Raw genomic sequence first — 144,179 nt, 5'->3', positions numbered from 1 at the left:
AGTGGCTTGGGATTATTGTTGTCTCCCCAAAGAGTCTAGAGGCCTTGGCCTTCTTTCCACTTAGAAGCAAGGGCTTTCTCTTTGTACCAAATGGATCATTTGTGCCATTACTGGAGATGAAGCTTGGAAAGTTTTGGTTCAGCATTGCATATCTTCTAGGTTTCCTATTAATAGACCTGCATGGAAGGGGATTGGCTTTCAAACCCTTCTTATCATGCGAGAACCTGTGCACATACAGGGCTCTTTTGTTATCAAGAGCATCTAGAAAGCTTGGGAAGCTGTCAAGCCTTGGCTTCATTGGTCTAGTGATGGGTTTTAGGATGGACTCTCTTTGAATCGACAAAACATTTGGTGGTCTCCTCTATTTGCCACCTAGGGTGTTCCTCTGGCCAAGACTCAAGGTGCTTGTGCTCTACATTTTTTTTAATGTGGCATCGAGACCCCTAAGGACCTCTTTTCCAGGGTCACTATGAGCCTCATATCTTGGGAAGATATGCAAGTCTAGATTTGTCTTGCCCATTTAGATCGACGAACTTTTAATCTGTTGGTTGCTGTAATTCCATATCATTTACTTCATAAAGTGGGTATTCAGTCTGTTCGTCCTTGGTGGACTGACTGGAAATGGTAACTTGCCACTCTCTTCACCAGTTATAAGCCTAGATTGGGGTATCTATGGCTTTCTCCCCATTTGTTAATGGTGGATACCCTCAACCAACATTGGCATTTGCAATCTTCTCTTTCTTAGTGGAGAAAGCATTTTGACACTATTTGGATTGCCATTACAGAGTCCAAGATTGCCCACTTTGCTTGGTGTCTAGTTTTTCAAGGTCATCCCCTTGGGCCTTAGCTCAAGCATATTGGGGTTCTAGATTCCCAATGTCCTTTCTGTGGGCAACCAAAGACTTTTTTGCATATTTTTGGTTTTCTAGATGCGCTTAGCAATATTGGCACTAGATTCATGATTTTTTTAAGCCCTTTCGACCATAACACTTTTCTTGGCATATGGTTATTTTGGGTGATTCCCTTAGTTTTCCTAAAAAGTTTACTTAGATCTAGCATACCTTTAGGATGGAGATTTTGTTTACTTTATGGAAAGATAGGAATGCTATTATTTTCACTCACAATTTTCTTGACATAAATGTCACTATGTACACTAAAGCATGTATTTGTAATAATGTAATGATGCAGATTCAAGTACAAGCCAACAAGATGGCTCTGCAGGTGGCCCACCTCCAGGAGCCACTTAACCACTGGGGTAATGCTCCCTGTAAAATTACTAGAGTACCACCTAATATCTTAGCTAATGCTACTTAGCCTAGAGGCCGCTGCTTGCACATGGGCCCGGTGGCTCCCCCTCTCGATGCTTGGTGTATTATACCTGGTAAATGGCCCATTCACTTGGAATTGGCCATCTTGCCCCCATGGATTTATAACAAGGATGAAGCTCAGGCCCTCAACGATGCTGCTGATGACTGGATTGTTCCCAGCCCGACTACCAATCTTAGGGATGATAAGGGATATCATGATCGGGATGACCCACCACCCTCGACTAGCACTGCTTTGGTAGCTTGAGGGCTATTTCTTATAGTTTTTTTTTTTTTTAATGAATAGTTGTTGATTCTGACTGCAACTGTCTGCACTTTTGTAGGGTGATCTTGTATGCCTCCCCTTTTTTGTGAATTGTAACTAAGTATATTATTTATTAATAGAAAAGGACTATTCATCAAAAAAAAAATTGCTTGATTTCACTTTATTTGTACACATCAATTTAAAGCAATAACATGTTCTTATGTCTTCAATATATATTCTATGGAATGAAGTTCTAATGTCATTGCTATCCTTCAATTTAGTGAATTAAAGATCTACTTGGGTTAATAGGTTCACCTCTATTTGAGGGGGGAAATGTTTTTATTTATTATAAAGACTTAATCACGTAGAGTTAAATTTTGCTTGATTTTCATATTATTTGTACACATTAATTTGAATCAATAACTTGTTATTATGTTTTCAATATATATTCTATGCAATGAAGTTCTAATGTCATTGCTACCCTTCAAATCTATGAATTAAAGATCTGCTTAGGATAAAAGGTCCACATCTATTTAAGTGGAAACATATTTCTATTTATGCATAAAGACTTAATCCTGTAGAGTTGATAGATTTTTTATTTTATTTTCATTTTATTTGTATACATAAGTCACATTTTGCCTATAAGCTATAATTGATTTGAGAAACATTTATATGAGTCTTCAATTGTTAATTTTCTTAAGTGTTTAACTTGGTCATACTCCATACACCATGCATATATTAAAAGTTTTGAAAATCTAAGAAGAATCCTAGTACAAAATATTGTTGGTCATTTCTCTATATTTGGGATAATTTGTCACACTTCTCAGTTGATGGTCCTCACGATTTCTAAAATAATCATTCCTTTATGATTTATGTGTCATCTTGGAGTTTGAAACTCATATTTACCACAATAAAATTCTCCTAATTTTTGAAAGTCTAATGATTTGCACTTTATGTTTAAATATAAGCATGAAAGGGTACAGATAAGATTATGAGAGACCAAAAATAAGCGTATTTAAAAAATGCCTCATATTAGATATTATATATTTTTAATAATTAATATAAAAATAATAAACTGATATATATAATAATATATTAATATAAGTAGTAATACCATGTAAATTAATGTTAGTATTTATACATATATATGTTAGAATACTTAGAATAATTGAGGGGTGCGAGGGGGGGGGGGGGGGGGGTGTGTCGGTGAACCAGTTATTCTCAGGTCCAGCTATACTAATTGAACTTTTAACAACTTATTTAGTCTCATAAACTCACTCGGCTAATTTAACAGCTTAACTGTAAATAAACTTATTCATCTCATCACTTAGTTCTTTGTTAAGTATATGCCGACTAATAGTGATAAACATCAATAAATATCATGCAACATGAAAATAACATTTACACAATTGTGACACAAAGATTTAATGTGGAAACCCAATTTGGGAAAAACCACCAAGTAACATGCTACCATTGTCTCACTCTTCTGAAGTGAGTTTGGTTAAGATCCAACCCTGTTAAAGATTAAAAAACACATTGTTAGGTGTGAACCTATTAAATGATTTAATTACCTTCTTAGGAGTGGCCTTGTTAGAGGACTTTGGATCATTCCATTAGAATGTTACCTTGATTAATGAATTTATAAATGGTTGTTAGGTCAACCTTGATTAAAGGATTTTGACTACCACAATGGTTAGAAAATAACAACTAGGTTTGATCTATTGAGATAAAACTCACTTTGCAAATTCAGATTTCCATTCGGCTCATTTGCTGGTTCATTGACTGGACTTCATTATGTTCTTCATCTCTCATATGCTTGACAATCCTTCAAGCAATAATCTTCCACTTTTCCTCTGCCACCTTGTTTTTCATAGATTCTCCACAAATTTACCAATCAATAATGAACCAACCTTAGAAAACATCTCTTGTCCCTCCTTAAATAGGTAGCTTGATCTTTTGTCTCTTAAGCATCACTGTAGGTCTTAGGGTTTGATCAGATTCAGTGAATCTGTCCATCATTTTGTCCTTCTTCTCCTTTATTGACACTTATATAAACTTATTTTAAATCCTTTCCTTTGATCACATATCAAACTCAATTCTTGCATTAAATATGTGAGCTCATCAATCCTTATCATCCACACATTTTGACCAATCCAAATAGTCAACTATGGTGGCCTCAAATCTTGATTCTTCTATTAATTGTTATTGTGCTAACACACGGTCATCACCGTGTTCTAATGCTCGACCATGACTAGATTACTCAACCTCTATTGGTATGTCTTGCTCAACTTACACTGGCTCTCTCGACCTTCACTATGCTTGGCTGCTACTACATTTTCTTTTTCATCTTGCTTGGCCATAACTAACACTTGGTTAATACTATTTGTTCAGCTATCTCTAAAGTTCCTTAATCTCTTGCTTCATTAGCCTAGTGAAACTGATACTCAAAATTATGCCTCTTGACTTGTTTGAACTCTATTCTTCTATACTCCAACTCAACTATCTTCTTCACTTCATATGACGATTAAACAACCCATTATCTTATCAAAGACTAACTATTCAAGTGCCCATTGTAATTCCAACATCTTTACTCCTCTTTTCTCAACAACTTCACTAGTTCATCTAGTTATCCCTCTTTTCAAATCCTCTTCATCAATCAACATATACAACACTCTTCACTATTAGTAAATATCTTGCTAGTAAGGTTTTACATCAATGTTGTACAATATAACAATTGTTCCAATTGTAGTTTCCAACAATATAAATAAACCTAAATAATATATTTTAATCTGTAAAAGATGATCATTTAATTTGTAGTAAAGAAAAAGTGCATTTTCTAAAATATTAGTAACCCTAATTTTTCACCTTTAGGAAAATACAAATCAACATCTTTGTCTTATTGGCAGCTGAACCTTTCTCAACCAAAATAGTGACTTTTTCAAATTTACAATTTTTCAAAAACAAAAAATATGGCATTCTCTCATGTTAGACCATGTTAGACATAATTACAGAGTTTACAAAAAACTAGAACCATACTAAACATTATATATAACTTCAAAAAGCAAACCCATCACTTGAAGACACACTTGATCATTTGAGCCCTTGTAACCTTCCTCCTCAACATGTTGGCTCCTCATTGTGCTAATTCATTCTCCCATTACATTGTAGGCTTGGCTTTCACATTTGTTAAGCTACATGCATTTTAATTTAAAAAGAGATCCATAAAACTAAAAGCTAACCACTGAAACCAATGGAATAAGGCAACAATTGTTTACATGAACCATCTTTACTGCCTAGTGCCATATTGAGATATCTAATTCACTAAAGTCAATGATTTCATTGAAGAAACCAATTTTCCCAATGAACTCTCCATAAGTAAATGGAGCGGCATTCATGACTTAATAGAAGAAAATCCAAACAAATTACAACAAGATAAAGTTTATTTTTTTAAGCATTTACTTCTAAACATCTACTGGCATGCTCAGCCCAAAACAAAACTATGGAAATGTTATTAGTTGTTGTTCAACTATATTTGCTAACATTTTACTGGTTTGTTCAATATCATCAACTCATTTAGGTTGCTGAAACATTATAATTAAAGACTTTCTTCTACTCAAAAAACTAAAATTAGAAGTAAGACATTTTACCAAGATATGTTGTATGACAATCAGTGACAACCTAAATAAAATTGATATTGTTATCACACTAAACAATGTTGATTAGTCAAAGGGAAAATAACACATTTAGTCCTTCTAATGTTTCATATCAAAATCACCTTGACTGGAGACATTCATCATTATTTTAAAAATAAGTTCTTCAGTTATGGGTCTTCAGTTGCTCTCAGGATTCTTATCTTTAAACATAAAATTAGAGGTAGAAAAGTTTATTGTAGAAGATGAGTACTTGATGTGCCTCAAACTGCCACTTAATAGCAGTCATTTAGCTTGTAAACAAAGAAAAACACATTCCATTTAAGTTATCTGTCAGCTAAACAATCTGAATAGAGTAGTATTAACAACATATATAAATCATGAAAAAAATTGCAGGAGAACCTATGGCTTGTGGTTAAGACTCCTATTGATTTTGAATGAATATCTTGCCAACTCGACTAATGCTTGCTCTCTTAGCTACTCTCCTTCACCAAAAATTGACTCCTCCTAGTCCTTCCACAGTAACCTCTCCTTTTAGTCCTTAGCCAAAAAGTTTAAAAAATCTATTTTCCCCCTTCCAAAATGCTTTTCCCCCTTCTCTTAAAGATCTCCCACCCCTCGTTTGCACGTCTCCCTCCCCTTTAAAAACTTTGGTTCTCCTCCCCTTCTCTCTACCTGACATTATGGAGAATTTAATAAAGTCCAAGTTTTTAAAATTCAATTTCCATCGATGAAGGAAATAAGACTGCAGTTTAGTTTCAACTATTAAATTTTTTTAAAGTTTAAAATCTAAGAAATTTAATTTTTATAATAAAATAAAAAGTATTATTCATAGGAAAAAATTCTAAATTATAGAATTTATAAACAAAGCATTAATCATAACTATTTATTTTTTCTGTTACTGTATACATCTAACCAATCAAACTAATATGATCAAAATAAAAAAAATTAAGTGTGTGTGTGCGTGCGTGTGTGTGTGTGTGTGCATACACCATACAAATTCCAGGTGAATCCTGCCGAGGAGCTAAACTCCTCTACCTCAACCACTCCTTCACCTTCAATACTTGTACACTCACAACCTCAAACATATAAATGCATCAATATTGCCAACATATTGATAATTAAAATAACATTTTTAATACAATATCTCTTATTGAAATCCATAACCTCAATTACATTTTTAAAAAATAAGAATTTTAAACATTCATCATATTACTTCCATATGCATAATTTACATGTAAAGATGTTCAGTAGAATTTCTACATCCTAATTCTGAGATCATAATTTTAAATGTCACAAAATCAACATGTAACCATTTAACATGTAAATAGAGTGCTATATGATTACAATCACATAGTCGATTAGCATATGAAAAATAAATAATAAAAATCTAGTCAAAGAAGTTCTTGAAGACCAAAGACACATAATCCACCTAGTTGAACAACATCTCGACCAAACTTTAGAATTAGGCAACTAAAGACAAACAAAAATCATAATCGCTAATCGACGTGCATCGACCAAGTCGATAGAGTTAAAAGTGTTGACAACTTCCTACCAAATAGGAGTCGTACAAGGTGGGTCATGATAGCCCTCCCCACTAGGAAGAGACATTGTCTCGATGCAAAAAAAATAAGGAATCCATAACTAAAATGATCACAATAACTAAAATGATCACAACACACATAAAGTTTTTCACATGACAATAAAGCATAAAATATCCTTAAAATCTAGATAATAAAGGATCTAAGGACATCCTTTACATTCCTTCAAGAATGCTAATCAACAAGGTGGATAGGTTCCACGAACACCCTTCTCCATTCTTAAACCATCTGATTGTGGCTTCTTCTAATCTCTAGAATCCGAACATTGTGGACAACTAAAAGAAAAATGATTGCCCCCACACACAAAGAAACCATCACGGCGTCCCTGCCTTCCCTTAGGTTTACCCTTACCATTCCAGTTTCCATTATGATGCCAATTCCCACTCTGAGAATTTTGGTTAGAATTACTTTCCAAATTTTGTTGATTGTCATCTCTTCAATTCCAATTTGATGAACGCTCACCATTTCCATGTTTATCATCTTCAAATCTCCTCTTGACTTCCTAGTTGTTAGATGACTTCACTGGAGCTACATCCTTGAGTCTCTATTCTTGCTTAAGAGCCTTCATTAGTGCATAGTCCATAGACTCTGGCTCATACATTTCTACCTCATTATAGATCTCTGGTTGTAGCCCAATGACGAACTTGTGAGTTCTAAACAAGTCATCCTTTTGATACTAAGGAACATATTTAACCAGATGGAAAAACTATTCATGATACTACATGACTAACATCACTCCCTAAATCAGCTTATAGAACTCTGATGCCTTCTTGTTATAAAACAATTGAGGCAACCATCACTTTCAGAAATGTTGTAGGAAGTCTTCCCATGATATCTCATTGTGTTGTAACTTTTTCTTAGCCATAACATTTTCCCACCATTTTGTCACTTCACCAACCAGCTGAAAGGTAGCCCATACTGCTTTGGATTTTTTGGTGAAATTACGGACATGGCAATACTTTTCCATGGTGGCTATCCAAGCTTCTGCCTCCTCACCTGAAGTCTTACCATTAAAGGTAGGAGGTGTGACCTTCTTGAAGTCCTTATTGAGATCTTTATTGATTTGGATCCTATCATGAACTAATCTGGCCATCCTACGCTTCTACATTTTGTTGCTCTTCAACCCTACAATCTTCCTCTTGTTTCCTCTGAGCCTCAAGCAGTTGGTCCTCTCTTTTCTTCTGTGCTTCTTCCCGCTAGCGCAAAACTTCTCTACGCTCATCCTCCTTAGCCTGTCATCCTTTCATGGCATTTTCCATGTCATGCATGCATTGTTCCTACTAAGTGAGAAGCATCACAATTTGGTCCAACCTCTGGTTTCTAGGCTCATCCTGAGGACCATTGGTTCCTCCACCCCTATTGCCTCTATGAGAATACATAGCAATAGATTACTCCTATACCAAGAGTAAACTACGCAACATTAGCACTAGTAAGACCTTAGGTCCCAATTTTTAACATAGCTCTGATACCACATGTAAGAACCAAACTCTCTAATATTTTCCACATACTCAAAACACCCATAAATGCAAGAAACTAAAAGTTGAAAATTCAAATGTCAACTACATTTGCATAAGCACTTATTCCCATTTCATCAAAGTTGAAAAAAATTAATTACAATGACATTCAATGAGTCACAAAGATGGAACATGTTGTCATAAATATCATAATTTTGGACACAAATAATATCGTTTGTTTCTATTACAAGTCGACCACATGTCAGAACTACAAAAGCATAAGATACTAAAATATATATATAACACATCGATCTTATGTCACAACTATGTCAACCTGCACGTCAAACATAAGCATAGCATTAGAACATCATATGGTATAAATCATATGATAACATCAAACATATAAAATAACATGCGATCGAACCTTAGTGTCCATCTACATGTAGTCCCATCTCCAAGCCATCAGAATACTATCATGAGACGAAAGAGTGGTCCAGGCGCTTTTACTGCCCAACCATAGAGTGGTTAGCTCCATGAGGTTCTCTAGTTAAGATGAACTACCCGACCTTGACACGAGAAGGCTAGCAACTCGACACAATTGGATCAGAAGGATCTAGTGTAGTGAAGTGCCTAATCTACTTACACATATGTCTAGTTGAAACATACACAAGGATGTGGAAGAGAGAAAATAATGTAAAATAACCAATGTATCTCAATCATATGCATAAATGTTTTACCGAGCTTGGCCAAGCATCATGAACCAATTTAGTGTAAAAGACTAGTAGGTAGCAAAATGAGAAAAATTAATCACATTTTTTTTCCCTTCTAACTACCTTCCTCTTTCAAATCACATTCAACACCCCTCCCTTACAACACAATTCCAAAGTTAAAAGTACAAAATTTTAAAATATCACTACGTCTATATTTTTTAACTTTCCAATAGTCAAATTCAATTCATACAAGATTCATAACAAGCTATAAAATTTTCCTATTAGTCATATATCAACAAAAAAAAGGTTTATTTTGAAAAGAAATATTTAAACTTGAGAAAAAAAATACACACACACACACACACTTCAAAGATACAGAAGATCTAAAACAAAAAACCATATAAAAGAAACATTATAGATTTGTTATATTGAACACTATGGTTCTTAGTAATCAAAGAGATGAAATGATTTGGGGGGATAATCCTAACAGGAGTTATTCTATTGCTTCAGGCTATAACTATCTTTGGTGTATGAGGGTTGCTTTAGGCTATAACTCTCTTTGGTGTATGAGGGAGAAACCCGCTTGGGAGAATACCTGGCTTCCTGGCCTCATTCCCAAGATCAACATCTTTTATTGGCTAGCCCTTCAAAATAAAATCCTCACCCAAGATAATCTTAAAAAGAGAGGACATGTAATGCCTAATAGATGTCCTCTTTGTAAAAACCAGTTGGAGTCGGGAAACCACTTTTTCATTCATTCTGTTTACTCTAGGGAGGTTTGGGAGTTCCTAACCCAAGATTTTGAGATTAGCTGGTGCATGTTGGATAATCTTCTAGATTTCTTTAGTCAATGGAAAAGTTTGTTTAAATCTTCTATTTTGCAGGAATTAAGCACCTAGATTTTGCCTCATTTCTGTTGGAGTATCTAGAAGGAAAGGAACAACAAAATTTTTAGGGATAAAGAGGAGCCAACTCTTGTTCTTAGGAGGAGGATTAATAAAAACATTAAGGAAAACTATCAAGTCAAGAAGGGAGGAGATTTTGAAGTTGGTGGTAGCAAGATAGATGAGGAAAAAGACAAGAAGCTAAAAAGACAAGAAGCCAAATGGCTTCTTCCCCCAGAGGGATGGCACAAAGCCAATTTTGACAGTGCCTCAAAAGGAAATCCAAGTCCCTCGGGAAGTGGTGGAATAATAAGAAATAATTTTGGTGAGGGAGTCATGGCTTTTTCTCTTCCATTGGATCCAAACTAATCATTTTGCAGAAGCCAAAGCTGTGTGCCAAGTGGTTAATCTGGCTTTTGAAGTCGAAATAACTAAGCTTTGGTTAGAAGGGGATTCCAATAACATAATTAATTGTATTAATGGAAAATCTCATCCTTCCTGGTCGATTTCCAATCTAATTGAAGAGACACGTGACACCATTGCAAAATTTGAGACTGTCCACATCACACACGAGTTCAGAGAAGCAAACCCTGTTGTGGATTGGTTTGCCAATAAAGGTGTGGGATATGACAAGATGATTACATGGTAATTGGGAAAAGATATTCCAGCAGAAGCCAAGACCCTTATCAACCTAGAAAAAATCTAGGGGTGTACGGTGGAGATCTAATGGTAATAATGAATATTAAAGGTATATGGGATATGAGTCTGAGTCATAAAGGCATTTCTAGTTTACGCAAGCAGTTGAGGCTTTCTTTGTCTTTTTGACACATTTTGTCGGTCAAAATTTTTATTTACTGCTTGTGTGTTAGTAAGGGGAATTATCTTGGTGTGTATCAAAGAAACTATGCCAAAATTTTGTCTATGAAGGATTTGCAAAGCCTAGAATTTATGAGAATTGTTGGCGCAAATACTAAAGAGATGGTGGGAGAACACTGCAGAAAGGAGCCAGTGGGGGATCCAGAGAAATGGAGGAAAAGGGGAAAAGTTTGGAAAAAGCTGAAAAAGGGAGGGGTTTCCAGTTACATCACCAAACTTCATGGTTTCAATTGTGAGGTCACCAACAATATGGTGAATTCGTGGAAAGACAGCAAGGTGAAAGTGAATGGTGTCTCTTTTTTATCATTGAGGAGGTTGTTGCTATAGTCACAGAGATTCCTATGGAGGGTTTCAAGTTTTATAGGGATAAAAAACTCTCTACCAATGTTGTGAAGGATTTTGTGAAGAGCACTGAGGAAATGAATGAAGTGATTAAGAGTGAGACATTTATGTGACAAAATCCATCAAAAAGCTCTTGAGGTATGTGTTGCGTGCTATCATTGAATATATAACTCTGGACCCTAGGTTTGATCAAGTAAGAACCCATCATTTTGTTCTTCTTAATCATTTTCACCATCCTAAGAAAATTTCTTTCCCTTACTTAATTCCATGAGTAAGGCTATCACTAGCTATAAGAAGAAACCCATTGTCAACCCTACTTTGCATGAGGGATTGTTGCTGCTAATCCATGAGTACTTCAAAGCTCAAACAATTAGCAACAATCCTTCATTGGATGCGGACGAGGACAATGGTAGCTCTAGCTATTCTTCTAACTCTAATGAAATTTAGAGCATAAGCTCAGAGGAGGGGAATGTTTCTTCTGGAAAGAAAATTAAGGGTCATGTTAAGAAGTAGTCCTCTAATTAGGGACCATGGCCAAACTTTTGGAAAAGAGGATATGGATTACAATGAGGATGAGGATGACATGGATTTTGAGGTTAGAGACAAAGAGATGGAAGAAAAGATTAAAGAGGACCATTCCGAGGGGAAACGAAAGAGGGATAATGCAGATATAGAGAGGGTTTCGAATCAGGAACCAGATGTTTTGATTCTCCCCCTTTCCCTTGTTCATCCCCACCCTCAAAAGGAAAAGGATAATGTTGGTTCTAAAGAGGGGGAAGTGCTTGTCAATAATAAAAGAAAAGCTTGGAGGAACTTCAATATTAGGACTATGACATTGGGAATTTATAGAGAAGCTATGAATCCTCAGATTTTGGTGGAGAATCAGGAAGAGCTCATTGATCTTGCTATTGTGGCCATCTCTAATAATGCAAGGGAGACAGGAATGAACCTTCTGAACAATGCTCGTAACAACATGATTAATAATTTCAAATCAATCAAGTGGCTATACCACGAGCTGGAAGAGGTTAGAGAGAAGGTGTGTCAGTTGGAGGGCAACAACAAGAAGACTGAAAATGAGAACCAAGAGGATCAGAGTGATAGAGCCAGTCTGGCTGAGAGGAGAATTAAGAATTTTGAAAACTACAATTGTAATCTGGCTAGTCAGATGATCAATCTCCTCAATTGGATCAATGACAATATGCTCTCTTTAACCAGTGTGATCAAAGACAAAGGCCTGTTGGTAGGTGAGGATGGAAAGGACAGAGAAAGAGCCAAGTTTGATGATGATATGGCTACTGACATCACCTTTACCAGTTTGGACAAGGAAATAGAGAAAATCCAAGAGTAGAAAGTCGAGGAGCACCAGAAGATTTATGAGGCTGCCTAGATCATGTAGGATTTTGAGAAGAAGAATGAAGAGTAGTCCTCTGATTCTGTCTTTTGTGTTTTTGTTGCTCTATTGGCTTTTTCTTAGTTTCACTAATGACAGTTTGTTCTGGCCTTTTTGTTGGCCTTTGTTGTTGGTTGGGCCTCATGCTTATTATCAAACTTTAGACTTGTTTTATCTAGCTAGGCTTTTTTGCTTATTATCAGCCTTGGTTTGTAGCTACTTTTGGGTTTCAAGGTCCCTTTAAAACCTATTTATCTTATCAAAAACATTACAGATTTTTTTTTCACTAACCAGGTAACTAGGAAGAAAACTGAAACTTTGTACCAAACAACAGAATAATGTCAATGGATTTGTTAAGTTATTTATCAATTCTCAGAAGACAAAAACGTGTTTCTTACATTATTTAAACCCTTTTCCTAATCGCATTCAATTCTTGACTATGAATGTAAAAAATTTGATGGTATAAAAATAAATGGCTAGATATAAATCTGGAGCTAAATAGTTAAGAAGACACAACACTAAATGGTAGATCTTTCAATGATACTAAATTAGAAGCAACTTTTCATATTTGAAATAAAAATCTTAAACAATAATAGATAGAAAATAATAAACACAATACTCAAAAGAAGATGATAGATACAGCCAAAAATCATTGGCAAAGACTTTAATGCCACCATTAGTGAACTGTACTAGGCTTGGCTTTCACATTTGTTAAGCTACAAGCATTTTAATTTAAAAAGAGATCCATAAAACTAAAACTTAACCACTGAAACCAAAGGAATAAGGCAACAACTATTTACATGAACCGTCTTTACTACCTAGTGCCATATTGAGACGTCTAATTCACTAAAGTCAATGATTTCATTGAAGAAATTAATTTGGACAATGAACTCTCCATAAGTAAATGGAGCGACATTCATGATTTAATAGAAGAAAAGAAAAACAAACTATAGCAAGATGAAATTTATTTCTTTGAGAATTTACTTCTAAACGTCTACTGGCAATGCACAACCCAAAACAAAATTGTGGAAATTTTATTAGCTACTATTCAACTATATTTTCTATCATTTTACTAGTTTTTTCAATATCATCTACTCATTTAGGTTGTTGAAACATTATAATTAACAACTTTCTTCTACTCAAACAGCTAAAAGTAGAATTAAGACATTTTGCCAAGATATGTTGTATGACAATCAATGACAACCAAAATAAAATTGATTTTGTTCTCACACTAAACAACGTTGATTAGTCAAAGGAAAAAAAATGCATTTAGTCCTTCTAATGTTTTGTATGAAAATCACCTTGACTAGAGACAATCATCATTGTTTTAAAAATAAGTTCCTTAATTACAGGTCTATGGTTGCTCTTGGGATTCTTATCTTCAAACAGAAAAATAGAGGTAGAAAAGTTTATTGTAGAAGAGGAGTACTTGATGTGCCTCAAATTGTCACTTAATAGCAGCAGTTTAGCTTGTAAACAAAGAAAAACACATTCCATTTAAGTTATCTATCAGCTAAACAATCTAAATAGAGTACTATTAATAACATATATAAATCATGAAAATATTTGCAGGGGAACCTGTGGTTTATGATTAAGACTCCTGTTGATTTTGAATGAATCTGTTGCCAGTTCGGCTAATGCCTGCTCTCCTAGCTGCTCTCCTTCACCAAAAATTGACTCCTCCCAGTCCTTCCGCATTAACCTTTGCTTTTTGTCCTTATCCAAAAAGTTTAAAAAATCTATTCTCCCCCTTCCAAAACATTTTTTTGTCATTCTCTTAAACATCTCCAACCCCTCTTTTGCACATCTCTTTCCCCTTTAAAATTGGGGTTCTCCTCCCCTTCTCTCTAATTGACATTATGGAGAATTTAATAAAAGTCCAAGTCTTTAAAATTCAATTTCCATCGATGAAGGAACTAAGATTGTAATTCGGTTTCAACTAACAATTTTTTTAAAGTTTAAAATATGAGAAATTTAGTTTTTATAATAAAATAAAGAGTACTATTTATGAAAAAAAAAAAATATAAATTATAAAATTTGTAAACAAAGCATTAATCATAACTATTTATTTTGTCAATTACCCTATACATGTAACCAATCAAAATCAACTAGATGTAAAAATCAAACTAATATGATCAAAATAAAACAAATTATGTGTGTGTGTGTGTGTGTGCGCACACACACATACACCATACAAATTCTGAGGAGCTAAACTCCTCTACCTCAACCACTCTTCTGCCTTCAACACTTGCACACTCACAACCTCAAACATACCAATGCATCAGTATTGCCAACATATTGATAATCAAAATAGCATTTTTAATTAGATATCTCTTATCGAAATCCATAACCTCAATTACATTTTAAAAATAAAAGAATTTTAAACATTCATCATATTACTTCCAAATGTGTAATTTACATGTAAAGATGTGTAATAAAGTTTCTACATCGTAATTCTAAGATCATAATTTTAAATATTAGAAAATCTTCATATATCCATTTAACATGTAAGTAGAGTGATATATGATTATGATCACATAGTCGATTAGCATATCAAAAATAATTAATAAAAATCTAGTCAAAGAAGTTTTTGAAGACTAAAGACACATAATCCACCTAGTCGAACAACATCTCGAACAAACTTCAAAATTAGGCAACTAAAGAGAAACAAAATTTATAGTCGCTAATCAACGTCTACTGACCAAGTTGATAGAGTCAAAAGTGTTGGCGACTTCTTACCAAATAGGAGTTGTGCAAGGTGGGTCGTGATACTAAATTTCCAAGGGTATCAGAGAGGTTATTCAAATTCTCATACCCATTTAAAACCAAGTATTGTAGTTGTGACAGGTTTCTAATAGTATCGGGAAGGTTATTCAAGTTGTAACAATAACTTAAATCCAAGTGTTGTAGCTATGAGAGGTTGCCAATAGAATTAGGGAGGTTATACAAGTTTTTATAGCTACTTAAATCTAAGTGTTGCAGTTGTATGTTTGGAAGTGAAAATAGGGAAGAGATGTGATGGATAACAACAACATTGTAGGGTCTTATTTGCATAATATTCAATTATTAGATGTTACCTACAAATCTGTAGTGATGTTACCTACATATATTCCTAGGGTCCTAGGACCCATTAGAACATAAATCATGTATTTGAATGGGTCGGAATGGATCATAGGATACCTCCAATGGCTTCCCTAACATATTCCTCTAAATCGTAATGATTTGCATAGTGGAGAACTATGGGGAACCATAGTTCATCATATGATCCCTTTCAACCCATTTTATGACAACATATGTTCCTAGGGGTACTAGGACCCCTAGGGACATTTATCAAGTGTTTGAATGGATCAAATGGGGTCACACATGTTCCTATGGATCTTAGGACCCATAGGAACATATATCATGTGTTCAAATGAGTCGAAAGGGGTCATAGGGTACTCTATGACCCTTTTCAACCAATTAAATGATAACATATGTTCCCTAGGGAGGACATTTATCAAGTGTTTGAATGGATTGAAATGGGTCATAGGTTACCCTATGATCCCCTTCGACCCATTATATGACAACATATGTTCCTAGGAGTACTAAGAACCCTAGGGACATAAATCATGTGTTTGAATGAGTTTAAATGGGTCATATGGTACCCTATGACCCCTTTCGATCCATTATGTGATAACATATGATCCTAAGAGTACTAGGACCATTAGAGACATACATCATGTGTTTGAATGGATAAAAAGGGGTCATAGGGTGCACTATGAACCCTCTTAACCCATTATATAACAACATATGTTCCTAGTGGTCCTAGGATCCCTAGGGACATACATCATGTGTTTGAATGGGTTGAATGGGGTAATAGAGTGGTCTTTGTTCCAATAAATGAGAGCACATGCTCCAAGGGATCCTAGGACCCCTAGTAACATATATCATGTGCTCAAATGAGTCGAAAGGAATCATAGAGTACCATATGACCCCTTTCAACCCATTATATGTCAACACATGTCTAGGACCCCTAGGAACATAAATTGTGTGTTTGAATGTGTCAATAGGGGTTATAGGGTATCCTATGGCCTATTTTGACCCATTACATGACAACATATGTTCCTATGTTCGAATAAGTCAATAGGGGTCATAAAGTAACCTATGACCCATTTTGTCCCATTATATGACAACATTTATTTCTAGGGGTACTAGGACCCCTAGGGACATCTATTGAGTATTTTAATGGATCAAAAGGGGTCATTTATCATGTGTTTGAATGAGTCGAAAGGGGTCATAGAGTACCCTATGATCCCTTTCGACCAATTATATGACAACACATCTTTTTATGGGTGCTAGGACCCCTAGGGACATTTATTGAGTGTTTGAATGGATCAAAAGGGGTCATTGGGTACCCTTTGGACCTATTATATAACAACATATGTTCCTAGGGGTACTATGACCCCTAAGGACATACATTATGTGCTTGAATGGATTGAAAAGAGTCATAGGGTACACTATGGCCCCTCTCAACCTATTATATGATGACATATGTTTATAGGGGTCTTAGGACCCCTAGGGTAATTCATCATGTGTTTGAATGGGTTGAATGGGGTCATAGGGTGTCTTATGAACCCTTTTGACCCATTAAATAAAAACAAATGTTCCTAGGGGTCTTAGGGATATCATGTGTTCAAATGAGTAAAAAGGGGTTAGAGACTACCCTATGACCCCTTTTGACCATTCAAATGACAATATTTGTTTCTAGGGGTCCTAGGACCCCTAGAGATATGCATGTTGTGTTAGAATGGGCCATAAGGGATCGTAGCTTACCTTATGATCCATTTTGACCATTCACATGATAACATGTGTTCCTAGGGTTCATAGGACCCCTAGGGATATGCATGTTGTGTTTGAATGAGTTATAAGAGGTTTTAGGTTACCCTATGACCCCTTTCGACAATTCACATGACAACATGTGTTTCTTAGGGTCCTAAGACCCCTAGGGACATGCATGTTGTGTTCCAATGGGTCGTAAGAGGCCATAGGTTACCCAATGAGCCCTTTTGACCATTCAAATGAAAATATGTGTTCTTAGGGGTCCTAGGACTGCTAGGGACATGCATGTTGTGTTAGAATGGGTCATAAGGGGTCATAGGTTACCTTATGACCCCTTTCGACAATTCAAATGACAACATGTGTTCCTAGGGATCCTAGATCTCCTAGGGATATTCATAATGTATTTTAATGGGTCATAAGGGGTCGTAGGTTACCGTATGACCTCTTTTGACTATTCAAATGACAACATGTGTTATTAAGGGTCCTAAGATTCCTAGGGACGTGCATGTTGTGTTCGAATGGGTCATGAAGGGTCGTAGGTTACCTTAGGACCCATTTGACCATTCACCTTAGGACCCATTTGAACAGTCATATGAAAACATGTGTTCCTAGGGGTCTTAGGACCCCTAGGGACATACATGTTGTGCTCACATGTTAGCCTATGACCCCTTTTCACCATTCACATGACAACATGTGTTCCTAGGGATATAAGACCCCTAAGGACATACATGTTGCATTATAATGGATTGAAAGGGGGCATATGTTACATTATGACCCCTTTCAACCATTCACATGATACCATGTGATCCTAGGGGTCCTAAGATCTCTAGGGGCATACATGTTGTGTTGTAATGGGTCATAAGGGTTTGTAGGTTATCTTATGACCCCTTTCAACCATTCATATGACAACATGTGATCTTAGGGGTCCTAGGACCACTAGAGACATACATGTTGTGTTAGAGTAGGTCATAAGGGGTCGTAGGTTACCCTAGGACCCCTTTTGATTATTCCAATGAAAACATGTGTTCCTATGTGTAGTGACCACCCATGGTTTGTCATTCTGTTATGTGTCCTGAACTATTTTAGGCATATTTTCAAGTAGGTGTTTATTTAAGATATATTTAATTTATAGTTATATGACATTATTCCATGACTTGATTTTATGTCTAGATTGAATACTCTCACAATTATGATGCTTTAAGGATTTTTGGTTAATCACAATTGCTTTCATAATGATGTCTTACAATGTGTCTTTAAACAATGATGATTGTGTATTCATGAATATGAATATTTATATAGAAATAAGATGTTCCTTGTACTCATGATTAATTATGGTACTTAACCCATACTTACATGTGTATGGTGTGTGTATCTATTTTATCTTTTTGTATGACGTGTTTGATGTGGTTAAGGGAGGGAGTCGTAGTCACTTGCTAGTCGGGATCTACACGATGTACCACTCCCCACCATTGCTTGTTTAGTTTAGATATATATGCATATGTACATGTTCAGTTTTTATGCAGGATTGCAAGTACCAGACATTAACTTCCCTTAATTGCCAGGATGAGCATGCCCTATTGCAATAACTCAATGGTAAGAATGGTGAGATAATGCTCAGGTCCAATCCCATCCATAGCCTAAATACTTGTCTTGCAAGGAGGACTTGTAACTAACTTTCCACCCTTTTTAAAACCCATGAGTTTATCTTTGTCTGTGTTGTTTGATTTTGAGTTTTGGTTTGTTTTGGTAATGTTACTTTTATGTGGATTTGGCTATGTGATTTATTTGGTAAATGATTTAATTATGATATTTGGATTAATCATTGACACTCAAATTATTAAATATTATTTGATTTAAAAAGAGAAAATATTAAAATATGTCAATATTTCATTTGGTTAGAATTATTAGAATATTTGATTAAATTAGAAGAGTTAACTTAAAGTCCTAATTTAGAGAAATGAATTAAAAGAATTTAAATATTAAATATTAAACATTGTTTTAGTGTGAATATTTAATTAATATTGATTAAAATTAGAGTTGTATTTAAATAATGAACTCTAATTATCTTTATTAATTAAAATAATAAATAATTATTTTTAACACACTTGCATTAAATATTAAAGTGGGAAAATATAATAAAAGAGTTTATTTAATTAAAAAGTGAGTTAAATTTTCATGAATAGATTAATTAAATAAAATAATTATATTTTAGAGCTTTTAGAGACAAAAACCCTAAAGAGAAGTTAGGGCTCTCTATTAGATGTTTTCGAGTCATTATTACACACACAGGTTTTGGGGAGCGAATTTTGGGGATTTGAGCAAAAGGAATTTTGGAAGCTTGGAAGGGTTTCGGTTCAGCAAGTGTTTCACCTCCAAATTATTAGCATCATAATAAGGTAGGGTTTGAAACCTGTGGTAGTAAATGTATTTGAAAAGATCTGTCTACTTTGTGTATATTGGGTGTTTGCAATTGTGTTGAAATATTGCACATTGGTTTGGATTAAAAATCTTGTTGCAAAATTTTAGAGAAAGAAAACTTGTTTGATTTTATTGCTTAAAATTTTGTAAGATTTGAGAAACTTGTAGAACAAATTATGGGGAAAGAAAAAAGGAGAGAGAACTATTAAATTATGATGCATTTGGAAACCCTTTTTAAATGTAGGAAATTCAACCAATTAGGGTTTGAACGAAAATATGAACAAAAATATTTAAGATTTATCTAAATTGAAGATCACATATCATTTGAATATTATTATGCATTCAAAAAGATAAAGAAAAAAGAGTACATTACTTAACCATACATACATACATACATACATATATATATATATATATGTGTGTGTGTGTGTGTGTGTGTGTGTGTGTGTGTATGTATATATACATATACATATATATATATGTATATGTATATATACATATATATACATATAGATATATATATATATATATACATATACATATAGATATATACATATACATATAAATATATACATATATGCATATATATACATATATACATATATATACATATCTATACATATATATATATATATATACATATATATATACACATATGTATACATAATATATACATATATACATATATATAATATACATACATATATGTATACATATATGTATATATATATATACATATATGTATACATATATGTATGTATATTATATATGTATATATGTATATATGTATATATGTATGTATATGTATATGTATATGTGTATATATGTATATATATATGTGTATATATATATATATATATATATATAAGAAAAGACTTGCATGTCTACTTATAAAAGTAAACTAAAATGTGACTCCTTATTTTTGATATATATACATACATATATATATATATATATATTAATAAAAAAATAAAAGTAAATATTTTATCCCTTCCTTATATGCACGTCTACACTAATTCATATAAATTAAGGAATGTGATTTGTAATTCTTTATTACCTTTGCTATTCTTGCAGCAAATATTTTTAATATAATAATAAAAATAGTAACCAAAATAACATATGGGATGTTTTCCAAGCATGGCCAATCATCCATCCTCGCGCTCTCTTTGTAGGGTTATGGAAGTGCTCCTTGACATTAGTCATTTGGGCCATTTGGTGGGAAATAAATAAGTGGATATCCAGAAAAGAGTTTTCTACTATTGATAAGGTGCTTGAAGGTATTGGAAAGTCAATTTTGGAAGTAACAAATGCAAGCCTTAGCAGAAGTAAGTTCAATCCTATCATTACTCAATGGTATGCCAACATTATGAATGAATGAAAAACACTCTTTATTCCCATGAGTGGTGGATTAATCAGAAAATCACAACCTAAAGATGACCATTTTGATGTTCACTGGTATCCTCCCAATTCAGGGTATGTGAAGATCAATTTTGATGGTGCCTCTAGAGGAAATCCAGGTAAATCAGGGTTAGGAGCATGTATTCAAGACTGTAATGGGAAATTTTTGGCATTTACGTCTAGCCCCTTACCAGTGGGCACCAATAATCTTGCAGAAGCCCATGCCCTGTTTGTTGGTTTAGTTCTTGCCAAAAAAGGTAACTTTCAATGTGTGCATATTGAAGGTGACTCAAAGGTAATCATTGATGCTTGCATTAAAAGAAAAACATTCTCCTAGCAATTAAAGTACATTCTCTCTTGAATTTGGAATTTGTTAGATCAATATCAAGAGGTAGTATTTCACATACTTTACAAGAGGGAAATCAAGTTGTTGATTACCTTTCAAATCTGGGTTATGATGGCATCACAATTTCCACTTTTCAGCCGTCCTCATTTCATGATAAATTCAAAGAGATGCAATTATTCTTCACCTCAGATATTGTTAAAATTTGATCTTGATGACATTTGATTGGGTTTGTGTGCCATGATAAATTTGATTTTCTCATAATCGAGATTATGTAATACATAGTTGTCAAAGTTTTGGCATATTGATGCTATATTTTTACTCTACGTGCCTTGGATGGATGCGTGGTTTACCTCTTTTAGGCTTTTGGTCATTTCAACAACCGATGTTATTGCATCTCACACGAATATCTATCCTGCATATCCCTCAAGTGTACTAGTTTTTGATGGAATTTAATTCACACATGAGTTGCGATTCACACTCTTCATTTATTCCCATCAAGCCGTTAGTTTTAGTACTTTTTCATTATCGATGGTTTGGTATTGTTCTTTGACATGGAGGCCTGTATCAAGTGCAACTCCTGTTCTCAGTTTCATCTATCGATTTTGCCAAAAACCTATTGTATTTGGCTTCAACCAAACATGGACGAATGTGTTCTCCCTTTGATGGTTGTGAATTCATATATGGATGTCATGTTCTCTATTCATTCACCTTCTATATGACGGGTGATTAGACACATGATTGGGGGCTCTCTAGAAATCATTTGAAAAATAGAGCTCCCGCCTTATGAAGAATACTTTGCAAGTTACGGTGTGGGTGTTAGGATTTCAACTGGCTAAGAGAGTTAAGCATGTAAGGCATGCCATCTTGGACTTGTTAGAGTTTCCAAACTCTACTGCTTTGTCATCTCCTACTTCATGGATTTCATCTCAGCCAACTCCTACCTCTTAGCAATGGTTTGTGGATTCATAGGATACTTAGTTTTTTGACTTGCAAGATGCTTTGGGTGTGTTGATGGATTGTCTTCTTTCTTGTTCAAACCAGCCTCTCTCTACTCATGATGTCTCGGTATCTTTAGCCCTTTAGGGAGCATCTCATGGGTTAGGTTGGGATTCATCTCCTTAGCCCCTACCCAATGCTGGTTAGGGATGGGAAACTCATGATGCCATTGTTTTGACCCAATCTAACATGCTTGCATATGCTACAATGGAGGAGTGAGAAATGGTTCCATCTCAATTGTCAATTGCTTGAAATTTTGACAATTTCTCGATTGGATGACTAATTTTGGTTTTGGAGGAAGTATAGGTTTTTCATTGTAATTAGAAACTTATCTCATCGATATGGTATTTTATAAATATCAATGTTTCTTATCTCTTGTATTTAGCAAGAATTCTGGGTTTTCTATATATATATATATATATATATATATATATATATATATATATAGAGTGGCTTGCCACTTTTGCCAAAAAAAAAAAAATAGTAATTATATGGCGCCGCTATCGATGGGTAATCGTACTCTCTTTGCATGCTAGGCTTATTGACCATTCTATTCTTTTTATTATAATTTTTAAATGTTGCACATCTGCCAACCGTGAAGTTAGGGAATAGAAGATTGAGAAAATAAATTAACTTAAGTTTCATTTTAACTAAACTATATTTCATGTTATCTTTCTCTCACTTTAGGGAGGTTGCTTTTATTTATTTTTAAGTAGGGAGCATTTCATTTGGTGGGGGCACCAAGCCCATGCCTTCCATGTGGGTCTTAAAGGATTTTTCATAATATTTAAAAATTCAATTCCTTTTTGGAGATTAGACTTATAGCAATACCTTTTAGACTTATAGCAATATATTTAAATTGGCAGGTTTATATATATTGAAAATATGTGTCCATAACTTTTTTTTAATATAACATAATTTGTATATAATATCCTTTTAATATTTCAATTTAATTTATTTATAAATAAAACTTATTAATTAATTTTAAAATATCAATTAATGTAATCAATGAATAATTTAATTTAGACTGCAATTAATTTAGTTATAATTTTGATATGAATTCAAGTTGAATTAAATATGGGTATTAAATTTAGACTAGAGTAGAATTATTATTATAAATAAAATTTGTATACATGTTCCTTTAGTGATATTTTTGTTAATCAAAGATAATTATGGTTTAAAATTATTTAATAACATAATAATGTTATTAGAATTTCTAAGATATCAAGTTTCTTTTCTATGTGTACTTTATTATTATGGTGTTTTCGTGATGTTTATTTTATTATGATTTTTGAGGTTTGGTGGTATTTATTTTATAATGGATCTATATGGATTGACTAGCTAGCTAAACTAGGATATGCACTAGAGGCGTCTTTTGATATTTTTTTTTATGATGGTTATTTGACTAGAGGTCATGATGTACTTTATGATTCAAAATTGATACTTATGTTTTATGAGTTTTATGTTGTTGAACATTTGACTTGAGTTTTGAGAACCAAATTATTTTATGGTTTCCTGTTAAGGAACCGAGTTCTATCATTATGGGTGTTGTGGAATGGGACACAATTGTGGTTTATGAGCTTAGGGGAGGCTGTCTAGGTACATGTCTTTGAGAGTGGCTTGCAATAGAGGTTTGGGACCCAAAGTGGTCAGTACTAGGGTAACCTATTGTAAGTTGTTTAAAAAGTGATATCATAGTAATCAAAATATTTTGCCTATCCCTTTCCTTGAAATACACTAAAAAGATGAGTTAGAGATGTTTTCCTTGCCCATGCCTTGAGCACTTGTATAGGCTAAGGATGGGAATTGGATGATACCTAGTGAGAGGTATGAACAGTTTTTCTCATCTTCATGAGAGGATATTTTGGTTCCGCATGTGTCACATTGAGGGTCTGGGGTCCACAGTGACTACTCTAGGGTAACTCAATGCTTGAGGGTCCAGGGTCTAATGAGAGACCAGTCTGGGGTAACTCAAGTAGTTTGACCATGTGATGACACTCCCTAGTATGTAGACTCAATCTCCTTTGTAGATTTTGTATTTGCCTCTGGTGGTGTATTTATTGGTGATGTACTTGTTGTTGGTGTACTTATTGTTGGATGTACTCATTATTGGTGATTTAATTTTATTGATGCTAGTTGTTATTTGATGGTTATTGTTCGTTGAAATGCAGCTTTTTTCTTGAGGTGGAAATCCTTTGGGACTGTATATCAGGATTTTGGCTTTTGATTTCTACTTGGTATATGCATGTTGTTTTGATTATAGTGTTTGTATTGGATTGAGTGTTCATTCTATTTGGATTATCTTTTCTTCTTGAGTAGTATGTGTTACCTTTGAGGTAGTTGTTGGCTATTAGGCTTCCTTGCTAGGGAATGTTTCATGATTGATTAGCCGTATGTGGATCATTCATTATCTTCCCTGCACAGTGGGAGTGGGATCCTAACTAGGCAATTGCGTGGTCAGGAAGTAGTGTCTTCTTATCATTTGGGTCCCCCTCAAACTTACAAATGTTGGATGTTTGTTATAGCAGTTGTACCTTTATCATTCATATTCCTATCTTGGAGACTTCTATTCCTTTGATGTATTTATGTTATCATATATTTTGATGTATTGTATCTATTCTCACATACCTTGTGACATGTGCATTAGATGTACTTTCATTGTATTAGTTGTATTTATGTATTGGCTTATGAGATCTTATGATCATGAACATTGTATTTAAGACTTAACTAATTCATACAACTTTCTTAAACATGACTCAAACATAAAGGAACCCTTTAGGAATGAAATATGTATTGTAATTGCATTTGTGTAAATGTTGTGTATGTGTATATTTCTTCAAGATTGTTACTTTGATGTTGTTTAAACTTTTTTTTAAAATAGTTTAGTAAACATTGTAATATGTTAGGTTTATTTCTCTTGGGTTCCACTATGGGTCCTAGGACCACTAGAGACATTCATGTTGTGTTTAAATGGGTCATAAGGGGTCATAGGTTACTGTATGATCCCTTCCGACCATTCAAATGACAACATTTATTCCTAGGGGGCCCCTAGGGACATGCATGTTGTGTTCAATGGGTCATAAGGGGTCATAGGTTACCCTATGACCCCTTTCAACTATTCACAAGACAACATGTATTCTTAAGGGTCCTAAGACCTCTAAGGACATATATGTTGTGTTCCAATGGGTCAAAAGGGGTCATAGGTTACCCTGTGATCCCTTTTGACCATTCACATGACAATATTTGGTCCTAGGGGTTCTAGGGGTCCTAGCTAGGACCCCTAGGGACATGCATGTTGTGTTTCAATGGGTCATAAGGGATTGTAGGTTACCCTATGATCCCTTATAACCATTGACATGACAAAATGTGTTCTTAGGGGTCCTAGGACACCTAGGGACATGCATATTATTTTCTAATGGGTCATAAGTGGTTATAGGATACCCTATGACCCATTTCAACCAATCACATGAATCATGTGTTCCTAGGGGTCATACATGTTGTGTTCCAATGGATCAAAAGGGGTTGTAGGATACCCTATGACCCATTTTGACCATTCACATGACAACATGTGTTTCTAGGGGTTCCTAGGACCCCTAGGACATGCATGTTGTGCTCTAATGGGTCATAAGGGATTGTAGGATACCCCCTTTTGACCAATAACATGACAACATGTGTTTAGACATATATATTGTCTTCCAATGGGTCGAAAGGGGTTGTAGGTTATCCTATGACCCATTTTGACCATCCACATGACAACATGTGTTCCTAGGGGTTCTAGGACCCTAGAGACATACATGTTGTGTTCTAATGGGTCATAAGAGGTCGTAGGATACCCTTTGGCTCCTTTCAACCATTTACACGATAACATGACATGCGAAAACATATAAAAACTTAGTTCATTCAAAAACTATATAATATTAAATAAAATTATGTTCATTTCATAAAATATATAATACTATATAATATTTTTTTTCGTATTAACATAGGGTAAAAAGATGGATTACAATAGTAATAACTTATGGGTTACAATAATACAAGTTTAAGAAAAACAAGTACCTCATTAGAGTTTTGTATATTAGCCAACCTTTTTTCTAAAAAAAAACACTACTAAAAACACTTGCACATATGCAATAGCTAGCAAGTATTAAACACATATATTCAGAGTAGTCAACATTCATGTAAAGACTGAAGTTCTTAGAATGGCGAGCTAGAGTGGGAGTGGTGCAAGAGTGGGAGGTGGGAAAATTGGTTTCAAAATTGTGGGGGGAAATGAGTTAGATTCAGCTAGTTCAGGAGTGTGATTAGAGTTAGAAGGGGATAATTCTGCAAAGGTGAACAATCCCAATGATGGTGGGACTATGGAGGATCTGAGGGTGGGTCCAAGGTAGACTGTTCCATAAAAGAGATGGGCCAATCTATTTGGTATCAAACCGGCTGGCAAATCTGCTTTACCACCGGTCAAGAATATTTCACATAAGGATAAAGGTATGTTTACACTTGAAATCCCAGATCAAATCATTGATAAAAAATATCTCTAAGATGGATTCGACCCTAGTAGGAAATTTTTTAGGGGCTAGGCCCAACATTGAGGTAGTCGAGACCTTTGTTAGAAGTAAGTGGGCTCTTAAAGGACAAGTGGATATTATAGCGATGGCTAAAGGATGCCTTTCTTTTGGTTTCTCCTATGAAGAAGATAAACGTGAGATTCTTTGCAATGGTCCCTGGGTTGTGGGTAAACATACTCTAGTCCTATAGAAATAGGCTCCAAACTTGTATTTTATGGATGAATCTAGAATCCAAGCTCTTGTTTGGATTAGATTGATAGGGTTACCACTAGAGTTTTGGGTGGAGGATGTGTTTCAAGGTATAAATGATACATTTGGTGAACTTCTATCTATGGATCTGATCACTGTTTTGAGGAGAAGGATGAACTATGCTAGAATTTGTGTGGGTATCTTTCAAGGTTTGGATATGTTAGAATATATATTGCTCAAATATAAACTTGGTATATGGAAGCAACATATTGAGTATGAGACCATCCCCTTTGCTTGTTTCCACTACAAAAAATTTGGACATTGGGCTAAAAAATGTCCATCTTTGAATAAGCCACCCAAAATGTTTAAAAAAATCTTGGTTAGAAAAGATGTTTAGCATGGAGGTTAGATTGGCAGTGGGGAGGATAGGGACTCTTTGGTGGTTAGTAGTTTGGTTAAGGAACCACTAATGACTGTTGAGGATGCTTCTCAATCTATGAGGAATGTTGAAGGTAATGATCAGGCTATCCCATTGGATCCCAATAGTGTGGACATTGGTATGGCTAAGGAAGGAGGTGTGAGGAATCCCATTAATGGGGATGGAGTTGATGGTGGAAAGTCTGAACCTGATTGCACCCATGAAGTTTCTGTGGTAGTTGAGGAAGTCGCTTCTCTCCCTATAAGTAAGGTAGATCTTAGAATGTTATAGTTGTAGAAAGCTATCAAATGAGGGGGGAAGCTAAGGAAATCTATAATGTGCTTCAGGAGGTAGAGGTGAACTCTAGAGCAGAGTGGACTTACATTGGGGGTATTCAAACTTCTAAATCTAAAAAGAAGAATGAGGGTGTATCATCCAAAAAGAATAAAGAGAATGTTGTGGTCAAAACATGAGCAATAAGAAAGATGATATCCCTAGCACACCTTTGGGGAAAGGTAATAAAAAAGGGGAAGTGAAGAGCAACAAGGCTAGGGAATTTTGTCCACATGCGACACCTTTGGGTAAAGGCTTTAAGGTTGGAGATGTTGGTGTATCTCCTTCTTCAGCTGGTAGACCATCTAATATGCATAGAAGAATGGTTGAGACTAAAAAAAGTATTGCTAATGGTAGTCAAAGGACTATCTTAGAAACAAAAAAAATTCGTAAGAAATGAAGTTCATCTCTTGGAACATAAGAGGAGTAACTAATCCTCATAAACAAGATATTATTAAAAACATGATTAGGGATAATAAACCAGATATTGTTCTGATTAAAGAAACTAAAATGCTGAAGGATAAAGTTGAAGGTATCTTGGTTTTCAAGGGAGGAAGGATTATTGGGAATGATTCAGATGGAGCCTCAGGAGGTATGGCAGTTTACAGGAATGAGAAATGCATTGCTGGAGAACTTATTTCTCAAAATAGGAAAATGATGAACATCAGATTTACCAATTCTAAGGATGACTCTACTTGGGTGCTTACTAATGTCTATGCCCCCAATTCTAAATGGGGTAGGAAGGTTCTTTGAGAAAATATTACCAATCAAAGAAAAACCTTTGCGGATGAGAATTGGATTAGTATGGGGGATTTTAATACCACATTGATAGAAACTAAAAAGATGGGAGGAAGTCAAACCAACTTGGACAATAGACTGGATTTAATGGACTTCATTGATTATCATCTTCTTCATGATATGGATTTGCATGGTATTGATTATACTTGGACTAATAGAAGAACTAGTAAGGATCTCATTCAGGTCAGATTGGATAGAGTTCTCATTATTAGTGATTGGTTTTTAAATATAAATGCTCTCTTACTACTCAAGTTCGTATTGGTTCGGATCACTATCCCATTTTTCTTGGGGCTGATTTGTTAACCTTTCAAAAGAATTATCCTTTTAAATTTGAGAAAATGTGGATCCTGCATCTGGGTCTAGAATATCTTATCAAGGAATGGTGGAACATTCTTGTGGAGGGCATTGCTATGTTCAAAGTTGCTGCTAAGTTGCAAAACATTAAAAAATATATCAAAATTTGGAATAGAATACTTTGGGGAACATTTTTGAGAATACAAAGAAGGTCTTAGAGGAACTTAAAGATATTTAGGACAGTATTCAGGCTAATGGTTATGAGAATGTCTCTAGGGAGGAAGAATCTGAGAAACTGATGGAGATTCATGACAGTATTACAAAGGAGGAGATGTTCTAGAGGTAGAGATCTAGAAAAAAAAATTTGAAGGAAGGAGATTGGAATTCCAAGTATTTTCATATGACCACTTTGAAGCATATGATGCTTAATAGAATTTCTAGACTCAATACCATTGGTGGGTCCACGGAGGATGAGGAGATTATCAAAAGGGAAGCTATGTATTTTTTTCAAAAATCTTCTTCAAGGGGACCCCAATTTGGAGAAGGATAAGTAGAATATGTTTGTAGATTGTATTCCAAGCTATGTCTTAGAAGAGCAGAATATATTCCTTACTTCTATTCTGTCTTATGATGAGATATCTATGGTTTTTTTTTCCTTTTATGGACATAAGGCTCCAGGGCTAGATGGATTTCCTTTCTTGTTTTTTCATAAGTTCTGGAGTATTATCAATGATGATGTTTGTAATGGGGTTAAGGAGTTCTTTGGCTCTAGGAAATTTCTCAAAGAGTTGAATGGCACTTTCCTTGCTTTAATTTCCAAGAAGCTGGGTGTTGATAGTCTAGACCAGTTTAGACCAATCAATCTTTGTAATTCTTTTTATAAGATTATTTCTAAAGTGCTTACTCTAAGAATTTTGTCCCTTCTCCCTAGCTTGATTTCCAGGCAATAGAATGGTTTTGTTCTGGGAAGGCAGATTTTGGATTCAATTATTTTGGTGCATGAAAATATTCACTCTCAATGCTTCTAAAGAAAGAGGGGTTTCGTCTTAAGTTAGACCTACCCAAAGCTTATGATAGAGTAGATTGGGTTTTTCTTCTAAGAGGACTCAAAGCTTTTGGTTTTAACAAGAGATTTAGGGATCTGGTCCTTATGCTAGTCTCTTCGGCTACTTTCTCGGTTCTTGTGAATGGTTCACCTACTCCTTTTTTTTAGGCCTTGCATGGTTTAAGGTAGGGGGGTATGCTTTCACCTATCCTCTCTATTTTGATGGTTGAATGGCTAGGAAGATTTGTGGAAAAGTTGGTGAGGGTGGGGGATTTTGTTGGTCTTAAACCCTCTTCCAAAGACTTGATTTGTTTGCATCAACAATTTGTGGATGATTCTATTGTTATGGGAGAACCCTCAGTTAGAAATGCTAAAAATTTAAAGAGGGCTTTGGAGGATTATGGGAAAGCTTCAGGTCAACTTATTAATTTGAGCAAACGTGTGATTTATTTTGTCAATGTGAATGAGAAGAGACAGAACAAAATTAAAAAGATCATTGGATGCGAGATCAGTTCCTTATCGGGTTCTTATCTTGGATTAACTCTTTGTTTGGATCCACTTGAGACCTTTTGGAGTTCACTAATTGGCAAAATTCACTCGAAGTTAGCTGGTTGGAAAGGTTCCCTCCTTAGTCAGGATGGTAAGATTATCATTCTCAAATCAATATTATAGAATGTTTCACTATATGCTTTGAGTGTTTTTAAGATTCCTAGAAAGTTTGTGATTGCTATTGAAAAAATTCAGAAGCTTTTCTTATGGACGAGTATGGAAAAAAAGAAAAGATTGCCTTTGATTGCTTGGGAGAAAGTTTGCATGCCTTATAATACAGGTGGCCTTGGTCTGAGAAGAGTCACCACTATGAATGATGCTTTGCTGGTCAAATTGTTATGGAGGTGGCACAAAGAAGGAGAATGACATTAAATTTGGACTGATAAGTATAATAGGGAGGACCAAGATCTTAATTACTTTCTTAATAATGAGTCAATACAAGGAGGTTCTATGATTTGGAAAAATGCTCAAAAACATAAACATATTATTAAGAGAGGGGTTAGATGGAAGGTTAGAAATGGGAGGATAGTTTTTTTATGGGATGATATTTGGATTTTTGATCATCCTCTTAGTGTTGATCAAAGGCATAATGCTTATATGGAGCAATGTAAGAATCTCTTCAGGATTTTCGTTGAGGATTATTAGGAGGGGAATAGGTGGATGAACCTTAAAAGGGTGGATAGAAACCTGATTTATATCAACAAGATGCTGAATGCAGTCTTCTTAAGCCATGAGGAGGATGCACTAATTTGGAAATTCAATCCTAATGGGCTCTTCTTTGTGTCTTCGGTGTATGTGAATGCTTTTGAAGAGAATCCATAGCCTTGCTGGGCTAAAGCGTGGTTTAAAGGTACGAATCCCAAAGTTAACATATTTTTTTGGATACTTTTGCAAGATAAAATTTTGACTTTGGATAACCTTTTGAAGAGAGGGTTCAACATTGTTAATATAATCATGCTGAGTTGGTCAACCATATGACCTTACACTATTCTTTTACTAAAAAGGTGTGGAATAGGTTTTGTGGTCTGCTGAATATTGCTTGGGTTTTCCTTGATTCCATTCAACACATTTTTAATGGTTGGAAGCCACTTTGTAATAATGCTTTAGTTTTGTGATTGTGGGATTTTATTCTCCTGTTCCTTTGCTGGGGTGTTTGGAAGGAACAAAATGATAGGGTGTTTAGGGGAATTGAATCAAATCTTGATCAGGTTTTCTATAAGATTAAGAATTTGATAATTGAGAATATAAGGTCTAGTGGAAATGGTCAACAATCTTAGAATGAATGGGAAGATTTGGTGATCTAGAATTGGAACCTTAAGGATATCAGTCTGATTCAAAGTGGTCCTAACCTTAGGAAGCTTGCGAGATGAGATTGTCCCCTGATGAACTGGTACAAGATAAATTTTGATGGGCCTTTAGAGGGCAACCCAGGAATTGCAAGTTGTGGAGTGATTATTAGGAATGAGAATGGAGATAGAATAGGGGGTATGGCCATCCCTATTGGCACTCAAACTAATCATGTGGCTAAGGCTAATGCTACCCTTTATGGTCTTATCTATGCTAAGAGTTTGAATTTGAAAAATATATGGTATGAGTGGGATTCATTAAATATTATCAATTGCCTTAATGGAGTTACCAAGTCTTCCTAGACTATTAATAGCATTATTTTTCAAGCCAGAGATATTATTAATTCCTTTGAAAGTTATACTGTTAATCATAATTTTAGAGAAACCAATCAAGTTGCTGACTAGGCTGCCAATGTGGCTTGTAAGAGTGAGGAAAAGGTAATATGGAACAATAATGATAACATACCCATAGAGGGGTACTTACTGATCGAACATGATAAAGTTTGAAGTAAGCAAAAGTGGTCCATTAATGATTTCCATGTTAGAAATAGTTAATTATTTTTGTGACATTTTTGGGCTGCAGTGGGCTATTATGAGAAGGACAAAGTTTTTCCACTTAATTCCACACAGATTGTGGGTCTTATTTGCCACTGTGTGCCTTAGTTGTGATATCGATTACCTCTTTTAGTTGCAAAGGATTTTTTTGGAAAAGACATGATTTTCACTCTCGAAACAGGAATATGGGAGGAAAATGAAAGAAAATCGAACCAACTAGCTATAAAGAATGGAGGAATAAGAAGGAAATCTGGGAAATTCTTGAGCAAGGAAACTTTACTGGATATATGGAAAACCTAAAAGGAAATTGCATGGATCTTGTAGGAAATCAAAGAATGGATGTGACTGAAGAAATCATAGCTGAAGCTATTGATCTAGAGATGGAGGGAATTAATTTTTATCAGGATAGAAAGCTGTCTAATAGAGCAATCGATGAGTTTGCGAATTTTGCTAAAGAATGCAACAGACTGGGTAAAATAGGTAAATTTTACTTTAACCCAGCTTCTATTTCATGCCTTTGAAGATTTGTGGTGTTTATGATTATTGAATATCTCACTCTGGATGGTTAGTTCACAAAAATTTATGGTCACCATTTTATGTTACTCAATCATTTCAGGCATGGGATTAGATTTAATTTGCCTTTTTATCTTAGACAATCTCTCGGTAATTCCATTATGGCATCCCAAAATGACCCGGATGGTGATCATGTCTGCCATGAGGGGCTTATGTTTCTGATTATGAACCTTCTAAAGACTAAAAAGATGGATAGGCCTAGGCAAAGTAAGAAAGTAGTTGATTATGAGACAAAGGGCTTTGATTCAGAGGAGGACCTAGATAAAGACAATGAGGATGAAGGGGATTAGGTGGATGTTAAACAGACTTTGAAAGGGGATTTTGGTAGTAGCTCCAAGGAGAAAAAGAAAGGAAAGGGGAGTGACATGGATCAAGATAGTGATTATGTGGAGGAAATGAGAAAGGGTTCTTAGAAGAGAGGATTTTGAGGGAAGGGCTCGGGTAATAGGTGTTTGAATGTGGATACAACCTCAGTTCCCTCTGATGATGAACTATTAATATAAGGGATGGGAAGAAAAAGAAAACTAGGGTTAGCTTAGAATGAGGGGGAGGACAATGTCCCAAAAGAGGTGCATTTAGGTATCAGCAGGCAAGGGTAGCAAGAACACCATTTGGACCATAGCAGGGAGGAGAACAAGAAGGATTTGCTAAAGGGTATCATGGGTAACCTGGGGTTAATTTTGAAGGAGATTGGAACCCTTAAACAATAAATGCAGGTGATCTCAAAGGAGTTTGAGCAGCTCAATAAGACAACTAGGGGGGAGCGCACATTGGGCCAACATATTGATAGGCTTTCAGAAGACATTGGTAATGTAGAGGAGGTTAAAAAATTAATGAAAAGGGTGCCTCCAATTGAAACCAAAAAATAGGAATTTGGAACAGGCTAATAAAGATATATAAAATAGGATGGACAGCTTGGAAGCTAGAGTGAGTAATATGGAAAACAAGATTAAGAATGTGGGTGACAAAAATTGTAACATTCTAAAAACTACAGCTGACAATTTCAATACTTTGCTAAATAAGATAGATCAGGATAAAGGACTTGACTCCTCTATTGGGAATGAGGATACACGGCCAAGCAAGTGCACAAGGGCCAATTCCAAGAAGAATGCAGGTGGGGAAGTGAAAAAGTTGGAAGAGATGAAAGCCACTATAGAGAATATGAACATTTTGGCAGTTCAAGCGGTGGACCTATTGAAAACTCTGTAGCTGTCTGAGTGATGTCCTTTTGCTATCCTTTTGCTGTTCTTTTTGCATAGTTGTTTTGGGCTTCATGTTACTGTGATTTGACTATCTTTTATCTGAGGCTTTTTCTTTTTGAACTCCTTAGTTTGTTACTCTTTGATACTTTGTTAAAGGTTTTAGGTCCTTTAAAACCTCTTTTTACGTAATCAAAACATTCACGTAAAGATTTGTTACTACAAAAAAGTGTTCTTGACACCAAAAAGGCTTGAAAGAAGTGTCCAACAATATCCTATCTATCTCCATGCTTTGGTAATGCTTGATCATGATGCACCCTATAGTCAACATGAGACCTATCTTTAATACTTAGCTTCTCAATAAATTGACTTAGGTTATCCATTTCTCTTTGGTTGAGCATATCCTTGTGAATGGAGAAGTATTGGCATGATAAAATATCTTTTTTTTGGATCATGACTTGCCCCTTCCTCATCACCATCATGAACTTGTCTTTGGTAATCTCTAAGGCTGTAACAACCTATGACATAGTATAAAAATGAATGAGTTTACATCCAAACTCAATAAGTTGCCTCCTCTTTTGAAAAATCTCTCCATTTCTCTCCTTCCAAAGAAACCATAAAATCTCACAGGTAAGAACATACCAAAATGTGTTAGACTTGAGATCAAAGGACTCAACAAACCTGATTAAGACTTCACTCCATGACAAACTAGGATTTTTTATTCCAAACAATGGGTGACCCAAAGAAAATAGACCACACACCTCGGGTAAAATCACATTCAAAAAATAAGTGTTCAAAAGATTCAGGAACATACCACACACCACAAACAATAGGACAACCCAACTCACGAGGTAAAGTATTACCAACAACAATTTTCTTTAAGAGCAATAGCCATCTAAAGAAATACTTTTTAGGCTCACAGGGAGAGTGCCAAAAGAGGTTAAAGATAAACTGTCATCTAGAGATTGAAAGTTTCAGCCACTAACCAATCTAAATCCAAGTTCCCTAGCTACAATAAGTTGCCAATGGTATCAAATAGACTACTCAAGTTAACAAATCTACTCAAATACATGTTTTGTAGATGTGATAATCAAAAACATAAAGATGCTAAATTTGTATAAAAGCAATTTTAACAATTTTTTAGAAATAAAATACAACATTGTCACAATTAGCACAATTACATTTTAAATGAATTTTAAAAATATGTTTACATTGTAAACTAAAAGTTTTCTAAAACTATTTAAAAACACTAACATATAACAAAGTATATAAGTATATTGCATTTAAGAACCCTTAATTTTAAAAACAACTAATGTATTGCCCTCATCATAAATATCACAATTATCTTAAACCTCAACTTTTTTCTATCTCCATACAATGGAATTCTCAAAATATCCACATTACACTTTCACAAAAAATAATATTCTTCACTCTTAATAAGGTTGAGATATTTATTATTTAACATAAGTTCCCACAGAAGCTTAAATCCAAATTTTGGAGCTGTGATAAGTTTCCAATTGTATCAGGGAGGTCATTCAAATTATCACACCAATCTACATCTAAGTTGTGCAACTGTGATAAGTCACTAATGGTATCAAGGATACTTTTCAAATTACTAACGAATTAAATGCAAGTTCTTCAATTGTAATAAACTACCAATGGTAGCATTCATCTCATTCAAGCTCTTACACCAATTTGTAGCTACGATAAGTTACCAATGGTGTCAGGAAGCTCATTCAAGTTAGAAAAATTCAAAGTTAGGTAGGGGAAAGGTAATTTGATAGTGGGTAAGGTGGTTGAATACAATTAATATTATAATGAAACACAAACAATAGCATGTCAATTTACTTATTTCCAAAAAGATTTATCAAATATGTGAGTTTCTTTTGGATTCAATTGTGTAATTATTTTTATATGCTTCAACATCTTGGCTCACACTATGTGATCCATCATAATAATTGATGAGAGAGAGACCATTTTTGATCCATTACCTGTATTTAATTGATCAGGTGTCTTTTTTTTCTTTTCTTTTTTGCATTAATGATTGATATTACACTTTGTGATCCATCATCAGGATGAATGATAAAGAGTATAAGGTCTTTGTGGTCTAGCTTAATGACTCGATGATAGGGAGCATACATATCACAATTGATCCTTATGTTCTTTATCATTCATCTTGATGATGGATTGCAAAGTGTGATTCAAAAATATTGATGCAACAAAAAAACTTACACAATCAAAACCAAAAGTAACTAGCTTATTTATCTTATGAACTGTAGAACTCTACTTGTTATTATAGATTTAATGAATTTGAAAAATAAATGATTTTTCTTTTTCTTTTTTATCGGTAAGAGGCCGAAGCCAAGATTAAATATTATTTTATCAAGCACAGGTAGATTCAAACCCAAGACCTCTTCGATAAGAGGCTCACGATTTACCACTGTGTTGTAGGCTCTTGCTTGAAAAATAAATAATTATAAGATATGACATCAGTGTATAAAAAAACTTGGCTTGGTGCACAAGAATCAATCTATTTTCTTTTTTTGGACCCTTTTGGATACCTAAATGCAAAAATAAAATGTGATGTTTCATCATATATGAACATGGAGACTCCAAACCAATTAATTATAAGGACATCTAACAAGTAAGCTACTATACAAAATTTCATCCATCTTGATCTCTATCACTCACCTTGATGATGGATCACAATGTAAGGACGCAAATTTTGATCTAAAAAACACATTTTTTCATCGAATCCATAAGCAAGACACAAATTTATTTAATGAATTGTAGAATTCTACTTGTTCTCGTCAGTTTAGTAATCTAAAAAATGTCTAATTATAAGATGTCACATTAATGTACTAAAAATGGCTTAACGTACAACTATGAGTCTATCTTCTTTTTTGAACCTTTTTAAACACCTTAGAAAAAAATGTGAGGTGTCATCATATTTGACCATGGGGACTCAACATCTATTTAGTTTAAGAAGGGGACTTGACTAGTAAGCTACTACAGGAACCAAATAAGATTAAAGTGCCTCAAATGTTTGTTACCAACTCCAAAAAATCATTATAGAATATTATCTCCTATAAAACTAGTGTTATTTTTTACTTATCAAAACATTATCACCCTTACAATTTATTTGTTGTTTAGTTATCACTAAATTCTTTTCTATTGAAGGCCATATCTAGATCAATGCCCAAAAAGTTTACATAAACACTATTGAGAGAATGGAAAACATAAGGTTGCATGTAACTAAAAAGCTTCCTTATTTATTCCATGAAATAATAATCCTTATTATTCTTAGTCAATGTTAAGTAATAACAATGTATTGTTGCAAATAAGGGAATCATGCCCATCATGCTTCCCATTTAAGATAAAATTATGCATATGCACTTATCAAACCTCTTCTATGATTGTTGGTAGTATCCCTAGCTTAGATTCAAAAAGATGGAACTTAAAAATATCTTACTTTCATTTAACTAGATTAGCTCAAAATGCTACCTAGTAGCTAATGCACTGGGTGTGATTTCATCAAAGTAATAAGTCACCAATATCTAACTCATCTTTTCATAATAGACAAACACTGTTGCTAGGTTTAGGAGGATTTTAGCAATTTAAATCAATAACTTGTTATTATATCTTTGATATATATTCAATGGAATAAAGTTCTAATATCATGTTATCCTCCAATTTAGTGAATTAAAGATCTAGTTGGGTTACTAGGTCTGGTAACAATATTATACCACTATCCCACTTATTTTTCCATGTCTTGGTATATAGCTGTCCAGTGTGTTGTCAGGATTCAAATTTTCCTCTATACGTCAATGATAACACATGCTTTCACTATTTCTCATATCCTACACGTTTGGAATTTGGAGCCACATTCACATTCTCACACAGGTCGGATTTACTGGTGGAATGATGCCATCACCAGAACTGTTAGATTTCTACACATCTATGGGTGGCAGTTGGCAGTTTTCAAACACCAGTCTTATGAATCCACTACTACAGCTCTCAAAAAAGCTTATGAAGCTATCACCCTTAACCCTTTTGATGTTGATTTGTAAATTCAACTTGCCAAGCTTCACCATGACAAGAAGGTTGCAGATAACTATGCTTCCCATGAGGCCCAAATCAAAGCTTGCCTCCATTGGTTGGAGGTTGGTGATAAGCCTTCTAAAGAATGTTTTCAAGCTCTTAGAGCTTGTCATACCAATTTTGGGATTAAAAATATTCAACAAGGAAATTATGTTCTCTCTAGTCTCCCTGAGATCCTACAAGCTTTTGTTCACCACTACAAAAATGTGTTTGCTTCATAGGGAAATTTGGTTGCTCAAGAGGAAGCCCTTAGAAAGTGTATTATTATTACTCCAAACTGCCTAGTGGTTGAGAATGAGCCTTCTATGAGCAGCTTCTCACCATCCAAGACCTCAAGGATTTAATTTTTTCTATGGCTAATGACAAATCCCCTAGCTGTGATGGGTTTCCCTATAAATTTTACAAACACCTTTGGGAGTCTATTGGTCCAAACCTACACAAAGTTTATCTTGAAGCCTATCATTCTAAGAGTCTAGGAGCTATAATGAATAAAGGAAACATCAAATTCATACCTAAAGTTGGAGATCACGAAGATATCTGTAATTGATGTAACCCATTACCTTGCTTAATGTGTCTTATGAAATTATTGCTAAGGCAATTTCTCTCAAATTCCACCATCTCTTTTCCTTAATTGTGCAACCAGAGAAAACTAGCTTTTTTAAGTCCAGGTATATTCTTGACACCATCATTACTATTTGGGAAGGCATGGTGTGAGCTGGAAAGTCCAATCAATCATCTGTGCTTTTGAAATTTGAATTTTCTAAAGCTTATGACCAGATCAAATGGCCTTTCATTTTGGCTATGCTTCAAGCTCTTGGTTTCGACCCTAATTTTCTTCATTCTATGAAAATGCTTTTTGGAGATACAATACTTGTATTACTATCAATAGCTCTCAATCTAAAGCTTTTGGGCTCTTTCATTCCATCTAGCAGGGTTGCCCTCTAGCTTTGGCTTTATATGTTCTCATTGCTAAAGGTTTTGGATACTTGCTAGCCCACTCCATTTCTTCTGGTTTGGTTCATGGAATTTCCTTACCAGATTCCTCCACCTAGTTGGTCAATGGACTCTTTACTAATGATTCCTTTCTCACTCTTTTGGAGGATGAGGAAAACATCACTAATGCCTTGTAATATCTGGATACCTTTGTCAAACCTTTGGCTCAGCTATTCAATGGCACAAAACTCTTTGTTTTTGACAATGTTTTCTTCCAGCTCTGCCATGGCTTGACCAATTCCAATGGAAATGGGTCACTCACGAGGAGATCTTTGGCTTTTAGGGCATTCCTTTTGACTTTCAAGCTTTGCCAGTTGATTTGTGGAATTTTACCCTTATCAAGATTGTAAAGAAGGTTAACTATTGGTTTACTAAACCCCTTTCCCTTATAAGGAGATTCCAAATTTACTCAAAGGTTTTGGCCGCTACATATGTGTATTATTCTTCATGATGGGCTCCTTCCAAAGCCTCTTATATGAAATTAAAGCATTTACTTTGTGACTTTTTTTGGGCTTTTGGCTTTGATCATCATGGCTTCCATAGAGTGGCTTGGGATTATTGTTGTCTCCCCAAAGAGTCTAGAGGCCTTTGCCTTGTTTCCACTCAGAAGTAAGGGCTTGTTCTTTGTACCAAATGGATCATTCGTGCCATTAGTGGAGATTAAGCATGGAAAGTTTTGGTTCAACATTACATATCTTTTGGGTTTCCTGTTAATAGACCGACATGGAAGGGGATTGGCTTTCAAAACCTTCTTTTCATGTGGGAACTTGTGCACATACATGGCTCTTTTGTTATCAAGAGCATTTGGAAAGCTTGGAAAGCTGTCAAGCCTTGGCTTCGCTGATCCAATGATGGTTTTCGGGATGGACTCTCTTTGAATCAACAGAACATTTGGTGGTCTCCTTTATTTGCCACCTAGGGTGTCCCTTTGGCCAAGACTCAAGGTGCTTGTGCTCTATTTTTTTTAAAACATGGCATCAAGACCCTTAAGGGCCTCTTTTCCAAGGTCACTATGAGCCTCAAATCCTAGGAAGCTATGCAAGTCCAGTTCCATCTTGCCCATTTAGATCGACAGACTTTTGATCTATTGGTTGCTACAATTCCAGATCATTTACTTCATAAAGTGGGTATCTAGTCTATTCATCCTTGGTGGACTAATTGGAAATGGTATCTTGCCACTCCCTTCACTAGCTATAAGCCCAGATTGGGGTATCTATGGCTTTCTCTCCATTTTCCAATGGTGGATACCCTCAACCAACATTGGCATTTGCATTCTTCTCTTTCTAAGTGGAGAAAGCATTTTGACACTATTTGGATTGCCATCATGGAGCCCAAGATTGCCCACTTTGCTTGGTGTCTAGTTTTTCAAGGTCTTCCCCTTAGGCCTCAACTCAAGCATTTTGCGGTTTTGGATCCCCAATGTCCTTTTTGTGGGCAACCAAAGACTTTTTTGAATATTTTTTGGTTTTGTAGATGTGCTCAACAATATTGGCACTAGATTCATTATTTTTTAAACCCTTTTGGCCAGAACCCTTTTCCTAGTATATGGTTTTTTTGGGTGATTCCGCCAAGTTTCCTAAGAAGTTTACCCAAATCTAGCATACCTTCATGATGGAGATTTTTTTTACTTTATGGAAAGATAGGAATGCTATTATATTCACTCACAGTTTTCTTGACATAAATATTTCTATGTACACTAAAGCATGCATTTGTAATAATATAATGATGCAGATTCAAGTACATGCCAACAAGGTGGCTCTGGAGGTGGCCCACCTCCAAGAGCTACTTAACCACTTGCATAGTGCTCCCTATACAAGTACTAGAGTACCACTTGATGTCTCAGTTGACGCTACTTTTCCCAAGGGCCATTGCTGGGGACACAACTCTTCAGGTCATCGCTAACACATGCCTCACTCGCAGGCTTCCTATCATCGCTCTTGTAGTGATGGCGATGGTGGTTGGCATTGCCACTCATTTTCTCTACCCCAAGGTGGCACAGGGTGGTCCCTGGGCCCAATGGATCCCTCTCCTGATGCTTGGTGTATTGTACCTGGTAAATGGCCAATTCATTTCGAATTGGTCATCTTGCCCCCTCATATTGATAACAAGGATGTAGCTTAGGCCCTCGACAATGTTGTTGATGGCTAGACTATTCCCAAACCACTTGCCAATCCCAGAGATGACTAGGGATTTCATGATCAGGATGACCCACCACCCTCAGCTAGCACTGCTTTGGCAGCCTAACGGTTGTTTCTTAAAGTTTTTTTTTGATGGATAGTTGTTGATTCTGGTTATGGCTGTGTGAACTTTCACGGGGTGATCTTGTATCCCCCAACCCCTTTTTTGTGAATTGTAACTAAGTATATTATTTATTAATAGAAAAGGACTATTCATCCAAAAAAAAATGTTTGATTTCATTTTATTTGTATACATCAATTTAAATCAATAACATGTTCTTATGTCTTCAATATATGTTCTATGGAATGAAGTTCTGATGTCATTGCTATCCTTCAATTTAGTGAATTAAAGATCTACTTGGGTTAATAGGTTCGCCTCTATTTGAGGGGGAAAATATTTTTATTTATGTATAACGACTTAATCATGTAGAGTTAAATTTTTCTTGATTTTCATATTATTTGTACACATCAATTTAAATCAATAACTTGTTATTATGTTTTCGATATATATTCTATGGAATAAAGTTCTAATATCATTGCTACCCTTCATATCTGTGAATTAAAGATCTGCTTGGGTTAAATGGTCCACCTCTATTTAAGTGGAAACATATTTCTATTTATCCATAAAGACTTAATCCTGTAGAGTTAATAGATTTTTTTGATTTTTTTTTCATTTTATTTGTATACATAAGCCACATTTTCCCTATAAGCTATAATTGATTTGAGAAACATTCATATGAGTCTTCAATTGTTAATTTGTCTTAAGTGTTTAACTTGGTCATATTTCATGCACCACTCATAAATTAAAAGTTGTGAAAATCTAAGAAGAATCCTAGTGCAAAATATTATTGGTCATTTCTCTATATTTGGGATAATTTATCACACTTCTCTGGGTTCCCTTCCTAGAATAACATTTTGATGGTCCTCACAATTTCTAAAATAATCATTCCTTTATGATTTATGTGTCATCTTGGAGTTTGAAACTCATCTTTACCTCAATAAAATTCTCCTAATTTTTGAAAGTCTAATGATTTTCACTTTGTGTTTAAATAAAAGCATGAAAGGGTATACATAAGATTATGAGAGACCAAAAATAAGCATTTAAAAAAAATGCCTCATTTTAGATATTTGATATTTTTGATAATTAATATAAACATAATAAACTAATATACATAATAATATATTAATATAAGTAGTAAAACCATGTAAACTAATGTTAGTATTTATACATATATATGTTAAAATGTATATTAATGTTTGTGTGTTTGTGCGCGCGCGCGTTTGTGTGTGTTAGAATATTTAGAATAATTGAGGGTAGGGGGAGGGGGGGTGGGTGAACTAGTTATTCTCAGGTCCAAATGTACTAATTCAACTTTTAACAAGTTATTCAATCTCATAAACTCACTCGACTAATATAACAACTTAACTATAAATCAACTTATTCATTTCATCACTTAGTTCTTTGTTAAGTATATGTCGACTAAAAGTGATAAACATCAATAAATATCATGCAACATAAAAATAACATTCACACAATTGTGACATGAAGATTTAACATGGAAACCCAATTTGGGAAAAACCACCAAGTAACATGTTACCACTGTGTCACTCTTCTGAAGTGAGCTCGATTAAGATCCAACCCTGTTAAAGATTACAAAACACATTGTTAGGTGTGAACCTATAAAAGGATTTAATTACCTTAGATTAGAAGGGTGAGGGGAGGGGGGGTGGGTGAACCAGTTATTCTCAGGTCCAGATGTACTAATTCAACTTTTAACAACTTATTCAATCTCATAAACTCACTTGACTAATATAAAAACTTAACTATAAATCAACTTATTCATTTCATCACTTAGTTCTTTGTTAAGTATATGTCGACTAAAAGTGATAAACATCAGTAAATTTCATGCAACATAAAAATAACATTCACACAATTGTGACACGAAGATTTCTATAATCGTCGCAAAAATTTAAATCCCAACAAAAGATTTCTAACATAAGATTTCCAAAGGATGTTATCTAAAAATAACTAGCACCATCATAATAACTCTAATCCCTAAAACAATTTCAATAGCCTAAACCAAAATAAAACTAAGTATTATTTTCAAAATAATAATAATTCTTATCTACTAACATTAATAAGATCTAGTTTATAATCCAAATCGAAAAACAACATATCTAAATATTTCATATAATTTGACTAAAACAAAGATAATATTATATTTTAAAATCATAGACTTATTTAAATTTAAATAATATCAATGTACTCTATTAAAAGACTACTAAACTAAATTATAACTAACTAAAAACACACTAAAACACTAACATTTATCAATAATTAAACTTTACTAACTAACTAAAATATTAATATGAAATAATAAAAAGAACTAACTAATTCTAACATCTAACAATTAATAATTAATCTTTAACTTACTAACTAAAACTAATTATAATCTAACACTAAAACTTACTAACATAAAAGCTCATAAAACAAAAATTATAAACAAAAATTAATATCTTTAACATCAATTTATTGTTGATATGAAAGTAGAAATATAAAGCTGGTCTTTTATTTAAATACTTTTAATTTAATGATAAAAAAATCTTTGAAGAGACGTGGGTTGGTTGACATTGCTTTAGCTTTTGACGAGACATATGATTCATTATTGAAATCTTTAGTCTGTCATGTGTCCCGCTCTAGAAACAAAACACGGTTTGAAAAAATGTGGAGACAAAAAAGAATTCAGTCAATGCTGAGTAGATGCCTAGTCTACTGCACGATGGATTCATAAGCAACAAAGATCATGCTGAGGAATTCAAACACCATTAAACGGTCTAGAAAAGTGCTTAAGATGGGCTAGAGGGTGGTCAATTCACTTGGATCCTCAGTCCCATAATGGAATAAACCACCCTCCCCATTACTATTCACATGGACACATGGGCATGGTGCAGGGCTTGTCCACCCCCCCCCAAACTCAACGCTAAACAAGGTGCTTCCAAACAGGTTTAGCTGCAGCCAAGGAGGGAAGTACACCAGGAAAAAGTGGAGGGGGATGTTTTAAGAAAAAAGGTCATTTTAAACTTGTAATAAACCTACACACTTCCACTTGTCCCTCTAAACCATTAGTCAAGTCACATGGGTCTCAATGGCATCCACAACCATCGTTGGGCAGAAAAATTTGCATGGAGGGAATAACAAGGGGAAATTTCAACCCTTTTTAAAGCAGTTTTGAAACAAAACAAACTTGCCACACCTTGCATGACACGTGGGTCTATTTGGGACTATGAATTTTATGACTGGCAAAAATCGTATTAAGGAAAGGGAAGGTTTTAAGTCCCTTGTCTAATCAAAGTCTTAAACAAGACCCCAAGACTGCCCACGCCTGATAGTGTCTCAGGCTGCAAAAACAAAAATGGAACAATAGACCATCGAAGGAGAAGTACGCCTGGCAATGATGGGGAATAAAGTTGTAAAACAATTTATTTTTTAAAACAAACCTACATCAAATTAAAAATTTGCCCCTCCCATCTCATCCTTCACGTGGCCCAAGTCAACCCGTACGTTGCTGGGCGAAATTCCCATGAAGGGAGGATGAAATAAGATTTAAAGTCCCTGTCAAATCAAGGGATGGCTAAGGTTTATCTCAGAAATAAAGACATTGACTTGCATTTTAAGCTCCATTCCATGTTTTTGGACTGATGCCTACCAATGTTGAAAAGATAGCCCAAGGATGTACGCTTGGGATAAGTAGAGTTAGGGATGCAAAAATAAAAGATGAGTTTTAAACATAATCTCAACCTACTCCTCATAAATATGTTCATCAATTTCCATTAGACACTTGTTTTTAAATTTCCCCCACTTCCACTTGCCTGCTGCATCCAAGATGAAAGGATAGGAGGGTGACGCCAGCAATGATGTCGAGATAAGGGGAATTTAAGTTTAAAAAGTTTAGTGGTTGGTTTCTAAGGATAGAGTAGGATGTTTAAGATATTTCTTTATGTGTGTGTGTGTGTGTGTGTGTGTGTGTGTGTGTGTGTGTGTGTATGTATATATGTATATATGTGTATATGTATATGTATATATATATATATATATATATATATATATATATATATATATATATATATATATATATATATATATATATATATATATATATATATATATATATATATATATGTATGTATGTATGTATGTATGTATGTATGTATGTATGTATGTATGTATGTATGTATGTATGTATATATATGTATGTATGTATATTGTTTTGGTTTTTTTTTAATATAATCAAATAAAAAAATTAAAGATATTTAAGGGAATCCAAAGAATATACTCTATTCATGTTCAAGGGGGATTAAAATTTTCCCCATACAAAATACAACATTCTGTAGATGCTTATTTTGAATTTTTTTTTTTTTGAAACTTTTCTCTTGTTTCTTTTGAAAGCCTATGTATCATATAGATATATATATATATATATTTTGAGATAACTTATAAAGGTTGATTTATTTTATCTAAAAGGGGCATACTTTGAAATACCAAGCAAGATGATAATATTACCTAGGAACTATATTCCCAATAAAATTTACACTTGTTCTCGTATTGGAGATTCACACAAAATATACTTAAGATCAATCGTCCCATTCTTTCATCATTTATACAATTTATATTGGATTGTTTTTACTTTTATTATAATGTAAATCAACATTAAATAATCATGTCCTTAAATTTCTTTTACTAACAAAAACTATAATGCGAGGACTTATTGAAACATTACTATAACTCAATGAAACATTTCTCCTATAAAGGGGGCTATCATTTTTTATTTTTTTTATTAACAACTTGGTTCAGATTTTACTTAGGTTTAATTATCGGTGTCATAGTTTAAAAGGAATACATTTGCTTATTAAATTTCTACAAGGAGAAATCTCTGCTTTGTATAGTAAAATTAAAATGTCCACACTTAACATAGACCCATTATTGCCCCAGTGTCACGAAACAGGGCTCTAATACCAAAATGTCATGGCCACAATACAAGGCAAAATACACCAACAATTTTTTTTCTTTTTCTTTTTAAAGTGCTAGTATGATTAAATGTAATACATATGTATTTGAAAAGAATTACTTAACTTCCTCATACACATGTATAATTATGAAATTTAAGTATAAATCAAATGTGGATTTTCTTAAAATATTTTAAACTTAAATTGCAAAACTTAATATCATCAATTTTATCTACTTAACCTTAATCAAATGACTAAAATTTTTAAAAAAACATAAGATTTCCAGAGTAAGGTAAACATCACCACAACTGATTTATAAGTACATATGCAAAAACTGAAATGAACTAGAAATATCATAAGCAAGGATATTACTCAATCATATTTTTTTTATTGACCACCTGATTCAAAGGCTCCATTGAGAAAGAACTAGGAAGAAAACTCGACATCGTTGCCATTTCAACAATAAATTTAAATAACATTTTTACACAGGATTTCAATCTCGAGGAGAAATCTCCCAACATAACTGAAATCCATTAACCATTTTGAATTTCTTTCTTGGCCCTTAACAAGGGATCCATTATGAATTTTGTAATACATCATGGTGATCATGGAGAGAATGAAAACTAACCAGGAAACAACCAATCATAACATGAAGACAACAATCTAACATTCACTCTTATCCCAGGTTTGCACAACGGTTTGACATTGAACTAGCCTAGGGAGAAGGTGGATTTTTCCAATAGGAGACGTCAGCCACAACACCATAACATATGCCCTTTCGAGGCTAAAATCTCAAGAACTTTCGTTCTTCCACAGATGCCCTTCTGAGGCTGATATCACAAGGACTTTCGTTCTTTCTTTTCTCAAATTCCAAAACTTAAAACATGGTTTGTGTTGACAAGTAGGAGCCCATAACACCCTACTCTCTTTTTCTCTTCTAGTCTTGAGAAGAAACTCTACACTGTTGGAATCCAACTAAAGACCTCCTCCCATAAGTGGCCACTTCTGCCCTATCTGAGGGTGAGTAATGCTAATACAACCCATACAATCCATTCAAAAATCAAACAAAACACAAAAGAAAGACATTTAAGAAGACCAATTTTCAATCCCTCCCAAAATACTCAACACACACATGAGCATACATAAGAAATAAAACTGAAACATGAAGCACAACATGAACAAAATGAGGTAAGTGTTCCTACCTTCAAAATTGGGTTATGGATAATTGAACAAGTTTGAGATGAGCATTCCCTTCCTTCTCTTTCTCCTTCAATCCTGATTTTCACTCTAAAACCAGAGGTTGGGTGAACACTCAAACCCTCTCAAAATTGACCTCTAAATAAGATCCTAAACTTAACCACTCTAAAAAGCAATAACTCCCCCACTTGCCCAAATTTCTAGAGGCTTCTAACTCAACTCGACCTAAGGCTAACCTCAAGGTGGAGTTAAAGTTATCCAACTAGTGATGGAAACAATAAATTTTCGCAATAAAGCAAAAATGGAGTTTTTGAATGACCATAAAAGTCAACAAAAGGGGCTAGGGGGGTGCAAAATGCCCCCAACCCATACACATACCCCTTGGGTACTTAGATTTCATGATAATAGGCCTTTAGGATTTATTAGGGACCTAACAAATGCTAGAAAATTTTAAGACTTCCTAACAACCCTCAAAATGAAAATTAAACACTAATCTGGATTAGGGGTAATTAATCTCGATTATAAATTGATTAGCAAAAAGTTAACTAACCTAGTCCAACTTAGATCTTAAGGTTACTTGGTGAACCCTAACTATCATGCTAGAATGCATATACAATTCACGAGTGTCAAGCGACACTGAAAAAAATCACTGTTACAGAACATTAACACTTATTGATTACAAAATGATACATTCATACATCTCATGATACAAATAAAATATGAACAATGGGGTTTGCATATTTTGTTAGATTCAACCCTGGTTTCCACAATGGTACATAGGGTTCAGTCTGGTTTCTCCATTAGATTTTCCAACTAAAACATCCTGCACACTCATTGCACACATCAGTAGCTCAAGAAAATCACATGCATATATATATCTTATTAGGATAACCACATAACTCAAAACACAAATCTTTCATTTAAATAACCCTTTCTAACTTCAACACACACATTTAGTCATCAGTAATCACATAATCAATATAACATAACTATATTCATTAATTCAGATTAAGTACTAGTATAATCATCGCTAGGCATGCATATACCTAAACATCATAACATCACCAATTAAAGAATAATGAACTATCTGAAGCATAAAACTTAATCATCGAGGTATCAAAATCAACACCCTTATCATCAGGTGAAAATGCCTTGTATCATTGTTAGTGAAATTTTAATGTTTAGTTAGTCAAGATAATGTAGTAGTTCTCGAATCACTGAGTATTAAAACATGGATGTATCAACTTCTCTTAATTTCATTAGGACATTCGCAACATAAAACTTAACTTCATGTCCATTCAAATCTCCTACAATAGATTTAACAAAGAAATTCATATTTAATAAGTACATGTGAGGAGGGACCTTACATACAAACATCTTATCAAAATTATCATAGAAAATACGTGACACATCACCATGGTCAGGTATAAAAGATCATATACAAAACATCATCATAGAACAAAAACCCCCCAAGCCTCTAGTAAACATCCTAATTGGTCATAGTACCAAGTCAAACTTGAACCCAAACATGAAATACAACATACATCTCATCAATAAATTTAACAAGTGTTTTCATAGTTCATTTGGTTATCAAATCACAAAGGTTTGATATACAAATATTTAAACTTGAGAATACACACACACACACACACACACACACATACTTAAAAGATACACAATATCTAAAAAATAAACAAATCATATAAAAGAAATGTTATAGATCTATTTTTCACTAACTAGGAAGAAATCTGAAACTTTCTACCAAACAATAGACTAGTGTCAATGGATTTATTAAGTTATTTATCCATTCTTAGAAGACAAAAATGTGTTTCTTACATTATTTTAACCCTTTTCCTAATTGCACTCAACTCTAGATTGTGAACATAAAAGTTTTGATGAAGTACAAAAATAAATGGCTAGTTATATATCTGGAGCTAAATACTTAAGAAGACACAACGCTAAATGGCAGATCTTTCTATGATACTCAATTTAGAAGCAACTTTTTATATTTGAAATAATTTTTTAAAACCACAATAGATAGAAAATAGTAAACACAACACTCAAAAGAAGATGATAGATACAACCAAAAATTGTTGGCAAGGATTTTAATGCCACCATTAGTGAACTGTACTAGGCTTGGCTTTCACATTTGTTAAGCTACATGCATTTTAATTTAAAAAGAGATCCATAAAACTAAAAGTTAACCACTAAAACCAACAGAATAAGGCAATAATTGTTTACATGAACCATCTTTACTACCTAGTGCCATATTGAGACATCTAATTCACTAAAGTCAATGATTTCATTGAGGAAACCGATTTGCACAATGAACTCTTCATAAGTAAATGGAGCGACATTCATGACTTAATAGAAGAAAAGCCAAACAAATTACAACAAGATAAAGTCTATTTCTTTAAGCATTTACTTCTAAATGTTTACTGGCATGCTTAACCCAAAACAAAACTGTGGAAATGTTATTAGTTTTTGTTCAACTATATTTGCTAACATTTTACTAGTTTGTTCAATACCATCAACTCATTCAGGTTGGTGAAACATTATAATTAAAGACTTTCCTCTACTCAAACAATTGAAAGTAGAAGTAAGCCATTTTGCCAAGATATGTTGTATGAAAATCAGTGACAACCTAAATAAAATTGATTTTGTTCTTGCACTAAACAATGTTGATTAGACAAAGGGAAAAATAACACATTTAGTCCTTCTAATGTTTCATATGAAAATCACCTTGACTAGAGACATTCATCATTATTTTAAAAATAAGTTCCTTAGTTATGGGTCTATGGTTGCTCTTAGGATTCTTATCTTCAAATAGAAAATTAGAGGTAGAAAAGTTTATTGTAGAAGATGAGTACTTGATGTGTCTCAAATTGTCACTTAATAGTAGTAGTTTAGCTTGTAAAAAAAGAAAAACACATTCCATTTAAGTTATCTGTTAGCTAAACGGTCTGAATAGAGTACTATTAACAACATATATAAATCATGAAAAGATTTGCAGGAGAACATGTGATTTGCAATTAAGACTCCTTTTGATTTTGAATGAATCTCTTACCAGCTCGGCTAGAGCTTGCTCTCCTAGCCGCTCTCCTTCACCAAAAATTGACTCCTCCTAGTCCTTCCGCTGTAACCTTTGCTTTTAGTCCTTAGCCAAAAAGTTATAAAAGAAAAATTTCCCCCTTCCAAAATGATTTTCCCCCTTCTCTAAAGATCTCCCACCCCTCTTCTGCATGTCTGTCTCCCCTTTAAAAATTGTGGTTCTCCTCCCCTTCTCTCTAACTGACATTATGGAGAATTTAATCAAAGTCCAAGTTTTTAAAATTCCATTTCCATCGATGAAGGAAATATGATCGCAATTTGGTTTCACTATTAATTTTTTTTAAAGTTTAAAATCTAAGCAATATAATTTTTATAATAAAATAAAGAGTACTATTTATAGAAAAAAAATCTAAATTATAGAATTTCTAAACAAAGCATTAATCATAACTATTTATTTTGTCTCTTACTCTATACATGTAACCAATCAAAATCAAATAGATGTAAAAATTAAACTAATATGATTAAAATAAAACAAATTAAATGTGTGTGTGCATACACCATACAAATTTCAAGCCAACCTTGTTGAGGAGCTAAACTCCTCTACCTCAACCACTCTTCCGCCTTTAGTACCTGCACACTCATGACCTCGAACATACCAACGCATCAATATTGCCAATATATTGATAATTAAAATAGCATTTTTAATAAAATATCTCTTATTGAAATCCATAACATCAATTCCATTTTTAAAAATAAGAATTTTAATTATTCATCATATTACTTTCATATGCATAATTTAAATATAAAGATGCATAATAAAATTTCTACATCCTAATTCTAAGATCATAATTTTAAATGTTACAAAATCAACATGTATCCATTTAACATGTAAGTAGAGTGTTATGTGATTACAATCATATAGTTGATTAGCATATCAAAAATAATTAATAAAAATCTAGTCAAAGAAGTTCTTGAAGACCAAAAACACATAATCCACCTAGTCGAACAACATCTCGACCAAACTTCAGAATTAGGCAACTAAAGACAAAAAAAACTCATAGTTGCTAATTGACGTCCACTAACCAAGTCGACAGAGTCAAAAGTGTTGAAAAATTCCTACCAAATAGGAGTCGCGCAAGGTGGGTCATGACATCCTTCCCAACTAGGAAGAGACATCATCCCAATGCAACAAAAACAAAGCATCCATAACTAAAATGATCACAACACACAAAGTTTTTCGCATGACAATAAAGCATAAAATATCCATAAAATATAGATAATAAAGGATCTAAGCACATCCTTTTCATTTCATCAAGAATGCTAATCAACAAGGTGGATAGGTCCCATGAACACCATTCCCCATTCATGATCCATCTGACTGTGACTTCTTCCCATCTCTAGAATCTAAACATTGTGGACAACTAAAAGAAAAATGATTGCCCCCACACATGAAGCAATCATTGTGGTGTCCCTTCCTTCCCTCAAGTTTACCCTTATCATTCCAGTTTCCATTGTGACACCAATTCCCACTCTGAGAATTTTGGTTGGAATTACTTCCCAAATTTTTTTGATTGTCATCTCTTCAATTCTAATTTGATGAATGCTCACCATTTCCATGTTTATCATCTTCAAATTCCTCTTGAATCCTTGGTTGTTAGATGACTTCACTGGAGTTGTATCATTCAGTTTATGTTCTTGCTTAAGAGCCTTTATTAGTGCATAGTCCATAGACTCTGGCTCACACATTTCTACCTTATTATAGATCTCTGGTCATAGCCCCATGACGAATTTGTGAGTTCTAAACAAGTCATCTTTTTGATACTGAGGAACATATTTGTTAGGATTAACCTCAGACAGAAATAATGGTTACATGCAAATATAACCAATACCAAAAAAATAGTAGATCGCATAAAAGAGAACACAAGGCACCAAGATTTAATGTGGTTCCCCCAATCTGTGGGCTACATCCACCACCAACAAGTCTAATATTAATATTATCCAGTGATTACAACCTGATTACAATTTGTAATCCCTTACAGCTCAATACCGCTGCAATAAGCTACAATATCACTATTCATTTTGAAATCCCTAACCCTAAGCCTTTTTATACAAGCTTTTTCCACTTACAAAATTAGGGCTAGAATAAGTTGTCCAATAGGAAAAATAGTAGTCGATACCTTTTACAATATAAGGGCATTTTTGGCTTCACGGGCCTTGCCCCCAAGAACCCCACGGGGTCGACCCCACCCTATACTATGATAGGGAGTGCACTTGGGGCATTACCCCTTGACCTCGTCTTATGGGCATTGCCCCAAACCCTTGTAGAAATAATATGGGGAAAAAAATTGTACTGAATAAACCTTAGAGTCTGATTAGGCTCCACATCACAACAGTCTCCCACTTGCAATTCAGTGATGAGGGTTGTGTATTTACTTTTAATGATAAAAATTGGAAGGAAAATAAAAGTGAGAGATTAGAGCTTGTGCATACAGATGTATGAGGACCGGCTCAGGTATCTTCTCTTGGTGGCTCTCATTATTATGTTACATTCATTGATGATGCAACCTAGAAAAGTATGGGTTTGTTTCCTTAGACAAAAATATTATGTATTTCAAACTTTTAAGAAATGGAAATGCTTGGTTGAAAATAAGACTGGAAGGAAATTAAAATGTCTCAGATCTGATAATAGTGGTGAGTATTGCAGTCATGAAGTTAAAGATTATTTCTCCACTAATCATATTCATAGACAAAAAACTGTTCCAAGGACTCCACAAGAAAATGGAGTGGTTGAAAGCATGAATAGGACTATAATGGAGCATGCAAGAAGCATGAGGTTACATGTAGGGTTTCCCTTAAACATGTGGGTAGAGGTTGTTAATACTGCTATATATTTGATTAATAGAGGTCCATCTACTCCCTTGGGTTGTGGTATTCTAGAGGAAGCATGGACTAGTAAGAAGGTGAGCTATTCTTTTCTCATAACCTTTGGTTGTGAAGCATTTGCTCATATAGATTTTGAAAATAGAACCAAGTTGGAAGATAAGTCAGAGAAATGTGTATTTTTTGGATATGGCATTAATGAATTTGGTTATAGGATTTGGGATTTTGAAAATTCTAAAATTATAAGAAGCAGGGATGTCATATTCAATGAGAAAGTGTTGTACAAAAATCTATTGTAGCAACATGAGAAGAAAGAAAAAAATTATGTAGTGTTGGATGATACTTCAAAAGTTGATGTTCTAGCAATTCCTCATGATGTGCAACAACTGCAACAAAAAATACCACACACCCCAGTGAATGTTAGATGGTCAACAAGGATAAGTAGACCTCCAAAAATATTTACTCCTTCCTTGTATTCTATTTTGCTTACTGATGCTGGTGAACTTGAATTTTATGATGAAGCTATGCAAGTGGATATAAAGATTTAGTGGGAGTCTGCAATGAAAGAAGAAATGGACTCTTTGCTGAAAAATAAGACATGGCATTTATGTAAGTTGCTTGTAGGTAAAAAGGTTTTATAGAATAAATGGGTTTACAGGTTGAAATAAGAGGATGGAGATAAGAAAATATTTAAAACCAGGCTAGTTGTAAAAGGATTTGCATAGAAAAGGGGCATTGATTTTGATGAGATATTCTCTCCTGTTGTTAAAATGACTTCTATTCGCACTGTTTTAAGTATTGTGGCCATTGAAGATTTGCATTTGGAGTAGCTTGATGTTAAAACAACCTTCCTTCATGGTGATTTGGATGAAGAGATATATATGGCACAACCACAGGGATTTGAGGTCAAAGGTAAGGAGAATTTAGTATGTAGATTGAAGAAAAGTTTATATGGCTTGAAGCAAGCACCTCGGAAATGGTATATGAAATTTGACAGTATTATGCATAAGTATGATATAGTAGGTGTCATTCAGATCATTGTGTTTATTTTAAGAGGTTGGATGATGACAACTACATTATTTCATGTTTATATGTTGATGATATGCTTGTAGTTTGGTCTAACATGGATCTCATGTCTTCCAATTTTTATCATTAAAACTAACACACAACCATCATTGCTCCACTAGTACATAAACTACTGTTATGTACTAGGCTAGATATTGCACATGCAATGGGAGTCTTTAGCAAGGTATATGAGTCATCTAGGGTTTGAGCATTAGAATGCAATAAAATGGATTCTCAAATATTTGAGAGGTACATCTAGTAAGTGTTTACACTTTTGGGGCTCTACTACTGATTTACAGGGCTATGTTGACTCAGATTTGGCAGAGGATATTGATACTAGATGAAGTACTACAGGTTGTGTATTTACTATTGGTGGGGCAACCATGAATTGGGTTTCTAGATTATAGAAGGTTAATGCTTTATTCACTATAGAGGTAGAGTATGTTGCTACTACAGAGGCCACCAAGGAGATGATATCGCTTCAATTCTTCTTGGAAGAATTGGGACACCCTTAGAAGGATAATTATTTATTTACAGATAGCTAGAGTGCCATTCATCTTGCAGAGAATTCAGCTTTGCATTCAAAGACAAAACACATTCAGTTGTGGTACCATTTCATTCGCTTAGTTTTAGATGATGGCTAGTTAAAGCTAGACAAGATAAATACAGATGACAATCCAACAGATATGTTTATAAAGGTAGTGACAAGGGAGAAGTTGAATTCCTCTGTAGCTTTGGTTGGTCTTCCTGATTGAACAAAAATAAAAGAACGACAGAGTCTAAGGTAGTTTGATATTCTAGTGGGAGCTATAGGTTTCACAATGCTATGATCAGTCTCCAAGTGGGAGGTTATTATTGTGGAGTCTGATATGTTCCTAGGGGTACTAGGACCCCTAGAGACATACATTATGTGCTTAAATGGATAGAAAGGAGTCATAGGGTATGCTATGACCCCTCTTAACCCATTATATGACAACATATGTTTCTAGGGGTCCTAGGACCCGTAGGGTAATACATCATGTGTTTGAATAGGTTGAATGGGGTCATAGGGTGCCTTATGAACCCTTTTGACCCATTAAATGAAAATAGATGTTCCTAGGGGTCTTAGGGATATCATGTGTCCAAATGAGTTGAAAAGGGTTATAGACTACACTATGACCCCTTTCAACCATTCACATGACAATATGTGTTTCTAGGGGTCCTAGGACCCCTAAAGACATACATGTTGTGTTAGAATGGGTGATAAGGGGTCGTAGCTTGCCCTATGATCCATTTTGACCATTCACATGATAACATGTGTTCCTAGGGTTTGTAGGACCCACAGGGACATGCATGTTGTGTTCAAATGGGTTATAAGGCATTGTAGGTTACCCCATGACCCCTTTTGACCATTCACAAGATAACATGTTTTCCTTAGGGTCCTAAGACTCCTAGGGACATGCATCTTGTGTTCCTATGAGTCATAAGGGGCCATATGTTACCCAATGACCCCTTTCAACCATTCAAATGACAATATGTGTTCTTAGGGGTCCTAGGACCACTAGGGACATGCATGTTGTGTTAGAATGGGTCATAAGGGGTCATAGGTTACCCTGTGACCCCTTTCAACAATTCAAATGACAACATGTGTTCCTAGGGGTCCTAAGGCTCCTAGGGACATTCATGTTGTATTTGAATGGGTCATAAGAAATTGTAGGTTACCGTATGGCCCCTTTTGACCATTCAAATATGTGTTATTAAGGGTCCTAAGACTCCTCGAGACATGCATGTTGTGTTCTAATGGGTCATAAAGTGTCATAGGTTACCTTATGACCCATTTGACCATTCATATGACATGTGTGGGACATACATGTTGTGTTCACATGTTAGCCTATGACCCCTTTTCACCATTCACATGACAACATGTGTTCCTAGGGGTATAAGACACCTAAGGACATACATGTGTTATAATGGGTTGAAAGGGGGCGTATGTTACATCATGACCCCTTTCAACCATTCACATGATAACATGTGTTCCTAGGGGTACTAAGATCCCTAGGGACATACATGTTGTGTTGTAATGGGTCATAAGGGTTTGTAGGTTATCCTTTGACTCCTTTCAACCATTCATATGAAAACATGTGTTCTTAGGGGTCTTAGGACCACTAGGGACATACATGTTGTGTTAGAGTGGGTCATAAGGGGTCATAGGTTACCCTATGATCCCTTTAGATCATTACAATTAAAACATGTGTTCCTATGTATAGTGCCCAACCATGGTTTGCCATTTTGTTATGTGTCCTAAACTATTTTAGGCTTATTTTCATACACATGTTTATTTAAGATATATTTAATTTATAGTTATATGACATTATTCCATGACTTGATTTTATGTCTAGATTGAATACTCTCACAATGATGATGCTTCAAGGATTTTTGGTTAATCGTAATTGCTTTCACAATGATGTCTTACAATGTGTCTTTAAATATTGATGATTGTGTATTCATGAATATGAATATTTATATAGAAATAAAATGTTCCTTATACTCATGATTAATGATGGTACTTACCCCATACTTACATGTGTATGGTGTGCGTGTCTATTTTATCTTTTTGTATGTCGTGTTTGATGTGGTCAAGGGAGGGAGTCGTAGTCACCTACTAGTCAGGATCTACATGATTTACCACTCCCTGCCATTGCTTGTTTAGTTTAGATATATATACATATGTACATGTTCAATTTTTATGTAGGATTAAAGGTACTAGTCATCGACTTCCCTAAATTGCCAGGATGAGCGTGCCTTATCGCAATAATTGAATGGTAAGATGGGGAGATAATGTTTAGGTCCAATCCCATCCATAGCCTAAATACTTGTCTTGTAAGGAGGACTTGTAACTGAATTTCCACCCTTTTTAAAACCCGTCAGTTTATCTTTGTCCGTGTTGTTTGATTTTGAGTTTTGGTCTGTTTTGGTAATGTTGCTTTTATGTGGATTTGGCTATGTGATTTATTTGGTAAATGATTTAATTATGATATTTGGATTAATCATTGACACTCAAATTATTAAATATTATTTGATTTATAAAGAGAAAATATTAAAATATGTCAAAATTTCATTCAGTTAGAATTATTAGAATATTTGACTAAATTAGAAGAGTTAACTTAAAGTGTTAATTTAGAGAAATGAATTAAAAGAATTTAAATATTAAATATTGTTTTAGTGTGAATATTTAATTAATATTGATTAAAACTAGAGTTGCATTTAAATAATGAACTCTAATTATCTTTATTGATTAAAATAATAAATAATTATTTTTAACACACTTGCATTAAATAATAAAGTGGGAAAATATAATAAAAGAGTTTATTTAATTAAAAAGTGAGCTGAATTTGCATGAATGGATTAATTAAATAAAATAATAATATTTTAGAGCTTTGAGAGACAGAAACCCTAAAGAGAAGTTAGGGCTCTATAATAGAGGTTTTCGGGTCATTATTACACACATAGGTTTTGGGGAGCGAATTTTGGGGATTTGAGCAAAATGAATTTTGGAAGCTTGGTAGGGTTTTAGTTTAGCAAGTGTTTCACCTCCAGATTATTAGCATCATAATAAGGTAGGGTTTGAAACCCGTGGTAGTAAATGTATTTGAAAAGATCTGTCTACTTTGTGTATATTGGGTGTTTGCAATTGTTGTTGAAATATTGCATTGGTTTGGATTAAAAATCTTGTTGTGAAATTTTAGAGAAAGAAAACTTGTTTGATTTTATTACTTAAAATTTTGTAAGATTTGAGAAATTTGTAGAACAAATTACGGGGAAAAAAAAGGAGAGAGAACTATTAAATTATGATACATTTGGATATCCTCTTTAAAAGTAGGAAATTCAGCCAATTAGAGTTTGAATGAAAATATGAATGAAAATATTTAAGATTTATCCAAATTGAAGATCACATATCATTTGAATATTATTATACATTAAAAAAGATAAAGAAAAAAGAGTACATTACTTAACCATATATATATATATATATATAAAACAAATTACGGGGAAAAAAAAGGAGAGAGAACTATTAAATTATGATACATTTGGATATCCTCTTTAAAAGTAGGAAATTCAGCCAATTAGAGTTTGAATGAAAATATGAATCAAAATATTTAAGATTTATCCAAATTGAAGATCACATATCATTTGAATATTATTATACATTAAAAAAGATAAAGAAAAAAGAGTACATTACTTAACCATATATATATATAAGTAAATAGTTTTATCCCTTCCTTATATGCACACCTACACTAATTCATATAAATTAAGGAATGTGATTTGTAATTCTTTATTACCTTTGCTATTCTTGCAGTAAATATTTTTAAGATAATAACAAAAATAGTAATTATATGGTGCCACTATCGATGGGTAATCATACTCTCCTTGCATGCGTTGGGCTTATTGACCTTTCTATTTTTTTTATTATAATTTTTAAATGTTGCACATCTTCAACCGTGAAGTTAGGGAATAGAAAATCAAGAAAATAAATGAACTTCATTTTACCTAAACTATATTTCATGTTATCTTTCTCTCACTTTAGGGAGGTTGCTTTTATTTATTTTTAAGTAGGGAGAATTCCATTTGGTGGGGACACAAAGCCCATGCCTTCCACGTGGATCTTAAAGTATTTTTCATAATAATTAAAAATTCAATTCCTTTTTGGAGATTAGACTTATAGCAATACCTTTTAGACTTATAGAAATACATTTAAATCGGTGGGTTTATATATATTAAAAATATGTGTCCATAACCTTTTTTTTAATATAACATAATTTGTATATAATATCCTTTGAATATTTCAATTTAATTTATTTCTAAATAAAACTTATTAATTAATTTTAAAAGATCAATTAATGTAATCAATGAATAACTTAATTTAGATTGCAATTAATTTAGTTATAATTTAGATATGAATTCAAGGAGACTTAAATATGGGTATTAAATATAGACTAGAGTAAATTATTATTATAAATAAAACTAGTATACATATGATTCAAAATTGATACTTATGTTTTATGAGTTTTATGTTGTTGAACATTTGTCTTGGGTTTTGAGAACCAAATTATTTTATGGTTGTTTGTTAAGGAACCGAGTTCTATCATTATGGGTGTTGTGGTATGGGGCACAATTGTGGTTCATGAGCTTAGGGGAGGTTATCTAGGTACATGTCTTTAGGAGTGGCTTGCAATAGAGGTCTGGGACCCAAAGTGGTCAGTACCAGGGTAACTTATTATAAGTTGTGTAAAAAGTGATAACATAGTAATTAAAATATCTTGCTTAGCCCTTTCCTTGAAATACACTAAAAAGATGAGTTAGAGATGTTTTCCTTGCCCATGCCTTGAGCACTTGTATAGGCTAAGGATGGGAATTGGATGATACCTAGTGAGAGGTATAACTAGTTTTTCTAGTCTTCATGAGAGGATATTTTGGTTCCTCATGTGTCACGTTGATGGTTTGGAGTCCACAGTGACTAGTCCAGGGTAACTCAACACTTGAGGATTCGAGGTCTAATGAGAGACCAGTCCAAGGTAACTCAAGTAGTTTGACCATGTGATGACACTCACTAGTATGTAGCCTCAATCTCCTTCGTAGATTTTGTATTTGCCTATGGTGGCGTATTTATTGGTGATGTATTTGTTGTTGGTGTACTTATTGTTGGATGTACTTATTTTTGGTGATTTACTTTTATTGATGACAATTGTTATTTGATGGTTATTTTTCATTGACATGTGGCTTTTGTCTTGAGGTGTATATCCTTTGAGAGTGTATATCAGGATTTTGGCTTTTAATTTTTACTTGGTATATGCATGTTGTTTTGATTATAGTGTTTGTATTGGATTGAGTTTTCATTCTATTTGGATTATCCTTTCTTCTTGAGTAGTATGTGTTACCTTTAAGGTAGTTGTTGGCTATTAGGATTCCTTGGCTAGGAAATTTTCATGATTGATTAGCCATATGTGGATCATTCATTATCTTCCCTATATGGTGGGAGTGGGAGCCTGACTAGGCAATCACACGGTCAGGAGGTAGTGTCTTCTTACCATTTGGGTCCTCCTCAGACTTACAAATGTTGGATGTTCATTGTAGCAGTTGGGTATGTGCAGGATCATGGTCAACCTAACTATGGCCTTAAGTGGTAGTGAAAAACCAACAAATTAGGGTTATGTCAACTTGACACATAATTTTAAAGTAGTTATCGACTTTATATCAAAAATTTGTTGTTGGAAATGATTGAAATGATCATAAGAAAAGTTGTTGGAATAATATATGGAACTGGTAAAGAATGTCCTCAATCATTGTTTTGTCATTGATGTCAAACTTGCTACTTGCAGGAATGACAATTGCTTTAGTGATCCAAATACTATCAATTAGTTGATTGTTGAGGAGGAAGCAATCAATAAGATGTAACTAGAACACCTAGAGAAAGGTTGAAGTTATGATGTTGTAATGAAGTACAAGGATTAGCTAAGCCATTGATGAAAAAGTGTATTTGATGACATATTACAAAGAATGGGCACACTGAAACATATCAAAGATTTAAGGTTTTAGCTAAGTCTTTTGTAAAGCTCAAACTAAGTTCATTAGAGAGAAGGAGCCGAGCAAGCTAGTAAGAGCCGAGCAAATTCCTAGTTAATGCCGAGCGGAACCAAGTGCCGAGTATTAACAAGTGCCGAGTATTATCAAGTGCCGAGCAGGTATAGGTGCTGAGTAACATAGAGGTGCTAAGCACCAGTAACTCAATAATGACAAGTTGCTGCATTATTTTGGAAATCGAAGATTCGCCAGATCTAAGCCGACAAGGTTGTTATCTAGAAGTTTATGAATTAAAAGGAAGATAAGAATGATGAGTTGGTGGCACAGAACACCATGTAGAACGTTTTTCATTTAGAGAAACAACTGGCAAAGTTTCTAGAAGAAAACAAGATATGGGGTAGATACATTGTATCCTACCTAATCCATCTTGAAACCCTAAAATTGGAAAGGGAGAATTGAGTGGAAAAAGGCAAATCAGACTTCTATATAAGAAGACATAAGTTAATGAAGAAGAAGAGCGAAAACAAGAATAAGAAGAGAGAGGTGGTCAAGCATAAAAGCATGAAGTACTGTAGAATGTGCTAAGGAGAAGAAAGCATAGGAACTCTATTTGAATAGACGACCACAAGAATGATTGCATTGGCAGAATGAGTAAAAAGACTCAAGGAGACGAAGCTTGAAAGGGAGACAAGTAGTCAGAGCTAAAGTGATTGAAGCCAAGCGTAAGGATTGAATTGAAAGTGTGATCTGAAATTTGCAAAGTATGTTGTAAGTTATATCAGATCAAAAGACTATTATCGTTACTTTCTAGCAATTGTAACAGTAAGTCTAAATCCTATGGACTTAGGTTGGTTTAATAGCCATAAGATAAATCCTTTAACAGGGTGACATTCCAAGTGAATGTTCTAAAGACCTTTTACTAGGCCCATTCCTAACAGTTTGTGAAATCCTCTAACAGGGTCACATTTAATAGTGTGTTGTAAGCCTTTAACAAGGTAGGCTTTTAACAGGGCATCACTTCAGAAGAGTGAAAATCAAGTAGCATGTTACTGGTGATTTTTTCCAAATTGGATTTCCACGTAAATCATTGTGTCATGTGTTGATTTTGGATGTTTTGTCATTGCATATTGATTTACTGTAACTTGCTTATATTATTGATTTAAGTATTGGATGGATGAAAAGTATATGGATTCATTAAAAGTAGTAAAAAGGTATTAATAGGAAATTTTGGACTTTGAATAACTGATTCACCCCCCCTCTCAGTTATTCTAAAGAATTCTAACATTTGTAAGAAAATAATCTGTAGGAAATTGAATGTAGTTTCTAAACTACTAGGCCTTATCAGGAGAAAAAAATAATTGATTGGTCAAAAGTTTGAATTTTAATGCAGTACTATAAAAATTTTAGAAAAAAAAAAGAAGGTAGGTGTATGTCTGACCACCTTAATCAAAATCAAATGATAATATTTTTTTAATATAATTATAGATATGAAAAGTAGACTCATGCCCAGATGTGACGCATATTTTTTTGTATTTTTATTTCAAATAAATAATTAAATATGAATTTTCTACCAAAACTTTTTCAGAAAAAAAAGTCCCCTTCCTGACCACCTTGACTAATAGAAAATTTTACAAATTTTTATTTTTATTTTTTTTTCTTATACTAGGCGAAGCATAGAATGTGATGCAACTTTTAGATTTAAAAAATGTTATATCGTTTGAAAGTTATAGCTATTTTTTAATCAGTAGGTCAATCAGCACTTTATAATAATCTTCATGGATAATTAACTAATAAATACTCATCGAACTCAAAATTTGACAAAAAATATATTGTGATGCAGGAGCATCCAGAGGTATAAGGGCAATCCTGTGTCAACCAAAAAAAATGTACTTAGACTTAGTTTCTGTTTTATGTCTTTACATTTTTGGATACCCATTTGGCTCAAATAAAGGTTCCAACTCTCATAGTTCAACTATCAGTGCATTTGAAAATCCCAAAAAAATAGGAGCATGCAATTTGACCATCATTTTGGTGACCTAGAAGGTGTGACTTGGCCAGATGAATGTAATTGAGATTTAGAGCATTCCAAAAAAAGAATCAGGTCAAAAGGCCCCACGATTTGAAAGTTATTACAGTTTTTCGGGTTTTGGAGACCTCCTAAGAATGCTTCAAAGTCAGGTTTGGGGCATTAAATGACCTCAAAAAGGGTCAAAAAATGGGGGATGAGTGAAGCTCGTCCATAGGGCTATAGAGCGCTTCAAGAGCTTTTCGAAAATGTAAACGGTTCGTCAATCAGAGCTACGGTTCAAAAGTTATGCCTCCCGAAAGTTCGGCTACCGTTTCTGGATTCTTCTAGATTTGCACCGACTTTTAACGCGGCTTCTGAAACCTTCTATTTTGTCGGTGGATGCCTACTAGCACTTTCTAGAATGTACTCCTAGTCCTTAACCCTCCGAGGCCTATTTAAGGAGATTTCTGGCATTGTAAAAGGCAGTTCGGATTAGAGCTTGAGAGGAGGTGCTAAAAGGAGAAATATTCTCCAGATTTATGCTATTGTAAGCCTGTAGGGCCTGTTTTGAAGTTTATTTTCTCTACACTGTTTGTACTAGCATATTTTCCCAGTTAATATAATTTCCCCTTTCTATTGTGTCTATTCTGTTGTTGGGTTGTGTCCCCATCAAGTGGTATCAAAGCAGGTTTTCCTGAGTGTGTAGACAGAGCGCCGACTGTGAGGCAGTTTGCACCAGGACTGTGTGGTTGTGGGTTCGAGTTAGAAGATGCCTCCACGAAGAGAGCGTGGTGGAAAGGCCAGAGCTATTGATCCTGAGGAGGTTAGAGCCCTCCAGAGACAGGTACAAGCATTGCAAGAGGGAGAAACATCCCCAGCCCTATCGGATTTCTTGGGTAAAAGATGATCATAAGGTCCTGGTAAGTGAACAATGTTTAGTAAAATTCAAAATTGGGAGTTACCATGATGAAGTTCTCTGTGATGTTATTTCGATGGATGTTTTCCATCTATTGTTGGGTAGACCATGGCAGTTTGATAGACATGCAATACATGATGGGCATGCAAACACATACTCTCTAACAAAGGATGGAGTTCGCCACAAATTGAAGCCCATGAAAAAGGAAGGTGAAAAGGTATGTAGCAGTGCTAGGATTTGTCTTGTTGATGGAAGGAAGTTTTTAGATGGCATGAAACATCAGCGTATGTGCTATGCTTTGATTCCTAGGAAAGATAAAGAAGGTAGTAGTGAAATACCATTTGAAGTTTCAGATTTACTAGGGGAATTTGGAGATATTATCTCTGATAACGTTCCAGATGGATTGCCACCAGTAAGGCAAATCAGTCATCAGATAGATCTGATTCCAGGAGCTAGTTTTCCTAACAAGGCTGCTCAGAGGATGACTCCTACTGAAATAGAGGAGCTAAATAGACAGGTTCAGGAGCTGTTGAGGAAGGGCTTGATTCGAGAGAGCCTGAGTCCATGTGCAGTACCTGCAGTACTCGCACCAAAAAAGGATGGAGAGTGGAGGATGTGTACAGATTCCCAAGCTATAAATAGGATAACCATCAAGTACCGATTTCCTTTGCCAAGGATGGATGATCTTATGGACTGCTTGAGTGGAGCTGAGTACTTCACAAAGATAGATCTGAAGAGTGGCTATCATCAGATACGGATTCGAGAAGGAGATGAGTGGAAAACAGCCTTCAAGACCAAGGAGGGTCTTTATGAGTGGTTAGTCATGCCCTTTGGATTGACGAACGCCCCAAGCACCTTCATGCGGCTCATGAATGAGGTACTTAAGAAGTTCTTGGGAAAATTTGTTATTGTCTATTTGGATGATATTTTAATTTTCAGCAAGACTTTGGAAGAACATTTACTACATATTCGTAGTGTCCTTGAAAGGCTAAGGGAAGAGAAACTGTTAATTAATCTAAAGAAGTGTGTCTTTGCAAAAAGGGAGTTAGTCTATTTGGGATTTGTTATATCACCTGAAGGTCTCAAAATGGATCCAGAGAAGGTAAAAGCCATCTTGGAATGGCCTACTCCAAGGTCTGCTACTGAGGTAAGATCATTTCATGGTCTGGTTAGTTTTTACAGGAATTTTATTAAGAATTTCAGTGGCATATGTGCACCTCTAACTGATACAATAAGACGGGATAGAAAAGAGTTCAAATGGACTGCAGCAGCTGCGAGAAGTTTTGAATTGCTGAAGAAGAAGGTGACTGAACAGCCTGTGTTGGCACTTCCAGATTTCAGAAAAGTATTCCAGGTGGACTGTGATGCTAGTGGTAGTGCTATTGGGGCTGTATTAAGCCAAGAAGGTAAGCCTATTGCATATTTTAGTGAAAAATTGAATGATGCAAAGAAGAAGTATTCTGTTTATGATCAAGAGTTCTATGCGATAGTTCAGGCCTTAAAGAAATGGAGGCATTATTTATTGCCAAAGGAATTTGTTTTGTATACTGATCATCAGGCATTACAGTACCTAAATAGCCAAGGTAAATTGAATCAGAGGCATATGAAGTGGGTAGAATTCTTGCAGAGTTATACATTTGTGTTGAAGCATAGAAGTGGAAAATCTAACAGGGTTGCAGATGCATTAAGTAGGAGACAGTTGTTGCTTACAACAATGCAGGTTGAAGTAGTTGGGTTTGATGAACTCAAGAAATTGTACCCCGAGGATCCTGATTTTGCTGAAGCATGGAAAGCTTGTAAAGAACCTGTTGCTGCAGATAGAACCAAGTGGTTAGACTATTTGATTCAGGATGGCATGTTGTTCAAAGGTAGTCAATTGTGCATTCCAAGGAGTTCCATGAGGGAAAATCTGATTAAGGAGAAACACAGTGGAGGGATGGCAGGACATTTTGGTCAGGATAAGACCATTGCCATTCTTAGAGAACATTATTTTTGGCCTCAAATTACACAGGATGTGAAGAAGTTTGTATAGAGTTGCCAGGTTTGTCAAGTTGCCAAGGGGTTTAGTCAAAATATTGGCCTATATCAGCCATTGCCTGTTCCATCAAGGCCATGGGAGGACATAAGTATGGATTTTGTTCTTGGATTGCCAAGGACACAAAGGGGTAATGACTCAGTATTCGTGGTGGTTGATAGGTTCTCCAAAATGGCACATTTCATTCCATGCCACAAAACTCATGATGCTGTCCATATTGCAGACTTGTTTTTCAAAGAGGTGGTAAGACTACATGGTCTTCCAAGGAGTATAGTTTTTGACCGAGATACTAAATTTGTGGGGTATTTCTGGAGGACATTATGGAAGAAGTTGAGAACAGACTTGAAATTCAGTTCCACGCATCACCCACAGACTGATGGCCAAACAGAAGTGGTAAATAGAAGTCTGGGCAATTTGCTGAGATGTTTAGTTGGAGATAAGCCCAAGGGATGGGATTTGATTCTACCACAGGCAGAGTTTGCTTATAATAACTCTGTAAATAGGAGTACTGGAAAATCACCATTTCAAATTGTATATGGGAATAGCCCAAGGACTGCACCAGAATTAAGGAAGATAGAACAAGGGGAGAGAACAAGTGCTGAAGCTGAGGAATTTGCTGAACACATCAAGCGTCTACATGAGGAGGTTCAAGCACACATTATCAAGATGAATCAAGAGTATAAAGCTAGGGCTGATGCAAGGAGAAGACATAAGGAATTCCAAGTAGGGGATCTTGTCATGGTGCACTTACGAAAAGAAAGATTTCCAGTTGGTACTTACAACAAGCTGAAAATGAAGAAATTTGGCCCCTACAAAATTTTGAAGAAACATAACTCAGGAAATGCATATGAGGTGGAGCTGCCAGATGGTATTCACATTTCTCCCATTTTCAACATTGTAGATTTGACAGAGTATCATGATGATGGTGCTGATGAGGAGCTGGTTTTAGAGCCATGTCCAATTCCCGCTTCTAAGAAGGAGGAGATAGAAGACATTCTAGATCAACGTGTGGGTAAGAGTACCAGAAACAAGCAGTATGAAGAGTATTTGGTAAAATGGAAAGGACGGCCGATCGAGGACTCAACTTGGATTTCAGCAGCTGAGGTTTCCCATTTGGGATTTCCTCTACCATCCATAAAGTGACAGGGTCACTTTTCAATCTACCCTGGGTGTCTGATGCAGGAGCATCCAGAGGTATAAGGGCAATCCCGTGTCAACCAAAAAAAATGTACTTAGACTTAGTTTCTATTTTATGTCTTTACATTTTTGGATACCCATTTGGCTCAAATAAAGGTTCCAACTCTCATAGTTCAACTATCAGTGCATTTGAAAATCCCAAAAAAATAGGAGCATGCAATTTGACCATCATTTTGGTGACCTAGAAGGTGTGACTTGGCCAGATGAATGTAATTGAGATTTAGAGCATTCCAGAAAAAGAATCAGGTCAAAAGGCCCCACGGTTTAAAAGTTATTGCAATTTTTCAAGTTTTGGAGACCTCCTAAGAATGCTTCAAAGTCAGGTTTGGGGCATTAAATGACCTCGAAAAGGGTCGAAAAATGGGGGACGAGTGAAGCTCATCCATAGGGCTATAGAGCGCTTCGAGAGCTTTCCGAAAATGTAAACAATTCATCAATCGGAGCTACGGTTCAAAAGTTATGCCTCCCAAAAGTTCGGCTACCGTTTCTGGATTCTTCTAGATTTGCACCGACTTCTAACGCGGCTTCTGAAACCTTCTATTTTGTCGATGGATGCCTACTAGCACTTTCTAGAATGTACTCCTAGTCCTTAACCCTCCGGGGTCTATTTAAGGAGATTTTCTGCATTGTAAAAGGCAGTTCGGATTAGAGCTTGAGAGGAGGTGCTAAAAGGAGAAATATTCTCCAGATTTATGCTATTGTAAGCCTGTAGGGCCTGTTTTGAAGTTTATTTTCTCTGCACTGTTTGTACTAGCATATTTTCCCAGTTAATATAATTTCCCCTTTCTATTGTGTCTATTCTGTTGTTGGGTTGTGTCCCCATCATATTGATGGAATCTCGAGAGCGATATTAAAAAATGCTTTTCGTTTCAGTCAATTTCAATCAAAATAACATTGTTAGACGGCTACCCGAAGTCTGAATATAACTAAAACCCTCTTCAAACACGTCTTTTGGGTTGATCGGGTAGGATTGGTAAATAACAAGCCTAATCGGATATCCGATTTGAAATCAAATATCCGATATGCTTTGACAGAATTTGGGTGGGAAATTTCAAATCCCAACCCATTTTGGAGGGAAAATTGCGTTTAAAAGTTATAGCTTATGATTTATAAATTATTTCACTTATATTATTATGTAAAGACATATATTAATATTATATATATATATATATAATAACGTAATGTAAAAATATAAGATATAATCTATTAATATATAATAATATATTATTTTAATCTTATTACAATCTATAAATATAATTTATATTATTATTATTTTTACTAAATATAATAACGTAATATATATATTATATATATATAAAATATATGTATTATATATGATTATATTAATATGTATGTTATTAAAATATATATAACAACGTAATATTTTTATTAACTATAATATCTATATTATATTATTATATTAATATGTATAATAACGTAATATTTTTATTAAATATAATAATGTAATACATATATATACATATATACATATATATATGTTATTAATATATATATATATATATGAGTCAAAGGGGGTCATAGATCAACCATTGATCCCCGTTCACACATTAAATGACGACATATGTCACTAGGGGTCCTAGGACCCCTAGTGACATATTACAATGGTTAATATGGGTCAAAGGGGATCATAGGATGACCTATGACCCTTTTTGACCTATTAAATGACGACATATGTCCCTAGGGATCTTAGGACCCCTAAGGACATATTTAAATCGTTCATACCTTTGACCCATCAAATGACGACATATATCCCTAGGGGTCCTAGGACCCCTAGGGACATATTAGAATCGTTCATATGGGTCAAAGGGGGTCATAGGGTGACCTATGACCCTGTTTGACCCATTAAATGTTTACATATGTCCCTAAGGGTCCTAGGACCCCTAGGGACATTTTAGAATTGTTCATATAGGTCAAAGGAGGTCATAGGGTGACCTATGAACCCCATTGACCAATTAAATGATGACATATGTCCCTAGGGGTCCTAGGACCCCTAGGGACATATTATAATGGTTAATATATGTCAAAGGAGGTCATAGGTTGACCTATGACCCCCTTTGACATATTAAATAATGAGATATGTGCCTAAGGATTCTAGGACCCCTAGGGACATATTAGAATCGTTCATATGGATCAAAGGGGGTCATATGGTGACCTATAACCCCCTCACGACCCATTAAATGACGAGATATGTCTCTAGGGGTCCTAGGATTCCTAAGGACATATTAGAATGGTATATATGGGTCAAAAGAGGTCATAACATGACCTATAACCCCTTTCGACCCATTAACTAATGACATATGTCCCTAGGGGTCATAGGTTAATATGTCCTTAGGGACATATTAGAATGGTTAATATGTGTGAAAGGGGGTCATAGGTTGACCTATGACCCCCCACGACCCATTAAATGATGAGATATGTTCCTAGGGGTCCTAAAACTCTTACAAAAATATTAGAATGGTTAATATGTGTGAAAGGGGGTCATAGGTTGATCTATAAACCCCCACGACCCATTAAATGACGAGATATGTCCCTAGGGGTCCTAGGACCCTTAGGCACATATTAGAATCGTTTATATGGGTCAAAGGGGTTCATAGGTTGACCTATGACCCTCCATGACCCATTAAATGATGACATATGTCCCTAGGGGTTCGAAGACCTCTAGAGACATATTAGAATGGTTAATATTGGTCAACCTATGACCCCCTTTGACCCATTAAATGATGACATATGTCCCAAGGGGTCTTAGGACCCCTAGGGACATATTAGAATGGTTAATATGTGTGAAAGGGGGTCATAGGGTGACCTATGAACTCCCACGACCCATTAAATGACGACATATGTCCCTAGGGGTCCTAGGACCCTAGGGACATTAGAATCGTTCATATTGGTCAAAGCGGCTCATAGGGTGACCTATGACCCCTTTGTACCATTAAATGATGACATATATCTCAAGGGTTCCGAAGACCCCTAAGGACATATTAGAATCATTCATGTGGGTCAAAGCGGGTCATAGGCTGACGTATGACCCCCTTTGACCCATTAAATGATGACATATGTCCCTAGGGGTCATAGGACCCCTAGAGACATATTAGAATTTTTCATATAGATCAAAAGGGGGTCATAGGGTGACTTATGAACCCCTTTGACCTAGTAAATGATGACATGGGACCCTTAGGGACATATTAGAATGGTTAATATGTGTCAAACAGGGTCATAAGTTGACCTATGACCTCTTTTGACCCATTAAATAATGAGATATGTCGCTAGGAATCTTACGACCCTTAGGGACATATTATAATTGTTCATATGGGTCAAAGGGGGTCATAGGGTGACCTATAACCTCCCACGATCCATTAAATGATGAGATATGTCCCTAGGGGTCCTAAGACGCCTAGGGACATATTAGAATGGTATATATGGGTCAAAGGGGGTCATAGAATTACCTATGGACCCTTTCAACCCATTAAATGATGACATATGTCCCTAGGGGTCTTGTGACCCTTAGGAACATATTAGAATGGTTAATATGTGTGAAAGGGGGTCATAGGTTGACCTATGACCCCCCACGACTCATTAAATGATGAGATATGTCCCTAGGGTTCGTAAAATCTCTAAGAACATATTAGAATGGTTAATATGTGTGAAAGGGGGTCATAAGTTGATCTATGAACCCCCACGACTCATTAGATGACAAGATATGTCCCTAGGGGTCCTAGGGACATCTTAGAATGGTTAATATGGGTCAAAGGGGTACATAGGTTGACCTATGATCCCCATGACCCATTAAATGATGACATATGTCTCTAGGGTTTGAAGACCCCTAGGGACATATTAGAATGGTTAATATGGGTCAAAGGGGGTCATAGGTTGACCTATGACTCCTTTTGACCCATTAAATAATGACATATGTCCCTAGGGGTCTTAAAACCCCTAAGGACATATTAGAATGGTTAATATGTGTGAAAGGGGGTCATAGGGTGACCTATGAAACCCCATTACCCATTAAATGATAAAATATGTCCCTAGGGGTCCTAAGACCCTTAGAGACATATTATAATGGTTAATATGGGTCAAATGGGGTCATAGGGTGACCTATAACCCCCTTTGACTCATTAAATGATGACATATGTCCCTAGGGGTCCTAGGACCCCAAGGGACATATTAGAATGATATATATGGGTCAAAGGGGGTCATAGGGTGACCTGTGACCCCTTTCGACCCAATAATTGATGACATATGTCCCTAGGGGTCTTAGGACCCCAAGGGACATATTAGAATGGTTAAAATGTGTGAAAGGGGGTCATAGGTTGATCTATGACCCTCTTTGACCCCATGAAATGATAACATATATCCCTAGGGGTCCTAGGAGCCTTAAGGACATATTAGACTGGTTAATATGGGTCAAAGGGGGTCATAGGTTGAATTAGACTAGTTAATATGGGTCAAAGTGGGTCATAGGTCTCCACAAACCATTAAATGATGACATATGTCCCTAGGGGTCCTAGTACCCCTAGGGACATATTAGAATAGTTAATGTGGGTCAAAGGGGGTCATAGGTTGACCTATGACCCCCTTTGACCCATTAAATGACGACATATGGACATATTAGAATGGTTAATATGTGTGAAAGGGGGTCATAGGTTGACCTATGACCCCTCACAACCTATTAAATGACGATATATGTCCCTAAGTGTCTTAGGACCCCTAGGGACATATTAAAATGGTTAATATGGGTCAAAAGGGGGAATATGGTGACCTATGACCTCCTTTGACCCATTAAATGACGAAATATGTCCCTAGGGGTCCTAGGACCCCTAGGGACATATTATAATAGTTAATATGTGTGAAAGGGGGTCATAGGGTGACCTATGACCCCCTTCAACCTATTAAATGATAATAGATGTCCATAGGGGTCCTAGGACCCCTAGGGACATATTAGAATGGTTAATATAGGTCAAAGGGTGTCATAGGGTGACCTATGACCCCCTTCAACTCATTAAATGACGACATATGTCCCTAGGGGTTCTAGGACCCCTAAGGACATATTAGAATGGTATATATGTGTCAAAGGAGGTCATAGGTTGACCTATGACACCCTTTGACCCATTAAATGATGACATATGTCGCTAGGGGTCTTAGGATTCCTAAGAACATATTAGAATGGTTAATATGGGTCAAAGAGGGTCATAGGTCACCCTTTGACCCCTTTTGACCCGTTAAATGATGACATATGTCCCTAGGGGTCCTAGGACCCCTAAGGACATATTAGAATGGTATATATCTGTCAAAGGGGGTCATAGGTTGACCTATGACTCTTTTTTATCTATGAAATGATGACATATGTTCCTACGGGTCTTAAGATGCTTAAGAACATATTAAAATGGTTAATATGGGTCAAAAGGGGTCATAAGTTGACTTATGACCCCCCATGACCCATTAAATGATGACATATGTCCCTAGGGGTCTTAGGACCCGTAGGGACATATTAGAATGAATAATATGGGTCAAAGGGGGCCATAGGTTGACCTATGACCCCCTTTGACCCATTAAATGATGACATATGTCCCTAGGGGTCCTAGGACTCCAAGAGACATATTAGAATAGTTAATATGTGTGAAACGGGGTCATAGGTTGACCTATGACACCCCACGACCCATTAAATGATGACATATGTCCCTAGGGGTCCTAGGACCCCTAGGGACATATTAGAATGGTTAATACGGGTCAAAGGAGGTCATAGGTTGACCTATGACCTCTTTTGACACATTAAATGACAACATATGTTCCTAAGGGTCTTAGGACCCCTAGGGACATATTAAAATGGTTAATATGTGTGAAAGGGGGTCATAGGTTGACCTATGACCTCCCACAACCCATTGAATGATGATATATGTCCTTAGGGGTCCAAGAACCCCTAGAGACATATTAGAATGGTTAATATGGGTTAAAGGGGGTTCATTAAATGGTGAAATATGTTCCTAGAATTCTTAGGACCCCTAAGGACATATTATAATAGTTAATATGTGTGAAAGGGGTCATAGGGTGACCTATGACCCCCTTTGACCCATTAAATGACGACATATGTCCCTTGGGGTCCTAAGACCCCTAGGGACATATTAGAATGGTTAATATGGGTCAAAGGGTGTCATAGGGTGACCTATGACCCCTTTCGACCTATTAAATGATGAAATATGTCCCTAGGGGTCCTAGGACCCCTAGGAACATATTAGAATGGTATATATGTGTCAAAGGAGGTCATAGGTTGACCTATGACCCCTTTGACCCATTAAATGATGACATATGTCCCTAGGAATCTTAGGACCCCTAGGGACATATTAGAATGATTAATATGGGTCAAAGTGGGTCATAAGGTGACCTACGACCCCCTTCGATCCATTAAATGAGGAGGACATATTAGAATGGTATATATGGGGCAAAGGGGGTCATAAGGTGACCCATGAGCCTCTTCGACCCATTAAATGATGACATATATCCCTAGGGGTCCTAGGACCCCTAGGGACATATTAGAATGGTATATATGTGTAAAATGTGGTCATAGGTTGACCTATGACCCCCTTTGACCCATTAAATGATAAAATATGTCTCTAGAAGTCCTAGGGACATATTATAATGGTTAATATGTGTGAAAGAGGGTCATAAGGTGACCTATGACCCCCTTTGACCCATTAAATGATGACATATGTCCTTAGGGGTCCTAGGACCCATAGAGACATATTAGAATGGTTAATATGGGTCAAAGGGTGCCATAGGGTGACCTATGACCCCCTTCAACCCATTAAATGATGACATATGTCCTTAGGGGTCCTAGGACTCCTAGGGACATATTAGAATGGTATATATGTGTCAAAGGGGGTCATAGGTTCATCTATGACCCCCTTCGACCCATTAAATGATGACATATGTCCCTACGGGTCCTAGGACCCCTAGGGACATATTAGAATGGTATATATGGTTCAAAGGGGGTCATAGGGTGACCTATGACCCCCTTTGACCCATTAAATGACGACATATGTCTCTTAGGGATATATTAGAATGGTATATATGGGTCAAAGGGGGTCATAGGTCCCCTTCGACCCATTAAATGATGACATATGTCCCTAGGGGTCTTAGGACCCGTAAGGACATATTAAAATGGTATATATGGGTCAAAGGTGGTCATAGGGTGACTTATGATCCGCTTTGACCCATTAAATGGCAACATATGTCCCTAGGGGTGCTAGGACCCCTAGGAACATATTAGAATGGTTTATATGGGTAATAGGGTGTCATAGGGTGACCTATGACCCCATTCGAACCATTAAATGATGACATATGTCCTTAAGGGTCCTAGGATCCCTAGGAACATATTAGAATGGTTAATATGGGTCAAAGGGGGTCATAGGTCACAACCCATTAAATGACGATATATGTCCCTAGGGGTCCTATAACCCCTAGGGACATATTAGAATGGTTAATATGGGTCAAAGGGGGTCATAAGTTGACCTATGACCCCCTTTGACCCATTAAATGATGATATATGTCCGAACATATTTGAATGGTTAATATGGGTCAAAAGGGGTCATAGGGTGATCTATGACCCCCTTTGACCCATTAAATTATGACATATGTCCTTAGGGGTCCTAGGGCCCCTAGGGACATATTAGAATCGTTCATATGGGTCAAAGGGGGTCATAGGTTGACCTATGACCCACTTTGCCCCATTAAATGACGACATATGTCCTTAGGGGTCTTAGGACCCCTAGGGACATATTATAATGGTTAATATGTGTGACCCTATGATCCACTTTGACCCATTAAATGATGACATATGTCCCTAGAGTTCCTAGGACCTGTAGGGACATATTAGAATGGTTAATGTGGGTTAAAGTGTGTCACAGGGTGACCTATGACCCCCTTCGATCAATTAAATGACGACATAGGTCCCTAGGGGTCCTAGGACCCCTAGAGACATATTAGAATGGTATATATGTCAAACGGGTTCATAGGTTGATCTATGACCCCTTTTGACCCATTATATGATGACATATGTCTTTAGGTGTCCTAAGACACATATGAATCCATTTGACACATATATACCATTCTAATATGTGCCTAGGGGTCCTAGGACCCCTAGGGACATATGTCATCATTTAATGGGTCGAAGGGGGTCTTAGGTCACCTTATGACCCCTAGGGACATATTAGAATGGTATATATGAGTCAAATGGGGTCATAGGGTGACCTATGACCCCCTTGGACCCATTAAATGATGACATATGTCCCTAGGGGTCCTAGGACCCTTAGGGACATATTAGAATGGTTAATATGGGGCAAAGGGTGTCATAGGGTGACTTATGACCCCATTCAACCCATTAAATGATGACATATGTCCCTAGGGGTCTTAGGAGCCCTAGGGACATATTAGAATGGTTAATATGGGTCAAAGGAGGTCATAGGTTTACCTATGACCCCTCACGACCCATTAAATGACAACATATGTTCTTAGTGGTCCTAGGACCCGTAGGGACATTAGAATGGTTAATATGGATCAAAGGGGGTCATAGGGTGACCTATGACCCCTTTTGACCCATTAAATGATGATATATGTCCCTAGGGGTCTTAAGACCCCTAAGGACATATTATAATGGTTAATATGGGTCAAAGCGGGTCATAGGGCGACCTATGACCCCCTTTGACCCATTAAATGATGACATATGTCCCTAGGAACTCTAAGGACATAATAGAATCGTTCATATGAGTCAAAGGGGGTCATAGGTTGACCTATGACCCCCCATGACCCATTAAATGATGACATATGTCCCTAGGGGTCTTAGGACCCCTAGGGACATATTAGAATGGTTAATATGTGTGAAAGGGGGTCATAGGTTGACCTATGACCCCCCACGACCCATTAAATGATGAGATATGGCCGTAGGGGTCTTAGGACCCCTAGGGACATATTAGAATGATTAATATGGGTCAAAGGGGGTCATAGGTCACCCTATGACCCCGTTTGACCTATTAACCTATGACCCCGTTTGACCCATTTAATGACGACATATGTCCCCAAGGGTCCTAGGACCCTTAGAGACATATTAGAATGGTTAATATGTGTGAAAGGGTGTCATAGGTTGAGCTATGACCCCCCACGACCCATTAAATGAAAAGATATGTCCCTAGGGGTTCTAGGACCCCTAGTGACATATTAGAATGGTGTATATGGGTCAAAGGGGGTCATAGGGTGACCTATGACCCCCTTCAACCCATTAAATGACGACATATGTTCCTAGGGGTCCTAGGACCCTTAGGGACATATTAGAATGGTATATATGGGTGAAAGGGGGTCATAAGGTAACCTATGACCCCCTTGACCCATTAAATAATGACATATATCTCTAGGACCCCTAGGGACATATTAGAATGGTTAGTATGGGTCAAAGGGGGTCATAGGTTGACCTATGACCCTTCAAGACTCATTAAATGATGATAGATGTCCGTAAGGGTCCTAGGACGCTTAGGGACATATTAGAATGGTTAATATGGGTCAAAGGGTGTCATAGGGTGACCTATGACCCCCTTTGACCCATTAAATGACGATATATGTCCCTAGGTGTGCTAGGACTCCTAGAGACATATTAGAATGGTTAATATGTGTGAAATGGGGTCATAGGTCAACCTATGACCCCCCACAACCCATTAAATGACAAGATATGTCCCTAGGGGTCCTAGGGACATATTAAAATAGTATATATGGGTCAAAGGGGGTCATAGGGTGACCTATGACCCCCTTTGACCCATTAAATGATGACACATGTCCCTAGGGGTCCTAGGATACCTAGGGACATATTAGAATGGTTAATATGGATCAAAGATGGTGATAGGTCCCTTTGACCCGTTAAATGATGACATATGTCCCTAGGGATCTTAGGACTCCTATAGACATATTAGAATTGTTAATATGGGTCAAAGGGTATCATAGGGTGACCAATGACCCCATTCGACCCATGAAATGATGACATATATTCTTAGGGGTACTAGGACCCATAAGGACATATTAAAATGGTTAATATGGGTCAAATGGGGTCATAGGTTGACCTATGACCCCCCACAACCAATTAAATGATGATATATGTCCCTAGGGGTCCTAGGACCCCTAGGGACATGTTAGAATGGTTAATATAGATCAAAAGGGGTCATAGGGTGACCTATGACCCCCTTTGACCCATTAAATGATGATATATCTCCCTAGGGGTCCTAGGACCCTTAAGGTCATATTAGAATGGTTAATATGGATCAAAGGGGGTCATCGGGGGACCTATGACCCCCTTTGACCCATTAAATGATGACATATGTCCCTAGGGGTCCTAGGACCCTCAATGACATATTAGAATGGTTAATATGGGTCAAAGGGGGTCATAGGGTGACCTATGACCCCCTTTTACCCATTAAATGATGACATATGTCCCTAGGGGTCTTAAGACCCCTAAGGACATATTAGAATTGTTCAGATGGACAAAGGGGGTCATAGGTTCACCCTATGACCCCTTTTGACCCATTAAATGACGACATATTTATATACTATTAATACTATTGTAGCATAATAATAATAATATAAATAAACACTAAATTTTAATACTATTATATCTATAGTAATAATAAGAATACTATTATAGGTATAATAATAATATTGATACTATATATTAATACTAATAAACCAAAGTCGGTTTCCCTCCAATAATTATTCGAACATTAATACTATTATTGCAAAGGTTGTTTTCCCTCCAAATGTCATTGGAGAAAATCGAATATCCGATCTAAAATTGGATATCCAATTTTCCTTAGCACCAGTTTCCAACGTATCCCTGTCCTTGTAGACCTGACAACATCACTTTTTCAATTTGTTTTCATGGGTTTTGCAAAAAAGTGCGTTTTGGGGCCCAACCAATCGAAAATATAATCTTAGGTGTTCGAATTTTTCATCTCAGTGGGGAGTAGCAGTCATCAAAAGGATAAATGCAAAATGAAGATATCCAATGAAGGCATTGCGGCATATAAGGAAAGAGACAAAATGGAACACTGAAGAAAAAGACAAGGTATGCTAAATATCAGTCAAGTTGACGATGAATTAGTCGAAGGTGAAATCATAGAGTCAGATAATGAATATGTACAGTTGGAGAATGAAAATGTACCTATTGAAAATGATAATGCCGAAATTGAAAATTTAGAGAATGAAAACTTTGAAGATGAAATGTTACTAAGTCATAATCCAAATTGCATAATTGACCATGTCGAACATGACGATGCACAGGAACCTAATGCACAAAAATGTTACATATCTCCTAATTATAATTGACATGAGGGTTCTAAAACACCAAAATGGATAATTGAAATTGATGAAATGATTATTACTAGTTTGGAAGGAAAAAAATCATAAAGAACCATTCGGTTATGGGCTTCAAGACTATATCAGATGTTTTTCGACAACAAGACAGTGGTAGAGCATTGTCAGCTTTTCATGCACTTATTAAAAATGCAAAAGATGAGATCTATGCTTTCCAAATTGAAGATTCATGTCAATAAAAAGTTGGAAAGAAATGCGATTATTGTGAAGAATCTTTTCAGTGCTCTCAATAGCATTAGGTAAAATAATAGGGAGAAGGATAACAGAGCTGCTCGAAGGGTTATTACAACCTCTTTGGTAAGTCATCATTTGAGAAAGGGTAGATATATGAGACAAACTTGTATTGATTTGAATCTAAATCGTACTACTTTGAGAAGAGCACTTAGTTGACGAGAGAAAATTGATGATCCTCTTCAAAATGAAACATGGGCATTTGGTGGGAGACTTCCACATTTTGATAAGAAGCTATCCAATGATGTGAAGGAAGAAATTACACAATTTTGGCACTCTAACTCACGAGTATCACCCAATGCTAAAGACGTGTTAAAGTTGAGAATTGGCATCAGAGACCGCACGCCACATCCTAAACACTATTTGGAGGTAAGTCAAACTATGTTGTTCAAACAATTTAGAGAGAGTCATCCAAGTCTTCATATATCACAAAGGGCTTTTGAATCTTTGAAGCTATTTTATTGTGTGCCACTCAAAATTCGAAATACATGTTGCAAATATCATTTTGAGTTTTTCTATGCACCATGAACTATTACACTCCATCCGTTCTACTTTTCATAGTAAAGAAATGTTGAGGATTGTGGTGCTAGTGAGCTTCCAAAATCATCAAGAGACTTGCTAGATCAACTTTTATGTCGTAGAGTTGATGGTTGTTTCTTTTATAGAAATGCTTGCTTAAATGAGAAGTGTTCAGAATGTGGTGGCTTATCCAAGTTTGACACATGTTTCCATGAGGGGTGCGAACACTAGATGTGAATTGGTTGGAAAAGATATCAGTGTGGCTAGTTTTATTTCAGATTTCAGGGCAAATCTTTTTTACAAGTATGCAAGACATAGTCACAGGTCTCAGTGGTTAGATGAACAATTTAGAATGTGCAAGGAGACTTTTCCCATTGGCACTATTATATCAGTTGTTGATTTTGCTGAGAACTACACATTACAACCTCAAAATGAGACACAATCTTAGTATTACAACTCTATTCAGATTGCTATTTTTGTTCACATAACATATAGACATGCCCCTGATAGTGTGGAAGATAATCGGAAGATTATTAGAGAGTATCATTTTTATATGAGTGATGATAGATCTCACTCTCACGAGTTTGTGCAACATTGTTTCGAGAATTATTTTGATTTCTTACATGAGCATGCAATTGCTATGGATAGACATATCATTTGGTCAGATAACTGTACAGGTCAGTTCAAGAATGCTCGCATGTTTTATTGGTTGTGTAGGATGCCCATAGAGAGAGGGGTGCCTCATATTTAGAGTTTTTTTGAGTCTGGCCATGGAAAAGGGGAACATGATGGAGCGAGGACATGTGTGAAGAGAGCTCTAGTCAAGGAGCAACTGAAGATTTCAGCAATAGAGCTTCTTGATGCTCATAGCATTGTTGATCGGTGTAGTTTAGCATTATCACAGGGGGGGACTCTTGATTAAGTGGTATGTAGGTTCTTTTGGTTGGTTGAGGAAGGGTCCGTAGCTGATAGATTAGATTGTGCTACAATGAGAGACTCATCAAAAATGCATTCATTCCAAAGCTCTGATTCTAGTACATGGACCATTTGGACACGATAGCTAGCTTGCTTTTGTCCTAGTTGTTTTCAGTGTGATTGGGATCACTGTGAGTCAAGTGAGTGGGTGGACACATGGGCTCCACATTATCTTACTCCATTGTCTATCATATCCTTTATCAGAAATGATGACATGGAAAGTTCACTTGAGCATAACCATCTATCAGATCTACTTTAGCCAAGACATGTCTTTGCATTGGTTGCACCACAAGGGAATGATGAGAAATCTGATTATTGGTTAGCACATTGTGCAAGAGGTAAACAAAAACTTGCACAACTAATCACAGATGATGATGGATTCACATATCCTACGGGTTCAGTGGTTGTCACTGGAACATGGCTGTGGACATACATGCTTAGAAGGAACATAATTCCTACATTCGAAGACTATCAGAAGCACAAAATAATTCTCATATATTCGCATCTTATTATAGCAACAAATGTAAAGTTGTTGAAGGATCAAGGAAGACCAAAAGTAAAAGAACTTTTGACTATTGCTAATGTTGATCATGAAGCCCTGTTGGAGACCCTAAAACAAAGAGAGGACCCTATTGGAACACTCGACTAGATAAATTTACTTCTTATGTTATTTTCTTCATAATGATTCAATGAACTGATGATTATCTTGTTTAATACAATAAGTTACTAATTTTTTTATGATATTGGAATGTAGGTACATCACGAAGAGTTGGGGGGGGGGGGGTGGGTGGTATTGGGGAGAATTCCTAAGATTTATGATGTGTTATGATGTAAAATGTGAACTTTTTTTATATATGGTTTTTGTAATAATGAAAAAGACAAGTTAAATTAGTTGCACATTTTAATTTGTATTTTGGTAGGTTCTTTTTAAGGAATTATAAGAGGAAGATATTGAACAAGTTCTTGCAAATCATATTTGCATGTGATACAAGGCTATAAGGACAATTTTAAGAGCATTTATAACTATATGAAAGATTATTGCTTGCGGATATCTTATTACAAATTTGGTTTTTTCTTTATTTGACATAAAGCTGACATTATGATTATTAAAACTATTTTTATCAAACTAATCAAATAAGAAAAATCTAGAAATTATGGATGAACAATTAGAACACTTGATTTCTTCCATTTTGCAACCAATCATGGCATTTGAAAGCATAAAGAGTCATAATATTGTATAATGTTTTGAAAGACTTTCATATTGAAAAGTTGTAAAGGACCATGAGATTTGAACTTTAGTAATGTCTAGGTTTGCATAGGGTAAGTGAGTCATTACATAGGTCCTAATAAGGTCTCATAATAATCTTAAGTCATTTCATAAGTTGAAACATTCAATAAGTCACTTAAAATTTAGCTTATTTCTTTAGAAAATTCAAATCTTGAATATAACGGCTACATGAGCATTTTGGAAGGAAACTCTATAGTTTAAATTTTATGAAATACAGGTAACACTAGTGCAAAGCACCTAATCATTTTTATTTTCTTGATGTAATAAGGTCTAGGGATAGATCTAATGATCTCCCTATGACCATCCACATTTGTAATGGACACAAGACCCCATGGTGCAACTATAAGCCTTGGCCATCAATTGGTCCAATAAAGTGGATTTTTGGTAAATTCCATATTTTTTAGGTAAGTCTAGATGTTTAGAACATTATTAGGGTCCCTAGGAGTTTTTCGAGTCTATTTGCAATCAAATTTGCAATAAAACTTGTCTTAGCGCAAAAATTGCAAAAAGTTACTTAGCAACTTTTGCAATTTTCTTGACAACTTTTCAAAATCTAACTCCTAATGGCTAGAATTGTTTGAATTTTCAGTGCCATTAGCTCCAGGTGGGTGGGTGAACTCTAGTGACACCCTTTTTCCAACCACGAAGACCCTCTATCTTCCGTGGCCACCCCGTACTGAGGAGTCCCCAAGGTTCTCTAAGTGTGTTTTGAGGTCGATCTTCTAAGGGTCATAACTCGGAGCTCGTGAGGGCTATCGATAAACTATCAAATGCTACAAGATGGTGATATTGAGGCCTAAAATAACCTATCTCATTTTCAAGAGATCACATTCTATTTGGATTCGGCACAATGATCTCGCTCGATGCCAAAACTCGCAGTGTGCCTCAGTTCATAGGTGCACCACAGCGTAACTTTGAAACCACTGATTGTGGCATCAAATTGTCAGCGCCATTAGCTCTGGATGGGTGGGTGAACCCTAGTCACACCCTTGTTTTAGCCACAGAGAACATCCATCACCTGTACCGAGGAGTCTCCAAGGTGCTCTAAGTGCATTTCAAGGTCGATCTTTCGAGGGTCATAACTCGAAGCTCATGAGGGCTATCGATGAACTGTCAAATGTTATAGGATAGTGATACTAAGGCCTAAAATAACCTATCTCATTTTCCAAAGATCACATTCCGTTTGGATTCAACACAACGATCTCACTCGATGCCAAAACTCGCAGTGTGCCTCAGTTCATAGGTGCACCACAACGTAACTTTGAAACCGCTGATCGTGGCATCAAATCGTCAGTGCCATTAGCTCTGGATGGGTCGGTGAACCCTAGTCACATCCTTGTTCCGACCACGGAGACCATCCATCATTTACGACTACCCTGTACCGAGGAGTCTCCAAGGCGCTCTAAGTGCATTTTGAGGTTGATCTTTCGAGGGTCATAACTTGAAGCTCGTGAGGGCTATCGATGAACTGTCAAATGCTATAGGACAGTGATACTGAGGCCTAAAATAACCTATCTCATTTTTGAGAGATCACATTCCATTTGGATTTGGCACAGCGATCTCACTCGATGCCACAACTCGTAGTGTGCCTCAGTTCATAGGTGCACCACAACGTAACTTTGAAACTGCTGATCGTGGCATCGAATCGTCAGCGCCATTAGCTCCGGATGGGCGGGTGAACCCTAGTCACACCCTTGTTCCAGCCATGGAGGCCATCCATCATTTGCAGCCACCTTGTACCGAGGAGTCTCCAAGGTGCTCTAAGTGCATTTCGAGGTCGATCTTTCGAGGGTCATAACTTGAAGCTCGTGAGGGCTATTGATGAATTGTCAAATGATATAGGACGATGATACTGAGGCCTAAAATAATCTATCTCATTTTTGAGAGATCACATTCTGTTTGAATTCGGCACAACGATCTCGCTCGATGCCAAAACTCGCAGTGTGCCTGAGTTCATAGGTGCACCACAACATAACTTTGAAACCGTTGATCTTGGCATCGAATTGTTAGTGCCATTAGCTCCGGATGGGGAGGTGAACCCTAGTCACACCCTTCTTTCGGCCATGGAGACCATCCATCATTTGCGGCCACCCCGTACCGAGGAGTCTCCAAGGTGCTCTAAGTGCATTTCGAGGTCGATCTTTCGAGGGTCATAACTCAAAGCTTGTGAGGGTTATCGATGAACTGTCCAATGCTATAGGACGGTGATACTGAGGCCTAAAATAACCTATCTCATTTTTGAGAGATCACATTCCGTTTGGATTCGGCACAACAATCTCGCTCGATGCCAAAACTCGTAGTGTGCTTGAGTTCATAGGTGCACCGCAACGTAACTTTGAAACTGTTGATCTTGGCATCGAATTGTCAGTGCCATTAGCTCTGGATGGGTAGGTGAACCCTAGTCACACCCTTTTTTCGACCATGGAGACCATCCATCATTTGCGGCCACCCCATATCGAGGAGTCTCTAAGGTGCTCTAAGTGCATTTTGAGGTCGATCTTTCGATGGTCATAACTTGGACCTCGTGAGGGCTATCGATGAACTGTCGAATGCTACAGGACGGTGATGCTGAGACCTAAAATAATCTATCTCATTTTTGAGATATCACATTTCATTTGGATTTGGCACAACGATCTTGCTCGATGCCAAAACTCGCAGTGTGCCTCAATTCATAGGTGCACCACAGCGTAACTTTGAAACCGTTGATCTTGGCATCGAATTGTTAATGCCATTAGCTTCGGGTGGGAAAGTGAACCTTAGTGACACCCTTTTTCTAGCCACGGAAACCATCCATCGTCTACGGCCACCCCATACCGAGGAGTCTCCAAGGTGCTCTAAGTGCATTTTGAGGTCGATATTTTGAGGGTCATAACTCAGAGCTCGTGAGGGCTATCAATGAACCATTAGAGGAGACAAGTTTGTAAGAAGTAGTGGCTTAGTGTTTTTGCTAAAATAAGTTAGTGGGAAGGCTTTATTAGAGGGTCTTGGCCAAACTAGTGGGGTGTCTACCCACTCTCTAATTTTAGAGATAGTTAGGTTTTGGAGGGAGATTAGGGGAGCTCTACTACAACTATCCTTACCCTAGCTTGGACCAAGGTTGGTATCTCAAACTTGCTTCTTTTCCATTTATTTCTTTTAGCATGGTTAAGAAAATATGCAAGTGTGGAGTTTATCAATGGAGTATGCATTGCATTGCATTGTGGAGTAGCATTCATGTGAGTGCTTGAATGGTGTTCATTCCATGTAGATTAGTGTGACACCATTGTGCATCTTGTTGTATTGTGTGGAGTATTGTGAGTATGAGGTTTGGATTTCCTCTATTTCCTTGTTGCATTATGGGTGTTGATATTGTGTTGTGAAAATGTGATGTGCTCTTGAAAATTTCTTGTTTTATTTCTACTTGGTTTTGTTTTCTTGTTTTATGCTTGAGTGTTGTTATGGACGTGGGACTTACACTCACCCTTGTGGGAAGGGAAGAGAAGTCTAGGGTGAAGGGCTTAAGTTGGGTTTGAAAAATGTATTGAGAACCTTGGAGTATGGGCTCCATCGTATGCCATAAACATTCATATCTTGCTAGGGGTGATAAGGAAAGTATGGTGTAGAAAAGAAGTTTGAGGAGTTACAGCTGATGGTAGTGGGTTTGGAGGAGGAAATGTGGAGGCCCCGAGAGGGCATTAAATTGTTGATTTATGATAGCCACGAGAGGGCATGAAATTTGCTGAATTATGATAGCCCCGAGAGGGCATGAAAATTGTTTATTGCAGATATGGTTTGGTATGGCAAGTCTCCATTTTAGAACACACCTTCACCCTATGTTTATGGTTCCATCTGTGAAGCCATTGTGAAATAGACTTGGGGGGAAATTGTTCAAGTTTGAAATGTAATGTTTACGCATTGAAAGATTGTATGTGTATCCCAGTTTGAGCCTTGTTCCCTAGCGCGGGGGTGGTCTCTTTGAGGCCTATGGTTGGGTGGAAAGCACCCATGGTCCTTGTTATTTTGTTGTGTTGCATATGCAAATTTGTGTCCAAGGGAGCAATGGAAATGGCTTGGAATGATCATCTTGCAGATTGATGTTGGATGAGAAAAATTGACATTGTGCCCTCATTTGTGAAGGAGGATTCACCAGCTTGTTCATGTTCTCAACGATCATGTTGGACAATGTTCATGCTACTCATTGTCCATATCTTTCAATGTTCATGTTCCTTATGATTTTGAAAAGTTCCTTATGTTGCCCCATTGTGATGGAAGGAGATTGTATCATTGTTACCTAATGTACGTTTAGAGGAAATAATTGATAAGGTTGTATATGCATGTTTCATTTGGAGTTTATATTGTTATGAAAGCATTGGTATGAGTCGCAGATTTACTTTGACATCATTGTTATCATTTGAAAATGTGAAAGAAAGTTTTCTCCTTGTGGTATTGTAAATGACTAGTTGATAATAACAATCCATAGATGTTATGTGATACCATTGATTGTATAAATTTAAAACTTAGTAGATTGCTTACAATCTTGTTGTGCACTCAATAATTTGGAAGGAAAATTTTATGTCAAAATCTTGTTGTGCAGTCAAAATTCTGCACATGACCCACGTGGGACCTTGTGGGGACCATGTGTAGGAAGAAATGTGGCCTTGGTAAGAGTTAGGGAATGATGAGGATTTAAGATAGATAGGAGATTTACCCTTTAGATTTATTTTTATTTTTATTAGATAATTATTTGATCATTTCAAGTCTTGAGTAGAGGATAATGACACTTAGTGTATTTGAGCTTAGTTTAAGGGTAATGTTTATATCACAGGGCTCATTTAGAAACATGTAACAATTGAACCATATGGTAATGGAAAAGCTCAATATAGGAAAATAAATTAAATGAAATAAATAAGTTTACAAGAATGCATATATAATTGAACATAATGTTAAGTACGGAGGGTTTAATTAAATTAGTGTTAAGACTATAAATTAGGATAGTTGGATGTAGATATAATAGGGTTAATATGAAGTAAGTTGTCGGGATGATGGGGTTGGAGAATCAAGGATAAGGATGGATGGTGGATTAAAATAATAACCCAAATCTAGTTTTATCTAGTCAATAAAGCACATTGATAGATAAGAGTTACTAGATAGAATTGAATGCATGACAAACTTGTGTAGATGTTGGATTTAATGTCAAGTGAATTTTATATTTGGCTTGAGGGAATGTTAGTTAGATTATGAATGTTGTGGATTTGATTGAAGATATTAGTAGAATATCAAAGTCAATAGAATATATATACCAATTTGAAAATGTAGTGTAGGAATAAAGCATTAGTTAGCTAGTATGTAATAAGGGTCAATAGGCATGTCATTAGAGGTAGCTCGTCAACTCATGTACCCTATGTATAATTAATGATAATATGATTCATGTACACCACATTTTACTACGTTAGTTGCATGAAATGATGAATACATATATGTCAGAGCGACAAGGTATGTTATATACAAACCTTATTTATACGCTTGCACCTAATTCTTGCATAAATAATTCATCTAACAAATTTAAATTGACACACTCAATACGATGATGTAGTATGATGTGTTTAAATACTGATTGTGAATTATTATTGAGTTAAGTACTTTGAATTGGCCCTTAGACTTACTAAGAGTTCCTCATTTTATGTGCTTACTAATTCGTACTATGAAACTACTTTGAATAATAACATGCTTTGATAATAATAATATTGATAGTGAGAAAGTAAGCTTATGGTGAATAATTAGATGTAATAATGTAAAAAGTAAATGTAATAGTATAGTAATTATAGTAATTAAAATAGTAAATGTAAAAGCATGGCAATGTAGCTAGATTAGTTAGTAGTTGATGAGCTACATAGTTAGTAATTGTCTTTTGTTAGAGTGAGTTTAATTTATGTATTGAAATAGTAATTTTTGTGTTTAGGAAACTGTAGTGAGTGCTATTTTGGTGAGGAAGCAATGTTGATAGAATGCATAAGGATGACTAAATAGAGTAAAGAGGGAAAAAATGACTTAGTATTGGTCCAATCTTCTAGAGGACCTGTAACCAGTAAGATATGGATGCAAGCACATGATACACGTTTGGCACATAAAAGAAATTGTTTATTCCATAAGTTGTGTATAGTATGTGTTGAATGTTGGATACTATTAATACAAGTGGCCCCTTCTCCATCACGTAGACTTCAAAGCTACCTTTAGGGCATATCTTGTCTAATTTCCAATGGTTAGATTCGATATAGTGTGGTAGATAAGTGTACATTTTCTTATTTGACTAAGGGTGCTCATGTGATGAGTACTAAATCTAAATTCTCTAGATACATGTGTTTAATTGATTAAGATATACTACACTTCCACACATATAGTAATTGTCACATTAATATATATTGTAATGATTAATGAATGTGTGTACATTGGTAATGAGGATAATAAGTAATTCTGATCCCCTTCCCTTACATGCTAGAATCATGACCTAGTCCATATGATACAACCGACAGACCCTAATAGAATATTAGTATAAGAGGCTTGTTAGGATATGAATTACCTCACTAATTTATGAGTGTTGTATCTTGAACTTGCTCTTTTGACTCATGATGCTAACTTGAACTAGACTATCATCCAATCTATTTGAAAACCACCTATGATTAAAATGTTACAACCAGATGACACTATCCACATGAGTCTTGAACTCCTATTCAATGATAACTTTGTTTTACAATATGTAATTTCTTATGCGACTTCATAAGCTACAAAAAAAAAACCATTGTTGTGTTTTTACTAGTAAAATTTAGGGCATGACACATGATCCACGATAAATTGAACAATACTAGATACTAAATTAATATGTATATCATTGTGCACATAAATGGCAAAAATATATATCAAAATACATGTATCCATAGACAAAATTTTACACAAATATATACAATAAAGAATCTGTACATGCTCATCACCAGTAGCAACGCCCTATATACAATAACGAATGTAATTAAATGGGATTACCACAAACATTTTACAAGAATGCATTGATATTTAATCAAATAGAAAGAGCCTAATTACCTTTCCTTTGTCAATGCGTGCTGGCTCACCCTCCGCACTTTGTCCCTCCGGGATAGGTGCTACCTGCAAGATAAAAGAAAGATTAGCAACCATATATGCTACAATATCAAATAGAAAAAAAAATGCGAACACAACATAATGTACCGTAGATGTCTCAAGGCCAAATGGAATGGTCCAGAGTGTGGCATCATCAATCTGTCTGAGCTCCTCCTCGGTCATCAACTAAACGTGAATGAAGATCACATACATATAAAAGTTAATATGGCTTAAAAATTAAAATTACTCTATTAAAAATTAACTTTAAATCACATATGTCATAACAAAAAAAAATGTACACGTACCGACACTAAAGGAGCCCATGCCTCTGCATTCCCCTCCTCTCTCGCATCAGGGTCTATAGCCTCTGCGTGTGTGTCTGGTGTATCCTCGTCTAATACAAAATGATACTTAGGAAGATCACCTATGGGACCCAAGCAAATATTCTTGCACGTAATGCAAGTGTGAGGCACACAAACATGTGATGAGCTAGCCGATGATGAACTAGCACCAACATCATCAAGACGAGGAGGCAAGATTGACCTAGCCTGAGATATCATTAGGCTACTCAGCCTATGAATGGCTCTAATAGTCTGAGAGCTAGCCTCTATCATAATATCTGGATGCTGCACTTGAGGAGGAGGGGAGATATCAGTGGGGGGGACAAAAGTGCCAGCTTTCTTTCGCTGGGAAGAGGGTCTATCCTGAGGAGCTCCTAGTCCTAAGCCCATGTTGGGCTTCATGCTCCAATGGTTCACTTTAAGTTTCAACACAAATTCAGCATATAATTTTCTATGGAAATAAAATGGTATGTCTAAATTTCCATGTGGAGGGATATCAAAGACCATCCACCAACGATCTCAAAAGTTTGCACGTATGGCGTCATTTGTGCACCATTTAATCGATAGTTTGGATTTTTTTGGGTCAACTGGTAAACCTATTTTCGGGTTCGCAAGAAGGCTGGCCAAATTGTCTTTGCTTATGTTAAGGGCCGCAACTTCATCATAATCCAAACCATCATCAAACATCTTGTGCATTTGATCATGCCAATGAAGAGCGGCATTTTGTTGGTTTGTAAGGGTTTCAATGTTATCCACTATGGTGTTTAATGTGGATAACATAAGAGCCAATGCGGGTACATTATTATAAGTTCTATGCAAACATCTCAACTCGGTGAGATTTTCATTTATCAAATCCTCGATTCGAGGAGGGTTTTGAGGGAGTAGAGGATCGTTTGATGGACGGTTTTGTGGGGGTACTGGATCGTTTGGTGGGGGGTTACGAGGAATATTATTCCCTGCCTCAATGTCATCATTCTGATCAGCCATTCCTATTGAATTGCAAAACGTAATATATATTTTAAAAAAACCTTAATTTTAACCTTTTTTTTCAAAAAAACCCTAGATTCAACTAAAACAAACAAAATCATGCCAAAATCTATCGAATTTAGATTAAAAATTAGTTTAAAAAAAAAAAAAACCTTAATATTCGATATCCGATCTTGTATCTGATATCCGGTCGCACGCTAATACTGGCCCCCAAAATGTGAGAAATGAGGGTCCGCGGGTCTAGTTTTTTTTTTATGTAATGCTACAGGTATCGACTATTTGATCGCCCGAATATCTTATATTTTATATATAAGATATATAACATATAACATATAGCTTTGAAATATTATATTATATTATATTTTATATATTTTTATATTATATTTTATATATATTATATTACATTAATATATATTATAATATAAAATATTATATTATATTATTATATTATTATAATATAATATTATTATAATCGTATAATATTATACTATAATAATAATATTATATTATAATGTATTATATTATAATAATATAATATAAAATTTAATATTATAATAATAATATTATTATATTATAGTATAATAATAATAATTATTATAATAATATTATATTTAATAATATTATATTATAATGTATTATACTGTTATAATATAATGTTTTTATATTATTATAATATTATAATAATAATGTCAATGATTATCGGATATCTGATATTAGATCGGATATCCGATAAGGCTCGGCCTTTCCTTCCAAGCTTGGTACCTGGATAGGTGGAAAAAAGTCAGAGCGAATTTTGAAGCGCTTTTAGACGTGTTCAAACTCTATTTTTTTCACATCGCCACTTTTTGGCACACCATGATCCTACACATACCTAGTTGTACCTTTATCATTCTTATTCCTATCTTGGAGACTTCTATTCCTTTGATGTATTTATGTTATCATATATTCTGATGTATTGTATCTATTCTCACATACCCTGTGACATGTGCAGTGGATGTACATTCATTGTATTAGTTGTATCTATGTATTGGCTTATGAGATGATGTATCTGTTATTCCCTTATGATCATGAACATTGTATTTGAGACTTAACTAATTAATAAAACTTTCTTAAATGTGACTCAACGCAAAGGAACCCTTTAGGAATGAAATCTATATTGTAATTGCATTTGTGTAAAAGTTGTGTATGTGTATATTGCTTTAACATTGTTACTTTGATGTTGTTTAAACTTTTTTAAAAATAGTTTAGTAAACATTGTAATATGTTAGGTTTATTTCTCTTGGGTTCCACTATGGGTCCTAGGACCACTAGAGACATTCATGTTGTGTTTGAATGGGTCATAAGGGGTCGTAGGTTACTGTATGACCCCTTTCAACCATTCAAATGACAACATGTGTTCCTAGAGGGCCCCTAAGGACATGCATGTTGTGTCCGAATGAGTCATAAGGGGTCATAAGTTACCCTATGACCCCTTTCAACTATTCACATAACAACATGTGTTCTTAAGGGTCCTAGGACCTCTAAGGACATACATGTTGTGTTCCAATGTGTCAAAAGGGGTCATAGGTTACCTTGTGATCCCTTTTGACCATTCACATGACAATATGTGGTCCTAAGGGTCCTAGGGATCCTAGCTAAGACCCCTAGGGACGTGCATATTGTGTTTCAATGAGTCATAAGGGATCATAGGTTATCCTATGATCCCTTCCAACCATTGACATGACAACATGTGTTCCTAGGTGTCCTAGGACACCTAGGGACATGCGTATTGTGTTCCAATGGGTCATAAGGGGTCATAATAAATCCTATGACCTATTTCAACCAATCACATGACAACATGTGTTCCTAGGGGTCATACATGGTGTGTTCCAATCGATCAAAAGAGGCCATAAGATACCCTATGACCCATTTTGACCATTCGCATGACAACATGTATTTCTAGGGGTCCTAGGACCCCTAGGGACATGCATGTTGTGCTCTAATGGGTCATAAGGGGTTGTAGGATACCCCCTTTTGACCAATCACATGACAACATGTGTTTAGACATATATATTGTCTTCCGATGGGTCGAAAGGGGTTGTAGGTTATCCTATGACCCATTTTAAGCATCCACATAACAACATGTGTTCCTAGGGGTTCTAGGACCCCTAAAGACATACATGTTGTGTTCTAATGGGTCATAAGAGGTCATAGGATACCCTATGACTCCTTTCAAAAATTTACATGATAACATGACATGTGATAACATATAACAACTTAGTTCTTTCAAATACTATATAATATTAAATAAAATTATGTTTATTTAATAAAATATATAATACTATATAATAATTTTTTTTTTATTAACATAGGGTAAAAAGATGGATTACAAATAGTGATAAATTATGGGTTACAATAATACAAGTTCAAGAAAAACAAGTACCTCAGAAGAGTTTAGAATATTAGCTAGCCATTTTTTCTATAAAAAAAAACTACTAAAAACACCCACACATATGCAACAGCTAGCAATTATTAAACACATACATTTAGAGTAATCAACATTCACGTAAAGACTTGTTACTACAAAAAAGTGTTCTTGACACCAAAAAAGCCTGAAAGAAGTGTCCAACAATGTCCTATCTATCTCCATGCCTTGGTAATGCTTGGTCATGATGCACCCTATAGTCAACACTAGATCTATCTTCAATATTAAGCTTCTCAATAAATTGACTTAGGTTATCCATTTCTCTTTGCTTGAGCATATCCTTGTGAATGGAGAAGTATTGGCATGATACAATATCTTTTTTCTAGATCATGACTTGCCCCTCCCTCATCAGCATCAAGAACTTGTCTTTGATAATCTCTAAGGCTGCAGCAACCTGTGACATAATATAACTATGAATGAGTTTACATCCAAACTCAATAAGCTACCTCCTCTTTTGAAAACTCTCTCCATTTCTCTCCTTCCAAAGAAACCATAAAATCTCACAGGTAAGAACATACCAAAATGTGTTAGACTTGAGATCAAAGGACTCAATAAAACCGGTTAAGACTTCACTCCATGACAGACCAGGATTGTTATTCCAAACAATGGGTGACCCAAAAAAAATAGACCACACACCTCAGGCAAAATCACATTTAAAAAATACGTGTTCAAAAGATTCGGGGACATAGTACACACCACAAACAATAGGACAACCCAACTCATGACGTAAAATATTACCAACAACAATTTTCTTTAAGAGCAATAGCCATCGAAAGCAAGACTTTTTAGGCTCACAGCAAGAGTGTCAGAAGAGATTAAAGATAAACTTTCATCTAAAGATTGAAAGTTTCAGACACTAACCAATCTAAATCCAAGTTCCCTAGTTACAATAAGTTGCCAATTGTATCAAACAAACTACTCAAGTTAACAAATCTACTACAAGTTTTGTAGATGTGATAATTGAAAACATGAAGATGCTAAATTTGTATGAAAACAAATTTAACAAATTTTTAAAAATAAAATACATTGTCATAATTAGCACAATTACATTTTAAATGAATTTTAAAAATATTTTTACATTGTAAACTAAAAGTTTTCTAAAACTATTGAAAAACACTAACATATAACAAAGTATATACCGCATGTAAGAACCCTTAATTTTAAAAACAATTAATGTATTGCCCTCATCATAAATATCATGATTATCTTAGACCTCAACTTTTTTCTATCTCCATACAATGGACTTTTCAAAATATCCACATTACAGTTTCACAAAAAATAATATTCTTCACTCTTAGTAAGGTTGAGATATTGATTATTTAACATAACTTCCCACAGAAGCTTAAATCCAAATTTTGGAGCTGTGATAAGTTTCCGATTGTATTAGGGAGGTCATTCAAATTCTCACACCAATCTACATCTAAGTTTTGCCGCTGTGATAAATCGCCAATGGTATCGGGGATGCTTTTCAAATTACTACATGAATTAAATGCAAGTGCTTCAACTGTAATAAACTGCCAATGGTAGCATTCATCTCATTCAAGCTCTCACACCAACCTAAATTCAAGCTTTGTAGCTGTGATAAGTTTACACACCCACTTAAATCCAAATGTTGGAGCTGTGATAAGTTGCCAATGGTGCCAGGAAGTTCATTCAATTTTTCACACCCACTTAAATCCAAATGTTGCAGCTGTGAGAAGTTGCCAATTGTACAAGGTATGTTATTTAATCTTCTGCACCCACTTAAATTCAAGTGTTGTAACTGTGATAGGTTACCAATGGTATTAGGGAGATTATTCAAATTCACACATGAACTTAAATCAAAGTAGTGGTGGAGCTGTGACAAGTTGCCAATAGTCTCAGGTAGGTCAATCAAATTCACAACCCTCTTAAATTTCCAGCTGTGATAAAGTTCGAATGGTATAGAGAGGTTATTCAAGTTCACACATCCACTTAGATCTAAGTGCTGCTGTGCCGAGTTTCTAATTGTGTCAGAGAGGTTTTTCAAATTCTCACACCTACTTAAATCCAAGTGTTGCAGCTGTGACAAATTGCCAAGGGTATCAGGGAGGTTATTCAAATTCTCACACCCAGTTAAAACCAAATATTGTAGCTGTGACAGATTTCCAATAGTATCAGGAAGTTATTCAAGCTGTAACAATGACTTAAATCCAAGTGCTGCAGCTGTGAGAGGTTGCCAATAGAATCAGGGAGTTTGTACAAGTTCTCACAGCTACTTAAATCTAAATGCTGCAGTTGTATGTTTGGAAGTGAAAATAGGGAAGAGATGTGATGGATTTCAACAACATTGCGGTGTCTTATTTGCATTATCTTCAATTGCCAGATGTTACCTACAAATCTGGAGTGATGTCGCTTCTTTTTAATTTTGTTCATCCCTGTAGTATACTGACAATCTTTAAGCCTTAACCATATTAAACTTGGTGGAACCATGGCCAGTGTATCTTTTGTCATGCCTTCAATGTCCATATTCTGCAAACAGAGATAGCGAAGAGTGGGCTTGCACTATGATTCAAGCCTTTGTGGATTGCCCTCATTGAGTTGGAGGCGAGTGATATTATTAGATCTGATGGTCGAACTGACATCTCCCCATAGTCGGGTACCCTTTTTTTCTCTTTCAGCAATGGTGCGTCCCATGTCTCTCAAATGGTCATGCATAGAAAATGCACCCCGAATATCAATCTTTATCAGCAATTTCATAGAAAGATTACATAAGGCAGTGTTTACCTTTCCATACAAGGATTTCCAGAAAATAGTAGGAAATTTTTGCTGCTCTCCAATAAAGAAACAAGCAATGTCAACAAATATTTCTTTTTCATCTTCAGTAAGAGCACTATAACTGAGATAAAGTCTGTCGTAAATGTCTTGGTTTGAAGTAATGTTGTGAAGAGCTTCTTCCCAGCAACCTATGTTATCCTGCTTGTCATACAATAAGGATCCAATCACTTCCAATGAAAGAGGATGCCCCTTGCAAGCTTTCACTATTCTTTTGGACAGATCTTGGAGATTTTGACTAGGAGATGCTCTGAGAAAGGCATGCCAACTGAATAACTGAAGACCTTCATCTATCTCCAATCCACTCATCTCGTGGATAGTGTCAGCCCGAGCAACATTCAGAATATGTTGATCTTTAGAAGTTATAATAACTCTACTTCCCATGGCTAGCCAGTCTCCAACCAGAGCTTTCAATTGTTGACACTATCCACATCATCCAAAACAAGCAGAATACGCCTTCCTCCCAGACGATCTCTGAAAACTGATTTACCCTCATCGATACTGTGCACTTGTCCAACATAATTGGTTAAATCTTTGAGAATTTGATTCTGCAGTTTTGGAAGTCCTGTGACCTCTCTAGCAGTGGCACGGACATTGGGCACAAAGGATGCAGCTTCAAAAGTAGCATAGACTTGATTATACACTGCTTTGGCAACTGTGGTCTTCCCAATACCACCAATACCCCATATGCCAAGTTTAAATATCCCATTCGTTGAATTAAGATTAAATTTCTGAATGAGTAGACTCGTCACACTATCGATTCCCACTGGATGCTCTGCAACTTCTAATGGCACTCTGTCCACTGTCTTTATCAGATCATTCACCACAATCTTTACCAATCGAGCTTCGTAGCTGAAATGGTGACAGTAACCATTTTCAAGAAAATTTTGCAAAATGGTAGTACCTACTAAGATATAATGTATTTGCCCAAATCAAAATCCAAATATAAATCTGCCATATAAATTTGGCCCAATCACTTCTCCACATTTATATCCATAAATGCTTGTCATCCATATTTATAATTGTATATATCATCCATCATAACTTAATAAAAATATTTTATAAAAAGCACAAAGTGAGGCTCGTTACTTACCCTTCCGTTAGATCCATGGACCAGCCCGAGCGTTTACAGATCTCCACAAGGGCATTCTTCCACTTCTCAACCTCTTCTCTTGTGTATCGATCTGAATGCCCATAATGCTTGTGAAATGACTGGTTGTATGGACTGGACTCGCTTAAAGGATATCTAACATGAGTTGGATGCACATGATAAAACAGAGGAATAATCAAACCAGGGGACATCAGCATTGCTGCAGCCTCCTTGAGACACCAAGCTGAGGCTGCATATCCTCTGCTGAATACAGGGATGCGTATGGCGCTCCTCTCAATTGCTCTTTCCAAGCTCAGATCAATTATTTCCCCCTTCTTCAATTTCTCAGAGTCAATGAAGACATTGAGTCCGGCTGCGGAGAGGGCTTGGTAAAGATGATCGACCAGAGTCTTTCTGACATCTGCTCCCCTGAAACTCAGAAACACATGATAAATCTTATCGCTCTGGAAAGCAAGCTTAGCTGTGGGAGCATTGTATGATTCCATCTTATCTCAAAAGTGGATAGAAGAAAACTGAAAAATTGCAGGCGTAGAGTAGGTGAAGTGAATAGAGGGCGAGCCACTTTTATTTAGTGTTCTTTTGCGAATATCCAACACTTTGCAGACATGCGCACTTTGATTTCTTCTTTCCTTCCCTCCCGCTATGAAACTGCCAAGCATTTGCTCACCTTTCATTTAGCTATTTTTCTTTCCCACTAAACTGCAAACAGGCTCACCCAATTTTCATATTGGTTTGTGTTTTCTTCCCGAGAGGAAGTGAAGTCATTTGAGCGGGCTCTTTTTTTCTAAGACTCAACTGCCAAGAAACGTTACAACAGGCGGGCCTGCTTATATTGTTTAGTCTTTTCAATTTGTTTTATATTAATCTTTTATTTTGACGATGGTCACTATTTTACAATATTGATGATAAAAAAGACATTTTAAATAGAGGAGAAGATCTAAATGGTTACTACTTTTTAAAAAGTCTAAAAATGAAAGAGTATATATTAATAGTCTATCACTCTTGTACTATTAGTTAGCTTTTTTGGTGGGTGATTAACTCATTTGTACACTACTATTAGGACATTTCATAAAGACTACTAGGACACTTTGCCAAAACTACAAATATTTTATTAGTGGGTGATTACTGGTGCATGGGCATAGTGGATATCGAGTGAGTGTTTTGAAATGACAACTTTTGGACCACTTGGTGCTCCATGATCGCTACAAAGAGATCTGTGAATACCCAAATGTCGAAACCTTGCTTTAAGCACTTCACTCACCTATGGAGGTACGTTCTAAAAAATGACAAAAATGACTTACGGTTTAAGAGTTCTAGGTGCATGAAGTTAGCCCGAGCAGCTACAAAGTGTTTTCCCCTATACATGGCTTGTCATCAAGTAATTGTTATATTAATATTTTCTTTGAGATTTTGGATAGAAAAATCAAAGTTAGGCAAGGGAAAGGTAATTTGATAGTGGGTAAGGTGGTTGAATACAATTAATATTATAATGAAACACAAACAATAACATGTCAATTTACTTATTTCCAAAAAGATTTATCAAATATGTGAGTTTCTTTTGGATTCAATTATGTAATTATTTTTATATTCTAAACATCTTGGCTCACACTATGTGATCCATCATCAAAATCGATGAGAGAGAGAGCATTTGTGATCCATCACCTGGATTCAATTGCACAAGTGTCTTTTTTTCTTTTCTTTTTGGCATAAATAATTCATATTACACTTTGTGATCCATCATCAGGATGAGTCATAGAGAGCATAAGGTCTCTATGGTCTAGCTTAATGACTCGATGATAGGGAGCATACATATCATAATTGATCCTTATGTTCTTTATCATTCATCCTCATGATGGATTCCATAGTGTGATTCAAAAATGTTGATGCAACAAAAAAACTTACGCAATCAAAACCAAAACTAACTCCCTTATTCATCTTATGAACTGTAGAACTCTACTTGTTATTATAGATTTAGTGAATTTGAAAAATAAATAATTATAAGATATGACATTAGTGTATTAAAAAACTTGGCTTGGTGCACAAGAATCAATCTATTTTCTTTTTCCAGACCCTTTTGGATACCTTTGCAAAAAATATGTGATGTTTCATCATATTTGAACATGGAGACTCCAAACCAATTAATTATATGGACATCTAACAAGTAAGCTACGATACAAAATTTCATCCATCCCAATCTCTATAATTCACCTTGATGATGGATGACAAAGTAAGGACTCAAATTTTAATCTAAAAAAAACATTTTGTCATTGAATCCATAAGCAAGACACAAATTTATTTAATGAATTGTAGAATTCTACTTGTTCTCATGAGTTTAGTAATCTAAAAAATATCTAATTATAAGATGTCACATTAATTTTCTAAAAATGGCTTAATGTACAACTATGAGTCTATCTTATTTTTTGAATCTTTTTAAACATCTTAGAAAAAAAGGTGAGGTGTTGTCATATTTGACCATGGGGACTCAAGATCTATTTAGTTTAAGAAGGGGACTTGACCAGTAAGCTACTACACAAATCAAATAAGATCATTTGATCAATTGTTAACATTTTCTCAAAAGAATAATCCTACCAAATTACTTTTAATAGTTACATTTATTTCCAAAAGATTAAAGTGCCTTAAATGTTTGTTACCAGCTCCAAAAAATCATAATAGAATATCATCTCCTATAAAACTAGTGTTACTTTTTTACTTATCGAAACATTATCACCCCTACAATTTATTTGTTGTTTAGTTATCACTAAATTCTTTTCTATTGAAGGCCATATCTAGATCAATGCCTAAAATGTTTACATAAACATTGTTGGGAGAATGGAAAACATAAGGTTTCATGTAACTATAAAGCTTTGTTATTTATTCCATGAAATAATAACCCTTATTATTCTTAGTTAATGTTAAGTAATAACAATGCATCATTGCAAAGGAGGGAATCATGCCCATCATGCTTCCCATTTAAGATAAACTTATGCATATGCACTTATAGAACCTCTTCTATGATTGTTGGTAGTCTCCCTAGCTTAGATTCAAAAAGTTGGAACTTAGAAATAACTTACTTTAATTTAATTAGATTAGCTCAAAATGCTACCTAGTAGCTAATGCATTGGCTCTGATTTCATCAAAGTAATCAGTCACCTCTATCTAACTCATTTTATCACAATAGGCAAACATCATTCCTAGGTTTAGGAGGGTTTTAGTAATTTAAATCAATAATATTATGTATTTGATATATACTCGATGGAATAAAGTTCTAATTTCATGTTATCCTACAATTTAGTGAATTAAAGATCTACTCAGGTTACTAGGCCTGCCTTTATTTGAGGGGAAACACATTTCTATTTACGTATAAAGACAATCCCATAGAGTTAAAATTTTCTTGATTTCATTTTATTTGTACACATCAATTTAAATCAATAACATGTTCTTATGCCTTAAATATATATTCTATGGAATGAAGCTCAGATGTCATTGCTATCCTTCGATTTAGTGAATTGAAGATCTACTTGGGTTAATATGTTTGCCTCTATTTGAGGGGGGAAATATTTTTATTTATGTATAAAGACTTAATTACGTAGAGTTAAATTTTGCTTGATTTTCACATTATTTGTACACATCAATTTAAATCAATAACTTGGTATTATGTTTTCAATATATATTCTATGGAATGAAGTTCTAATGTCATTGCTACCCATCTATGAATTAAAGATCTACTTGGATTAATAGGTCCACCTCTATTTAAGTGGAAACATATTTCTATTAATGCATAAAGACTTAATCCTGTAGAGTTAATAGAATTTTTTATTTTATTTTCATATTATTTGTATACATAAGTCACATTTTGCATATAAGCTATAATTGATTTGAGAAACATTCATATGAGTTTTCAATTGTTAATTTGTCTTAAGTGTTTAACTTGGTCATACTCCATACACCACTCATATATTAAAAGTTGTGGAAATCTAAGAAGAATCCTAGTGCAAAATATTGTTGGTCATTTCTCTATATTTGGGATAATTTGTCACACTTCTCAGGTTTCCCTTCCTAGAATAACATTTTGATGGTCCTCACGATTTCTAAATAATCATTCCTTTATGATAAATGTGTCATCTTGGAGTTTGAAACTCATCTTTACCTCAGTAAAATTCTCCTAATTTTTGAAAGTCTAATGATTTGCACTTTGCATTTAAATATAAGCATGAAAGGGTACATATAAGATTATGAGAGATCAAAAATAAGCATTTAAAAAATATGTCTTATATTAGATATTAGATATTTTCAATAATTAATATAAAAAATAATAAACTAATATACATAAGAATATATTAATATAAGTAGTAATACCATGTAAATTAATGTTAGTATTTATACATATATGTGTTAGAATATTTAGAATAATTGAGGGAGGGGGGGATGGGTGAACCAGTTATTCTAGGTCCAGATGTACTAATTCAACTTTTAACAACTTATTCAATCTCATAAACTCACTCGGCTAATATAACAACTTAACCATAAATCAACTTATTCATTTCATCACTTAGTTCTTTGTTAAGAATATGTTGACTAATAGTGATAAACATCAATACATATCATGTAACATGAAAATAACATTCACACAATTGTGACACAAAGATTTAACGCGCAAACCCAATTTGGGAAAAATCACCAAGTAACATGCTACCACTATCTCACTCTTTTGAAGTGAGCTCGATTAAGATCCAACCCTATTAAAGATTACAAAACACATTGTTAGGTGTGAACCTATTAAAGGATTTAATTGCCTTCTTTGGAGTGGCCTTATTAGAGGACTTTGGATCATTCCATTAAAATGTTGACTTGATTAATGACTTTATAAATGGTTGTTAGGTCAACCTTGATTAAAGGATTTTAACTGCCACAATGGTTAGAAAGTAACAACTAGGTTTGATCTGTTAAGATAAAACTCACTTTGCAAATTTAGATCTCTATTCGACTCATTTGCTGGTTTATTGACTAGACTTCATTATGTTCTTCATCTCTGATATGCTTGACAATCCTTCAAGCAATAATCTTCCACTTTTCCTCTACTACCTTGTTCTTCATAGATTCTCCACAAATTTTCCATTCAACAATGAACCAACCTTAGAAAACATCTCTTGTCCCTCCTTAAATAGGTAGCTTGATCTTATGTCACTTAAACATCATCGTAGGTCTTAGGGTTTGATCAGATTTAGTGAATTTGTTCATCATTTTGTCCTTCTTCTCCTTTCTTTACACTTATATAAACTTCTTTTAAATCCTTTCCTTTGATCACATAACAAACTCAATTCTTAAATTAAATATGCGAGCTCATCAATCCTTATCATCCACACATTTTGACCAATCCAAAAATTCAACTATGTTGGCCTCAATTTTCAATTCTTCCATAAATTGTTATTGTGCTGACACTCGGTCATGTCATCATGTTCTTATGCTTAGTCATCACTATATTACTCAATCTCTATTGTTATGTCTTGCTCGACTTACACTAGCTCTCTTGACCTTCACTATGCTCGATCGCTACTACATTTTCTTCATCATCTTGCTTGGCCATAACTAACACTTGGTTAATATTGTTTGTTCAACTATCTCTGAAGTTCCTTAATCTTCTACTTAATTAGCCTAGTGAAACTGATACTCAACAATGTTAAGTCTCTTGACTTGTTTCAACTCTATTCTTATATACTCCAACTCAACTATCTTCTTCACTTCACATGATGATTAAACAACACATTATCTTGTCAAAGACTAACTAATCAAGTGCCCATTGTAATTCCAACATCTTTACTCCTCTTTTCTCAACAACTTCACCAGTTCATCTAATTATCTTTCTTTTCAAATCCTCTTCATCAATCAACATATATGACACTCTACACTATTAGTAAATATCTTGCTAGTAAGGTTTGACATCAATAACAACATAACAATTGTTCCAATTGTAGTTTCGAACAATATAAACAAACCTAAATAATATATTTTAATTCGTAAAAGATGTTAATTTAATTTGTAGTAAATAAAAAGTGCATTTTCTAAAACAATAGTAACCCTAATTTTCCACCTTCAAGAAAATACAAACCGAAATCTTTGTCTAATTCCCTGACTTTATTGGTAACTAACCCTTTCTCAACCAAAATAGTGATGTTTTCAAATTTACAAATTTTCAAAAACAAAAAATATGGCATTCTCTCATGTCAAACCATGTTAGACATAATTATATAGTTTACAAAAAACTAGAACCATAATAAACATTATATATAACTTCAAAAAGAAAACCCATCACCTCAAGACACACTTGATCATTTGAGCCCTTGTAACCTTCCTCCTTAACATGTTGGCTCCTCATTGTGCTAATTCCTTCTTCCATTACATTGTTGAAGCCACTCATTCAATCTCTTCTCCCTAAATTTTGGTCATCTAGCAAAATTATCTTCACCTCACACTTCTTTATGTATTTGGAGCCACTTGTTCATTCTCACCTCATCCTTTGTTGTCCACCCAACTACTCATTTCACCTTTGTAATGTCTTTATCCAACCAATGATTTTTCATAACCAATTTAAACAATAATTATCCTCGATGATCCTCCTTGAATCCTTTCTTCCCATTTTTATCACCAAACTACCACACAAATGGGTGCACTTGGCCCCTTAAATAATCTCAAGTCCACTTTGTTTATCAACTAAATCTATCCCTAATCTTGGAATTACTTCTCAAGAATGTCATCCATGCCTCCAACAAATCCTCTTGGAACAATGGTTTCCATTACCACTATGAAAACACCCTTTCCTTATACTAACTATAACCCCTATGCCAAAATCATTGAGAAAAAAATTGTGTTCATTATTTGACGATTCTCCACTTGATTGAACATCTCTCCCGAAATAGTCATCACATTGTTTGTTAATTTCTTATCATTAGAGACTAACATTTTCTCTACCCTCTTCATTGTGATATGTCCATGAAAAGGGTTTTGTTTCTGGGGGGAGGTGAAAGTGAAAATTGTCTCCATCCTTTCATACTTAATCTAGAACATACATTCCAAAAGACTCGAAAGCCTGTGCGTTTAAGTACTGGCTACCAAGTTTTAAAGGTGAAACATTTGGCCTTCCCTGTAATGCCCTGCTAGGGAACCCAAAAGAGATTAACCTAAGGTTTCACTAAGTTTTCCAAACACTTTTTTTTTAAAGATAATAACTTAACAACAACAAATATAATATAGCGGAAGCAATAACATACATACATCATAAGCATTATACAAACAGATTGCATCTCTTAGGGTTCTATGACGTCGAATCACATGTATAAGTTTATTAATACAAAATGTAACACATAATCACAATTTAAATCATAGAATAATCAAAAGTATGAATCCAACTAAATAATATACAATTACAAAAGATGTCGCTTGGCATAACTAGAATTAATGATCATCTGTTGTACAAGGCACAGGGTGTGAAAAGCTCAAAGAATAAACATCATCAATAAAATACATCATCTCATAAGATCTTTGATAAAAACAAGTATAGTATGATAGAATATAGCCATCCAACAAAATATAAGACCAGATAGAAAGAATCAACTGCACAGGTACAACCAACAATGACATCTAATGATCAAATCTCAATCATATAAGAAAAATGCACTACCACCCAACCTCATGGAACCTAAATGGCTCACTCCCACTATGTTGAGGAGATAGGCTCAAGTGCCAAATGAATAATAATCCACAAGTGATAACCAACATCTAGGTCAAGGGAACACCTGAAAGAAAACTATCTCAAAGGTACCAAGACACAAGTATCATCTAATCTAAGAGGCAACAAAAACACGTAGGAAATCTACCATGTAATTGGGCAAATTTCATCACATGAGCTGACTCTAAGGTTACCCTAGCAACTTCTCTAGACTCTGACCCCCTAGTGTCTCTATGTGGAACCAATATCCTTTCGTATAGACAAGACATAACAACAAAGTAAGGTCATAACCAAGCATCTTCTTTACTCTCATCCTAGCATGTCCTAGCACTCGAGGCATGGGCAAGGAAAAAAACTAACTCTTATTAGTTCATTCTAAACCCATTTAATGAAATGTTATCACTTATTTAAAAACTTACAATGGTTTACCTAGGAAGCCACTTTGGGCTGTGATCTCCATTGCAAGTCACTTCCCAATGCACACATAGATTACCTACCCTAGGCTCATAAAAGTACAACTCATAAAATCACAATTTTCACCTTAGTCCTTTACAAGAATCTAGAAAGAACCTATAGATAAAACATAGTAATCACCTTAGTCCTTTACAAGCAACTGTAGAGCACCTAAACACAAATCATAACATTCACCTCAGTCCTATGAAAGCAACTAGAAAGCACTACAAACATCTAATCAAACCTATCATAGAAAATACATGACACATCACCATGGTCAGGTATAAAAGATAATATACAAAACATCATCATAGAACAAAAACCCCCAAGCCTTTGGTAAACATCCTAATTGGTCAAAGTACCAAGTCAAACCCAAACCCAAACATGAAATAAAACATAATCTCATCAAGAAATTTAACAAGTGTTTTCATAGTTCATTTGGTTTTCAAATCACAAAGGCTTGATATACAAATATTTAAATTTGAGAAAACACACACACACACACACACACACACACACACACACACACACACACACACACACACACACACACACACACTTAAAAGATACACAAGATCTTAAAAAAAAAAATCATATAAAAGAAATGTTACATATATATTTTTCACTAACCAGGAAGAAATCTGAAACTTTGTACCAAAAAGTAGACTAGTGTCAATGGATTTGTTAAGTTATTTATCCTTTCTTAGAAGACAAAAATGTGTTTCTTACATTATTTTAACCCTTTTCCTAATTGCATTCAACTCTAGACTGTGAATGTAAAAGTTTTGATGAAGTACAAAACTAAATGGCTAGATATATATCTGGAACTAAATACTTAAGAAGACACAAAACTAAATGGTAGATCTTTCTATGATACTCAATTTAGAAGAAAATTTTCATATTTGAAATAAAAATTTGAAACAACAATAGATAGAAAACAAAAAACACAACACTCAAAAGAAGATAGATACAACCAAAAGTTGTTGGCAAAGATTTTAATTCCACCATTAGTGAACTGTATTAGGGTTGGCTTTCACATTTGTTAACCTACATGCATTTTAATTTAAAAAGAGATCCATAAAACTAAAAGTTAATCACTAAAACCAACGGAATAAGGCAACAACTATTTACATGAACCGTGTTTACTGCCTAGTTCCATATCGAGATGTCTAATTCACCAAAGTCAATGATTTCATTGAAGAAACCGATTTGCACAATGAACTCTCCATAAGTAAATGGAGCGGCATTCATGACTTAATAGAAGAAAATCCAAACAAATTACAACAAGATAAAGTTTATTTCTTTAAGCATTTACTTCCAAACATCTATTGGCATGCTCAGCCCAAAAAAAAATTGTGGAAATGTTATTAGTTATTGTTCAACTATAATTGCTAACATTTTACTAGTTTGTTTAATGTCATCGGCTCATTCAGGTTGCTAAAATATTATAATTAAAGACTTTCTTCTACTCAAACAACTGAAAATAGAAGTAAGACATTTTGCCAAGATATGTTGTATGACAATCAGTGACAACCTAAATAAAATTGATTTTGTTCTCACACTAAACAACGTTGATTAGTCAAAGGGAAAATAACACATTTAGTCCTAATTTTTCATATGAAAATCACCTTTATTGGAGATGTTCATCCTTATTTTAAAAATAAGTTCCTCGGTTATGGGTCTATGGTTGCTCTCAGGATTCTTATCTTCAAATAGAAAATTAGAGGTAGAAAAGTTTATTGTAGAAGATGAGTACTTGATGTGCCTCAAACTGTCACTTAATAGCAGTAGTTTAGCTTGTAAAAAAAGAAAAACACATTCCATTTAAGTTATCTGTTAGCTAAACGATCTAAACAGAGTACTATTAAAAACATATATAAATCATGAAAAGATTTACAATGGAACCTGTGGTTTGTGGTTAAGACTCTTGTTGATTTTGAATGAATCGCCTGCTAGCTTGGCTAATGCTTGCTCTCCTTCTCACCAAAAACTGACTCCTCCTAGTCCTTCTATAGTAACCTCTGCTTTTAGTCCTTAGCTGAAAAGTTTTAAAAATCTATTTTCCCGCTTCCAATTTTTTTTTTTCCCCTTCTCTTAAAGATCTCCCACCCCTCTTCTGCACATCTCTTTCCCCTTTAAAAACTATGGTTCTCCTCCCCTTCTCTCTAACTGACATTATGGAAAATTTAATAAAAGTCCAAGTTTTCAAAATTCTATTTCTATCAATGAAGGAAATAAGTTTGCAGTTCGGTTTCAACTAACAATTTTTTTAAGTTTAAAATTTGAGCAATTTAATTTTTATAATTAAATAAAGAGTACTATTAATAGAAAAAAATCTAAATTATAGAATTTCTAAACAAAGTATTAATCATAACTATTTATTTTGTCCATTACTCTATACATGTAACCAATCAAAATCAACTAGATGTAAACATCAAACTAATATGATCAAAATAAAATGAATTATGTGTGTGTGTGTGTGTGTGTGTGTGTGTGTGTGTGTGTGTGCATACACCATACAAATTCTGGGCCAACCCTATCAAGGAGCTAAACTCCTCTACCTCAACCACTCTTTCGCGTTCAGTACCTGCACACTCACAACCTCAAACATACCAATGCATCAGTATTGCCAACATATTGATAATTAAAATAGCATTTTAAACACAATATCTCTTATTGAAATCCATAAACTCAATTACATTTTAAAAAATAAGAATTTTAAACATTCATCATATTACTTCCATATGTGTAATTTATATGTAAAGATGCGTAATAAAATTTCTACATCCTAATTCTGAGATCATAATTTTAAATGTCACAAAATCTGCATGTATCCATTTAACATGTAAGTAGAGTGCTATATGATTACAATCACATAGTTGATTAGCATATCAAAAATAATTAATAAAAATCTAGTCAAAGAAGTTCTTGAAGACCAAAGACACATAATCCACCTAGTCGAACAACATCTCGACCAAACTTCAAAATTAGGAAACTAAAGACAAACAAAACTCATAGTTGCTAATCGACATCCATTGACCAAATCGACAAAGTCAAAAGTGTTGACAACTTCCTACCAAATATGAGTCACACAAGGTGGGTCGAGACATCCTTCCCCACTAGGAAGCGACATCGTCTTGACTCAACAAAAGCAAAACATCCATAAATAAAATGATTAGAACACACATAAAGTTTTTCACTTGACAATAAAGCATAAAATATCCATAAAATCTAGATAATAAAGGATTTAAGCACATCCTTTGCATTCCCTCAAGAATGGTAATCAATGAGGTGGATAGGTTCCACGAACACCATTCCCCATTCTTGAACCATTTGACTATGGCTCCTTCCCATTTTTGGAATCCAAATATTGTGGACAACTAAAAGAAAAATGATTGCCCCCACACACGAAGCAACCATTGTGGTGTCCCTACCTTCACTCAGGTTTACCCTTACCATTCCAATTTCTATTATGATGCCAATTCCCACTCTGAGAATTTTGGTTGGAATTACTTCCCGAATTTTGTTGATTTTCATCTCTTCAATTACAATTTGATGAATGCTCACCATTTCCATGTTTATCATCTTCAAATCTCCTCTTGAATCCCTGGTTGTTAGATGACTTCACTGGAGCCGCATCCTTCAGTCTCTTTTCTTGCTTAATAGCCTTCCTTAGTGCATAGTCCATAGACTTTGGCTCATAAATTTCTACCTCATTATGGATCTTTGGTCACAGCCCCATGACGAACTTGCGAGTTCTAAACAAGTCATCCTTTTGATACCGAGGAACATATTTAACCAAATGGAAAAATCATTCATGATACTGCGTGAGTGACATCACTCCTTGAATTAGCTTATAGAACTTTGATGCCTTCTTGTCATAAAACAATTGAGGCAACCATAGCTTTGAGAAATGTTGTAGGAATTCTTCCCATGATATCTCATTGTGTTGTAACTTCTTCTTAGCCATAATATTTTCCCACCATTTTTTCGCTTCACCAACTAGTTGAAAAGTAGCCCATAATGCTCTAGATTTTTTGATGAAATTATGGACATGGAAATACTTTTCCATGGTGGCTATCCAAGCTTCTACCTCCTCACCTGAAGTCTTACCATTAAAGGTAGGAGGTGTGACCTTCTTGAGGTCCTTACTGAGATCTTCTATGATTTGGACCCTATCATGAACTAATCCAGCCATCCTACAGTCAGCTTCTACATTCTGTTACTCTTCAACCCTTTGATCTTCCTCCTATTTCCTCTGAGCCTCAAGCAATTGGTCCTCTTTTTCCTTACTTTTGGTGCAAAGATTCCCTACACTCATTTTCCTTATCCTATCATCCTCTCATGGCATTTTCCATGTCATCCATGTGTTGTCCTTGCTAAGTGAGAAGCACCACAATTTGGTCCAACCTCTGTTTTCTAGGCTCATCCTGAGGACCATTGATTGCTCCACCCCTATTGCCTCTACAAGAATACATGGAAAAAAATTACTCGTGTACCAATAGTAAACTATGAAACATTAGCATTAGTAAGACCTTAGGTGCTAGTGTTTAACACGACTCTAATACCACATGTAATAATTGAATTCTCTAATATTTTCCATGGACTCAAAACACCCATAAATGTGGGAAACTAAATTTTGAAAAGTCAAATGTCAACTACATGTACATAAGCACTTTTCCCCATTTCATCAAATTTGAAAAAAATTAATTACAATGACATTCAATGAGTCACATAATGAAACATTTCATAAATATCATAATTTTGGACATAAATAATGTTGTTGTTTTTCTATTACAAGCCGACCACATGTCAAAACTACAAAAGCATAAGATATTGAAATATACATATAACACATCGATCTTATGTCACAACTATGTTGACTTGCACGTTGAACATAAGCATAGCATCATAACATCATATAGTATAAATTGTATGATAACATAAAACATATAAAATAACATGTCATCAAACCTTAGTGTCCATCTGCATGTAGTCTTGTCTCCAAGCCATTAGAATACTGTCCATCTATTATCATGAGATAGAAGAGTGGTCTTAGTGCTTTGACCACCCAACCATGGAATGTTTAGCTTCTCGAAGTTCTCCGGTTAAGAAGAACTACCCGACCCTGACACGAGAAGGCTAGCAACTCGACACAATTGGATTGGAAGGATCTGGTGCAACAAACTACCTAATCTACTTACACATATGTCTAGTAGAAACATACACAAGGATGTGGAAGAGGGAAAATAATGTAAAATAGCCAATGCATCTCAATCATATGCATAAATGTTTTACCAAGCTCGACCAAGCATCATGAACCAGTTTAGTGTAAAAGACTGGAAGGTAGCGAAATTTAGGAAAATTAATCACATTTTTTTCATTCTAACTACCCTCCTCTTTCAAACCACATTCAACACCCCTCCCTTACAACACAATTCCAAAGTTAAAAGTACAAAACTTTAAAATATCACTACATCTATATTTTTTAACTTTCTAATAGTCAAATTCAATTCATATGAGATTCGTAAAATGCTATAAAAAATTCCTATCAGTCATATATGAGCAAAAAATAAAGGTTTATTTTGAAAAGAAATATTTAAACTTGACAAAACAAATACACACACACACACACACAGACACACAGACACAAACATATACAGAGATACATACATATACCATTAGTGAACTGTACTAGGGTTGGCTTTCACATATGTTAAGCTACATGTATTTTAATTTAAAAAGAGATCCATACAACTAAAAGTTAACCATTGAAACCAACGAAATAAGGCAATAACCATTTACATGAACCATCTTTACTGCCTAGTGCCATATTGAGACGTCTAATTCACTAAAGTCAATGATTTCATTGAAGAAACTGATTTGCACAATGAACTTTCCATAAGTAAATGGAGCAACATTCATGACTTAATAGAAGAAAAGAAAAACAAATTATAGCAAGATAAAGTTTATTTCTTTAAGAATTTACTTCTAAATGTCTACTGGCATGCTCTACCCAAAACAAAACTATGGAAATGTTATTAGCTGATGTTCAACTATATTTGCTAACATTTTACTGGTTTGTTCAATATCATCGACTCATTCAAGTTGTTGAAACATTATAATTAAAGACTTTCTTCTACTCAAACAATTGAAAGTAGAAGTAAGAAATTTTTCCAAGATATGTTATATGACAATCAATGACAACCTAAATAAATTCAATTCTATTCTCATACTAAAAAATGTTGATTAGTCAAAGGAAAAATAATGCATTTACTCCTAATGTTTCGTATGAAAATCATGTTGACTGGAGACGTTCATCATTGTTTTAAAAATAAGTTCCTCAGTTATGGGTATATGGTAACTCTCGGGATTCTCATCTTCAAACAAAAAATTAGAGGTAGAAAAGTCTATTATAGAAGATGAGTACTTGATGTGCCTTAAACCATCACTTAATAGCAGTAGTTTAGCTTGTAAACAAATAAAAACACATTCTATTTAAGTTATCTATCAGTTAAACGATCTGAACAAAGTACTATTCACAACATATATAATCATGAAAAAAATTGCAGGGGAACCGGTGGTTTGTGATTAAGACTCCTGTTGATTTCTAATGAATCTCCTACCAATTTGGCTAACACATGCTCTCCTAGCCGCTCTCCTTCACCAAAAACTGACTCCTCCCAGTCCTTTCACAATAACCTCTACTTTTAGTCCTTATCCAAAAAGTTAAAAAATCTATTCTCCCCCTTCCAAAACATTTTTTCCCCTACTCTTAAAGATCTCCCACCCCTCTTCTACACATCTCTTTCCCCTTTAAAAATTGTGCTTCTCCTCCCCTTCTCTCCAACTAACATTATGGAGAATTTAATAAAAGTGCAAGTCTTTAAAATTCCATTTCCATTGATGAAGAAAATAAGACGGCAGTTTAGTATCAACTAACAATTTCTTTTAAGTTAAAAATGTGAGCAATTTAATTTTTATAATAAAACAAAGAGTACTATCTATGGAAAAAAATTCTAAATTATAGAATTTCTAAACAAAGCATTAATCATAACTATTTATTTTGTCGGTTACTCTATACATGTAACCAATCAAAATCAACTAGATGCAAAAATCAAACTAATATTATCAAAATAAAACAAATTAAGTGTGTGTGTGAGTCTGTGTGTGTGTGCATACACCATACAAATTCCAACCCTGCCGAGGAGCTAAACTTCTCTACCTCAACCATTTTTCCGCCTTCAGTACCTACACACTCACAACCTCAAACATACCAATGCATCATTATTGACAACATATTGATAATTAAAATAGTATTTTTAATATGATATCTCTTATCGAAATCCATAACCTTAATTACATTTATAAAAAAAAGAATTTTAAACATTCATCATATTACTTCCATATGTGTAATTTAAATGTAAAGACGTGTAATAAAGTTTCTACATCCTAATTTTGAGATCATAATTTTAAATGTCACAAAATTTTCATGTATCCATTTAACATGTAAGTAGAGTGATATATGATTATGGTCACGTAGTCAATTAGCATATCAAAAATCATTATAAAAATCTAGTCAAAGAAGTTCTTGAAGACTAAAGACACATAATCCACCTAGTCGAACAACATCTTGACCAAACTTCAGAATTAGGAAACTAAAGAAAAAAAAAACACATAGTCATTAATTAATGTCCATCGACCAAGTCGACAGAGTCAAAAATTTCGATGACTTCTTACCAAATAGGAGTCACTCAAGGTGGGTCGTGACACTATACCAAGTTTCTAATTGTGTTCAAGAGGTTTTTCAAATTCTCAAACCTACTTAAATCTAGGTGTTGTAGCTGTGACAAATTTCCAAAGGTATCATTCAAATTCTCACACCTAGTTAAAACCAAGTATTGTAGTTGTGACAGGTTTCCAATAGTAGTAGGAAGGTTATTCAAGTTGTAACAATAACTTAAATCCAAGAGGTTGCCAATAGAATCAAGGAGATTATACAAGTTCTTACAGCTACTTAAATCTAAGTGCTGCAGTTGTGAAGAGAAAATAGGGGAGAGATGTGATGAATTTCAACAACATTGCAAGGTCTTATTTGCATAATCTTCAATTGCCAGATGTTACCTTCAAATTTGGAGTGATGTTACCTACATATGTTCCTAGGGTCCTAGGATCCATAGGAACATAAATCATGTATTTGAATCGGTTGAAAGGGGTCATAAGGTACCTCCAATGGCTTCCCTAACATATTCCTTTGAGCCATGATGATTTTCATGGTGGAGAACTATGGAGAATCCATAGTTCATCCTATGATCCCTTTCGACCCATTTTGGGTACTAGGACCCCTAGGGACATTTATCAAGTATTTGAATGGATCGAATGGGGTCACATATGTTCCTATGGACTCATAAGAACATATATCATGTGTTCAAATGAGTTGAAAGGGGTCATAGGGTACTCTATGACCCCTTTCAACCCATTATATGACAATATATGTTCCTAGGGGTACTAGGACCCCTAGGGACATTTATCGAGTGTTTGAATGGATCAAAATGGGTCATAGGTTACCCTATGATCCCCTTTGATCTATTATATTACAACATATGTTCTTAGGAGTACTAGGAACCCTAGGGACATAAATCATGTGTTTTAATGAGTTTAAATGGGTCATATGGTATCTTATGACCCCTTTCAATCCATTATGTGACAACATATGATCCTAAGAGTATTGGGAACCTAATGGACATACATCATGTGTTTGAATGGATAAAAAGGGGTCATAGGGTGCACTATGAATCCTCTCAACCCATTATATAACAACATATATTCCTAGTGGTCCTAGGATCCTTATGGACATACATCATTTTTTGAATGGGTTGAATAGAGTAATAGAGTTATCTTTGTTCTAGTAAATTAGAACACATGCTCCGAGGGATCCTAGGGGATCCTAGGACCCCTAGTAACATATATCATGTGCTCAAATGAGTCGAAAGGAGTCATAGAGTACCCTATGACCCCTTTCAACCCATTATATGATAACACATGTTTAGGACCCCTAAGAACATAAATTGTGTGTTTGAATGGATCAAAAGGGTTATAGGGTATCCTATGGCCCCTTTTGACCCATTAAATGAAAACATATGTTCCTATGTTTGAATAAGTCAATATAGGTTATAGAGTAACCTATGACCCCTTTCGACCCATCATATGATAACATTTGTTTCTAAGGGTACTAGGACCCCTAGGGACATCTATCGAGTATTTTAATGGATCAAAATGGGTCATATATCATGTGTTCAAATGAGTTGAAAGGGGTTATAGAGTACCCTATGATCCCTTTCAACCCATTATATGACAACATATGTTTCTAGGGGTGCTAGGACCCCTAGGGACATTTATCAAGTGTTTTAATTGATCGAAAGGGGTCATTGGGTACCTTATGAACCCTTTGGACCCATTATATAACAACATGTGTTTCTAGGGGTACTAGAAACCCTAGGGACATACATTATGTGCTTGAATGGATCAAAAGGAGTCATAGGGTATGCTATGACCCCTCTCAACCCATTATATGACAACATATGTTTCTAGGGGTCCTAGGACCCCTAGGGTAATACATCATGTGTTTGAATGGGTTGAATGAGATTATAGGGTGCCTTTATGAAACCTTTTGACCCATTAAATGAAAAAAAATATTCATAGGGGCCTTAGGGATAGCATGTCAAAAGGGGTTATAGACTACCCTATAACCCCTTTCAACCATTCACATGACAATATGTGTTTCTAGGGGTCTTAGGACCCTTAGAGACATGCATGTTGTGTTAGAATGGGTCATAAGGGGTCGTAGCTTACCCTATGATCCATTTCAACCATTCACATGATAACATGTGTTCCTAGGGTTTGTATGACCCCTAGGAACATGCATGTTGTGTTTGAATAGGTTATAAGGGGTCATAGGTTACCCTGTGACCCCTTTCGACCATTCACATGACAACATGTGTTCCTTAGGGTTCTAAGACCCCTAGGGACATTCATGTTGTGTTTCAATGGGTCGTAAGGGGCCATAGGTTACCCAATGACCCCTTTAGACCATTTAAATGACAATATGTGTTCTTAGGTTTCTTAGGACCACTAGGGGCATGCATGTTGTGTTAGAATGGGTCATAAGGGGTCACAAGTTACCCTCTAACCCCTTTTGACAATTCAAATGACAACATGTGTTCCTAGGGTCCTAGGGACATTCATGTTGTATTTGAATGGATCGTAAGGGGTCATAGGTTACTGTATGACCCCTTTTGACCATTCAAATGACAACATGTGTTATTAAGTGTCCTAAGACTCCTAGGGACATGCATGTTGTGTTTCAATGGGTCATAAAGGGTCGTAGGTTACCTTATGATCCATTTGACCATTCATATGACAACATGTGTTCCTACGAGTCCTAGGACCCCTAGGGACATACATGTTGTGTTCACATGTTAGCCTATGGTCCCTTTTCATCATTCACATGACATCATGTGTTCCTAGGGGTATAAGACCCCTAAGGACATACATGTTGTGTTATAATGGATTGAAAGGGGGTGTATGTTACATTATGACCGCTTTCAACCATTCACATGATAACATGTGTTCCTAGGGGTCCTAAGACCCCGAGGGACATACATGTTTTGTTACAACGGGTCATAAGGGTTTGTAGATTATACTATGACCCCTTTCAACTATTCATATGACATGTGTTCTTAGGGTCCTAGGACTGCTAGGGACATACATGTTGTGTTAGAGTGGGTCCCTTTCAATCATTCCAATGAAAACATGTGTTCCTATGGGTCCTAGGAATTCTAGAGACATTCATGTTGTGTTTGAATGGGTCATAAGGGGTTGTAGGTTGTCGTATGACCCCTTTTGACCATTCAAATGACAACATGTGTTCCTAGGGGTCCTAGGACCCTAGGGACATGCATGTTGTGTTTGATTGGGTCATAAGGGGTCGTAGGTTACCCTATGACCCCTTTTGACTATTCACATGGCGACATGTGTTCTTAAGGATCCTAAGACCTCTGAGAACATACATGTGTTCCAATGGGTCAAAAGGGGTCATAGGTTACCCTGTGAAACCTTTTGACCATTCACATGATAATATGTGGTCCTAGGGGTACCCTAGGGACATGCATGTTGTGTTTTAGTGGGTCATAAGGGATCCTAGGTTACCCTATGATCACTTCCAACCATTGACATGACAACATGTGTTCCTAGGGGTACTAGGATACTTAGAGACATGCATATTGTGTTCCAATGGGTCGTAAGGGGTCGTAGGGCACCCTATGACCCATTTCAACCAATTACCTGACAACATGTGTTCCCAAGGGTCATACATGGTGTGTTCCAATGGATCAAAAGGGGTCGTAGAATACCCTATGACCCATTTTGACAATTCACATGAAAACATGTGTTTTTAGGGGTCCTCGGACCCCTAGGGACATGCATGTTGTGCTCTAATCGATCATAAGAGGTTGTAGGATACCCCCTTTTGACTAGTCACATGACAACATGTTTTTAGACATATATTGTCTTCCAATGGGTCAAAAGGGGTTATAGGTTATCCTATGACATATTTTGACCATCCACATGATGACATGTGTTCCTAAGGGTTCTAGGACCATTGGGGACATACATGTTGTGTTCTAATGGGTCATAAGAGGTCGTAGGATACCCTATAACTGCTTTTAAACATTTAAATGATAACATGACATGCAATAACATATAAAAACTTAGTTCGTTCAAATACTATATAACATATTTTTTGTATTAACATAGGGTAAAAAGATGAATTACAATAGTAATAACTTATGGGTTATAATAATACAAGTTTAAGAAAAACAAGTACCTCAGAAGAGTTTAGAATATTAGCTAGCCTTTTTCTTTAAAAAAACTACTAAAAACACCTGCACATATGCAATGGCTAGCAAGTATTAAACACATACATTTAGAGTAATAAACATTCATGTAAAGGCTTGTTACTAAAAATAAGTGTTCTTGACACCAAAAGCTTGAAAGAAGTGTCCAACAATGTCCTATCTATCTCCATGCCATGGTAATGCTTGATCATGATGTACCCTATAGTCAACACTAGATCTATCTTCAATATTAAGCTTCTCAATAAATTGATTTAGGTTATCCATTTCTCTTTGTTTAAGCATATCCTTGTGAATGGAGAAGTATTGACATGAGACAATATCTTTTTTCAGGATCATGACTTGCTCCTCCCTCATTAGCATCATTAACTTGTCTTTGGTAATCTCTAAGGCTGCAACAACCTGTGACATAATATAAAAATGAATAAGGTTACATCCAAACTTAGTAAGTTGCCCCCTTCTCTTTTGAAAAATCTCTCCATTTCTCTCCCTTCAAAGAAATCATAAAATCTCACAGGTAATAACATACCAAAATGTGTTAGACTTGATATCAAAGGACTCAAAAAACCCAGTTAAGACTTCACTCCATGATAGACTAGGATTGTTATTCCAAACAATGGGTGACCCAAAGAAAATAGACTACACACCTCAGGAAAAATCACATTCAAAAAATAAGTGTTCAAAAGATTCAAGAAGATAGCACACACCACAAATAATAGGACAACCCAACTCATGAGGTGAAGTATTACCAAAAACAATTTTCTTTAAGAGTAGTAGCCATCTATAGCAAGACTTTTTGGGCTCACAGGGAGAGTGCCAGAAGAGGTTAAAGATAAACTATCATCTAGAGACTGAAAGTTTTAGACACTAACAAATCTAAATTCAAGTTCCCTAGCTACAATAAGTTGCCAATGGTATCAAATAGACTACTCAAGTTAACAAATCTACTCAAATACAAGTTTTATAGATGTGATAATAAAAAAAATGAAGATGCTAAGTTTGTATAAAAGTAAATTTAATTTTTTTTTAAAAATAAAATACAACACTGTCACAATTACCAAAATTACATTTTAAATGAATTTTCCAAATATGTTTACATTATAAACTAAAAGTTTTCAAAAACTATTTAAAGATACTAACATATAACAAAGTATATAAGTATATTGCATGTAAGAACCATTAATTTTAAAAACAACTAATGTATTTCCCTAATCATAATTATCATCATCATCTTACACCTCAAAATTTTCTATCTTCATACAATGGACTTCTCAAAATATCCACATTACACTTTCACAAAAAATAATATTCTTCACTCTTAATAAGGTTGAGATATTGATTATTTAACATAACTTCCCAGAGAAGCTTAAATCCAAATTTCGGAGCTATGATAAGTTTTCGATTGTATTAAGGAGGTCATTGAAATACTCACACCAATCTACATCTAAGTTCTGCATTTGTGATAAGTCACCAATGGTATCAGGGATGCTTTTTAAATTACTACACAAATTATATGCAAGTGCTTCAACTATAATAAACTGCCAATGGTAGCATTCATCTCATTCAAGCTCTCACACCAATTTGTATTTGTGATAAGTTACCAATGGTGTCAGGAAGCTCATTCAAGTTTATACACCCACTTAAATTCGAATGTTGGAGTTGTGATAAGTTGCCAATGGTGTCAGGAAGTTCATTCAAGTTTTCTCACCCACTTAAATCCAAATGTTTCCGCTGTGACAAGTTGTCAATGGTACAAGGTATGCTATTTAATCTTTTGCACCTACTTAAATTCAAGTGTTATAATTATGATAGGTTACCAATGGTATTAGGGAGATTATTCAAATTCACACATGAACTTAAATCAAAGTAGTGGTGGAGCTGTGAGGAGTTGCCAATAGTATTAGGTATGTCAATCAAATTCACACACCCTCTTAAATCTAAGTGTTGCAGTTGTGATAGAGTTCCAATGATATCAAATAGGTTATTCAAGTTCACACATCCACTTAGATCTAAGTGTTGTAGCTGTGTCAAGTTTCCAATTGTGTCAGAGAGGTTTTTCAAATTCTCACACCTACTTAAATACAAGTGTTGTAGTTGTGACAAACTGCCAAGGGTGTCAGGGAGGTTATTCAAATCCTCACACCCAATTAAAACTCAAGTATTTTAGTTGTGATAGATTTCAAATAGTATCAAGATGGTTATTCAAGTTGTAACAATAACTTAAATCCAAGTGTTGCAGCTATGCGAGGTTGCCAATAGAATTAGGGAGGTTGTGCAAGTTCTCATAGCTACTTAAATCTAAGTGCTATAGTTGTATGTTTGGAAGTGAAAATAGAGAAGAGATGTGATAGATGTGAAAATTAACATTGTTGTAGTCACTAATTATTAATCTCCTATCGTAAATGATTATTAAATTGCCAAAAATAAATTCACGGCTAATATTGAAAAATAACATAACTTCAACTTCACCAATAAAATATGGAAAGAAATTCACAACACAAGGAACACAATATTTTTGGACAAATCATCCCTGGAAAAATCCATAAGGGAAAACTAGTTTTACAGATGAAAAATATGTTAACTTTAGCAAATCAAGAGATACAAAATTCCTTGCCTCTCACTAGTAGAATTCAGACAATTTCCTAATTCCTCTTACTGATATTCCCCACTACTATCGCCAATGCTATCACTACACCCTTGCTAACACTGCAAGACTGTGTGCTATCACTGCAAACTCATTTGCTAACACAACAAATGCTTCTACAACTTGTGCTCATCTGTTCTATACTCCAAATGCCTCCCTTGACTCCCCTTTGATACTACCTAACCAAGAGGTTTCTAGTTGCTTCTTGATCAAGACAACCTAACTAAGATGTTTCTAGTAGCTTCTTGATAACAACTTAACCAAGAAGTTTCTAGTTTCTTCTTGATAACAACCTAACCAATAGGCTACTAGTTGCTTCTAGAAGAAGTCAATTTATTAACAAATATTTGCTAACTAATCACATATGGATGAATAGTTTTCCAAGCTAACTAAACTAACACTCCCTCTTAGCAAGGAAGTTGTTCTGCATGACACCCAACTTATCTCTAAAGAAGATGAATTTTGCCTTCCCTAATGCCTTAGTTAGAATGTCTACTACTTGCTCCTCTATAGGTATGTATTGTAGCTGAACAACCCCCCGTTGTACACAATCTCTAATGAAATGATATCTAATGTCCATATGTTTAGACCAATCATGAAACACTGGATTCTCATACAACTTAATGCAACTCTGATTGCCACATCATATTATAGTAGTCTCAACCTTTTGACCAAAAAAGGCTACTAACAACTTTCGAAGCCATATAGCTTCACATGTTGCCATGCTAGTTGCTATGTATTATGCTTTTGCTAAACTCAAAGCCATAGATTTTTGCTTCTTGCTAAACCAAGATACAACTCTTGATCCCAAATTGAAACAACACCCTAAAGTACTCCTTTTGTTTGTTGTACTTCCTGCCCAATCTGCATCAGTATAGCCCATCAACTTGATACCTTCACCTCAAACATATCGAATCAATCTATGCATGTGGGTTTCTTTGATGTGTGCTACAAAGCTTTTTGGTTGCTCTATGTATACCTCCTCCTTTAACTCACCATTAAGGAATGTTGTCTTGACATCCATTTGATGGATCTGCCATCCCATATATGCTACAAACAAGATCACTGATTGTATAGAAGTATACCTAGCCACTGGAGCAAATGTCTCCTTGTAGTCTATTCCCTCCTTTTGAGAGAACCCCTTGGCTATGATTCTTGCCTTGTATTTCTCGATGCTACCATATACACTTTGCTTTATCTTATACATCCAATGTGATCCAAAAACTACCCTATCTATTGGTCTAGGCACTTCCTCCCACACATCATTCTACATTATTGAGGAATACTCCTCAACCATAGCATCTGACCATACCTGATGCTCTACAACCTCCTGATAGCTAGAAGGCTCACTATCTACCAACTAACTAACTAATGTCACATATTCATTGAACTTGGTCGGTTTTCTTTGTTGTCTAGTACTCTTTTTAGGAGCTCCCAAAAACTCCTAAGTATCCCTTAGTGTCTCTTTAACCTCGCGATTCCTACTACTAACTATAGAGGATGAAATATTAACCTCTAAGTCTTCTAGATGCATTTCTTGTTGCACTTGTTGCTCCATACTTTGTGAATCTTCACCACCTGAGGCTACACTTGTATTAGTAACTGTACTTGTGCTTTGCTACCCTTGACTAGGTCTTGGAGCTTTTGTTGGCTGCTCACTCTAATCATCCACTGGAAAATTTTTGGACCTTCTAAATGCTTTGTCCTCCATGAACTTAACATCACGGCTGAGAATAATTCTTATGGTCTTGGGGATAAAAATCCTATATGCCATTGAGGTTTCACTATACCCAATAAAGTGCACCCTCTCTACAATTTGATCTAACTTGGTACTATATCACTTAGAATATGACAATATGCCAAACTCCCAAATATTCTGAAATGGTTGACATCATGCTTCTTTCTTGTGAAAGCTTCCTCTAGTGTCATTCTCCCTAGTACCTTGTGTGGAACCCTATTCTGAATGTAGACTATTGTACTACATGCTTTTGCCCATAAGTAGCGGGGCATATCCTGATCATGTAGCATAGCTCTTTCCATCTCTGATATAGAATGGTTCTTCCTCTTAGTAACTCCATTCTATTATGGATTGTAAGGAATAGTCCACTCTTTCTTGATTCCTTGCCTTGTACAAAACTCTTGGAAGTTATTTCCTTTGTACTTGCCTCCATTGTCTAAGTGAAGAACCTTTATCTTCTTTCCTGTCGAGTTCTCCACAAGAGCCTTGAACTCTTGGAATAGACTGAAAACTTTGTCCTTGGTCTTTAAGAAGTATATCCAAGTCTTCTTAGAGAAATCATTGATAAAAGTAACATAGTACTCATATCCTCTGAGAGATTCTGTTGATATCGGTCCACATTAATTTGAATGTACTAGATCAAGGACACCTTTAGATTTGGTGTCACTCAAAAAATATGCTTTTGCAAACTTCCCCAACATGCATCCTTTATATACATCATCATGCTCTGTGTTCACTTCTAGAACACCTGTCACCATCTCACAAAGAAATTTGAGTGCTCCATGATGAATATGGTCCATCCTCCTATGCCATAGCTCTCCAAGATCTCTAGGATTATTGCTACTCATGAGTGCCTTAGGAGTATCAAATTGTAACCTTTAAAGGTGACCACTCCTAACTCCAATAGTTATGGGTGATTTCCAATCCTTGTGCTTAATCATCACATGTTCCCCCTTAAAGAGTACATTATACCCCCTATCCTAAATAAAAAATACATAAATCAAATTCATAACTAATCCTGGTACATGCAACACATCATGAACCTGGAATTATCTTTCCATTCTCCCCCTGAAATTGAACAATCCCTTTCCCAATTGAGTTGAGTTTGGACAAGTTTCCCATAGAAATCTAGATATTGGTGTTCTCCTCCTTATAGCTGGAGAAGTAAGTTCTCTAACTTTTGTCATATGAAATGACACCCCACTATTTATATACCATATAGTCTGTGAGGTTGAGCTCACCATAAAAGCTATAAGTGCAAACTCATCTTCCATTCTACTAGAGAGTTCTTCTACACTTGTTGAAGCTGTCACTTGCTTCTTTGCCTTCTTCCTTTCTAAGAAATCATTAACATAGTGACCATACTTGTGACATCCAAAGAACTTGACCTTAGAAAGGTCTTTCTTCTTCTTTTCACTTTGTGAATTCGATCCTTTGCAAGATCTCTTCTTTGCTTTCCCTTTCCTCGCTAGGGAAACATTTTCTTGTTCCACCTCACTTTTCTAACTCTTGTTGGCCCCATTGACAAGACTTAGTCTAAAATCCTCCTGAGTGAAATTAGTCCATAGTCAATCCCAACTCAGTAAGGTATCTCATCCATTGACAACTTGAACAAGGATACTCCATTCTTTAGAAAACTCATTTAGGGCTATTCTCACTAGCTCATCATCATTGGGACTATCTCCAACAGCTGCTAACTCATCCTTGAAAAGTCTAAGCCTAATGAGGTAGCTTGTAACATCTTCTCCCTAGTCCATCTAGGTATTCTTTAGCTTCTCTCGAAGAATCATCTTCTTGTTGGTGGTAGCATTTTGATATAGATTCAAAATGGCATCCCACATCTTCTTCGTCGTGTCTAAACAATATGATCGTTGATACCATCAAGGATAATCCTCCTCACCTTGGCATCATCCTTCTTATATGTTGCAAGCTATGTCATATCCATTGGTACAGGTACAACACTAGTAACATAATCCTTGATAGCATTCTCTTCCAACAATAAAGAAATTTTGGCCTTCCAGACACTAAAATTTGAGGCACCATCTAATTTGTCTTGATCTCTAAAACTAGCTAAAGCCATCTCAAAGGATTAAAGCAATAATAATTCTAAAGAGATCAACCCTTGTTTCTTTCCTAGGGAAAACCACTTCTACCCTCAACACCGCTTTGATACCATGTGAAAACTAACACTGTTGCAGTCACTAATTATTAATCTCCTATCATAAATGATTATTAACCTGCCAAAAATAAATTCACAACTAATATCAAAAAATAACACAACTGCAACATCCCAATAAAATACGAAAAGAAATTCACAACACAAAGAACACAATATTTTCAGACAAATCGTTCTTGGAAAAACCTCAAAGGGAAAACCAGTTCCATAGATGGAAAATATATTAACATTAGCAAATCAAGAGATACAAAATTCCTTGCCTCTCACTGGTAGAATTCAAACAACCTCCTAATTTCTCCTTCTAATATTCCCCACTGCTATCCCCAACACTATCATTGTACCCTTGCTAACACTGCAAGACTATTTGCTATCACAACAAACTCATTTGCTAACACTACAAATGCTTCTACAACTTGTGTTCATCTATTCTATACTCCAAATGCCTCCCTTGAACCCCCTTTTATACTACCTAACCAAGAGGTTTCTAGTTGCTTCTTGGTCAAGACAACCTAACCAAGAAGTTTCTAGTTGCTTCTTGATAACAACCTAACCAATAGGTTAGGAATTGCTTCTAGAAGAAGTCAATTAATTAACAAATATTTGCTAATTAATCACATATGGTTGAACAGTTGTCCAAGCTACCTAAACTAATAATAGATTTCAACAACATTGTAGGGTCTTATTTGCATAATCTTCAATTGCCAGATGTTACCTACAAATCTATAGTGATGTCGCTTCTTTTTAATTTTTTTTGTCCTTGTAGCTTATTGACAATCTTCAAGCCTTAACCATATTAAACTTGGAGGAAGCATGGCTAGTGTGTCTTCTGTCATGCCTCCAATGTCCATATTTTACAAACAAAGATAGTGAAGAGTGGGCTTGAACAATGGCTCAAGCCTTTGTGGATTGCCCCCATTCAGTTGGAGTCGACTGATATTGTTAGATCTGATTGCTCAAATTGACATCTCTCCATAGTCAGTTACGATCTTTTTCTCTTTCAAAAATGGTGCATCCCATGTCTCTCAAATAGTCACGCATAGAAAATGCACCCCAAATGTCAATCTTTATTAGTAATTTCATTAAAAGATTACATAAGGCAATGTTTATATTTCCATATAAGGATTTCCAAAAAATAGCAGGAAATTTTTGTTGCTCTCCAATAAAGAAACATGCAATGTCAACAATTTTTTTTTTCCATCTTCAGTAAGAGCACTATAACTAATATAAAGTCTATTATAAATGTCTTGGTTTGACGTAATTTTGTGAAGAGCTTCTTCTCAACAACCTATGTTATCCCTCTTGTCATACAATAAGGATCTAGTCACTTCCAATGAAAGAGGATGCCCCTTGCAAGCTTCCACTATTCTTTTGGAAAAATCTTGGAGATTTTGACTAGGAGATGCTTTGAGAAAGGCATTCCAACTAAATAACTGAAGACCTTCATCTATCTCCAATCCACTCATCTCATGGATGGTGTCAACTCGAGCAACATTTAGAATATTTTGGTCTCTAGAAGTTATAATAACTCTTCTTCCCATGGATAGCCAGTCTCCAACCAGAGCTTTCAATTGTTCAACACCATCCACATCATCCAAAACAAGTAGAATACGCCTTCCTCCTAGACGATTTCTGAAAACTGATTTTTCATCATTGATACTATGCACTTGTCCATCATAATTGCTAACTTATCCTTCAGGATATCTTAACTTTATTTATTTTTTAGAAAGTAGTTTTCTAGCAGTTTACTTATGTAATGATTTATATAGTTGTACACAACTGCCTAAATAGTTTTTGGGGTGTATATATTCCCTTGTAATAAATGTTTCAGTGTGTGCATTTCATTTACATTCTTTGGCCTATTACAGTGGTATCAGAGCCAAATTGTTGGAGAAAAAGAATCTAGATTGAATTGTGATTCCAATGCATTCTTTAATTTTGATCATTGGAATAGTTCTTTCTGGAAAAGAGAATTACCATGAATGGTTTCAAAAAGTTAAAAATACTCTTTTTTTTTTATGATTTTTGGGATGATATTTGTGAAAGCAAAGATGAAAATGAAGAATTAAAGCAGCCTACAGACAAAAAGGAACTTGTCATCTGCAAGAGTAAAGACAAAAAGGCTTATGCTCTCATTGCTACCTCCATTACTGAAAAGGTAAGTAGACATATAATGTCTTGTAAGAGTTCATTTGTAGCATTAAAGAACCTCAAAGATCTATATGATTCTTATTTAGAACTTGAAATCATTCAATTATTAATGAAGTTATTCAACTTAGAAATGAAAGATAATAATCCAATGAAGTTAGCCTCTAAAATTAGGGCTTTATTTCATGATATTGAAGCCATGGGTGTAAAAGTAGATCTACAACTCACTGCTTTTATTGAAGCTCTTTATCCTACCTATTCACACTATCTTCAATCTCTTCAAGCTAGTGAAAGATGAAAGATATAACATTTGACAAACTTGTGGAGAAGATTTTAGAGAGGGAAAAAGCATTTGGGAAGAAATAATCATTTTTAAATGCTTAGACTTTGTGTCTTGCACAAAAATAATAGGGGCAACCATCCAAAGATTAGCCTTCTAGACATGAAAATGGAAATAGAGGTCATGGAAGAAGATAGTCTAGAAGCAAAGGGAATAAAAATTATCAAGGTGATAGACAATATTCTCAGCCACAACACCAGAATAGGGATTATCAACAAAAAGAGAGGCAATCTATACAAAGCTATAGATGTGGAAAAATGGGTCATAGTCCCAATCTTTGTCGAACTCCATGGGAGAAGATTTGTGACAAGAAGGAGAAGCCACCAGATAGAGGCAACCCTCTTGAATCTGCACATTATGTTATAGCACATCGTAATGTTGGGATTGAAGAAGTTTTTAGTACTTCAAATTCTAGTTTGAATGATACTTGGTTGTTAGATACTAGAGCCACATGTCATATGACATTTAGAAGAGATTTTTTTGAGACATTCAATGATCAAGTGGATGGAGTAGTATATGTTGCTCACAAATTTGAGTTAAAACCTTCAGGCATTGGATCTATTAGACTTAAATCACCAGGTCTTGTTGATTACATACTTTTTAATGTTCTTTATCTTCCACAATTAGAGAGAAATTTAATATCACTTGTGCATATTAGACATCAAGGTCATTCAATACATATGTATGACTAGAGTCAAAGATGACAAACTTTTATATTTGAATGGTACTTCATCAAGTTCTCAGAATTATGCAAATTTCTCATAGTATGGTGGTTATATTTCTTCCAACTTGTTATGGAATGCAAGATTTGGTCACATTAACTATTGTAGTCTCAAAATTATTAAACAAAATGGAATTCAAGGACTTTCCACTATCCCAAAACAAATTTCTCAATGTGATGCTTACATTTTAGGCAAACATAATAAACAACCTTTTCACAATTCTATGTTTAGAGCTTCTAGAAAGCTAGGTCTTATTCACTCAAATTTGTGTGGGCCTATGCCTTTTCCATTAGAAAATGGAAACAAATACATAATGACTTTTATTGATGACTATACCAGGATGTGTTGGGTTTATTTATTAAAAGAGAAATCTCAAGCTTTTGATACCTTCAAAAATTTCCATTTGTGGATTAAAAATGAGACTCGACTCAATATTGGAACCCTAAGAAGTGATTATGGTAGTGAGTACACTTTTAAAGATTTTGAAAAGTATTTGTAGTTAAATGGTATTAAGCATTAGACAATTGTTTCTTATAACCCACAACAAAATGGTGTAGCAGAACATATGAATCGAACACTCTCAAATATGGTAAGATCTATGATGTTTTTTTAAAATGTTAAATTAATGTTTTGGGGAGAAGCAGTTCTCTATGTTGTCTACATAAAGAACATAAGTCCTTTTGCTGCACTACAAAGTAAAACTCCCTATGAAATGTGGCATGACCATCTTCCAAGTGTCAAGCATTTTAGGGTTTTTGCTTGCACCTATTATGCTTTAATTCCTACTCAGTTGAGAAATAAATTGAAAGCTAGGAGTAGAAAATGCATTTTTTGGGGATATTCTACTACTTTGAAATCTTATCATCTATATGATGAGGAGAATAAAAAATTTGTTATTTCTAGATATGTTATATTTCTTGAATCTGAAAAAGATGCACACAATATTGACAAACAACTTTCTCATCTTGATAGATTTCAATCAAAATGATTCTATCATGAATGAGATAATGAACTTACAACTCTTAAAGGGGGGATTCCCTTTCTAGTTCAATCTTTGGAAGTTACAGAGAATGAAGACAATATGAAAGAGAAAAATTCTTAAGAATCTGAAATAGTTTGTGAAGAACTTGTTGAAAGAGAAGAGAACAATTCTAAAGAATTTGAAATTATTTGTGAAGAGCCTATTGAAAAATATTATGAACCAACTTGTGAAGAATCTAATTCAAAGGCTCTTGAGATTGATAAAACACCAAAGCAACCAATCTATAGATCAATGCTTACCAAGAAAATTCCAAAAAGGTATGAAGATTTTGACTTAAGTTTTTCTGTTGTTGATGAACCTTCTTCATTTCAAGAAGCAACAACAAGTGATGCATGGAGAAGTGCAATGCAAAGAGAGTATGATGCTCTCATAAAAAATGGAACTTGGAGGTTAGTGGACCCTCCAATTGGAACCAAACCTATTGGTTGCAAGTGCGTATATAAGAACAAATATAAAGTTGATGGTTCACTTGACAAACACAAAGCAAGATTTGTAGCAAAAGGATATGCTCAAAGAGAAGGCTTTGACTACACTAAAACTTGTGCTCCTATGGCCAAGTTGGGAACTATTTGAGCATTGTTTTCTTTGGCAGCACAAAAAGGATGGAATATACATCATATGGATGTTAAAACTACCTTTTTGAATAGAGATTTGAAGGAAGATGTCTATATGATGCAACATCAAGGTTTTGTTATCAAAGACCAAGAACAAAATGTATGTAAATTGGTAAAATCTTTGTATGGTTTGAAGCAAGCATCACGTGCTTGGTATGAAAAATTAACTGAGAACCTCCTCAAATTAGACTACAAACATTTTATTCTAGATGATACAACTCTCTTTGTCAGGAAAATTGGTAAATCAATTGTGTATCTAGTTGTATATATTGATGATCTTCTCATCACATGCATAATGATGATTATATAGAATCTATTAAGAGAGAGTTGAAAAAGTGTTTTGATATGACTAACTTAGGATTACTTTATTATTACTTAGGTATTGAAGTCATTCAAAATCCTAAGTTCATTTTTATTTCTCAAAAAATAAAAATTGGAGAGTTATTATGTAGATTTCACATGAAAGATTGTAATTCAGTTTCCACTCCAATGGAGCAAAATTTGAAGATTTCATCCAATGAAGGAAATGATTTTGAGGATCCAAGCAAGTATAGGTAGCTTGTTGGAAGTTTGATTTATCTCACCACTACTTGTCCAGAAATTACCTTTGCAGTAGGAATTTTGTTTAGATTTATGCATGAACCATGTAAAGGGCATAGAATTGCAGCACAACAAGTTTTAAAATATTTAAAAGGAACTCAAACTCTTGGCATAAAATATTCAAAATTTTCAGACTTCCGTCTTACTGGCTATTTTGAATCAGGTTTTTGATGATGACAAAGATAATGAGTTATCTACTTCTAAGTATTTGATGACCCTAGGATCAATTGTTATTACTTAGAGATCAAAGAAACAAACAATTCATGTTGACTCTACAACTGAAGCAAAATATGTAGCATTAGCTCAAGCTACAAAAGAAATTGTGTGGCTCGAAAAAATTCTTGATGACTTGTAGGAGAAATAGATAACTTGAACAACTTTATTTGTTGTTAATAATTATGCAATACAATTGGCCAAGATGATCAAACCAAGCATATCAATACCAAATATCACTTGATTCAACATTATGTTGAGGCAAAAACTATACAGCTGAAACATTGTTCCACTTAAGAAAAAATTGCTGATATTTTTATTAAATCACTGGGACATGTTAAATTTGAACAATTCGAAATGCTACTTGGCATGAAAAACATCCCTTAAGATTAAGGGGAGAATGCTAACTAATCCTTCGAAATATCTTAAGTTTATTTATTTTTTAGTAAGTAGTTTAATGGTAGTTTACTTATGTAATGATTTATATAGTTGTACACAACTACTTGAACAGTTTTTAGGTTGTAAATGTTCCCTTCTTGTTATAATAAATGTGCCATCATGTGCATTTCATTTACATTGTTTAGACCTGTTACAATAATTGGTTAAATCTTTTAGAATTTGGTTCAACAGTTTTGGAAGTTCTATGACCTCTCTAGCACTGGCACGAACATTGGGCACAAAGGATGCAACTTCAAAAGTAGCATAAACTTGATTGTACACTACTTTGGCAACTGTGGTCTTCCCAATACCACCAATACCCCATATGCCAAATTTAAATATCCCATTCATTGAATTAAGATTAAATTTCTGAATGAGAAGACTTGTCATACTATTAATTCCCACTGGATGCTCTGCAACTTCTAATGGCATTCTATCCAATGTCTTTATCAGATCATTCACAACTATCTTTACCAATCGAGCTTCGTAGCTGCAATGGTGACAGTAACCATTTTCAAGAAAAATTTGAAAAATGGTAGTACCTACTAAGATATAATGTATTTGCCCAAATCAAAATCTAAATAAAAATTTGCCATATAAATTTGGCCCAATTGCTTCTCCACAATTATATCCATAATCGCTTGTCATCCATATTTATGATTGTATATATCATCCATTATAACTTAATAAAAATATTTTATAAAAAGCACAAAGTGAGGCTCATTGCTTACCCTTATGTTAGATCCATGGACCAACCTGAGAGTTTACAGATCTCCACAAGGGCATTCTTCCACCTCTTAACCTCTTGTCTTGTGTATCGATATGAATTCCCATAATGCTTGTGAAATGACTAGTTGTATGGACCGAACTCGCTTAAAGGATATCTAACATGAGTAGCATGCACATGATAAAATAGAGGAATAATCAAACCAAGGGACATTAGCATTGTTGCAGCCTCCTTGAGACACCAAGCTGAGGCTGCATATCCTCTGCTAAATATAGGGATACGTATGGTGCTACTCTTAATTTCTCTTTCCGAACTCAGATCAATTATTTCCCCCTTCTTCAATTTCTGAAAGTCAATGAAGACATTTGAGTCATGTTGTAGAGAGGGATTGGTAAAGATGATCGACCAGAGTCTTTTTGACATCTACTCCCCTAAAACTCATAAACACATGATAAATCTTATTGCTTTGGAAAGCAAGCTTGTTGCGGTTGGATTGTATGCTTCCATCTTATCTTAGAAGTGGATAGAAGAAAATAAAAAAATAGCAGGTGTTAAAGATTAGGTGAAGTGGATAGAGGGCGACCCACTTTTCTTTAGTGTTTTCTTCTGACTATGTAACATTTTTTAGGCATGCACACTTTGATTTCTTCTTTCCTTCCCTCCCATTATCTATTTATTTTTCTTTCCCACCATGTGACTGGAAGCTGGCGCACCCACTTTTATTGGTTTGTGTTTTCTCCCCACAAGGAAGTGAAGTCATTACAGTGGGCTCATTATTAGTCCCTGCAAGAACTAATGTTTTCGTTTGCACTTACAATTAATTTTTGTGATCAAAACAATTATAGATTCTAAAGTTTGAGGCTCTTTATTTTTAAAATTTATTTTTACTCACTTATTTCTAATTTTATATTGATAGACACTAATTTTTGTAGGGGTTTAATTATTTTATAAACTCACAAAAAGGATAGAAATTCATGGAAAATTCTGGATCTCCTTAAGTCTAGAAACTTCCTTATCAATTCTTCTAGAATATTTGTGATTTAGACTTCAAACTTTTGTGGTCTATCTTGGGCTTGAACCAGAGTCCTTACCCCTGAAGTAAATCATAACACCTATGATTCACATAATTACAAAATCAGAGCATTTACCCCAAATATCAGTACAACACCTAGAATATAAGTTACCGAAGGGCCTTTACACAACCTGGCTATTGTTTGAAAGAACTTCTTTTGTAAAAAACTTTTGTCCTCTACATGTGCGGTGCAGGCTACTGCTACCTAGGCAAGTGCAATTTGAAGCTGAGAAAATTTAAGCAGAGCCAAACTTAAGTGGAATAATCCTATCAGTAGGTGGTAAAATCCCTTACATTAGAGCTCTAAATGTGTACTATCTATTTATACTACATATAAGTGTGGGAAAAAAAGCTATTGTAGACAAGAATTACAAGATAAATAGGGGATACCAATAACATTGTAATTGTTGTCAATACACAGATTGTACACAAGGATTGTTATAGATTTTCTTACACAATTTGTTAGTTCTAGCGAGTGAAATATTTTTGCGAGTCGGGGGCATCAGGGATTTTTGACTCTGTTTTTACACAGGAATTTGTCTCACCACAGATGTAGTGCCTCTCGTGTTTGCAGTCTGTACCTTGTCTATTTTGTTTCAAGAGATACTTGATACTCTTATTGTTATTTGTAGTTTGAGATGACCTAAGGGTCGGATATTATACTTTGATTCAGTATCATAGATGCTTTACTACTATGTTGTTCAGTTTATCATATTACATGTTGATGCCATTTTGAGATGTTAATAGATCTATGATGATATTTGATTATATAGTATTCAGGCATATTTTTATTATGTTATGTGATGGATTTCATGCTATGATTATTTACTTCATTCTTATATCTTTACACTTTCTGTAAACGTGAGTGATGCAAATGGATTAATTAGGTATTTAATGCATTTTTCTTCAACTATGATGTTATATGCAATTGCATTTGATCGTGTGTTTTAGTGTGCACGAATTATATCCTTGGCAGTGACACATGGAGTTAATGATTCAACCATTCATATTTTACCAATGTCATCCCTGTATGGTCAATGTATCCTTGTTTAATTGTTTTAAATTAAAACCTTTTGGTGATTAGTAAATCCAAACTCATCTGCATTATGTGATTAGACTAGTGAGCATGTATGTGCATTTAGAGGTTCGCATTCTCGCGAAAGTGTTAAGTGATTTTATGTGACTTTGGGTTTTCAAGCTTTAAATCATTTTGGATTTAATTTATGGCAGCTTTGGCTTAGGTGAATTCTCGTTATGAGCTTGGGTTGATTTAGAGTTTAGCTAGTCTAACTAGCTACGTGCCCTAATCGACTATTCACTCAAAAAGTGAATAAGTATGGAAAAAGGGGTTTCTTTTATTCACTTCTCACTTTTTGAAAAAGAAATTTGAGAGTTCTTTTGAGAATCCTCTTCTAAAGGATTCAATTTCTGTTTGTTCTGGGAGCTGTGAGTGTGGATTTTTTATGAGATCAGTCTCGTTGGATCTAGCTCGGGGAGTTCTTGCTTTGCAGTCACTTTCAACAATTTTGGTAGGATATTTATTTTATTCTGCTAGTTTCAGTTTCTTCCTTTTTTTTTGTCAGGTAGGGCCTTCTTTTTTTATTATTTTTGCTTCATTTTAGCTGTTATTTCTTGTAGCAATATGTTAGGAGGCTGAGAACTAGTATTCCCCTCTATTTTTGTTTGCTAGTTCTACCTGGTTGGTCAGGTATGAACATTTTCCCTATTTTCAGGATGAGGGTTTGGGGTTTTGAGTCGTTATGCTAGCCATTTTTTGCATACGATGTTTGAACTCATTGATTTTTGGATTTTTGGGGTTTTTGTACCCAAAGGTCAAATGGGTTTTAATTTTGAAGTTTTCCAAAATTTTGGGGTTTTTACCCCATTTTGTGTGTTGCCCTATTTTCTCAGGTTTTCTTGGCATGAGTTGGGTCGTGGACATGGATTATCTATTTGGATATTAGTCAGGCCTTTATTGCACTTTTTTGTTGCATTGGGATGCATGTTGCATCCATCATCCTGATTCTATTTTCAGTTGAGTGACTTTCTGCTTTGTGTTCTCATCCAGTCCTTGTGTTATGATCTTCATAATGGTGGTGCACCACACATGAGTACATGCACATAATTTTTTCAAGAGACTTGCAAGTCCCAATCTTTTGTGGTACTTTCAAAAGTTATGATCTTTGGGGTTGGGTTGGGAGTTTTCATGCCTATGGGCACTCATCGTTGGATGAGCATGGGTGGGGTAGGGTAGCATATGGAGGGGGGCTTCTACCTTGCAGCTTGGCGATCATGATGTCGGAGGTTGGCAGAGGGAGCTTTATATAAGTGATAATTAAATAAAACATTGGGTGGTAATAAAACTTAAGATAATGAAAAGTTTTTCTTTCGTGTGATGGTTCCAAGGGAGTCCCTTGAGAGTGTTGCCACATATGATTCGAGCTTGGGCATTTGGATGCCAAGAAACTCTCCATGATGTCAGCCCCTACTTAGTAGCCCTTTGAGTATCTGACCAGGACTTACAATTAGATGCATTGTTTATGTCTTGGTTTCAGTTATCATATTACCTAGCGTATGTGTTAGCCTTGGATGTTTTCTTTGTGTGTGTTTGTGGTTGGATCATTATCTCCATCAGCATGGATGGTGTGGACCTGCAGGTACCATGTGGTTGGGAGGTGTAGCTACCTACACCACTGCTAGGGATTGATGTACAAAGATAGTCTTTTGTCCTAGTGCGATCATTGCTAGATGTTTTTTCTTGGTGCTTTAGGTTCTAGAGTATACTTTCTTGTGATTTATGCTTTCATTGAGATGCTTGTGTATCATGTTTAGATGACATTACTTATTAACTCATTTCTTTACTATGATGATTAGCATGTGATAGGTGATGTTACCTACTTGTAGGATTATCTTATGCTTTTCTTCTAGCATGTTAGATTTTCTTATGCTTATGTTGTAGCATGTTTTAGTAGTGACATCCCTATTATGATAGTACCAAAGATGTATTCGGTGGCTTGGGATGTTACATGCAAGGGATGGATAGGGCCCATGATGGTCTTGTGATGCCATTGACAGTTGGGAGGAATCACGTATTTAGTTTGTTTGTATTGCTCATTGCGATGTTATTTCCATTTACTATGATATTGCTTTTGTACTTTGTGATGTTTCCCTTTTATTCCTTTCCTTTGCTATTGGACTAGATGATTAGATATTATTTACATCTTTCTATCTTTTATTCTTGTTCAAGTGTTCTTGCCTCGAAATTTAGATTCGGTACTCCCCAGTGTGGAGGAATTTAATCACTTGGATTTCTTAGCTTTTTCCTAACTTTTGTGTTTGTGCGCTGACTCAAGATCTCATGTGAGATTGCACTTTCTAGCGTGAGGATGCAAGTCTTCACGTGGTGTGGTGGGTTTCTTTGCATGGCTAGGAACTTCCTCGTGTGAAACCCTACCTTAGTTTTAAGGTGTTTTGGTTGTATCGAAAACACATGCTCACACTATTGTGCACATCTTTGTGCAAGAAGTTACTTCTTTGTGCGTAATTCTAGTAGAGGATGTTCTTGCATGAAAAATGGGAGGTGTCTCCCTCAATTTTTGGGGTTCAATTTTTGGAGTTTCTAGTCCCTTTGGGTTGCCTTAAATTACCTTGGTTGGACAGTCTTGAGATTCTTAGTGTTGGTTTTCATTTTCAAGTTTTCGTTCTTGTAGTGTTGCATCAGGAGATTTGTTAGTTGTAGCTGGATGGTGGTTAAGTCTTTCGTTGCGATCTTTGTGATCTATGTATGTTGATGTCTTGTGCACTTACACTTGTTTTAAAAAAAAAACTTGGCTTGTATTCCATCCTTGTTCCAAGGATCTCTGGGCGGGGCATTACAACAGAAGATAGAGGCACAAAAGAGAGAGGGTTTTAGTGTAATTCATAGGAAAAGGGTCCCATAAATCTATATCAAATTCCAAGACCTCTTATAAAAAGTATGATAAGCTTCAATCAAATAAAAATAAAAGAAATACAGATAAATCAAATTTTAACTTTTTTTCAAAATAAGTGAAAGCATGTTAATCAAGACATTAAAGAAAACCTTCACTCAATGACCATATCATGGAAAAGCCTGAACACAAAAAATAAACTACAAAATTGCCGCATCCAAAGCCGTCTCTATTAGAGCAATTTTTCTCTAAAATAATAAAAAGATAAAACCATCATTGAAGTAGATGTTGAATTAGAGCCCAACTATTAATTATTTTCTATTTTAAGTGTGTTGAGATCATGGAAAGTAGGTTTATCTCCACAAATGTCAAGAAACTTGTGATGTTTCCATTCAATCTACAATGTTTAAGCTTATCATCTCATGTTTTTTCCTATTTAGACACATGGAGTGCAAGTTGATTTGATATGTCCATATTGCTATCAACTATAATTGATTTTTTCTTAAAATCTTTGCTATTTTCAATGTCATTGGTTTATTATAAATTAGAGTTCTAGAATTTGGGTGGAATGGCTTTTTTATTTTTGTGAGTTGTAACTAGTATATTAATTATTAATAGAAAAATACTATTCATAAAAAAAAGGTTATTTCTATAGTATACTAAAAACAAAAAAATAACAAGTATTTGTAAGATTGGTCATTTTCTATGTAATTTTTGTCAATCAGGGTTGCACCTATAGCAAGATGTTGAATCTAGCCATCTTATTGAAACATGGAAACTCTCTCGGGTGGTGGATTGTCCTAAAATGAGAGATGAATCTCTAGAAACTAGACTGGTTCCTAAATAGTGATCACATAAAAACCTAAATTATATGCAAGATAAGGGATGAGAAATGAATGACAAATAATGAATACTAACCTAAATGAGGTGATACACCGATGGTTTTCAATGTAACTTTAATCAAATCAATACAAATTATTAAAGACAATTGATTTACAATACTCAGACAGACATGCAACTACAAAAGTGTTTCTATGCAAGGACCTGAATCTTCTACTTTGAAAGGAAAACCTAAGCTTTACCAATTTTCTACAAAAAGAACAATGGTCACAAACAAAGACCTATAATCAAACATATCAAGATTCAAATATGCAATAAGGAATATAACTTAAATGAAGGTGAACACAACATGAAAGTAAAGAATCCACAATATTGTATGAGAATTAATGAGAAGGAACTGTTGAATCTCTATAACCAATGTTGAAAAACCTCTGCTACAAATTGCTCTTACAATGAACTCAAAATCTACAATGCACAAAAATCTAAATTTGAAAGAAGATCCCTCATAATGAGGTGAATGTACAATATATAGAACTCATAACCCTAATTCGAATTCCAAGATCATGCCTAGAAAAAATAAGTCAAAAATGATAGAAACTATGAAGAAGCCCTTAAAAACTACCATCAACCACCTATCCAACTGATAAATAACTAGAAAACCATCTCTAGCTTCTCAAAGTCATGCATAAAACCCTAACTCAGACCCCTCAAGTAATCCAAAAATATAGCATATAAAACTCATAAATATGCAAAGTATGCATAAAACAAGCTTTCATCATTAACTGCATGCAAAACTAGCCTTAACTACTTGTCTTTACATGGAAGAGTTGACTGAATATCACTTCGAAGTTCAAAAATAGCCATTGAACTTTATTCCTTGCATTTAGGCATTTAAAATTGTCAACTCATCGTAATTCCCTTTATTTAATTAATAAAATCAAAGGCTTTATAATTATAGCCATTTGATAAATTAATTTTACAATAATAATCTTTTTTTAATATTTATTAATATTAATGTGTTTAATAATTAATGTTATATTTATTAATTTTAAACACATTAATATTAATGAATATAAAAAAAGGAATATAAAATATATTTTTATAAGTGTTATATGTATTGAATGACTAAAATAGAGACATTATTCATTTAATATATATAAAACCTATGTCAAATATTTTATAGATTTTCAAAAATGAATAATCACAAACTCCTATCATGGACCTAAAAGTTTATTCAATATGGTTTAAGGGTTATCAAAGGAAAAATAAGATGTAAAGCATTCATTCAATTCACTTTGGGAGAAACAAAAAGGAGGGTTAAAACCCTAGCCGCTAGTAGAGAAGTCTTTGGTTTTTTCCTTTGTGATTTTCTTCTTCTTTGCCATGTATATTGGACACCATCTTCTACAGATTTCCTCATTGTTTGGATGGCTTGACCTTTTACTATGGCTGCAGATTCTCATGGGTTTCAATGCCAACTGGTTACTGATATTTGCTAGCTGTGATTTTCTTCTTCTTTTTGTTCTATGGTTGGGCATTATTTCTCCTTACCTTGGACATTTTTTAGTTGTGATTCCTTGTGATTTTTCGTTGTACACTCCTACCGTGATAGATGCCATTCTTTTTGGGTATCATTTTTTACTGTATGGCTGCCATTTTTTGTTGGATGGCTGCCAATTTTATGAGGTTATAGGCTCCATATCTATCATGATTTCTTGAGGGTTTATGGTACTAGTGTATTGGTTCTTCTAATGCACCATTTTGTGGCTCCTCCTGTAGCTAAGTTTTGGACGCCATCACTACATCTTTAACACAAGTTATGGGATTTCAGGTAAATGTTGACTGGCCATTATTATCTATATTTCCATTTTCTTGCATATTGAGCAGTTATTATTTGGATGCCATCACTAAAAAATTTCTTACATGTTTCAATCAATTTTTCTCCCTTTAGTTGTGACTGCTATACGCTTTTAATTTGCTGATGTACGATATTATGTTTCTATCCTTGTTATGACTAGTATTTGCTACTTCATGAAGCATATTTGTCACTAGTTCTTAAGTTGTAAATTTTATTGATTTTTATATTCATGGGTCTAACTTGTTGATTTTCTTTGTGAGTCTCTTTCATGGCTATTGCATCTGTGAGAGTTCTCTTTGTGTTGGATTCAAAAATATGGGTTTCTTTACCTTCATGAGTACTGGTGTGAACTCCATTTGGTGAGTTGTTGTTTGTAAGATGTGAGAATTCTTTGTTGATGCTATGGCTTCACTTTCATGGTACCTAATTCTAGTTTTTTTCTAGTTTATGGCTTTTATGGATATAGAGCTAGTTGTTGTTGATAATATGAACGTTGGGTCTCTTTTATGGCTAGATCAGTGAAGGTTTAGATTCCATCCTATCTTGCTATTTACATGTTGTGACTTCTTTTGATGGTTGTGTTGTTGAGGACCGATGGCTTGCTATTCACATTTAAGAACATAGACTTCTTTCAAATTTCTTTATCAGCTCTTGGTAGAAAGTATTTCTTGTAGCTATCATACTTCTACAAAAAAATTGAATCACTGCTATGCATATCTGAATGTGTCCTCTCCTTATAACTCAACCCTATTCTCACAAGTTAAATCCACAGCTACAATTGCACTTTTTAGTGCAGCTGGTAGGTTTAACTCACTTTACTGCTAATGAATTAGAAAGTGTTAAGTGTTAATGTATATGCACTATTTCTTGCATAGTGCATGTCTACACATAGTATCAAACTTTTTGATAGATTTTCATTTTGTTTCACAGCACTAAAAATTCTACATAGATTGTTCCTGGCAATATAATTGGTAGCTGCTCCATTGATGAATATTGATGTTCTTCATTCTCTAATTGATGTTCTTTACTTTCAGATTATTGTTGTTGCATCATACTTTTGATTGTACTTACCAATTTGCTATTCTGAAAAGCACATATAGTATGGAATGTTTATTTTTCGTAACAAAAAAGTATCATATTCACAGATGTTTACCTACTTCCTATAATTGTAATTACTCTCATGAATTTCTCCATATAGTCTCTAAACTATTCAATAGTAGCAACCAAGTCTTGCAAATTTATCACTACATATTTTGTCTGATCTTGATAATTGAGATTTGTTGTTCTTTTCATCTCGTACCATGTTCTATTTGTATACTTGTAAAGCTCCAATCCCTCCATCTTGTAGACTAAGAATTTCATACGCTCTCCATGATTAGACTGAAAGGTTTCATACCTGCTCTTATGTATGTCCCTTTAATAATCTCCTCATATCTTCAACCTTCTGCTGTGGTTCAACTTGAAGGTCCCATACTTGTAATTCACATATGCCCCCTCAACAGTCTCCCCATGTCTTTAGTCTTTGCCTCTACATGATTTGACCAGAAGGTTTCATGCTTGTAATTTATGTGTGTCCCTTCGATAGCCTCCTCAATCCTTCAATCTTGGCCTCTACATGATTCAGTCAAAAGGCTTCATGCATGTAATTTATGCAAGATCCTTCAACAACCTCAAACTTCATACCTATATCTGCACATGAAAAAAACTCATTAGCATAAACATGTTTTACTTTTTAGATTTCTCTCTTGCCTTCTTGTCTTTTAATATAGTTATCTGAATAACCATGTTGTAGGAACAATAGTGTATAGATAATTGGAAAGATTTCTGTTGCTCAGTTCATATGAACTGACCCTCCTATTCTTTCATTTTTGTAGGGCTATTCTCAGACAGAGATGCTGGCTCACTCCTTCAACATTCAGAACAAAAAATCTTCCATTCAGGCAATGGAGGCCTTTCCTTTTATCTTATCAGTACTTTTTTGTTTATACAGTGTGTTTATTTAGATATTATGTTAGGAGCTGAGATTACTTGTGTAATATCTAGATGCATTGTATAAAGTACTATTTTAAAAAAATTGAACACTTTGTACCTTATCAAAACAGTTCTTTTTGATATTTCAAGGAAAAATGTATTGTTTTGGTACTTGTATCTTGAATAAAAATAATCAATTTTTTGTTTACTAATTTTTGTACTTTACTTTCTACATCCATTTCATTTTGTAATGTGCATGCTCAACAACTTAAAACACCTAGATTGGTACAAAGGAAAGCACAACATAGTAATATTTATGTACAATTTTTGTTTTAGTTTTTGCTTTTTCACAACCAAAAATGTAACATCATTTTATTTTTCATTTTTTATAAGATTTAAATGTTTGATCCATATTGACCTATGAGATGATTTATAATGATTTATATTTTTACAATAGTCTTACTATAACTCATGTTTATTTAATAAAAAAATTAATAAATTAGTTTTAAATTTTTACAACTATTGTACAATATTTTTAGATTTCTATTGCTACCACACCCAAAATTTATGAGTCTATGTTCAAAATATATTTCTAAATTTGATTATGCATCTTTTCTTACCAATTATTCAACAACTGGATCTTCATTTCTACATATCAATTACTAATAGCAAAAGGCAGGGACTTAAGCTCTCACAGAGCTCTTGTTTCTAAGATGTTTATCTTTTCCTACTAACTACCAAGAAATGTGACAGCAGGCTTGCCTACTCATTGTTTTGGCACTATCTTGAGGCAAAAAACATCTAAATTAGATATCATATACATGCATTGGCCAGATTGGGGTCACCATAATTTTCTTGATGGTCTATCCAACAAAAAATATGCACCACATTGTGACAATTTCTACAATTTATTAATTAATTTAAAAATCACCTAAACAATTTATTTATTAATTTAAAAATCACCTAAAAAACTTATTAATTAATTTAAAAATCATCTAAATTGTTAGGTGATCTTTAAATTAATTAATTAATTGTAAAAATTGTCACAGTGTGGTGCATATTTTCTATTGTTTAGCCATGAACATTTTCTCCTGCCACTGCACGCATACATTTTTAAAATTGTTTCTCCCACTTGGAACAAATAAATTATTATGTCTATGAGATTACTTTGGTTTGGATTTAGTAAATAATTTATAAAAATTATTACTATCATTTAAAAAAATATTTTTTATAAGATAGATTTTATTAATAATTATCTTTAAAAAAAAATTTAAAAATAACAAGAGGCAAATAAGTTAGCAAATAGAGGAGTTGAAGAAGAGGAATTTATCCTACAAATTTCATGATTAGTTTCTAGTTTAATCGAATGGTGTGATTCCTTTTTATCAACTAACTCGTATCGCCAAGTTGCAATCTCATAGGAAATGTATTTTTGCCCTTCCTTGTATGTGTTTCTATAGACTCTTCTTCTGACCTAGAGGTTATTTAAAGGGCCTTTTTGGCTCTAAAGGTTGTTGTGTTTTCTTTTGTCTTTTCCCCCATTCAATTTTAGATGGAGTCTATCATTTCTCTATTTCATTCGCTAGAGGTCAAAACTATGGTGTTTAGGGGGTTAGTGAAGCCTAAACATTGGAATAGGATCCTTAACCCACTAGATGATTTGTCGAGGTTTGCAATTAGTTGGGTCATAGGTGAGAAGGCTTTCAACTACAATTACACCTGACACACCAATAGCTCTGTAATTGGTACTTTTATAGGTTGTCTATCTAGAGAAAACATAGGTAGTGGTGAGATCATTTGGCTCTGTCATGATGTTTTAGACCCAACTTGGTTAGTAGGCCTGGAGGAAGCAATGCTCAGTATAGACCAAAAACTCAAAATATTGCTTCCTAAAGTATATATGGCTCATCGTCTGGTAGCTTCAGGCTTGCCAATGTGGCTAGGACACATTCTATATATATTCGAGATAACATCTGATTTTTCTCTAATTGGCCAAAAATAGGGGCTAGTATTCAATTCTTTCTTCACTCAAGGAAAATTGTAGTAGACCGAAGTAAGGAGGGGCTAACCTAGTTTCTCCACTTGTTTGAGGCCTACATTGAGTCTGGAGTTTCTTTTGATGATCTTGATGATCTGGAATTCATATTGCTTAATATGATAAAATCCAGCAAAGAGCAACTAGCATTCGTATTTCCACTTGGGTCTAAAGTAGATGATTTGGAAAAAGTTGTAGACATCATCATGGTTTTTTGGAAGAAAGAGTAGAAGACATAGTTTGGTTGGAGGTTCCCTATTTTGTGGACTTTGTCAAACTATCTTATTACAACTTTAGGGTTTATCTATATAATGTAATGTTGTTTTTGTGCCTCTACTGGGCATCTCGGTGTATCTTCCTTTTTTTTTGTTTATAGTCAATGCACGTCTTCCCTATTATACAAATACTTATGTATTAAAATTATCAACAATATAAATAGATTATGCTTTCATTTTGTTTACCTCTCTTTCTCACGGGTTTAATTTTCTTGGTATAAAGAGGTATGAGTTCTTATTTTAGTTCAAGTTGCAGAAATCACAAATCTAAAATGACTTTATCTTAAACAAAGTATCTAATATTAGCATTATTATGAGAGTCGTAGCTCTAAAGAGTTTAGGTTTGATAGGCATTCTGGTATGAAATCACGCTTTGTTTAGTTTTGGTTTGGTTTTTTGATCTTTCTTTTCATCTTAGGTTAGATTAATTATGTTCATTAGGTATGACTAGATCCATTCTCATTTAGCTTTTTTGCTTTTGCTCTCCTATCTTCCCAATTAAAGGGGTGGAAGCTCTTAGAATCTTCAATGCGGGCTTTGTCTTTCAAGCTAAGTGTCTAGAATTGTGTAAAAGTAAATTATCAAGTTATATTTAGATTTCATGGGTTACTGATATCTAGACTAATTTTATTTCGAACTGTATACAATTTTAATTCAAATATAGTCAAAATAGATCAAAAACACTTGTCAATTGGGCATTTATTAAGTGAATGCACTCAATATTAATACAAATTATACATTAATCTTTAAACATCAATAATTTTAGTTTATAACCAAACTCACTTTAAATTTTATTATATGTCCTGTTGTTAGTAGGATTTTGCTAGTAATGAATATTTCAACTTATCTCTCCAATTTAGATTTATAAGATGTTCTCTAGTTAACTTCAATTATGACTAAAAAGCTCTGGCCTTGAAGTAACAGTGTATAAATTTTATATAATAAGTTCTAACTCTCCAAACAAGTATGTAGTGGTTGTGATTACAAATCTTTTGTATTTGATATCTAATTGGAACACCTAGATTTTTTGAAAGAAGTGTGGAGGAACTAGTTTTCGAAATAAGATCTCATAAACATTTAGGATGAATGGATCCCTAATAACAAATGTATCAAGTTCTAAAATATAAAAATAGTTAAAGCAATTAAAAATAATGTAATATTGTAAAGAACTGGGGTATGCCCTTTTATATTTGTAATCTGTATAGGACAATGGTCCCGAGCTAGACTGAAGGTTTTCTTCTCCATTCTTTCCTACTAGTGCCTATTTGAACGAAGGTATTCAAGTATGTAATTTCTTTATTTTAATTAATATTATCCTAAGGCTTTGGCCGTATATTGATTAATTTTTATTTTTTTAAATACATATTTTATGTCCTTTGATTTCTTTCAAATAATAAAATAATATTATATTTTCAAACTAACATATTTAAAATTTCTTAAATATAATATATAGAATACAAAGATATTGATATCATATTTATAGTATAAAATTAAGAGAGTGTCATTGGTTATCTTTATATATATATATATATATACTTAATAAAAAAACAAAGATAAAATTAATGTTAATATGATGAAATTTAACAATATTTGTAATATAATATTTTCTAATTGTTTACATAAATAAGCTCCCCGTTTTACTTTTTTAGTTATTAATTTATGAAAAACACAATTTATTTATCTTTAAAAATATGTGAGAATTTAAAAAATAATAATAATATGCTAAATTTTTATATTTTAATGTATTTTAATAAATATTATAACTTAGAGGCAAGAGCCTACAACGCATCGATAAATTGCGAGCCTCTCATTGGGGAGGTCTTGGGTTCAAATTTACTCACGATTAACACATAATAATAATTAATCTTAATAATAATAATAAATAATCTAGGCTTCGGTCGTTTACCTATCAAATAAATAAATAAATTATAACTTAGAAAAAATAAACTTTGGAAGAAAAAATATTCAACAAAG

General features: G+C 34.9%; 3 pseudogenes; all 3 read right to left on the bottom strand.

Moving 5' to 3' along the window:
• Positions 1-41,259: 41,259 nt before the first annotated feature.
• Positions 41,260-97,365, bottom strand: LOC149572747 (disease resistance protein L6-like; annotated as a pseudogene).
• A 15,321-nt stretch (positions 97,366-112,686) lies between these two features.
• LOC149572746 (uncharacterized) lies at positions 112,687-121,192 on the bottom strand (annotated as a pseudogene).
• A 3,043-nt stretch (positions 121,193-124,235) lies between these two features.
• On the bottom strand, positions 124,236-130,444 carry LOC149572745 (disease resistance protein RPV1-like; annotated as a pseudogene).
• Between the last annotated feature and the right edge of the window lie 13,735 nt (positions 130,445-144,179).

Source organism: Cupressus sempervirens, chromosome 2 (assembly GCF_028749045.1).
Source record: "Cupressus sempervirens isolate cs-2001-9-10 chromosome 2, ASM2874904v1, whole genome shotgun sequence".
In the NCBI taxonomy this organism is placed as follows: domain Eukaryota; kingdom Viridiplantae; phylum Streptophyta; class Pinopsida; order Cupressales; family Cupressaceae; genus Cupressus; species Cupressus sempervirens.
This window is presented reverse-complemented; position numbering and strand designations above follow the sequence as displayed.